This window comes from Lagenorhynchus albirostris, chromosome 10 (genome assembly GCF_949774975.1).
Source record: "Lagenorhynchus albirostris chromosome 10, mLagAlb1.1, whole genome shotgun sequence".
NCBI classification, from domain to species: Eukaryota; Metazoa; Chordata; class Mammalia; order Artiodactyla; family Delphinidae; genus Lagenorhynchus; species Lagenorhynchus albirostris.
The window spans coordinates 89,629,569-89,773,747 of NC_083104.1; the positions used below are offsets into that span (position 1 = coordinate 89,629,569).

The following is a 144,179-nucleotide window of genomic DNA, read 5'->3' on the forward strand; positions in this document are numbered from 1 at the left end:
AAACCGAGTAGGTCTCAGGTTGGCTTGAGCAGAGGAGGTGGTGAGAGGGACTGCATTATTAATAAACGAGTCACTCTGATGCTCACTCGGAGCTAAGGATCCTAATGGCTGAGGCAAGCTGGTTGGGCTCCCTTCCTCCTCCACATCTATAGAAAACTTTGTGTCTTAGCTTGAGTTCTCTAAAAGACAGATCCTGAGACAAGGAACTGATGCTAACACTTTCCTTGGAGGTACATGTCCAGGGCAGTGAAGGTGAGAGCAAAAGATAAGGAAAGCAAGGTGAAATGGAAGCAATGTATTATCACTTTATAACAAGCCATAGCAGATTACTTAGTAGCATCATTAATTTTGTACATGGGGATATTCTAGAAGGTTTATGCAAAGAAACTTCACCCCAGAATAACTCACAAAAAGAAGGGGAAACTTATTTGTCCGGCTCTCTCCTATCTTCCATTTCCAACTGGCCAGGTTCTACCCCATGAGGAGCTAACTCTGTCTTCTAGGCTGTGTCATCTGGGCCTTCCACCACTTCTCTAGAAGCTGATACTGCACCCCATGGTGTGGTGTTTTATTAAAATCCAGTACTGATGGAATCTAAGAGGGTTAAAAGGAGTTGTGTCTTAATATATATGGCCATAACCTATCCTTTGGAGAAAGATAGCAGCCCAGGGCTTAAGCAGTTGTCCTAACAATATGCAAAAGCTGGTGCATTTATAGCACATGCATTAACATCCATGAGAGATTTCCAGGAAATCCAACTCAAAAGAAAATGGCAATTTCTTGGATATTTCAACATATACATTTGGTGTTGTGTATTATTAAGAGTTTGAATTGGAAGCTAACCAAGAACAATCTCAAGGTCTAAAGTATCTGCCACAGAAGCAAAAATTTCAGGGAAATGCTACATTCAAAATAGGACTGTTAGGGTTTATTTAACTTGTCCATGTACAGCTGGAAAGCTGTGTTTGAAATTTGTGCACACTTGTAAGTTGACATGTAGGCCCGGGTCATCGGTACAACTGGGTCACTACAAAATAGAATTGTAAACTCCATTATCTTCTTCTGCTCTTTTAACTTGAAGTGAAATATTTGATCTTCTCTATTTTTATTTAAGAGAGGCCCATTTATTCCATCTGTGTGTAATTTTAGCCCCTGTACTCTTATGACGAGGTCCAGTCATCACAGAAGAGAGTCAAGCCTTCCTCCAATGACCTGTGAATAGTCTATGCTCCTCTTTCCTCTCCCAGCTCCCTCAGTTTTTAAAAAAATGGATGGGTTGGAAAGTGAGTGGCCTGACACTAATAAAAACTTCTGCCTTGGTAGCCTAGGATGATAGAAGTTTATGAATGATAGATGCCTACCACAAACTCTGTGGGGTTAACTTAATATCCTCCCGCAAATTATGTGGTTATTCCATCTTATCTAACTATGCAGCTCATTGCTAGACTCTCTCAAAAAATACAGGGAGAGAAAAGATAACTAAACCTTTGTGATCATTGGAAATATAATTCAAAGTATGTATCAAAAATTGCATTATTATAGCATAAAGATTAGGTAGAATCATGTCAGAAGTAGCCCATGAATTGCAAAAGAATTGCAAAAGAAGAAGACCTCTTCCTCACTCCCTTTGGATATATGTTTATTTTGCAATTAACAATGGGCTAGGGTACCTTTCTAAAATCCTGTCCTGTGACTTCAGAAATTAATCTCACAATGGACTTATTTTTATATACATTCTTACAGCTTATATTCCATTGAGCTGTCAGAATGAATCTTTTAAAAGGGTGAGTCAGATCTTGATGATCATGACATCTCAACACTTGAGTGACTTTCCATCATATTTAGAATAAAATCCAAAGTTGAAGGCTTACAAGGCCCTACTTGACCTGGTCCTTGGCTATCGCACAAATTTGAACCTCCAGCTGCCTCCCACCCATTCTGCTGCAGCTACTCTGACCTCCCAGGTGAGGAATTAAGGACTTAAACTAATGGATATGGAAAGAAATAGATGGTTTTGAGATATATTTTGGATGCAGGGTAGACCGGTCTTGCTGTTAGATTAAATACGAGAGTGGAAGCAAAAGAGGAATACAGAATTATTTTAAGTCATAATGGACACAGTAAATGTTAGCTCTTAACTCTGAGTATTATCAAATATTAATAATAACTGGATAAATGGTAACTCATGAAAATGTGGCAGTGATAATCTTGCTTTAGCTTGCATGTTAGGTGCCCATATCGGGGTCAAAATTTGGTGTTCTCGTCTTCACCTGCGAGTCAGCAGTTCCCCAGGTTTTATGGAGAACAGGACTGCTGCTCTTTGGAGGAGCCGTCACTATTCAAGTACATGATTTACTTTACACTTTCAAGACTTCTTGAAGTTGATTCCGAGGCCATGGCCAAAGGAGTCTCTTATTCATTTAAAAATGAGTAACAAATTCCTCTCTTGGAGGAATTTGGGAATCTTCATTGTAACGAGATCCCACATCCTTACAGATTCTAAGCCTAAAGATAACTGCTTTAATAGATTTCTTTGGAACTGTGTACCTGGTTGGGTGTATTAAAAGTTGAACCTGAGTTACCTCCACTCCACCTTAACAGAGAAACTAAGCATCTCTCAGATGCCGAAGATAAAAAATATTTAACTGAGAGGCCTGTGGGTGATGAATGAGATTGAGTTCCCTGTGGGAAATGGGTCATTTTTCAGACCTTGCAGGAAGTGTGTACATCGGCACCTATAAGTCTTTTGATTCATGGGGAGAAGACTATTCAGACCCAGACAGCTGGTGTATTCAGATGCTGCTGCTTCAGGGGGATAAACTAGTCTCCCAGAAACTGTGCGGCAGGCCGCTCTCCATCTCCCTCTGGAATATGAATACTGTCTTACTTTTATTTGTTCTATCTTTGTGACAGGCTTTCTCAGGGATATGGCGGAATGCCAGGTAGTGAAAAGGGGAAGATAAAAAAGCAAGCATTCCCATCTAGTCTTCTTTCTTTCCCAAACCTCATTAAGGCTGAAAATAATTCCAGGATTCCTTTTTTCATCATTTTCAAAACCAAAAAAAAAAAAAAAAAGTGTTGTAATCTCCAATTTTCAATACAAGACAAATCTCTAGCTGCTTTAAAGCCCCTCTCCTGAGGGCGGGCACTGGCCATCCCCAGTTCAGTCCCCACCTAGGGAATCTGTCACATTCACAAATTTAAATTCAATTTACCACATTCTTATGAAAGGGGACTGAATTTCTAAGCCTGATGATGGGAGTGACATTGAATACAAGATTGTGTAGCACTTTAGAGAACTTTCCTTTTATTAGCAGCTCCATAATCACATTAACTTCAACTGAAAATTTGGACTAATTCTTTCCCTAGAGGCCCAAGCGGTAATAATTGTAGAAATCTGTGAAAAAGGATAAATACAATTCAATAATTATATTGATAAATAAAATGAAAATCAACTAATTGTGTCATTCACTCAGATGCTCGCCTCGGCTGTTGGCGGCTTTATGCTCCACTGGCTGCTAAACTTTTCTGTCACACTTCAATAAATTTAATTGTATAGAATAAATGAGCTAATTTTTGAAGTCACAGGCTCTGTTCACAAGATAAGGGTAGTGATTTATTGACCTCTTCTAGCTCTGTAAGAGCATCACCCTCCTTTTCTACTGACAACTGGGCATCAGCCGTTCCCTCCCTTGGTGTGGTTCCCCTCACAGCTCATGCTAAGATCTATCCCAGTCTTCCCTCTCATATTCTTTCTTGAAATCACTGAGTGCCTATCTGAACAGTCTGGAAGGTTGCAGGAGAAAATTCTGTGGTTTCTGTCGTGGCTCTCCACAGGGTGATGGGTTCTTTTCCATTTCTGCAGCTGTCTGAATCCACTATTCAATTTGTTCAACTGAAGCCCCAGGTTGTGGGTTGTGAACTTAACACCTTCCAATGCCCCAAGGGAAAACCCAGTGTCTCTGTAGGTGTGACCTTGTTAATGGAGACAATAGTTTATCTCCTTGGACTTAAAAGAGTTTCTTGTGACAGGCACACTGATGTCACACCAGATCAAAACTCCTGATAAAACACAGTTTTAAAAAAGGGACCCACTACCTGAATGTTGGGTTGAGATAGGACAACTTAAATGTAACCCTTCAAAATTCCAAGAATTATTTGAATAAGCAAAATAGAATCTGTAACATAGAGAATATGCCTTAAACCACATGCCTTAGGGTCTGCAGTGGCTTTTTCATATATTTTCTCCTGCATTATGTCCAGTTTACTTTAACGACTGATTATTTCCCATATTAGCCCCGGATTTTTAATACATACCAAAGAACTTGTATTATTTATGCTTTGTCGCGGTGTCCAGCTTCTAGTGCAATGCCTGGAATTAGTAGGTGTTCAATAAAATAATTGTTGAATGAACGCATTAATTGATTAATAAATGAATCACATTGATACAAAGCTGTCAGATTAAAAGGAATATATGTGTATATATTTTAGCTTGTTATGGGACAATCTGGAAAGCATGCAGTTTTAGACAAGAATTGTGGCATATTGATCTCTAGGTAGTGAAGCCAAATTCGAATTTATAAGAATTCCCTAAAGGGAGAGTAGAAAAATAACTGTTGTTTTATAGAGCAAGTTTTGTCAGTCATCACTAGGCATCTAAATAAATGGTGCAGACAAAGAAAATATGGCCCAAGCCACAATGCAGCCATCTATCTACTGGAGGGGTCCCAAGGACAGAGCTCAGAGAGGGATGTCAACCCTTGGCTCAGGGTGGGCTCTGTGTCTGCCTCTCCTTGAATCAAGAACAGTGATGGGATTATCAGTATTGAAATTTGGGGTTCCTAATAGTACAGCTTCAATCCTGTGGTAAGGAAAGTTCAGAGTTACAAATTTAGTGCTGGACAAAAAAACTAGTAAAATATGAATGTGAGTGTATAAATTAGCTTGCTCTCTTGAACACAAAGAAGACAAATGGATTCTTTTTTAAACTTTCTTCTAACTATCCTTTTATTTTTCAACCTCGTCTCCTCCAAATCAGCTCCTAGCGGTCTGAGTACTCGGCTTGGGAAAGGGGAGAGCTGGCTGTATTGCTTTTTTTTTTTAACATCTTTATTGGAGTATAATTGCTTTACAGTAGTGTGCTAGTTTCTGCTTTATAACAGAGTGAAACAGCTATACATATATCCTCCTATCCCCTGCCTCTTGCATGTCCCTCCCACCCTCCCTATCCCACCTCTCTAAGTGGTGAAGACACCCTGATGGCACTGTCCTGTGCTCAGCAGTACCTCTAGGAAAGAGTCTCCAGGTGTTTGCCTGCAGGAAGTCATGAAGTCAGTGCAAATCGGGACAAGTTCCCCACTGGCAGGACAGAACTTTCATACACTGGGTGCTTTCCCTGTCATTGTTACTATCTTTGCTGCAATAACCATCATTTATCGATAATGGCACTTGAAGAAATAGCCTTTGACTAGGGATTAGATTTTAGTTACCTAGTGTATCAGCCAAGGACAGAGGTTGTCCCTCATCGTATCGACGATGCCCAATTTGCCTCACGTGAAAATATCCACCTTTAACTAGAACTGGAAGAAAAACTAGGTCTTTTGTACACTGCTTTCCTCATTCCTGCCAAAGTGTTTATTGAATCCCTAACTAAAACCACTTGTGCTCTTGAACTCTCCTCCTGGGGAAAAAAAAATCGTGATTATTGTTTCTTTCTCAGACGGATGCAAAGAGGGATCACCACAGGAAATCCAGAGAGGCTTGAGAGGACTAGCTTGCATTGAGATAGAAGCCAGAAGCCCACTTAGCCAATGGCCTCCCCGGGACCTGGCACCGAGGCGGGCAGAAGACAGTCAATGCCACAGAGCCCCCATGTGAAGAGGAGAATTTGGCATTTGTGCTTCTAAACCCTGAGTCCCTCAGCCCCAAGTACTTGGGAATTCTGTGAATCGTTGCCTGTGGCAGTGACACTGATTTGTATCTGGGTATGAACTTAAATGAAAACATGAACTCATTACATGAGGAAGGAAACACTGCCAGATTTAACAGGATGAAATTCCAGCAGGCTGTCAGGTTTCATGGGGCTGTAGTGAAATACCTCATAGAAAGGTTTCCAGTTCATAAAACGCTTTCAAAACATGCTCAGCTCTTTTAAGTTGAGGGGACATTATCATTTCTATCTATAGCATTTCTCTGCAAATTGAACTCAAATATCCTTTGGGCTGACTACACAGAGAACAGAAGAAAGACGTGGAAGAAACTTGGACTCGAGATTGCCTTCCTGAAAAGGTTTCCTTCAGGCGGAATTATGTGAGAAGAAATGACATCAGAAACCAACGTGTCAGTATACTTCTGCCAGCTCCATACGGTCCAGCTTGTTTTCACAGGTACTTCATTAATTCAACAAATATTTAGTGAGTTCCTATCACGCGTGGGTACTGTTCCAGGCGTTGGACGTATGGTGGTCAGTTAGAGAAATCTACCCTCACAATGCCTACATTCCAGAAGGAGAAGTAAACAACAAATAAATGATCAGGAAACATATTGTAAAATGTCAGGTAGTGATCATTGTTATTAAGAAAATGGGATCAAGGGTGTGGGATCAAGGATAGTGTGTTTTGCAAAGGCTACCCTGAGGTGTGACATTTGAACAGAAGCTTAAACGAAGTGACCTATTGAATCCAGGAAACTAATTTTATAGATTTTTGAAAGGGGTGAGCTAGCATAAGGTAGTAAAAGGGTTAGGAAGTTATTTTGATTCAGAGATGCCCAGTTTAAATAACCACAGGCCTGACCCTCTTCTCTCTTTCAGTGGGAATTTGGATAGAGCCTTGAATGTCTTCTTGGGGATTTTCTGGTGTGTGTGGCATAGTAACCAGTGTGTTCTGCTGTCTTCTGTCTTGACCTCTTTTTACTTCCTAGAAAGAAGCACAAGCTGTGGGAATGGGCATGAAAAAATACAAAAGGACTTTATATCTTTCAGCCTGGGCAGAAGTTGACAGAGAAAAGGAGGTGAGAGAAAAACAAGATATGAGAAAAAAAGGCAAAATCCAAGTGAGTTCTCTTTTTGGTGTTCTATCTATCTTTCTATATAGCTTTCTCACCAGCCTTGTTAAAAAGTAAATATCTCTGCAAATTTCATTTCATTTTCCTTCAGTGGATACAATAAGGCTTATTAAAATGTCTTTCCCTTCTGCAAGGTGCAAACTCCACATTAGATTTGAAAGCTCTCACATAATTCAGATGGCAAAGGAGGTTTTAACTTGGCTGACATCAACATATAAACTAAGAATCCTTCACACGTGGAACACGTGCTTCGAATGAAATTGAGTATAAGAATGTTTGCCAAACCTGACTGCAAATGGTTTATTTAGAAGTATAGAATGTGAAAAATATAAATTGATTTTCAAAGGTAGTTCCATGATGATTATTGACTTTTACTCCTAAATTACTGGTTTGTTTAAATAGCAAGATGATGCTACATGTTTAAAAGTTTCTGTACCTTGGAAGTATTTATTGTCTAAACTAAAGCTTATTCTCATTTCTAAGAAGAAAATTAGGAGATAGTGCTTGCATGTGTATGCATGTGCAGTAATCTGTTTTTAGTGATATACTACTGCATGGGGCTAGGTCTAGGGGTCGGGATGTCTAGAAAACATCTCATCTGAACATCAAGGTTGAGAATATAATATTTAGGTAACTAGTTTCAGTCCAGGTGCTCTTCTGCCTGTGGTAAACCTTGCAGGTGAGCTCACTTACCTACGTTCTCAGTTCTAGGGAAGGAAAGTCAACAGGGATATAGAGCCGGATGGTAAATGGCCAAATGGGAGGCAGGGTGATAATACTCTGAGTTAAGAGCACCACTTTTGTTGTCTGACACACTTGGGTTTTAGGCTTGGTTCTTCTAGGTCCAAATGTAACTCTGGGCAAGTTGCTCAAATTCTTTAAACCTCAGCTTCACCTTCCGTAAAATCCTTCCAAATATTTTATAATAAATATTTAAAGAACTTTTACAATTTATGAAATTTACTTCATGAGCAGTCACTATGGTCTATAGTTATTATCAAATGTGCTCTCAGCAACACTGAATAGAAGCTCTTGGATAACCATGACTATTACTTTGGAGTTGCCTAAACTGCCCTTTCTCTTGAGACTATCATTAATGCTTTCCATGAACCAGGAGTCATCTGTAATATCTGACAGAGATCTTATTTTCTGTTACTCATCAAAACAGTGATACCCTCACGTATACATTTCAAAGTCAGAAGGAAAGTAACTAGGGAATTGAATATGATGATAGCGTTCCCTCTTAGAATTATACCAAATCCAATTTAATGGATTGAATTTTGCTTTTTAAATTAAAAAAGTAAAAAATCTATGTTCGGGTTGGCTAATAGGACACTGGTTAAAGCAAATAATGATTATTTGTTTTCTGATGTAGGAATGATTTGCACCGGACTGAGAAGAGCGTGAGATGAAACCCAAATTCTTAACTGGTTGAGTTCTAGAAAGAGCGATGGTAGTAATTTGGGGGAACTGGTGGTGCCGAGTTCACTTGATTCTACTTTGAAAACTCTCATTAATTGTGCATGGCTGTGCACATACACACACCACAGAAACAAAATTCCTGGAATGTGAGTGAAATTTGTGTCAGAATTTCTATCTTTGGATGTATAGAGAATTTAAGTGCTATTTAAATGGAAGAATCCTGTTGTAGTAATAAAGAGAAGAATCCAATGGTAGTAATGTTGGTTAGTGTTGAGAAGAAGAATAAAGGAGAGATAAAATATTTTAAGTACAATTATAATCTTTTTATTCAAGAAATTATAATCTTTTAACCTCTAATATGTTAATAATACATCACTTTTTTCCTCAGTGGATTCAGACAGTGCAATTCTATTTCCATCTCTAAGGAAAGGCCTATAAGTACATCAAACCAACACAATGACTTATTGAGTGCCTACTATATGGCTCTGAGAGACTCTGAAAGACAGAGACTGTCTGAGAGACAGAGACTCGGAGAGACAGACTCTGAGAGGCACTTTCACCTATACTGTTTAATCCTTTCAACAAGCAGCAGCATAGTATTATCATCTTTTTTTAATAGAAAAAATAAAAGAGACCCCAAATGCTTAAGTAGCCAGACAAGATCATATAAGACAAAAATCCTGCATAGGAAACCAGGTTTTCTGATTCCAAGTTTAATATTTAATACATTGCCTTCTACATAAAATTGTTAGACATAATTTAATAATCATGTGTAAGGTATTCTCCATTGCTCCTTTAGAGTAATACTGCCAAAGAGCTCAAATGCAATTAATGAGGTAAACCTTTAAGCTTTATTTGGTCCATCTTCAAGACTTTTGCTCAGTAAATTTTTGTTGAATAAATACTAGAAAAGTAATTGCTTAATGAATTATTTCTTGAGCATCTATGACTGACTATCCAGTGCCATCATCTCCAAAATTTGGGTCTCTAGTAAACTTAAGTGGTGGTGGGGGGTAAGAGCTTAGAATTGGCACCCCAGCAGTCTCTCCACCCACCCACCCACACCATGTCCAAATTTTTCCACGAGTTGCCTACTAATTCTAAAAACAGAACTGGCTACATAATTTGCAAGGTCAGTGCAAAATGACAACGTAGGGTCCCTTGTCCAAAAAGTATCAAGAATTTCAAGACAGCAACAGTAGAAAGTTAAACAAAGCCCAGGACCTTTTTGAGCTTGGGGCCCTGTGTGAGTGAACAGATTGTATGCCCATAAAGCCATTTAGGTCTAAAGAGATTGGATGTTCACTTTAGTACCCTGAAAATGTACCTCAAAGAAGTAGACTGTGATGAAGTTTATTGGTACAGCAGCATCAAAATAAAAACTGGAAGAGAGTGTACAAAGTGGATTAGGAGTACATGTAAACCAACCTCAAGTTTGGAATCAGATTCATCTGTTAATATCACCTCCTCTTAGGGAAGAACGAAAGGAGGGTGGAAGAAAGACTTCCTCTTCTACGCACAGGCTCTGAGAGTAATATAGACAGTGCTTCTAGAAATGTCTTCCTGAACAGATTACTCTATTTGGAGGATGTTTATCCCCTTACCACCTCTCCTTTCCCCAGAGACATGGCATTGTGCCCTAGTTTTAGTGTCTACAACTTAGATCGAGGGATTTTATGGTAACGACTCTTGTATCATCTCTTTAATTGAAAATCCTCTAGGCTAGGAGGGTGGGAACCATGCCTGTCTTATTCACTGTCATATCCTCAGCACCCAGTACATGCCCGCCACATAATAGGTGCTCAATAAATACTTGTTGAATGATTGAAAGGAGGTTGTAGGGGAAGTAGTAAGACTGACATTTAAAATAATTATAGGAGTGAATACCACGGTAGAAGGATTATTTCTATTCCCCAAACTCTGCAAGAGACCAAGTTTAAAAAGTCGTGTTTTTTAAATTATTATTATAAATCTAGTGACATCAATACTAGCTCTATCTCTGCATCCACATATTTTATGCATTGGCTTGTTTTCATGTTTCTTTTCCCAAGGGAATTGCTTCAGCAATAACTAAAGTCAATGAAGAAAGTGAGGGACTTGTAAAAGTTTCCCAGCTGATTCTGCCAACTGAAATGCCTTTATTGTGCTGTTTTGGTAAACAGAATGAGTCTCAAAACTGAAATCAGGTCAATGTAAGTTTGTGCACATGCATGTATTCACACACACTCACACGCTCTCATCAGTAAATTATTTGAAAAATAAATGAAAATGAAATCGGGGTCAAATTTGGAACATGAAACAGATAGCATGCTCTTTGTGCTACCAGAGTATATCTGAAAAGGAAGCAGGCAAGTCCAGCAAAACTTAGAGACCTCAAAAAGCCACCAATATACACAGAAGACTGAAGTTGGTTTTTTTCTTTTCTTCCCCTCACATTAAGTCCAATAGCAACTAATCCTGGGGAACTAAAAATATTCGAGGTGTACAGTGACTCCCTTCTTTGGCTCTTTCTATAATGTATACAAATCTGACTGATAAAAGGCTCAATTCACTCAGCAGAGAACTGGCTTCTGTCTGATGGAATTTCACTGTGGAGTTTTCACAAGGAGAGAGGTTGGAGCCTTTCTATCTCCCATCCTTCTCTATGGGAGACAGAGCCTTATGCATCTGAGTGATAGCAGTAAGCAGTCTGGGACACGTTGGTCGCTGTGTCTGCAGGCATCTGACAAGAGGAGGATATGATTGCAGCAGTGTGTTTGGGAAGTCTGGCTTTCTCCCTCAAAGCCCTCTTTATTCTACAGTTACCTGGCATTGCATAAGAGCCAAGCAGGCAAATTAAATTCCTTCTATTCAGCCTTGAGGAGAGGTGAAAAAACTCCTCTCCGAGCTGGCGATATTTGTCACTTTGCTCTGTCCTTCCCCATGGCGGGGTGTTGGGCATCCAATAGACAGGCTGGTCAAGAGTGATGTTTTTCATTTTTATTTATATATTGGTTCTTTTTAACTCTTTCAGGATTGTCCAAATCAATTTGAGGCCCTGTGTCTGTGTAAACTGATTTCCGTGGCTACTCCTCCATAAATGACTTTGCTATACTCTTCCTCCAAAAGGACTTGGATCTAGGATGGCCATAGCATCAGGTATATCTCAGAGTGTTTTCCACTTATTTCTCACTTTTTATATTTAAATTTGGAGTTATTCAAATAATTGTTTTGTTATCTTTGAAACCATTAACCTTGTAACCACTGTACATTTTCTGTGTGCCTGTCATATTGGTCAGTATCATTGCGTTGTGTTTTGACTTGTTCTTACAATGGCCAGGTTGAGATACAAATTTGTCAAAGTGAAATTATGTTCACCAAAAGAAGAAGGACTTTTAAATTAGTCCAGGTCATTGGTTGGTTTGCAGTTTTTGATGGGCCCTGTAATTTCTCAGGTGAGGAAGCTATAGATTATCTAGCGTCTGTAAATAAATTCAAATTTCTGTCCAAGGAAATTAGAATCTTGGGCTAGGAGAGAACTTCTAGGGAAATGTTATGATCTTTAAGAAATCATGGAGCAGGGGAGAGTAGACTAGAGTCAGGCAAATACAATTCTCTTTAAGAGAGAAAGTAAGGAAGAGAAAGGAGGGAGAGAAAAAGAAAGAGGATGAGAGAAAAAGAGAGAGAGTAAAAAAAAAGGAAAGAAGGGAGGAAGGGAAGGAGGGATGTAGTTGGGAAGGAAGGAAGGTAGGGTGGGAAGGAGGGAAGGAAGAAAGAAGAGGGGAAGGAGGGAGAGATGGAAGGAGGAAGGAAGGAAGGGAGGTTGATTCTACAGGACAAAAACTATGAGTTTGACATTGGTCCAAGAAAGAATTCTAGATTGGATTAATAAAGTGATGCTTTGCAAGTACTTAAAACACTTAAGCTAGAAGAGTGTATCTGGGCTTCAGCAAAACGTATGACGTTTTCTTTTTATATGTTTATCATCATATAGTTAGGTAGAGTAGTAATTGATGGAACAAGAAATACACAGTGAGTGCTTGCTGTGTACCCAGGCTCTGGTGGGATGAGAGAGAGAGACCCATGGTCTCTCTCCTTGGCCCTGTTCTGTTCCATGTCTTAGCAATCAATGAATTTGATGAGAATAGAAAGGCGTGGAAGAGCACCGACTCTGGAGCCAGATGTCTAGTTTTGAATACTGTCTCTGTCACTTACTAGCTCTGTGACCTTAGGAGTTTACTTAATCTTTTTGGACCTCAATTTCTTCATCTGTAAAATGAGAATAATCATAATATCCATTTCATAATTTTATTGTGAATATTAAGTGAGTTTAAAATGCTTAAAACAATGACTGGCATAAAAGAAGCACTGTTAGCTAATATCAATATCAATAATAATGATACATAGATGATATGCTTATTAAATTCGTAGAAGAACAGAAGTTGGGAGAAATGATGATACTGTGAGATATAAACTGATATAGTAGATTGAAAGTAACAAGATGAACTTTAACACAGAGAAACAAGAGGTCCCATATTTGAATCCTCAAAAGCAAAATGGATTATAGCTGACCTCCAGCTCAAAATGAGCCATGTATTCATTGGTCCTTAAGCGCCAACCACCTGCCAGGCACAATGTAAAGTGCTATTCAAGAGAGAGACCCAGAGCTAGAGTGAGATTCAATTTGAGTTTGCATCAGTGGGATCAATGGGAGTGTATTCTCCAAACCAAGTAATGTGCTGCCCTTGTCAACCACAGCTTGAGCACTGGATTCAATTCTGGCTTCCACATTCTAAGAGAGACACTGACAAATTGCCAAATATTCACAGAATACCTATCAGGGTGGCAAGGGGATTTGTAACAAAGCGTGAAGGAATCAGGGATGCGTGGACTAGAAAGAATAGGGGTGGGATGGCTAACGATAAGTTCACTGGAACGGTCCAAGTTTATGGCTGTTGTTCCCGCATAATCGCAAGTTGTGTTGTATTTCGCTCTCAAAATTGCCCCAGTTTGGACAACTAAAATATGATCTCTCTAATGATGGCTTTTTTTTTTTTCTAATGATGGCTTTTAAGAGCTATCTGAAAGAGGATGAATTAGACTTGTTACTCAACCAAGTCTCATGTTTGTGTGTGACAGCAAGGTAACTTGAAATATCAGTATCTTAAGCAAACAGGAGGGTTTAAGGGCTCACGTAACTAAATTGTGGGAAAGGCAGAAGCAGGGCTAGCCAGAGAGGGCCCTGGAACCAAGGTGTTCTCTTTCTCTGTCTCCTTCTCGCCGCTCTTACTCTGATCCCTGCTTTTGGAACAGACTTCATATTCTCTTACTGCTGCCAGGTGATCTGAACTCCCATCCATCAAGCTTAGAAAACCAGAGAGAAAAGGAGCTTCTTCGCTGTCAACTCAACCAGAAAAATACTTGGAAAAGACTCTACCCCAGTGTGCTTGGGTCATGGACAAGGTGAGGGGTGAGGTGCGGCGGGGTGTGTGTGTGGGAGGGAGGATTCAGGTCAGATTAAAATAACAACTGCTGTAAACTTCTATCAGCCAGTGAAAGGCACAAGGAGACCGACTCCAGCTCAGTTTGATGATAGGGGCAGCCTCCTGAAAGTGACTTTCTGATCATTGGAAGTGTTTAATTAGCAGGTGGGTGACACGTTGTGTCGAAAGCGTTCACGTGTCGGGTTAAGAATTTTTTTTTTTTTTTTTGCGGTACGCGGGCCTCACTGTTGTGGCCTCTCCCATTGCGGAGCACAGGCTCCGGACGCGCAGGCTCAGCGGCCATGGCTCATGGGTCCAGCCCCTCCGTGGCATGTGGGATCTTCTCGGACCGGGGCACGAACCCGTGTCCCCTGCATCGGCAGGCGGACTCTCAACCACTGCGCCACCAGGGAAGCCCTAATAATAAGAGGTTGGTGCCTCTTTTTTTGCGGGGGGGTGTAGTTAGAATTTGACTAGAAGATCTTTAAGTTTTCATACAGTACCAAGATGCTTTACTTCTATAAATTTTCCTTATGTTTTTTTTTGCATAATTAATTTCAAAGAATTCAGTTCCAAGTATAAGAAATGAAATAATCACCACTCTTAAAAACTGCATTGAATCTCAAGGGACCTGAGGATTACAGCAAAACTATGAGAATTGACCCAACAAAGCAACATAATAAATTTAAACCATATTCTCTAGGGCCCCTTTGTATTCTGCAGTTTTGGGATTCCATAAAACCAGCTTCTGTGATGCTGAACATAGCTAAAATTATTTAAAAGTCACATTGAGTACAAGACGAAAGGAAAGCTTTCTGAACTGGCAACAGTGAGAGCTGTAGTCATGAAATCAAAATGTTAAGTGAGGGTTTGACAAGATCTTGCTCCAAATTTTGTTCAGTCTCTTCTCGATGATGACAAAGCAGGGAGATGCTATAGTAATATATGCTGATATATATTCAGTGGGAGCATATTCTCCAAACCAAGGAATCTGCTGACCAGTCAACTATGTTGAGTACTGCATTTTCTCTGTGTGTGTGTGTGTATGATTCTCTCTCTTTTTATGTGTTTTATGTGACATGGGAGTCTTCATAAGGAAATGAAGACCTGAAAAAACAGACCTTATATTTTATGCTAGGTTTGATGAAGAGTGGACATTCATGAGGAATATGATAGGACAAAGGGTATAAGTGCAGTAAACCGGGGGAAACTTAGCAAGATTTTTTTGTTTGGCTTCTAGTTGGTGTCCCTTTGACTTCAGAGATAAGGATCTTTCTTTCCTCTAGGTATAGAGAAGGCACCTCTCACATGAGGGTTTTATGATCTGTTTCAGAGGAGAAGGGCAGAGTGACCTTCCTGCTTCTGCCATTTTCTCAGAAGTCCTTTAGCTTAAAATATTCAATATGCCAAGGTTCCATGTTTTGGGCTAGTGTGTCCTGAGCACGATCATTCCTCCATCTGAAACTTCCCTAAGAAGTTTCACAGTCCAGAAACTGAGTTAGTAAATTGTCTCATAATCAGTTGAACTAATCTCTTAGGGCTGGGCATTTCCATGGAAACAAAAGAAAAACAAAGGTTAATGGCTAGAACAAACTACTATAAATTCAGCTTTTGAGTCCTGAGGGCATTTCTAGATGTTAGGCTCAAAGTATGTCTTCAGGAGTGAGAGCAAGCAGTGGCAATCTTACAGATTTTCCTGGTTTGGGGTTTGAATGTCTCTGGGAATGTTGTTGATTATTACGGTAAACTTTCTGAGTGGCCCACACAACAACAGCTGTAAAAATTGTCCAAACATGAGCTGTTGTGGTGATTTCTCTGAAGTTTATATCAAGTTGTCCAACTTCAGCTTGCAGGGCTGCAGGAAAAAGGGCAGTTTTAATTTTTAGTGATTTCAACTCAGAAGGGTGAGAGAAAAATTGGAAATAATAGTTTTGGAGAGAGGTAGCTAGATATTGGAGGAAACTAGAATTCAGGATCCATGCTAGTGTACAAGTAGGTAACAAGACCTGAAAGACCATGAATAAGACTAGAATTTAATACCCACAAGAGTGTGCTATAGTTTTCCATCAAAATATAATTTTTTTTGTCTAGTCACCTCCATTTCTATCAAAGATAATTGAAGTAACACTAATTTCTTTACAGTATAAGCCAAGCGTTATGAAACTTGGCCTGATTATTTACATAAGTGCAGCAAGAATAGTGAAATCTGCTTTGCTGGAACTTTTCATAAAGAATCTCAGTGTGGACTTTTGAAAGCCTCTAGAGACTGGGAAGCTAAGCTAAGAACTCACCATCAGACTTTGCCTGTATTACCTATGGATTTGGGTAAATTCCTCTCTTCTCAAGGTCCCCAAAATATCCTTACATTGTGAGCCCTACCAGGAAGTGACCTTCCTTACTTACCTGGTAAGGCTGGAATCCCTTACCAGGGATTGGTACCTGGAAAAGTATGAGAAATTTCTTCAAGGGGCTTTATTGGCTCAAAAAAGTCAACCCGAGTTCCTAAATATCCAAATTCCCAAATATGACATTCCAGTCAAAGCCTTGGTAAAATAACCAGTGTTTCCTTTGTATTCTGTTACCAGGACAATAGATTCTTATTGAGAGTATGCAAATAACTATACTGCCATAAAAATAAGAATATACGGTAAGAGTTTTTGAATTCTGGAGGGATCAGATAGGGAGAAAAAGCAATTGTTTCATTTTTGTTCACAAAGGCATACTTTATCAAATTGCTCTAAGTTGCACGTAGCTTAAGAGAAAACAGATTTCCTTAAATGTGGAAAACAATCCATTAAAGAACCAGTCATGTTTCACACAAAGTCATTTAAAAATTACAGTCATCTTCATTAATTCATTCAGTTCCATGTAATTAATCCTTATTCTGCTTGATCTTGAATTAGCAGTTTTATGAATCCATCCGTTTTTTCATTAATTCTGGAATCTCTTGCTCAGTCCAGTGGAAGGGTCTCAATGTTATTCAGGTGACGCCATCGTGGAGCATTCTCACCTGTAGCTGATTGTAAATGCTTTCCAGGAAGAATCAGAGTAAACCAGTAACTGGCTGTGAATGGTTAAAAATGGCCATGGTTAAAGATCTGATGAAAGTTCATTTGATAAGGAAATTCAGGTATTTCTGTGACTACAACATTCTAACATGGTAACCAGATGATGAGGGTATTGACCAATTTCTACGAACTTTATACAATTTCCAGAATAGTCATACACATATGACCTAATAAAGTTTACCATCACTTCTTATTTGACAATGCTTCCCATGTAATTTAACATCCCCAATAAACCTAATTAGCTTTTTTTTTTTTTTTTTCGGTACGCGGGCCTTTCCCAGCTGTGGCCTCTCCCGTTGCGGAGCACAGGCTCCGGAAGCGCAGGCTCAGCAGCCATGGCTCACGGGCCCAGCCGTTCCGCAGCATGTGGGATCCTCCCGGACCGGGGCACGAACCCATGTCCCCTGCATCGGCAGGCGGACTCTCAACCACTGCGCCACCAGGGAAGCCTCCAAACCTAATTAGTTTTACACCTCTTTTTCACAAGGTAAGAGACAAATTCTTTGAGATTTTCCAGGGGCCCTCTGGGAAATCTCAAAGTCAGGCGCGGTCAGAAAGACTTCATTTAGAATTTAATTTGGGGAAGTTGTCAAAAATGCCAAAAAGTATGGAAATGGGCTTCCCTGCTGGCGCAGTGGTTGAGAGTCCGCCTACCGATTCAGGGTACGCGGGTTCGTGCCGCGGAGCGGGTGGGCCCGTGAGCCATGGCCACTGCGCCTGCGCATCCGGAGCCTGTGCTCCGCAACGGGAGAGATAAAAGGCAGGAAGAGGAGCTTCCTGTCAGGAAGAGGGGTTTCAAGATGGCGGAATAGTAAGACGCGGAGGTCACTTTCCTCCCCACAGATACATCAGAAATACATCTACACGTGGAACAACTCCTACAGAACACCTACTGAACGCTGGCAGAAGACTTCAGACCTCCCAAAAGGTAAGAAACTCCCCAGTACCTGGGTAGGGCACAAGAAAAACAGAGACAAAAGAATAGGGACGGGACCTGCACCAGTGGGAGGGAGCTGTGAAGGAGGAAAGCTTTCCACACACTAGGAAGCCCCTTCGCGGGCGGAGACTGCGGGTGGCGGAGGGGGGAAGCTTTGGAGCAGCGGAGGAGAGCGCAGCCACAGGGGTGCGGAGGGCAAAGCGGGGAGATTCCCGCACAGAGGATCGGTGCCGACCAGCACTCACCAGCCCGAGGGGCTTGTCTGCTCACCCGCCGGGGCGGGCAGGGGCTGGGAGCTGAGGCTTGGGGTTCGGTCTGATCCGGAATCGCGGCGTGAACACAGCCTGAAGGGGTTAGTGCACCGCGGCTAGCCGGGAGGGAGTCCGGGAAAAGTCTGGAGCTGCCGAAGAGGAAAGGGACTTTTTCTTCCCACTTTGTTTCCTGGTGCACGAGGAGAGGGGATTCAGAGCGCCGCTTAAAGGAGCTCCAGAGACGGGCGCGAGCCACGGCTATCAGCGCGGACCCCAGAGACGGGCATGAGACGCTAAGGCCGCTGCTGCCGCCACCAAGAAGCCTGTGTGCGAGCACATGTCACTGTCCACACCTCCCCTCCCGGGAGCCTGTGCAGCCCGCCACTGCCAGGGTCCCGGGATCCAGGGACAGCTTTCCCGGGAGAAAACATAGCGCCTCAGGCTGGTGCAACGTCCTATCGGCCTCTGCCGCCGCAGGCCCGCCCCGCACTCCTTGCCCCTCCCTCCCGGCCGGAGTGAGCCAGAGCCCCCGAGTCAGCGGCTCCTTTAACCCCGTCCTGTCTGAGTGAAGAACAGACGCCCTCAGGCGACCTACACGCAGAGGCGGGGCCAAATGCAAAGCTGAGCCCCGGGAGCTGTGTGAACAAAGAAGAGAAAGGGGAATCTCTCCCAGCAGCCCCGGAAGCAGCGGATTAAAGCTCCACAATCAACTTGATGTACCTGCATCTGTGGAATACCTGAATAGACAGCGAATCATCCCAAATTGAGGAGGTGGACTTTGGGAAGAACGATAAATATATTTTTTTCCCTTTCCTCTTTTTGTGAGTGTGTATGCATATGCTTCTGTGTGTGATTTTGTCTGTATAGTTTTGCTTTTACCATTTGTCATAGAGTTCTGTCTCTCTGGTTTTTATTTATTTTTTTCTTTAGTATAGTTTTTAGCAGTTGATATCATTGGTGGATTTGTTTTTTGGTTTGGTTGTTTTCTTTTATTAAAATTTTTTTTTAATAATTATTTTTTATTTTAATTATTTTATCTTCTTCTTTCTTTCTTTCTTTTTTTAATCCCTTTTATTCTGAGCCATGTGGATGACAGGCTCTTGCTGCTCCAGCCCGGCGTCAGGGCTGTGCCACTGAGGTGGGAGAGCCAAGTTCAGGACACTGGTCCACAAGAGACCTCCCAGCTCCACGTAATATCAAACAGCAGAAATCTCCCAGAGATCTCCATCTCAACACCATGACCCAGCTTCACTCAACGACCAGCAAGCTACAGTGCTGGACATAAGGCAAATACTAACAGCAATAAAATGGGAAATCGAAAGTAACACAATCATAGTAGGGGACTTTAACACCCCACTTTCATCAATGGACAGATCATCCAAAATGAAAATAAACAAGGAAACACAAGCTTTAAATGATACATTAAACAAGATGGACTTAATTGATATTTATAGGACATTCCATCCCAAAACAACAGAATACACTTTCTTCTCAAGTGCTCATGGAACATTCTCCAGGAGAGATCATATCTTGGGTCACAAATCAAGCCTTGGTAAATTTAAGAAAATTGAAATCACATCAAGTATCTTTTCTGACCACAACGCTATGAGACTAGATATCAATTACAGGAAAAAATCTGTAAAAAATACAAATACATGGAGGCTAAACAATACACTACTTAATAACCTAGAAATCACTGAAGAAATTAAGGAGGAAATCAAAAAATACCTAGAAACAAATGACAATGAAAACACGATGACCCAAAACCTATGGGATGCAGCAAAAGCAATTCTAAGAGGGAAGTTTATAGCAATACAATCCTACCTTAAGAAACAGGAAACATCTCAAATAAACAACCTAACCTTGCACCTAAAGCAGTTAGAGAAAGAAGAACAAGAAAACCCCAAAGTTAGCAGAAGGAAAGAAATCATAAAGATCAGATCAGAAATAAATAAAAAAGAAATGAAGGGAATGATAGCAAAGATCAATAAAACTAAAAGCTGGTACTTTGAGAAGATAAAATTGATAAACCATTAGCCAGACTCATCAAGTCAGAAAGAGAAAAACAAATACCTTATGCTAACACATATAAATGGAATCTAAAAAAAAAATGGTCATGAAGAACCTAGGGGCAAGACAGGAATAAAGACACAGACCTACTAGAGAATGGACTTGAGGATACAGGGAGGGGGAAGGCTAATCTGGGACAAAGTGAGAGAGTGGCATGGACATATATACGCTACCAAACGTAAAATAGATAGCTAGTGGGAAGCAGCCACATAGCACAGGGAGATGAGCTCGGTACTTTGTGACCACCTAGAGGGGTGGGATAGGGAGGGTGGGAGGGAGGGATACGCAAGAGGGAAGAGATATGGGGACATATGTATATGTATAACTGTTTCACTTTGTTATAAAGCAGAAACTAACACACCAGTGTAAAGCAATTATACACAATAAAGATGTTAGAAAAGAAAAAGTATGGACATTTGACTAAATAGAATCACAGATTATTATAAAACAATACTTAATTACCTATTTAACCAAAGTGACAATAAAAGACTTTAAAAGATAAATATAGAAGGTTACATGATTTTTAAAAACAAAAATCCCTTAGCTCTTTAATGTTGAGAAGATTTGGTTTTTCTCAAGTAATCAAAGGCCTTATAAAGACAATATGAAGAGCAGCAAATTATTTTAAGACAAGAAATATTGGTTTCCCACACAAATTACTTAAAAGGTAAAGACCCCCCTGCCCCCCACTTTTTAAAATAGTTTCTTATCAAGAGCAGACCAATAACCTAAAAAAAGTTGGTTGTTTTAGCCAAAGAGAAAGCCAAATTCTAGTTTTGTACCAATGTATTTTTGATATTTAAGTTCATTTTTAAAAAACCTATAAATAAATCTGTTTAATCTTAGCAGCTTACTCACAAATAAAATTTCTTTTCCACAACTGTCTATATGTTTTTAATCTATCCAGTTTTTGTCATATACGTTTTCTCCTCATTTTGCAACAATCAATCTTTCTACTTTAGGGCAAAATTATTCTCTTTCCTTTAAATATGTCTTTAATAACTTTCCTTAGCAAAAATACATCTTCCTTTCCTACATGGGCCATTTTTTATCCTTATTATTGTCATAGTTTTATTTATATGTATGGATTAGAGTTTTTTAACCATCAATAATCTTTCTTTTCAGTGAAAACTAAGAAGTAAGCAATGGGGAACTGTCTTCCACATACTGTAATTCTGTAGTAAATTGGAAATACATCCTTTCATAATTTCTAGAGGCATATGTATTTTCATAGTACAATTTCTCATGTTCATTACTGACCCAATATATTTACGTTCTCTATACCACATAAAAACAAGATGCCAAAAGTAGATAAATAAACTTTTGTTCAGCTCTTCATGTTTTATCTCATTTGGAAATAATCTATACATTCAATGAATATTCATCATTTTACTTTGTATAGCTTTAAGGTTTTAAGTTATCAGAAAGATTTTTGAAATTATTTTTAAGTAAATGTACTATAAAACATAATTATTGTTGAAAAGTTCACTTATAAACTTTTATCCCACAGACATCTATTTAATGCACATGTTCTTAATGTTCTTAACTATACTAGAATTGCTGATGAAAATTTCATGAGACACAAAACAAAGCTAGCCATCATTTTAAGTTATTTTTCTTGTTGACAAAGCAGGCAAGTATCAAAATATCACTGAAGAAAGACTCTAGAAAGTTAAGCATATGGTTCTTCCCTTCCTTTTTTTTTTTTTTAAACTGCTGTGCTTGACGTGCATCAAGCAGTTCCTTTTTATTGTACATTTGGTTCTTAGGTTGGATTTATAGTTTTCTAATTTTAAATATCTAGTAGAGATAACATAAGCTTATTTGAGAGGCAAACCTAGGTAGAAAAAAATTGTATCTATGCCTTATATATAATGCTGATGATGCTGAAGAAATGCCTATTTTAATTTTACCAACAATTTTAAAACTAGCTTTATTTATCAAAGAGTATCCTAGTTCATGTGAACTTCAAAACACATTTGGGGGCTTCCCTGGTGGCGCAGTGGTTGAGAGTCCGCCTGCCGATGCAGGGGACACGCCGGCCGGGAAGATCCCACATGCTGTGGAGCGGCTGGGCCCGTGAGCCATGGCCAATGAACCTGCGCGTCCGGAGCCTGTGCTCCGCAACGGGAGAGGCCACAACAGTGAGAGGCCTGCATACCGCAAAAACAAACAAACACACACACATTTGGGTTAGATTCTATATTTCTGAGAGTTTTAGGAATCCTTAATTTACATGAGTGCTCATTTATATCTAAGCCAACTTGAACTCCTTTAAGGGATTTAATAAATTAATTTGGTAATACCATTTAGAGGTAGAAAAATATCACAAATTATATCTATATATTATATCTATATAAAAATATATAGACAGTTGCAAACAGAGACCTTATAGTTTTTGTTTTAAAATTTTAGCCATGTGTCAGGTACATTAATATCTGAAATATAGTGTAATTATTATTTAAAATTTTCCCTTTTTCTCTTAAGTGCAGGGCAGTTCTCTTTCCAATATCCTGGGCTTTTACAGTATCTGCAAGCATTTTGAGATGAATAGGTGAGGTTTGGGGATTGGTAAAGCTAGGTGGGCACTGAATTGCTCTTAGAGCCACATTTCTGTTTTGTAAAGAATTGACTTATAAGACAGTGACAGTTGTTTATAATTCTGCAAAGAACTGGGTCACAGCCTGAATGTTATCAAGGGGCTGACCTGCCCTTCCAACTACATTGTATTCAATTTGCTTCTTTATGTCAGGGAGAAGACTTCTAACTAAGATGAAAATCAAAAGATACCTATGTTCCAGATTTAAGCTTCTGTAATCTACCAGAATAATTTTGAATTCTATATCATAGTTGAATTAGTTGATATCCTTTCATCCATAAAATATAAACCACCCAGTGAAGTTGGTGTTATCACCCCAACTTCATACAAGAGGAAATTGAGGCCCAGGAAGGATAAATGAATTGCTAAAGTTATACATTTAAAATGTGACAAAGTTTACATGTTTAAAGTAGTATGTGTGACTGCAGAACTTAGGGTCTTTCCAATCTATTTGGTGGTACAAGTGTCTTCTACATACTCATTTCATAGGTCACCATTTCCCTGATCTCTCAGAATTAATAACCTGAAGTCATCTCTTTTCTCTCTCGCTCTCCATATCTAATCAGTCATCAAATCCTATTAATTTTTCCTTAATGCTTTTATTTTGCTTCCAGTTCTTTTTACTGCCAACATCAAATTCAGGCCCTGTACATTTTACCTGTTGCCTATTGAAATAGCCTCCTAAATTGCCTCTTAGTTTTTCTCTCTCTTCACTAATTCAGTTGCAGTTCTAAAGCAACTTTTCATCTTGCGGATCCCTGTTTCATCACTTCCTTGTTTTCTTGTTGCCAAAGAAAGTGTTACGGACTGAATTATGTAACCCCTGCCCCTAATTCATATGTTGAAGCCCTACCCCCTGATGTGACTGTACTTAGAGATGGGACCTTTAAGACGGTCATTAAGACTAAATGATGTCATAAGGGTAGGGTCCTGATCTAATATGACTGCGGTCCTTACAAGAAGAGAAAGAGACACCAGGGATGCACACACAGAGGAAAGGCCATGTGAGGTCACAGTGAAAAGGCAGCCATCTGCAGGCCAAGGAGAGAGTCCTCAGGAGAAACCAAACCTACAAACACCTTGATCGTAGGCTTCCAGCCTCCAGAACTGTGAGAAATAAATTTCTGTTGTTTAAGTCACCCATTCTGCCGTGTTTTGTTATGGCAGCCCTAGCTAACAGGAAGGAAGTGTCAATTCTTCATCCAGACAATCTAGCCCATCAACAATTTGATTCTTTCTTTCAACCTCATTCATAGAAGTGCTCCCTATTCCAAAGAAACCCCTCAACATTTTGTTCTTTCTTTTCTAGGCTTCTGTTCCTTTCTGGGAGGGGCTTCTTGCATATTTTCACGTATGTAGGTCCTACCTGGCCTTTAGGAATGAGGTCTCGTCTCACTTGTGTTTCCTTATCTAGATCGTAAACTCCTTGTGGGGACTATGCCTCCAAATTAGTATCACATGAGGGACCTAATGCACTGTCTGGCTCTGATGTCTAACAAGTGTCTGTTGATTGAGTCATTAATTTATCTGGATTGTCATGATTTCTCTGATACCTGCTCTTTTATTACAATCTTCTGGCTGTTTTTGCAGAACCAACAGTTTTAAAGTATTATAGCCTGGATGATAACAACAGCAAGCATTGCCTGCTTAGAAGTACAGGCTGTCACCTGAAGAAAATGTGCTATGATCCTTAATATTCGCAAACAGCTATGGAATTGTGAGACAGATTTCCTCCCAATAATGAGCCCTTCTGTCATCATTTTCCATTTTCCAGCTAAAGCTGGGGTACTCACCCATAGCAAGAAACAACTAGAGTACACACACACACCTGCCCTTTGCAATGTGGCAGGGGGCAACGAGAAACAATCTCCCTGAGTGTCAAATAGAGAGGGGCACATGGTACCCGCACCTCATTGTTAGCTCTGCGGACACTTAAACATTTAGTTGCTGGGGGAAAAATGTTTTGGGAAAAGGGGGAATGATCCTTTTCCTATTTTTTCAATTGTAGGATTACAATGATAGGAAACTCCTTTCACTTACCTCTCCAGGTTCTTTCATTATCTGCTGTTAAAGTGTTTGGAAATGAAGCCTCACTTCCATCTTTCCTTTCCAGCTGAAACCTGAAGGCTTAAGAATACCTATGGGTTAGACTGAGGTAGGGGTAGTTGAGGAAGTTGTTTAGAAGCTTGTTAAGTCTTTTCTCAAAGGCGGTGAATTAAATACACTTTCCACTCGTCAGCTTTAACAAAGAAACCCAGCCATTAACATAGGAAAGCCTTTTGTTTGCATTTTTTAACAGCTGACATTTGTACCTTTTGGAGGAGTGGAGGGCATCTCATTGCTTCCTTGTTTAAATCAGCCTGGAAATAATGGGGATGATAGGGAAGCAGGGCTAATTTCCTTTGTCTCCTATTCAGCAGATAATGGTGGTCTGTGTGGGGTGTTAAAGGCCAGGCTGCAGCGCTGACCTGGAGATGACTTCATTCTTCAGAGGTTTATCAAAGGCCCCTGTCAGTCAAACTCATGCTGGGAGACTGGGGAATGGCCATCTGGTTCACTGTTCATCAGAGAGCAGCAAGCAGAGCGACGAGGTGAAAAATCTCTCTGTCAGTTCTGAGCCAGGTGGAAGGGCGAGGCGATGCCTGTGGAGGTGGGTTTAGCAGCTCTTGGGCACATACACAGAAGAGAAGTAAACGTGAGGGTATGTGTGTCTGTGTGTGTGAGAAAGAGACCAAGACAGAAACGGAGAAGGTAAGAGAGATGGAGAGAGTGGGAAGACGAGTGGATGGAGACTTTTATTTAAGCCAGTGTGATCGTATTGAATCGATTTTAAGTGGAAAGACTGAAGGTTACTCATGCTGCTGACCCTGCAGAGAAACCTCTGAATTGTTCCCCTGGCTGTGGGGAGGAAAGGGAGTAAGTGGCTCACAGCGGGGTCTGATTTCATTTAAAGCACGATGTTTCTGTTCTGAAGCCAGAATTCTTTCATCCTAGCCATGTTGATTACAAGCACTAACAAGGCATTACAAGAAGCACTACCAGGAAATCTTCCCCTCTCCCCTCACCCCAAGTCAACTACTGGTGAACTAGGTTTTTGTGGGGCTACACAGCAGGGTCTGCCCTCAGGGCAGACGTTCAGAAAGGCTTCTGTTGTCAGGAAACTCATCCTCATGGCACCCAGGTTTGGGTCTGTGTTAATGTGAGAATGCCTACCAGTAGCTGAAATTTACACAGTCATGGGAAACACAACATTGTTACCCATGGACATTGCAAGTATTGAAGGATGCTTCAACATTCAAAGATCAGAATGACAGAGACCTGGTGCCTGTCTTCCTTTCTCCCTTCCTTCCTCCCTCCCTCCCTCCCTCTCTCCCTCTCTCCCTCCCTTCCTCCCTTCCTTCCTTCTTTCCTATTGTGGTAAACTGTATGTAACATAAAATGTTTACCATTTTAACCATTTCTAAGTGGCCTTAAATGCATTCACATCGCTGTGTAGCCATCACCATCGTCCATCTCCAGACCTCTTTTTGTCTTCCCAAACTGAAATTCTATCTCATTAAACAATAATTCCCCATTCCTCTTACTCCCAGACCCTGGCAATCACCCTTCTACTTTCTGTCTCGTGAATTTGATTATTCTAAGTACCTCATATAAGTAGAACCATATGGTATTTGTCCTTTTGTGACTGGCTTATTTCACTCAGCACGTTTTCAAGGTTGATCCTTGTTGTGGCATGTGTCAGGATTTCTTTCCTTTTTAAGGCGGAACAATATTCCATTGTATGGATGTACCATATTTTGTTTATCCACTCATCCATCCATCCATGGACATTGGGTTATTTCCACCAAGGCTTTCTTTTAAATTATGCTGTTCTCACATCTGTCCTGTCCTAGCATCATGTTAAGCCAGTGCCCTTTTTTGGTAGACATTATTTAGTTGCTGTCAACACAAGTATCACCTCAATTTAGAGTCCACTGCCCTGTCACAAAAATGAGGCTATAATTGTGGTTGGTTTTCCGGCTATTTAAAGTGGAGAGGGGCTCTGATCCAAACAGAGCATGGGGGAAAACCAAGAGATGGGGTGAAGAGGGAATATTCCTGCTCTATTTAAAAAAAAATTTATTATAGAAACCTCTAAAATATATGGAAGTGGAAGAAAGACTAGTTCGATGAACTTCCCATAAATCGCCATAGTCAATCATTGACAAATGACAAATATTTTTTCATCTCTACTTCACACACTGCCTCTCCCATCCTGGGTTGTTTTTCAATTTCCCCCTAACTCTTTTTATTTTAAAAAGTTCAAACCTACAGAGAAATTTCCAAGAAAAGTGTTAAGAGCAACCATTTGTCATTACCTTCACACTTGTCTTGGAAATCACCAATTGTTAACATTTTGCCACCTTTTCTTTATATCTGTCTGTCTATCTATCTATCATATATCTGTACTTTTTTTCTTGAGTCATTTGAAATTAGTTGCCTACATGATGACACTTTATCTGTTACTACTTCAGCATCTATCTAAAAACAAGAACGTTCTCCTTCATAACCAAATGCAATGATCATACTCAGGAATTAAACATTTATACATGATTAGCTAATAAACAATCCATATTCAGTTTTCCCCAATCATATCAACATATGCCGCCATATATATCTATATATATCTATTTATTTATTTTAGAAAATCTAGTAAGGGACTAAGCATGACATTTCCTTGTCATTTCTCTTTAGTCTCCTTTAGACTCCTGACCCTTTTTGTCTTTGATGCCACCCAGCTGTTTTGGGGTGAAGGTCTTGCAAATATGTAATTTAATCTCTGAGATGGTGAGAAAGAGGATGATGATTGTTTCTGAATCTAGTGTCATCATGGACTCATAAATGTTTACATTGTTGTTAGCAGAGATAGTTCGGGAGTCGATAATATCTAGAACCTTCTGTTTGGCATCCAAATATCTTCTGAGATATTTGCAAAGAGCAAGAATCATGAGCCATTAACTAATTCCGATAAATGAGTCACACATTAGAGAAACTTTTCACTTCTGCCTTTGGAACTGTTCCTGAAAGAAGGGCAGGTTTGCCTTTCATCCCGGCAGGGACTTACAGTTGGCTCTTTCTAATGTAAGTCTAAATTTATTTTTGAACGTTCACTAGTTAAATCTTGTAAAACTCCCCAAAGTCAGGACATTTCTCATTTGTATGTGAAGGAAGTGAACATGGGGGCATCTAGGGCATAAGACATCCAGACAGAGAAAACTGTCTCTGATTTGTTGACTGTTGCCTAGGACCACATAATCTACATGAGAGCACTTAACAAGTATTATCTCTCTATTAGTGTGCCCAAACTCAAACCAGTGAGAATGCAAGATGGTTCCTAGTTATTTGTTTTGAATGGTTAAGGCTAGTAAGGTATCTGGATGCAGCAGAATTCTGTTGTCATGTAAAGATGTATTGGTTTTGTATAGAATATTATTTATAATTTTGAAGAGTCGGAAATATCATTCTACTTAAATGCTCACTTAGGTCTTTAAAAAAGCCAAATAGACATTTCTAAAAACCATCCAAAAAGAGGATAAAAACTTTAAGTTTGGCTTTTTTGAAGGGCAAGTGTACTTAGCAGCCAGAACACAGACCTACCTGTTATAAGGTAGTGGACAAGGTTATTCTGATCTTGGTACCCATGGTTTAAGTAACGATAGAAGAGTGTTGGCCTAGAATACTTGTTAGATGAAGTCTGACATTTTGAAGTTTATGTTTGTGTTGGGTACCAAGAGAAAAATGTTTTGTTCAAATTTTTTTCATTTAGCTGATGAGAGAGGTCTTGCTGAGGTCTGTCAACTGGACCATTTAACAAAAAAGCAAAAACTCCTTTTATTTTTAAATTCACCCACCATGTACCTAAAGTATTACCTTAAAGGACCCCTGCCTGTGGTGTCCAGCATTTTAGACAAGAGCCTGTGGACTCTTGCCACCATATGGCTTATAAACAAAAAATTGTGAGCCTTTGGGACATTGAGATCATGAAGTAACACCAAAACAGTGAGCCAGGGAAACAAAACCCATGTGGCTGGGAGACAAGCAAGGAGGATAGTTCCTGAACTATCAGGATGCCCTTGCTTAATGAAGGGTGGATTCAGAGGAAAACTGCTGGAGAAGTAAGACGTTAAGATCGAAAGAGAATATGAACAGAGCTATTTACAAGGATTGTGTACCTGCATGTCTTTCTGTGTTTTTGTTTTTGTTTTAAAATTTTATTTATTTTAACAAGGTTTGCTTAACTAAGCCATGGATTACCTAGAGTGGTTTTAACTTACATTGTCAATCTTTCTATGCCTCTTCTTGGAAATCTCATGGAAAAGAGGGATTACCTTAATTCCACTTGGTGTCTCCTGGGAAATCAAGATAGTTTTCATATAGTTCTCTTTAACTAACTACAACATTTTATAGGATTCTGGGATTAATTTCAAGACTCATGACACAAACGTCTTCATGCTTATGTTGGTTTGGGGTAACAGATTTCCTTGTAGAAAGGAGGTTGGGATGAGCTGGGTATTTGGCAAATATAGGGAATATGGAGATGGTCACTTGCCCCAAAGTGTTGGGACTTCACTCTCTATGTTTACCTTTATCTGTTTGGGATTATTTTGTTTCCTGGCAATGCTACAGCTGAGTGAATCTCAGAGGCACACACCTAGCCCTTCATTCCATATAAGCTTCTTGTCTTACCCTCTCCACCAACAGAAAACTCTAATTGAGAAATCTGTTTCTTTATTACTTATTTCTCTTCCACAGTAAAAATGTATCATTCTTTCTCATCCTGGTTTTACACTGGGAAATAATAGCAGTAAATAATTATTGAATGAAGCATTTCCAATAAGGTACTGATGGACTAACAACGGATTGGCAGTTTCTGTCTCCAGACTTTCAAAACTTTAATAGGTCTATAGGAGATATAATGTTGTACTCTAAAGAAGTACGTGTGGTTTAGCAATGGAAATGTAGAAAAACAATTATGTAAGTTTGGATCTGTGTCCAAGGCCAAGTTCGTCATATAGGGTGATATGTGTGTGTTCAAGCTGTGAAGATTGAAGCCGTCAAAGTGGGATGTGATGTTGGTCATTATCATACTCCTCCCAGGCATTAGGGACCTTCCTGCTTTATTCCTGAGTGCCTATCCTCACACTACATTGAATACCAATGGTGGGGATTAGTAGGATAATCAGCATAATTGACCCATTCTGACCCTGACCATCATGTCCCAAGGGGGATCTAGGGCTCAATACTCTATTAAAACTGGTGTTTAGTTGTCATTCAGACAGATAGCGTGGGGCTAGGCAAAAGCTGAGCATCTAAACATGGCAGCACATGATTCCAGTGGCAGGCAAATAGGACTATGAGCTTAAAAGTAAGCCTACAATTTCACGGTATGGAGGAAAGGAAGATATCTTTGTACAAAGTCCAGTTCAAGTCTAGGATCTGGAGAAGCCCGTAATCAGGCAAAAGGAGAGCCACGGAAGGCCCATAGGAAAAATCTGAGATGGCAGATGCCTAAAAGAGGTTTAATAAACTCAGGAATTAGGAGACTAGATAAAAGGGTAAAATCACTGTGCGACCTAGAGAAAAGATAGAAACCCAGTTTTGAAGAGGTCTAAGCACCAAATCTAGGATGGTACCAGCAAGATAGATTTGACGCTGGTTAACAACCTCCCTCCTTCCCTCCTTGAGATTGCTCCCAGAATTTGGAAATGTGTATGTGTTTTCAGTTAAACAATCTCAGTTTCTATATTAGAAACAAAGGACAATGGTTATGATAGGGATTCAGGCAACTTTTATAGAATCGAAAGGCATAGATATGGGGGTTAGTGTCCTATGCCCTGTGTCCAGCTTCTGAGATACAGTCTGGCTTTGTGGTATTCCTGAAGTCACACCTAATGGTAAGACATAGATTCTGTGCTATGGTCCTGCTCTCATAAGCAAGGTCGCTGATCCCAAGTCCCCTCAGCCCCTTTGCTGTCCTGCAGGTCTAAGTGACTTTTTGAAGCCTAGACAGATTGGCCTTATCAGATAGATCTGCCTCCTGTAATTCAAGGAGGAGGTTTGTCAGACTGAGCATTTCTGTGAGGTGGTCCTACCTGCCTCATGAGAGGTGAATCCTATGAGGCAGAAAGGATCTGGGAATTCAGCAGTTGCCTTGGTTTCCAAGAAATGTCTCCACCCTTCAGTTGGTTCTGAAAATAACAGTCTGTTTCACTTGAAAAGGGAATGCATGCTGAGTTCTCTTCTCAGCTTATAAATTATGCTGTATTAACACTGGCATCAGTTTCATTTTCACTGTGTAAACATGAGGCAGCCCAGAGTGGAAAGAGGGTGGGAAGGGCCGGCTGCCAGGCCCCAGCAGAGATGCGTGTGCAGCGCTTTGAATGTTGGATGGTGTTCATGCTACGTTACAGTTGGCTTCCCCAACACCTGTCCCCAGCGCTCAGGCCTTTTTTAAAAAATTATGAACACTTTGCCACCTAGGTTGGTTGGTTTAGTGCTAGGTGAAGTACATGGTTAAGTAAATGCTATGATTCAAATAGCCCTGAGAAAGGGGGCTCAAAAATGTCCAGTGTCTGGTCACTGGGTCTGTGATTCTATTATAGATTCATCTGTAAGGGTTATGATGTAACATTTTAAAACCTCCCTCTTCCACCATAAATATACTAGGGATGGAATCACATATTTATTTCACTAACCCTTTTACTGAGCCAGATCTTCTGTTGTAGGCAAGGCACCTTGGTCCCAAATTAAAATTTCTATTGCCATTATTGGCCATGAAGAACTTAGCATGAACTATTTCATCAATGATTCCAGTCAACCAACTTGACAGGTGCAACACAGGGTGACTAAATGGATAGTGAAGATTAAGGTACAGGATTAGCAAGATACATATCTAAAGAGCACAGACCTAGGTAGGACCTGGCCAGGATCGTCGGTGGCCCAGGGACAAAGTGAGGGCGATGATGGACTGAAGGGAAGGAGTGGGGGTGTCACAGAGGGGAAAAGGAAATAGAAGATGTAAAAATGGAAAACAATAACAAAACCCTTTCTCGGCTACACAGTTTTGTTTTAGAGATCACTTGTACAGCCATACACTTTGGAGTAAGATGGCCCCTTTGAAACAAGAGAAGGACTTCTAAACATGAAAACTCAGTATATTAAAATCCATAAAAATTAGAATTCTTATTTAGAATTAGAAAAGTAAAAACATTTAGTCAAAATGTCTATCTGAAATGTGAAGTTTTGTAGAAGATTCTCTAAGGCAGTGTTTTTCAAGGTGGAACATATCAGTCGTGATGGTGTCTGCTGTAGGTAACTGAAGATCCAACTCAACAAACAGGCTTAAATGAGAGGGACATTATTACCTTATGTAAAAAGACACCCAGATGTCAGAGTGAGCTTTAGGGTTAGTTGAGTCAGTTGTTTAATAATTTCATAAAAAATCCAGTTCTTGCCTTCTGTCTACCCTAACGATGCCAGTGTTATTTAATCCCAGAAATGATCCCCCAGTAGTCATCAGATGGCTACTATGCACCAGGCTACGGTATTTTCCTTGTTCACAGCTGGTGGGAGAGAGAATTTCTCTCTTAACATGGAATTAGTTTCTTTCCCTTTCGTATCAGGGAGCCACCCACGTTCACATACCTGCAGGGAATGGCATCCACTGATTGGCTTCTGCCTGAGCCCCTGAACCAGTTAGTAAAAGGGACTTTGAGATTATGTGATTGGCTGGAGGACTAATCGGGAACTAGAATCAGTTTCTCACAGTGCAGAATGAGAGACCAGTAGAAAATGGGATGAATGGTTTAGGAAGTCAAGCACGATATCCACACCCTAATTAACGACGCCACTATTGAGGTGGGAGTGGAAGGCACAGTCACTCCTCCCCCTTGCTCACCCCTGCCTCTCATTTATCTCTACCCTTCAAACACTACTTTGTACTTTCTAGGAGCTTCTAGGATTCTAGCTTGAAACCACTGTCAGAGCAAGGGCAGCATCAACCCAAGAAATCAAGTAGGTGTGAAGTCTGAGTAATTACCTTCTCTAAAGGCTTAGAAATTCTGAGCTTACATCAAAGACTCTTTTGCCACATGCTCCTGTACCTTTAGTCTGTCATATAAACTCTTCCTTGTCTGTGCAAGGAGAAGTAACCCAGAATAATGGGTAGGAAGTTCCCAGCCCAAAAAAATAAAACAAAGCAAAACAACACAGAATTCCATAATTAAGAATTTCTTTAAAAAAGAAGGAATATAAGAATCCCGAATAGACTCTTATGTACGTCAACAAATATTCTATCCTTCATGTGCACTATTGGGAAGATTTTTTGTTTGATTTTTTTAATGTTTAAATTTGTCAAAGGAACGTAAAAAGAAAAACTAGTTGGATGTAAATTGTTTGAAAAAAATAGTTCTAGTTTGAAATCATGTTTTAGAACTGCAGGCATGGCTCTCAGCATCCCAAAGCACATGTCCTGGCGACTGCACTGAGCACCAATGAAGCCCACAGGAATCTGAAACAAGGCCACCCCGGGAAATCGGGAAGGCCGTGCTGATACTGTTACAGTGAGCTTCACACCAGAGCATTGGAAATGGTTAGTTTTAGCCATTAACTGGCAAAATGGGTCTCCTTTATGAAAATTTTCTTTTTTTTTTTCTTTTTCACTTCTTGAGAAATCTCTAAGGAACTGTTTTGGTTGACCACTACAGTGAACCAAATAACACTGTCTATTTTAACGTCATAATTTAATGCTGTTATTCTCCTGCCTATGTATCCTATTTGTAGAACTTAACACTAGTGTTTGCCCCAGATTGCATGTTCTTATAGGAACTTACTGCAGGTCATTTGCCTCTTTGCTCTCAAATGTATCCCATGCCTTTTCCCTGTATCACTGGGGCTGAATCCTTCATCAACATTTCCTGACTTCAGGGCCAACTTGCTTCCAGCTAAGTCCTAACAACAGGAGGCCCTAGTGGGAGATTGGAGGATCAGAGGGAAGGAGACATCAGATTATTTCCCTGTTTCTCTCTGCCAGGAAGGGTCTCTTTTGTGTCTTATCAGTGGCTTCAGTTCCCACTAGTCAGTTCCTCCCTTCATGTTCCCACCTCCTACCAGGCAGACATGCTGCAATTTCAGCTGCCACCGGCTGAACTGTTTGGGTGCAAAATCTGACATACTTGGTTGAATAATTAGTTTGATTTCTTTGAAATCATATTTTATAAGAGCACCCGTGGCTCTCAGCTGCAACATCCCAATGCACATGTGTGGGCAGCTGCAATCAGCACTAAGGTCCCAGTAACGTCATCCCCTCTCGTTGTCCCTCTAGCCCTATGGGTGGTAGTAGCTCACTATGGTTTCTACTCACCTTCCTCCCCTGGTTGTCCTTCAGCTCTTGTAAAAACATTGAAAACATTTTCTACTATTACATTCCCCCTTTTGAATTATCTGACATAGGTTTGTTTTCTGAGTTGGAACCTGATGAATACTATAGGGAAATACTAGTTGCTTTAATAGGATGTTCTTTTGATATACCCACCATGCTACCAACAGAACTACAAATGATAATAACATTCTTTGAAAGTGGAACCATCTTGTACTAAATTGACTTCTGTTTTTCTTTGTTTCTTTTATAGAAAATTTAAAAATTTCTCCTGCAGACTATGTTTTGCATTGATGCTTGTCCACATGTTTGGGTAGTGAGGACTTGAAGTCCTAAGTGTATCAGATAAGCATGCAGACTATCAATATGGCAGAAAAAATAATGCATTGAGTCCCTCGTGTGGCCTTAGTTTTTGCACCAATGTCTTTCAAATTTCATGTTAAATGTTTTAAGTGCTTTTCAATACCAAGAATGCTAGAAGAATCTTTTGAATTTAACTTAAAATTGAAAAAGCCAAATAAAGAAACTATGTTCAAAATTGACAGATATCTCCCATACTTTCCATTTAAAATACTGGCACATATTAAAAGGCATACATAACTTGTAGTTTTTGACCGAAGATCAGTTGAATTAAAGGGCAGCAGGGAGTGAGTATTGGTTAAGTCTGAAGCTTTGGTTGAAAATCCCCAGAGGGGTCTCAAGTCAAATTACATGGAAGCAGAAGCAGACATCCCTGGCAGGACTTGAAACACTCTGGGGTCAGCCATCTTAAACACAAAGGTGGGATGGCTGAGTGCTTGTCTGTGTTAATTACTGCTTAAATCATTGGGTAGGATTAGCAGAATATGCATAACTCAGGTGGGTCTTCATTTGCACCTAATGACTTTGGTCTTTCCCATAGCAAATGCTGAAGTGTACTATGAGAAAGAAAACGTCCATAATTACTTTTTTTTTTTTTAAATAGCAGACAGAATGGCTATAATTTCTTTAGAGAAGGAGTTCAAGTTTTCCATTTTGCTTTTAAGAAGGACTCAGGGAAACGTTACAATAGACAATTTTGCATAGGGCTGCTGACAAAAACCAAAAAAGTTAGAGTTGGTGGGGTGTAGAGAGGATTCCCCACCCCTTGCAAAAAAAAAAAACACATAAAGCAAATTAAACAGAAATACAAGCAATCACTCTCTCCTACACCCCACACAAAATAACAAAGAAAAATCTGTATTTTGTTTTTCAAGGTATAGTAGAGAGATTTTTTTTCTTTTAATATGCTTTCAAATCCTCAGGGACTTTATAATTTATCAAGAAAACACATTCTTCCTAATGAAAGGTTACTGACCCTCATGAATGTGACAGTTCAATTACAGCCCATTCATATGCAGAGCAGCGCTGATAAAGGATTTGGGAAATGTGACTAGCATAGCAAAAAAAGAAAAATGTCTAGGAAATTATTATTAGTTTAAAAAAATTTTTTTAATTGTGAAACAAGAATAATAAATAAGATTTGCTCAGGTAGTAGACCCTTCTGGGCCCCAGCAGCCCATTAGATTTGCTTCAATGGGTATGCTGCCTCTTTCTTTTTTCTTCCTAATATATCTGCCTTTTTAATCCTCTGAGCCACTAAACCTAACAAATCAGCAAGCCCTTCTTGCAGGTTCTGAAATGCAGGGTTTCAATTTTTTTCCCTTTTCCCTTTGACTGGCAGGGCAAGGTGGAATGTGTCTTAATGTTATTTTAAGTGCTTGACTACTCTTTAGATGCTGAAGGGATGGAGAGTTATAAGAGGGAGTGTTATATACTCTCAGCCACCCACATACATGCACTCCAGCCCAAGCTCACAGGAGGCAGGCAGCAGAATAGTTAAGCCAGATCCTGGCTAGACTCAGTGGAGCCAGCCTCAGCCAGACTTGGGTGACACTTGTGAGCTGCTGTGTGCTGAGCCCCTCCAGGTGTGGGAAAGAAAATCCAACTGCCACTTTGTAGCCCAGAATGCCCCTCTGCCAGAGACCTCTGGAATATCCCAGAACCAGTTTCTTTTTTAGCAACTGTTGGTAGGGATTCTCCTTTAACAATACCTTCTTCATTAAAAATAAGACAAAATGCATCAAAATACAAAATTCTCCTTGGGATATAACCAATATAAATATTTTAAACAACTCTGAAATATAATCTTTGTTTTCATTTTTAATATTTTACCTTGGAAATGAACATCAGCCACATACATGTGTGGTGTGAGTTGTCAAACGGTAAACTTTACTGAGAGTTTTGAGAGAACAGACATGTCCCCAACACCCATCATACTGCCTGGCACATAGTAATCATTCAATATTTGCTGAATGAATCCCCGTTCTTATAGCATTTCTTTCCACTCTGTTTTTGGATAAGTACTCTGGCCTAATTAGCAGTTATTCCTCTAAGATATTTACCCACCCTAATTTGCTCTTACAGGTTGCCTTCTTCCTCCACCATTTCTGGGCTATTTGACTTCAAATCACTTTCAGTCACATTGGATTTTTTAACATAAGTCTACTACAGAAGGCATTTTTAAGGGAAGGATTTGAAGAAGGAAAAATAAGGAGAAAGGGTATCAGTGTCACTTTTGTGCATTCCTAAACCTGACAAAGCATAAACCTTTTCCCTTAGGCATTAATATGTGAAGTCATACCTTACTGGCAGAAAACTTTCAAACAGACAATGAACAGCAGCAAAGATGGTACTGTTGAGTGTAGCCTGTTTCTCCATTTCCGCTTTTCTTGAGCAATATTCTGAAAAGCTTTATCAGGTCTTCTTTGTAAATCAGTATGTTAGGAATTTGTGTGGAATGGAATTCAAATAAAATCACCTCAAAGTACTATTTCTTGAGTCTGAACATCCGTTTCAAAAAGACAACATTTGAATATAATATTCTGAGAAATTAAGATACTTTGAGAATATAATAATTTAAAGACTAGTAGGGTAGTCTAAGGTTTAGATTAGCTACAGTAAATATTTTAATGTGTGTCTCTTTTTATTTTGTCCAGTTTTTATTTTGTCCCATGTATAATCTGACTTATTCTATTTTTAATATGAAGGGAGGAGATAAGTACGCTGCATCACACACAGACACACACACAGACAGACACACACACACTTTTATATACTAACAAATACCTTAGATGGCAAGGAAGTTAGTGATTTGACAGTAAGATCTTTTTGAATTTTGAAATAAATTTGTGCCACTTAAACATGATTATGTTTTTAATTAAAGTTCTATAAGCTTTATTTTCTCAAAGTTCACTTTTGTTTAGGTGTCTTATTTATTTTTTGCATAACCTGAAGGACATAGCAACATGTTGAAAGATGGTCAATAAAAATTTCCTTCATTACTATTTTTCTGTGTGTCAGACCTAGACACATTCAGAACTCTGGTGTAGTTTTGGGAAGCTTATCAGTTCGGACTCAATGCTGTGAGAAAGTGAATTTGGAATTTTAAAAAGTACTCTAGATTAGAGTTGCCTGCTTTATACCTCTTGATACTGTTTCTGATGTTTCTTCTAAATATCCTTTTTTACTTTGTTAATTTTTGATACCACCCAGAACCACTATTTAACTACTAACAAACTTTCTTTGAGCAAATACTATGCATACAACACCATATTATTCATTTTATTTTTTATGGATAAAAAACAGAGAGTTGCAAAGATAGTAAGTGGTAGAGCAAGCCCTCAAACCTGTGTTTGCCCGACTCCAAAATCTTTTCACTTAACCAATTCACTACAGTGTCAGAAAATGCACTTAGCAACATTTAACAGGAAATCTAACCCGAAGTGGCTTAAATAATAAGAAAATTGTATTATCTCATACAACATGTGATCACAAGTAGGGTGGCTGTATCATCAGATATTCAGTAGCTCAGCAATATTACAGAGAACAGAAATTCTTTCCGTCTCTCTTACCTGTTATTCTCAGTGGATATGTGGAGTCTCCTCATGGTCTTGAGATGGCTGCTATAGCTTTAGGCATGCCATTCTTATATTTCAATGTCAAAATATGGTACGAAAAGCTCATATTTTTTCTGGACACTTTTTAAGAAGCATTTCTCTAAAACTCTCCCTCATATTTCATTAGCCAGAGCTGGGTCATATGGCCCTTTCTAAATAGATCATTGATAAAGGAAATTAAATTACCACAATTGATTTAGACAAATCAAAATTTATTGGAGCTAGAGCTGTCCTTTCCTCAAGGACACACTGCATGGAAAAAATGTGGGTATCAGAACAAAATTTTGTTTCTTTATCAAAAGTGGGGAGTGGGGCATAGTTCCAGCAGGCAACCAATAAAGTCCGTTAGAGCCATCTCGTGATGGCAAGGGACAAGGAGAAAGACAGGGAAACACTAAAAGGGGAAAGTTGGAGATCAGTGGGAAAAGAAAGAAAAAAACAGAAATCTTGTGTATAGCAGGTGTTCAATAATTGCTGATGACAGGAAATGAATGAAATACGATTTACAACAAAGTTAATCTGACACATATTTAATGATATGTGTTGTTCCATGACATTTCAGGCCAATAGTTTAGTAGTCCACATAAATAACTGTAATTAGTACTACTTTTTGACAGATCTTTATAGCTTATAATCTTTTCCGTTGTGAATTAACTAGTTTAAGAACAAGCATCAATGTTCAGAGGCTTTTTTTTCACCCTTCTTACAAACGGTTGACCCTTAATCATATATTTGCTGACAAGTACTGGAATGATTCCCCAAGAAGTGGAGTAGCCCATGGTTCCTCTGTTCTTCTCCACCTACCTGATGGGGTTCAGAAATGACCCCCTCTCTCACCCCCCTCATCTCCTCAGAGAAGTAGCCAGTGGCAACTAGAACATGTCAGAGTCTCAGGACCTATTGCTATCTGACTCAGTCAGATCTGGAGGCAAGGCTTTCAGAAAGCACAGCAACAAATAACTGATTCCAGATCTTTCCAATTTTGGTAAGAAAGGAGAAACCAGAATCATAGTGAAAGTTCATAAGAAGTTTCCATCCTGTGTAACAGAAACTGCACTAGATAATAATCTGGAAATTTGGTTCTTCTTTGGCCAAATCCTTTAATGGTTAAAGCTTTGTTTCCTTAAATGCAAAAACAGTGCCTGGGAATAACTGATCTCTAAGATTCTTTCTAGCTCTACCTTCAGTAATTCTACCTTACAATTTTGCTTCAGGCCAGAATAGTTTAATTCAATTATGAGCAGACATATAGAATTGTATCTGAGGTGATTTCATATACTACTAGGAATCCTGATTTCAGTTAGTTAAGTAGAATCCTGGAGATGTAGGCTACTCTCTGTGTTTTGGTGTTGCCAATAAAGGGCTCTACTATAGTAATAGGCTCCATCAACTCATATAATCTAAACGTGTGCTAGTTTCTTGAGAAAAGGTAAAGCATTTTGTTATATATATTCTCTTTTTGGAACCCTGAGCCCAAGTTTGAAGTTTTTAAGCCAGTCCAAAGAAAACGGAGATCAAATATGACAATATTATTCTCTATTATTATTACTGTGGTTGTTATTCTCTATTGGTGGCATAAGAAACTCCTCTGCTGCAACATCATTAGAATGCCAAAATAAAGGGAAATTTCTGAGGAATGTCCACCCTTTCCTTGATCCTGAGGATGCATCTTCTAGACAATCCGCAACTTCAGAAGATGACTTATTCTTGCTGATTAGCCTTGAATTCCTTGGTGGACCTTTCCCAGGCCATCTGAGATGGGACTACACTTGTCAGGGAAAGTGTGAAAGTTCTCCATCCCAAGTAGCTCTCTCCACATGCCCTTGCCCTTGTACTGTCATCCGTCACCCTTCTCTTCCACTCAGTGTGTCACTGGTCCGTTTTATTATTTCACTGTTGATCTCAAATCCTTGCCTACCCAGTGTGCTGACCAAAAACCATGCCCAGGGCACAGCGTGCCCCCTCCCTCTGCTGGGTGATTCCACTGCCAGTGCCATACATGTGCTACCAGGGGCAGGCTCTACTGTCATCCCCACCTCCACCTTCAGCAAGACCACTCTGACCTCTGGGCTCTTTCTCAGAGAAATCCTGAATAGTTTTACTGCCCTCGGAAGAAATGTGGTCCCTGGACACAACCTGGTTCTGCTAGCTCTTCCCACCTTCCCTCTTGTCCATCTTTTTCTTGGGGGAACTGAGGAAAGCGGGAGTCTTGGAGTTATGTTTTCTCTTTGGGGCTGTGCTCTCACATGGGCAGGAAGAGTCTAAGGTGAGAATTCTAGCTCTCCTGGAGGAAGGGTTCAGAAATGCTCATCTGTCTTCTTGAATCCCGAGAGCGCATTCGAGCTGTCTCTGAGCGGACTTGGAACAATTACTTTGCACACCAACACGTGTGTGCTTATGTTATTCGCCACCCCAAATGCTCAGCTTTCCAGAAGGAGAGGCTTCTCTTTCCAATCTATGCTCAGCCCTGACCTTCCAGACCTGTGCAGATTATGCATCCCATTCAGCCAGCATCTCTCCTTGTCCTAAGCAGTTCTCAAGTGCCAGATTTTACATTCATCTAGTTCACTGATGTAATTTAAGCAAAGGAACCGTCATGCACATAAATTTATCTGGGAAGGTTGAGCCCACAAGCATAATTTCACCTTTCTTTATGCTTACCTACTCTTCAGAATATGTGTTATTACCAAAAAAAGTACATTTCAAGGGTAGAAAATCTGAAAAGATGAAATAATCATAGCATCTTGGTTCAAAAATGTGCACAAGAAGAAAAGAGGAAATGCTAGTAAATATTTGTTAATTTTCACACATTTACTGATTGTTGTTTGAAATGTTTTGCTTAATGTTACTTGATTTTAATAAAATATTCAGTCTAATTGGAGAAGATACGCATACTGGACACAACCTCAGCATATGCTTTGCGAAATTAATTAGAAACTGGCTAGCGTGACTTGGTGAGACTAGGTTATATTTGCTGAACTTGAGATGAGAAATTTTCTTTTGTTTCTTTTAAGCAAGATGCAGGTGGTTCAATAAATGCCACTTAACTGGGGCAGACTTGATCGGGGAAGTTGCTGAATTGGGAAACCAATTAAGTCTAATGATAATTAGCATGCACTGCTGCTTAATTGGGATAGGTGGTCCATTGAGTTGGTATCACTGTAGGTAATTAAATGATGCTCTTGATGGATAAGAGATAGAGTCTTCTTGATGGTTTAAAGACTGAAGGCAATTTATTTTCTCTCTTGATCATGCTATTGGTGGTTGAGGAGAACTCAATTTCTAAATGATGCCTTCAAAAGTTCTACTTGTTTTAAAAGGCCCTCTTTGTGTGTGTGTGTGTGTGTGTGTGTGTGTGTGTGTGTGTATTTCTGTCTCTAAATGGACTGACAAGAAATGAAGGATTATGTATTTTTTTTTTCAAATGCGAAGAATGAGACATGGAAAGTTTGAGTGACTTCCTCATAGTTGTAACCATATAGTGTTCGAACACAGATAAGAACAGGGAACTTTAGTATTCCTCTCGAGTGATTCAGCACGGAGTTTTCATCAGTTGGCCGCCAGGTTCAGAGGGGCTCGATGGGGCAGTGGGAACAGCCTGCCTGGGAGTTTGCCGCTGCCCCGCAGAGATAAGACACTTTGCCTCTCTGGGCTTCAGGTGTTGCTTTTATTAAGTGAAGGTGTGGAACTAAATAGTCACTAAGACTCCTTCCGGCTGTAAAAACAAAAGTGCTTCAATTTAGTGGCTTTACTTAAAAATTGTTACTGGAGAAAAAAACTTCACTTTTGACATTCAAAATTAATAATAATCTTGGGCCCCATTTTAAAAAGTATTATTGCACAAGATGTAGCTGTGTGCTTTTTGTAAGGTTGGGAGAGAGGTGGGGGTGGGTACTCATGGAATGATTTTTGTCTGTGCTATGAACAAAGCATAAATCCACAGAGAGAGGAAGAACATGAAGGAGATACTCATGAATCTGGACAACCTAAAAAATATGTGGAGGGGGCTTCCCTGGTGGCGCAGTGGTTGAGAGTCCGCCTGCTGATGCAGTGGACACAGGTTCGTGCCCCGGTCCAGGAGGATCCCACATGCCGCGGAGCGGCTGGGCCCGTGAGCCATGGCCGCTGAGCCTGTGTGTCTAGAGCCTGTACTCCGCAAAAATGAAATAGAAACAGAAAGTGGAAGACAATGAGATGTATTAAGCTCTGTGAAAGGGAGAAAAACTTGGGTGAGGCAATGATGTAGAACACTGGTTCTAGGAGTCCTGCAGGACAAGACAGTTGAATAACCTTGGACAGAGCATTCGGGAAAGATGGGAATGGGGAAACCACGCTCCTTTGGGAAGCATGTCCCAATGGCCAAGTTAAGACACAAACAGCAGTTATTAGTGGCATCTACTTTACTTTTTTTTTTTTTTTTTTTTTTTTTTTTGCGGTACGCGGGCCTCTCACTGTTGTGGCCTCTCCCATTGCGGAGCACAGGCTCCGGACGCGCAGGCTCAGCGGCCATGGCTCACGGGCCCAGCCGCTCCGCGGCACGTGGGATCTTCCCGGACTGGGGCACGAACCTGTGTCCCCTGCATCGGCAGGCGGACTCTCAACCACTGTGCCACCAGGGAAGCCCGTACTTTACATTTTTTTGACTTAGATATGAGTTTAAGATATTGGATCAAAAACTAGTTTCATCTGTATTTTTCCTATAAAAGTCAGCATAATACCAAGCATTTGGACCAAGATACTCAATCATAATAGAAATGTGATGGTTAAACAATGTGTAACAGCCAGCCTCCCCTAGCTCTTTTCTTTCGTTTCTTAATTTGTCTCTCTAAGCTCATCATTTACACATCACCTCAAAGTAACATCACCATCAATTCTAGATCGCTGATGACTCATTATTATACTTGGAATACTACCCAAATTTGCAGAGTCCTACACTGTCTTTTGAGTTTGCAGACTGCTTTACATGTCTCATTGACCTGCTAACAGTAAATTCTGTCTAAATATTTATTTTGGGGTCGTGGTGTGGAGATAAATATAGAAATATATGTAAATACATGCACATATATACACACAGATAGAGACGGAAATATAATTATCTCATATTTTGGAAATAAAATAATATGTACTTGAAAATGTGTTTATTTTTTTAACATCTTTATTGGGGTATAATTGCTTTACAATGGTGTGTCAGTTTCTGCTTTATAACAAAGTGAATCAGTTATACATACACATATGTTCCCATATCTCTTCCCTCTTGCGTCTCCCTCCCTCCCACCCTCCCTATCACCCCCCTCCAGGGGGTCACAAAGCACGGAGCCGATATCCCTGTGCTATGCGGCTGCTTGCCACTAGCTATCTACCTTACGTTTGGTAGTGTATATATGTCCATGCCTCTCTCTCGCTGTGTCACAGCTCACCCTTCCCCCTCCCCATATCCTCAAGTCCATGTGTTTATTTTTTAAAATGATTTTGCTTCACCTATTAGTCACATCCCAGTTAAAGCCAGTGAAAGGGCACATTTAGGTTACTTTACTCTTTATTCCTATTTGTGTTAAGTTATTACATGCAGGCTTGTAAAAAGTCTATAAAACATTGCCAACTACAGTTTGAGAGAATGCATGTGGTTGACTTAAGAATAAATCAGCAAACAAATAGACATAACATTGCCAGTGGACTCATTCAAGTTCAGTTGCCATTGCCTTTGTGGAGGAGTTATTGATGATCATGCATCCAATAGGAATCTGATGACAGTGGCCCCAAGCTGAATGGCATGAGTTCCAAGCTCCACTGTGAAATTTATCTACTTCTATTTCCTTTTTTTTTTTTTTTTACTTTTGTAAATATAAAATCTGCTTCTGGTGTTAACTTAGCATTATCCTATTACTTATTATTTTATTACTCAGGTGGCCCTTGAAGAAAGATATCTTTGGCACATAGACTTTCTGAACATTTCCTTCATTAAGAAAAAAACCTATCCATCTGGAATTAAGGGCCCTGGTACAAATAAATCAACAGTATCTCCTTTAAGTGTGTTCTTTGCTGTCACTTGGGAAGTGCAGTCAGGCTTACAGGGAGCAGAACTTTGGGGCAACTGCAGCAACCTCTCCAGCCAAGCTCCTTCACCAGGGGAACAAAACAGTTCACTGCAGCTTCAGCTTTGGTGACCTTTATACTCTGAATGCTTTACCGCTTGATTAAAAATGTGCTCATGCTTAAAGGCAGATTGCCAATGGGGTTTATACTAAGGTATAAACACGTGGAGAGATTTATTAGAGGTACTTTATGTAACCATTTTTCGGGAATATGATTTTGTTTGAGAAGTTACTAGAGGCTGGAATGACAACTGCTCTGTAACTCCCCAGTAAGTTTGCCAAATCAATTCATGTGGAAATCAAATTGCACCTGAGCAAATATTGAAGGGTGTAGCAAAAGGAAGGAATAGCTTTCATTTTGCAACCACAAATATTACAATAGCTTATGCACATATTTTAGGAAGACATTTTTTTCTTATGTGAAATCACTTTGCATGAAATTGCAGGATCAGTTTTGGTGGTGCGGATAACCTGAGTTGTTCTTTCACAACTATAGCCTCCAGGAGAATTCGGACGTAACTCCTTACAGAAAAATAAATGGGAAAAAGAGCTCATCTTATGTTTTGCCACCTAACAAACAACGTTAATGGTATCATTTTACAACAAGATAGTAAATGGAAAAACACAACCTAGAAATTGATAAAAGCACTCCAAATCTTGCTATAAAAAAGATTATAATCATAAAACAGGGCCAATATTTAAAAATTGATAATGATAATAATAGCTACTTGTAGAGTGTTTAATGTTCCAAGCACTGTTCAAAGAGCTATACATGGTTTCTATCACTTAATCATCACAGCATTTCTATGAGTTAAGCACAGTTATCACTGCATTGCACCACTAAGGAAACTGAAGCACAGAGAGATTAAGCATCTTGTTCTGTTATACAGACATTGTGGTAGAATTAGAGTTCAAACTGAGACGGTCTAACTCTGAAGACCTTTCTCAAGCCATATATGACACACCCTCCTTATATGTACTTTATAAATAAAGATGGCCTTAGTGACCGGAGAAGATCAAACCATCGATACCAGGGTTTCTATTTTGAAATTAGCTTCAAAAAGTAGGAAAGATCCCACGAAGGTTCTCCCTGAGTAGCAAGACCACCCGAGTAAACTTGTATCTCTCTCTCTCTCTCTCTCTTTTTTTAGCAAAGAAGACTGCAGAGGGTGAAAACATGAACTTTTGGAGCCAGACACACCAGCAAGCAATAAACATTTGGTAAGTTATCTAATTTTATCTATGCATATTTTCCCATCTAGAAAACGGTGATAAAAATAGTCACCTCAGATATTTTTTTAAATCAGGACTAAAACAGATGATATTCCTCAGCTTCTTAGTACAGTGTTTGACACTTAACATACAACCAGTCAATGGCAACAGTCACTATTATTAATTAAAAACATTTGAACGAGGAGCCTTAACTAGCACTGAGAATTCCGACTTATTTGCCATTTCTTATTTTCTATTCATATATTGTTTTTCTTTTCTCTCTCTTTCTTCTTTTCTCTTTCCTGTGGATATTATGAAGGGGAAAGATCTTCTTGGAAGAGTATTTTTATAACATCAAGTTTGAACTCTTTGGGAAAAAAAAAAGTTGTTCAGATCTACTTATAAGTAGCAATGAGGGATTAAAGAAAGGATTGAGACAAAAGTCAGTCTATGGGCAAGGAAAATGGTTTATTTGGGGATGGTGCTAAATTAAATTAATAAATTGAAAAAAATGCATGAAAAAGAGAGAGAGGACATGTCTTATACCAAGAAAGGGCATGCTTAGAAAGATTTTGACAGGGGGAAGGTGTTGTTAGCTAAACTGATAACAAGTGAAATGTCACTACTTAGAGCCTAGATTCAAATTGCATCTGATTGCATATGAGTAAGTGGTGGCATTTCAGAACACTGCCTTGGACCATAACTGAGAAACTGTAAAAAACCATCCCCTCCACTGATTGTATTTTTAAACCATTTTTTAAAAATTTTAGTCAAATTTTAGTTTTCCATTGACGTCTACTAAGAATCTGTTAAGAAAATTCATCCATTTAATGGCCATCTTCCAGAGCATAGTGAAATGGCATGGTTGTGGAGTCAGAAAGACCTGGAATGTAATCCCATCTCTAACATCTCGTGGTGCGTGATTTTGGACAAGTCATTTCATGTCTCTGAGCCTAACTATGATACCTGCCCCAAAGGTTGTTGTATATCCTGTGATAATGTGCAAAGTGCTTTGCACAGCGGTGCTAGGCCTGTGGTCCCCAGCCGAGCCTCATTAGGAAACTTATTAGAAATGTAATACCTCATGCCTAACTCTGCAGATGGAGTCCAGCAATCTGAGTTTTATCAAGCCATCAGGGGATTCTGATGCACTCTAAAGTTTGAAAACGACTGGCCTAGCATAATTTCTGACTCATAATTGGGGTCAATAAAAAGCAAATAGGATTACTGATATTATATGGCAAGCTCTGGAGCTGAGGACACAGAAAGAAAAAAAATGTTTGTGTTTCTATCTAGAGGACTCAACTGGAGTGTGATCAGAATACTTGAGACTATCCTTTGGTCTAAATCCATGGATCTCAGATTTAGCTCTACTGAAACAGCTGGGAAGGCTCTACACTTTTTTCTTAATAGTGGAAAATATATATAACATAAAACTTACCATTTTAAACATTTTTTTTGGTGTACAATTCAGTGGTATTAAGTGTATTCACACTGTTGTGCTACCATCACCACCAGCCATCTTCAGAGCCTTTTAATCTTGTCAAACTGGCCTTTCTTCCTCACCCCGACCCCTGGCAACCACCATTCTACTTTCTGTCTCTGTAAATTTGACTATTTTAATCACCTCATATAAGTGGAATTACACAATGTTTATCCTTTTGTGACTGGCTTACTTACGTAGCATAATGTCTTCAAGGTTCATCCATGTTGTAGCATGTGGCAGAATTTCCTTAATTTCCTTTTTTTTAAAGGCTGAATAATATTCCATTGTATGTATATATCATATTTTGTTTATCCACTCATCATCTGATGGACATTTGTCTTGCTTCCATCTTTTGGCTATTGTTAATAATGCTGCCGTGAACATGAGTGTACAAATATCTGAGTCCCTGCTTTCAATCCTATTCAGATTTCCCACTTTTTCCATAATTCAATCATGGAAGGTTGTGTGTTTCTAGGAATTGGTTCATTTCATCTAGCTTATCCAATTTGTTTACATATAATTGTTCATAGTACTCTCTTACAATCCTTCTTGCTTCTGTAAAATAGGTAGCAATGCACCCTTTTTTTACTTCTGGTTTTGAGTTGTCTTTTTTTTTTAGTCAATATAGCTAAAGGTTTGTCAATTTTGTTGATTTTTCTGAAAAACCACTTCTTGGTTCTGTTGATTTTCTCTATTGTTGGGGAAGCTTTTTAAAAAGTGCCGATGCCCTACTCCAGATGTCCTGCTTTAATTTAGTGTGAGATGGGGTTTGGATATCAGTATTTTCTAAAAGCTTCCTAGGTGGTTTTAATGTGCAGCCACATTTGAGAATCACTGGTATAAGAAATTCTTGATTCTGGAGGAACTTAATGGCATTTTCATAATTCACTATTTAGGTTTATACAGGGAAATTCTTGCAGAAGATAATGTAAAATAATGCTATTATATGGAATTGGTCAGTAAAAAGTGGTAAGTTGGAATTTGAATGCTGGATTCCTCTTTTTCTTTTCAGTGATTTTGTCCCCTCATAATGAATGACTACTTGTGTTATGATGATGTAGTTAACAAATATTCACAATAGATTAGGTATTGTATTGAATAAGTAAAGTGTACATTTAATCTCTGCACTCAAAAGAACTGACAAGAGTCAAGAGAACCAAACGTATATCATTAAAGTTGATTGATAAAACTTTTATCTCTAATACTCCTGAGTTCACTTCCTAAGTTTACTTCCTATTACCTCCCCATTCCTAGAACTACCAAAACAAAACTTTCCAAGGAATTCCAACTTCTGTATTTCATGTAATCTAAGACACCATCCATTTTAAGATGCAATTATTTTTAATATTTTAATAAAATCTCCCCAAACAGAACTTTCAGTAAAGATTATGACATAGCATCAATTGTAAAATGCATCCTAGTTTGAGACCTATTAAAATGTGGAAAAAACTAGCATCTTTCGATCAATGAAATCTGCAGTTTTTCTCCTCACCTAAGCAGAGAGATAAATTGATGGGGACAAAATAATATAATGTATCTTAAGGCCCAATATATTTAATTCATTGCTTTTTTTGCTGATGTGGGTCGTTTATGCCAAGGGATGCTTGCAATTATATGGCTAACCAAAGGATGGCTATATACCTATTTATCTGGGATAGTGGACTTTTGCTATAAGAGTCAAAAGGGGACTTCCCTGGTGGCGCAGTGGTTAGGAATCCACCTGCCAATGCAGGGGACATGGTTTCGAGCCCTGGTCTGGGAAGATCCCACATGCACTAAGCCCATGTGCCACAACTACTGAGCCTACGCGCTAGAGCCCGCGAGCCACAACTACTGAGCCCACGTGCTACAGCTACTGAAGCCTGCGTGCCTAGAGCCCTGCTTCGCAACAAGAGAAGCCACTGCAATGTGAAGCCTGCCCACTGCAACGAAGAGTAGCCCCTGCTCGCCACAACTAGAGAAAGCCCGCGTACAGCAATGAAGACCCAATGCAGCCAAAATTAATTAATTAATTAAAAAAAAAGAGTCAAAGGAGCACAAGAGATGTGTTCTTGATGTCTCTTCCAGTGCTCTTAATATAAATTCAAAACCTTAAGGCCTAAATGTTTACCAGCTAAATCAAGACATGTGCTTTCAATAGAAGGGGCAGTCAGACTGTCTATTCTAGATATTTGCTCTTGCCAGGGTGTATTTGTTGTGTCCAGATTGGGATGAAGCCAGTTCATCTCAGTCCAAGTCTCCACCTCACTTATGCTGAGAAAGCAGACAAAATGAAGCATCTGGATTAGATGAAATACTAAGACCACAAATCTAAATCTATGCCCATGATGGTGGTCCTGCAGAACCAAATGCAGTGTGAAGAACTCTCCCGTGTTATTTGGGAATTTGGCCAGGTCACAGGAGGAAATTCCGAGTGGAAGATGTGAACATTAAAATACTCCAGGAGGAATTCCAGAAGATCATGATCACCTTCAACCCAAACAAATGAAGTGACTTGCCAAGTTATGTGGCAGTGCTTCCAGATTAGAACTCAGGTCAAGTTGTCTGTGTAGAAAATAAGGACCCCCTTGGCTCATTTGCTTTTCCCCCCTCACACTTTTCTCTTCCCATGTACATGTTTTGTGAAGATTCTTAAAGTTTCCTCATGTAATATGCCACCCTTACCCCATTATTTTCTCCTTTGAAAATGTAAAAGACTCCTTTAAATAGAATTTGCTTTGTTGAATCCAAGATAACAAAGGATTAAAGAAACAGCCAGCTGTTTTCAATAGTTAGGAGGGGAAAAGGAACAAGCTAGAAAAATTCCTGTTTTAGGCATGTTTAGCTGCTCTTAGGTTCCTTCTTCTTTACTTTATTGTCTTCTTCCCTTGGGCTGGGGCACCAGGTTATCACCCTCTACCCATGATCTTCAAATCTTATGAGGAAAAAGCAGCGTGACTAAACTGAACTCTATTTAAGTCCTCTCAAATTATCCACCCCCCACTGTCTTCCAGACACAGACATGCAAACACATAGTTTCATATGTAGCCTTTTAGTTTTGCTTTTCAACTTGGGGGATATAATTCTTTTCAACTTCTCATTGATATAACCCTAAAAGGGCATGAAAAGGAGTGAAAGTAGCTGAAAATAACAACAACCAAGAATACAAAATTGGTTCTTGGACAGACTTCTGGAACCCTGAATAGCCAAAGCAACCCTGAGAAAGAAGAACAAAGCTGGAGGCATCACTCCCGTATTACAGAGCTATAGTAAAACAGTGTGGAATTGGCATAAAAACAACACGTAGATCAATGGACCAGAATAGAGAGCCCAGAAAGAAACCCACATATATATGGTCAATTAATTTATGACAAAGGAGCCAAGAATTACAATGGGGAAAGGACAATTTCCTCAATAAATTGTATTGGGAAAACTGGACAGCCACATGCAAAAGAATGAAACTGAACCTCTTGTCTTACACCATACACAAAAGTGAACTCAGAATGGATTAAAGACTTGGACATAAGAGCTGAAACCATAAAACTCCTAGAATAAAATATAGGCAGTAAGCTCCTTGACATTAGTCTTGGCAATGATTTTTTAGATTTGATAACAAAAGCAAAGGCAACAAAAACAAAAGTAAACAAGTGGGACTATGTCAAACTGAAAGCTTCTGCATGGAAAGGAACCCATCAACAAAATGAAAAGGCAACCCCACTGAATGGGAACAAATATTTGCGAATCATATATCTTATAAGGAGTTAATATCCAAAATATATAAATAACTCATACAACTCAATAGCAAAAAACAAATAATCTGATTTAAAAATGGGCAGAGGATCTGGATAGACATTTTCCAAAGAGGACATACAGATGGCTGACAGGTACGTGGAAGGATACTCTATATACTACTCATCAGGGAAATGCAAATCAAAACCACGATGAGATATCACCTCACATCTGTTAGGATGGCTATTTTCAAAAAGATAAGAAATAACAAGTATTGGTGAGGATGTGGAGAAAAGAGAACCCTCATGGTGCACTGTTGATAGGAATGTAAATTGGTGCAGGTACTGTGGAGAACAGTATGTGAGTTCCTCAAAAAATTAAAAGTAGAACTACCATATGATCCAGAAATTCCACTTCTGAATATTTATCCAAAGAAAATGAAAACACTGACTCAAAAAGATAGATGCACCTCATGTTCATTACTGTACTATTTACAATAGTCAAGATATGGAAACAACCTAAGTGTCCATCAACAGATGAATGGATAAAGAAAATACAGAGTATATATAATGGGATATTATTCGGCTATAAAAAAAAGGAAGTCTTGCCATTTATGATGGACCTTAAGGACATTATGCTAAGTGAAATTAGTTAGAGAAAGACAAAAACAATATTTTGTCATGTATGTGTGGAATCTAAAAACAAATAACAAACATAGATACATAGACCAAATTGTTGGTTGCCAGAGATGGGGGTGGGGGTGGGTGAAATATGTGAAGGGAGTCAAAAGGAGGTACATACTTTCAGGTACAAAATAAATCATGAGATTGTAATACACAACATGGCAACTATAGTTAATAATACTGTATTGCATATTTGAAAGTTGAAAGTTGTTAAGAGAGTGGATCTTAAAAGTTATCACAAGAAAACAAAATTCTGTAATTGTGTATGGTGATGGATGTTAACTAAACTTATTGTGATCATTTCAAAATGTATACAAATATATATCATATCCTATCTCATGTCAATCTGTCAGAGCTTCTCTCTGGAGCTGTTAATTCCCTGGCACTTCTAGGCAAGGGAAGAATAGCCTTCTATGGATTGGGAAAAATCCCTTGGGCACAGAGATGCAAACCCTGACAGTTGGAAAGCGTCTAGAGCATGTTGGAAATACACAGTAACTTTAAAATTCTCCGGTATCATTAATATGTCATTTCAAATTATTTAAAGATTCAAATTACATCACACCATGTACAATTCTTGAAAAATTTACTCAGAGTATATTCTAGCTATTAATTTGATGGACTATGTTAAAATGCAAGAAACGAGAAAAAGCAGTAAACACAGAAATGTATCTAATTACCAGTGAACGTGGTAACAAATGTAAATTCAAAAGAAAAAAGTGATTTTTGAAAGAGAATATTTAATTTTTAAAAGCCAAATTAATTCAATAATGTCAGCATTCTTGGCTGTTACCAACAGATTTTATTCATCATGATCAGAAAGGGGAAGTAGAGGTGAATCAAAGTAAAATTATGTTAAATTTCTCTTTTTTCATACAGAAGAATTTTAAAGTTACAATATATTTCAAATATAAATGCAAAGAAAACTGTAAGCATAATAGCAAAAAACAAAACAAAACAAAAAACCTAGGTCATATTTAAATAAATCCTGAAATAAAATCACACTTTCCTGGACACAAGTGACAAAAATCAACTGTAGGTTGCCTTCATATTGAAATAATAGTGGAGAGTCTCATGAGACTCAAGGGCAACAGTGCAGTGGGGCCTGAAGATTAGAACTGGAGAGCCAGACACCTTTGGAACTCACTCCTGGTCCCACCTTTGCTCCCCTCTCCATGAAGACTTATCTCTAACTCTGCAGACTGATATTCTCTCTTTCCCTGGCCCATTTCAGAAAACGTGGCCATCGAAATCTCCTGCTTTCAACGTTACAAGTGTAAAATTTTCATGAGAGGTATATCTTTTTCACTAGCTTTTTACTTTACACCTGGAAGTCTTTCAACCCAGAGCGGTGGTTTGTTTGCTACTCGATAACTAAGATCTGATAAAAATGCAATGGATTGCATTTTCCCAGGCAGATAGCATAGTGGATCATTGAAGAATCCTTAACCACTATCTCATGAGCATTGAGCAAAGAATGAAGATTCAATCTATATATAATAATTGTCCCTATAAAAGAAAACAAAACAAATGGAGAAGCAATGGCAATAACCAGGCAAAGAAGGAACCAACCCCATGCCTTCCAGATAGGGGTTCTCTAAAGAGAGCACTTAAACAAGAGGTGGAATTTAGCTACTTAAAAAGGGGCTCTGTCTCCCTCCTTCCAAAAAGTGTGGACTAAGCAAAATATCCTATGATTTGTTAGGAACTGCTAGCAAATGGCTAATAAACTGGGGAACCTCTCTCAAGGTCTTTGGTAGGACTAATAATAGTGATATTAAAGATGCTAATGATAATAACAATGGCTGTAGAGATTTGAGGAAATGACATCTAAGCTGAGAGTTGAAGGATCAGAAGAATTAAGCCAGATGAAAGAGAAAAGGGAAATGTGTTCCTGCCGAAGTGAATTTGATACAGGGGTAAAGACCTAGAGGATAAAGCACAATATATTAAACATAAATATAGAATTGAGAATTGAGATATGGCTGAAGGACAAAGTGGTGAGAAATGAGGATTCTCTTCCTGGCTTGTAGAAGGCTGGAGATTGAGAGAATGAGAAAGGTAGAAGGCTGGAGATTGAGAGAGAGGGAGAGAGGGAGAAGAGAGAGAGAGAGAAAGAGAGAGACTTGCTCGATCTCTGGTGTCTTTACTTATAAGGGCACTAATTGCATCCTGAGGGCCCCACTCTCCTGACCTCATCTAACCCTAATTACCTCTTAAAGGCCCCATGTCCAGACACCATCACATTGGTGACAAAAGCTTCAACATAAGAATTTTGGGGGGACACAAACATTTCTGTTATATATGTATTCATACACACACACACAGAGTCCTAAAATGTTAACAATGGCTATCATTGGAACTATAATCTGAAAGTCCACAATAGGTTCTATAGGTTTTATATCTTTTCTTTGCCATCAAAGGTGCTCTCTGGTATGTTTTTGTCTTTATGTTATTGCATTGCCATACACATATCTGATTCATTTCCATCCTCCTTTCTTCCCTCCTTCCTTTCTTCCTTCTTTTAGTTACCTCATGACGTACCTTCTTTAAATGTAAAGCTGTTACAGCTTACTCTAAGATCAATTTCCTTTGAACAACACCCTTCCACTATTATAGTACAGCTGCACCTTTGTAATGGTCTCGTGCTATATGAGAGATTTTTCCTACTTTCTAAAGATACATTTTCTATTTATTTTATTATCTTTGTACTAGGATAAGGTCACATAGCATAGAAGTTAAGACCATGGATTCTGAAATCAGATTTCCTGGGTTCAGTTTCTAATTATATTATTAGTAGTGTTGTAACCTTAGATAAGTAATTTAATCTAGAAATGCCTTGGTCTCACATCTATAAAGTGAGGGCAATAAACATAACTACTTTACAGACATGCTGTAGGAAATCAATGAGTTCATGTGTATAAAGTACTTAGAACAGTGTCTGCACATACAAAATACTCAATAAATGTCAATGACTATTATTATCATATTCTATCGTGATTTCTACTTTTAAGGAATTGTTTCTTAAGGAATTGTTTCTTACCACCTTGTAGACTATGTTTATTTAAAGCTATCTATTATTGTTATTTTAAAATGTATCTGTTATCAGTTATAATACTTGGTTTTAGAGCTTAACTGCCCCCTCTCCAGAGATATCTAGTTGATAAATTTTTTGTGAAAAATATCTTTCCTGATCTGCATAGCTGTATTTCATTCCTTGCCAATTTATCATTCCATTTTCGTAAGCTAGAAGAATTAATCCTAATTTTTGATAACATATATAGAATCAGCCATTCTTTTCTATAATTCTCTTTTAAAGGTCATTATATTTCAACTAGAAAAATGGAAAAAAAATGCTTCTCTTCCTTCCTTCCTTGATTCCTTCCTTTTCAAGGCTTTCAATGTATTATCCACTCTTAAATCTAACTTAAAAAAATTTACACATTGCAATTTTATTTGGTCTTGTTTTTCACTCCTCTGTATTCACAGAATGTGATTGTGGTCACTAGGTTTGGTGAATCTGGCAGATACTTTATCATGCAAACTTGCAGCCATAATGCACTGGAAAGAGCAGGATACAGGGAGTTAGGACATCCATGACCAAGACTGAAGCTTTCCAGAGTATAGCCTGTGCAAGTCACTTAATTTCACAAAGCATCATTTTTTTTCCCTCTAAAAGATGAGAAATGCAACTGGAGATCTCGAAAGTTCCTTTCAGTTTGGAAACACTTTGACTGTAGGAAGATGGCATATGTCTATGATCAAGCCACAACAGCCTGAACTACACTGAGTTCTGAACCCCAAAGCAGGATAGCAATGCTATTTGTCCCCATTCTATAGTGTTAATAGCAGGATTTCTTGAATTTTCTATACCTATAAGTTATACTTGACTTTGGTGAAACATGGATGGGGTAACCACTGTAGCTTATGTGTGTAACAGTGGGTGTGAAATAGCTAAATGGTAAAATCTTAAACCTTAAGCTTCTACAACCAGCAAATGCCCCTGCAGAGGGTTCCTTCCCAGTCCAAGAATGATGCTTATGCTAAGAAAGAAGGAACACTGATAATTAAGAACATTTTATTTAATTTACAGCTATTCTAATGATTACCAAGATTATTCTTGGTGCTCACTTCTACCTAATGAACTTGCAATTTGTTTAACTAGAAAAGAGCAAAATTTCAAAAGATGGTTTATATTTGCCCCTGTTGTTCTGTAAATGGGATCACCTTTATAAAAGCGTTCTTTCCTTCTCTCTGTTTAGGTTGTGCTTAAATTTTGTCCAGCAAAATTCTATAAAGTGTATTTCTCCCTTCTTGTCATAGAAACATAATTTTATCAGTGTTCAAAAAGAGAATTTTTCCCCTTTCAAAATTGTGTGGGTTGAAAAATTCTCCTTGCTGTCAAGCTCTTCATGACTAATAAATGTTACCTGTATCAAGTCTTCTAATTATCTCCAAGATTTTGGATTTTAGAGCCAGCAATTTTATTATTTTACCATCTGTCAGAATGTTTTTGGCAGGGTTCAGTAGAAAAATAGGCAATGTGTATGAAAGCTTAACTAATTAAATACTAAACCTAAGTATAAAAATGATACCATGGAGTTTTGCTTAAGCCAACCTGCAACTACATTTGGTACTACTAGGTCCACGTGAATTTAAGTGCTTACCATGCCTTACCTCCTGACCATGTCATTCACACCAAAAGAAATTAAAGAGGAAGAAAAAAATACTTGCTTTTTTAAAATTTATTACAAAAAATTTTTAAAAATTTTTTTAAATGGCATTTATATTCATTTATTTATTGTATAACCAATACATATTCTCATGGAAAAATGAGCAAATGCAAATGGTTAGAAAAATTTACATCTAATATCATTCCATGATATACCCTCATTTTGATTTTCATCCTTCTAGATTTTCTCATATGCCTATACATATGAATAAATATATATTCACAAAACTTCGATCATACCATAACTTTGGAAACCTGTTTTTGTCAATTTATATGTTATGTTTATGATCATAAATACAAATCTACATTATCATTTTTCTAGATGCTTAGAATTTAGGCAGATTCCCATTCTTCCCTGTGATAAACAGTGCTGAGCTGGGATGACTATGTTTGTGGTGCTATTATTGTGCACTTGTCCAACCATTTCCTAGGGCCTCATTTCTTTTTTTTGTTCTGAATTTTTGAATTTTATTTTATTTTTTATACAGCAGGTTCTTATTAGTTATCCATTTTATACATATTAGTGTATATATGTCACCCCCAACCTCCCAATTCATCACACCACTCCCCACACTGCCACTTTCCCCCCTTGGTGTCCATACATTTGTTCTCTACATCTGTGTCTATATTTCTGCCCTGCAAACTGGTTCATCTGTACCATTTTTCTAGGTTCCACATATATGTGTTAATATATGATATTTGTTTTTCTCTTTCTGACTTCACTCTGTATAACAGTCTCTAGATCCATCCACGTCTCTACAAATGACCCAATTTCATTCCTTTTTATGGCTGAGTAATATTCCATTGTATATATGTACCACGTCTTCTTTAGCCATTCGTCTGTCAGTGGGTATTTAGGTTGCTTCCATGACTTGGCTATTGTAAATAGTGCTGCAATGAACATTGGGGTGCATGTGTCTTTTTGAGCTATGGTTTTCTCTTGGTATATGCCCAGTAGTGGGATTGCTGGATCATATGGTAATTCTATTTTTTCAAAGAACCTGCATACTGTTCTCCATAGTGGCTATATCAATTTACATTCCCACCAACAGTGCAAGAGGGTCCCCTTTTCTCCACACCCTCTCCAGCATTTGTTGTTTGTAGATTTTCTGATGATGCCCATTCTAACTGGTGTGAGGTGATACCTCACTGTAGTTTTGATTTGCATTTCTCTAATAATTAGTGATGTTAAGTAGCTTTCCATGTGCTTCTTGGCCATCTCTGTCTCTTCTTTGGATAAATGTCTACTTAGGTCTTCTGACCATTTTTTGATTGGGTTGTTTGTTTTTTAAATATTGAGCTGCATGGGCTGTTTATATATTTTGGAGATTAATCCTTTGTTGATTTATTTACAAATATTTTCTCCCATTCTGAGGGTTGTCTTTTCGTCTTGTTTGTAGTTTCCTTTGCTTTGCAAAAGCTTTGTAGTTTCATTAGGTCCCATTTGTTTATTTTTGTTTTTATTTCCATTACTCTAGGAGGTGGATCAAAAAAGATCTTGCTGTGATTTATGTCAAAGAGAAAAAATACTTTCTATGGCAGTTAATATATAATTTCTTCTGAGAGTGGCTTCTTACTTAAATGACATAATTTTAGGTTATTAAAAATAACAAATTAACAAAGAAAACTAAAAACACAAAGTAATACATTAAAAAAAACATTTTATATTTGCCCAGAAATAATGTCTGCAGTGAGACCTAGGGTGTCTTTTGTGATCCTTATAAATTCTTTTCTATCCATCACGCAGGGAATGTAGGCATATGAATTGCAGACTGCCTGAATAGTTTAGATATCTCATAGATTGAATCAATTGCTTCTAAACAAAAATGCTGCATGTATGCTCTTTTACCTAAAGTAGATACCAATTCTTTCTCTGCTATGAAGGTGCCACACTACCATTTTAATGGAGAATTGATGTGATAGCATGCCCCATGCATTATCCTGAAAAGACTATACTGACACTCAGTGCTGGTATACCTGTTCACAGGTGCTTCTACATCTTTGGAGCCTGTATTTGAACTCCAACTCTGCCACCTCCCATCTAGCCATCAGGACATTATTTAACCTCTTCACTGTGCCTCAGATTCTGCCTCTATAGTGTAGGGATGATAAGAGTACGTATTTCAACAGACAGATGTGAGGATTAAATGAGTCAATATATGTGAAGCATGTAGAACACTGGTACATAGTGATGCCTCAATAAATGTTACCTATGTATATAAATATTATTTGTATCATTTGACATAGAAATTATATTAAGCAAAACTTCTTAAAACATATACGTATGCAGAAATACACATTGCAATGTTTATAACAGAATAAATATGGAAGCAATTATTGATATAATGACCAAATATAAGAGAAATAATAAGAGAAAGAATAAGCAAGTGATGGTATAGCCATGCAATGGAATATTAAATGAAGTATGTAAAGATTTAAATAACATAAATCCCAATATTATAATATTAAATAATAGAAACATGACATAAAATTTTGTAAATATAATTTCAGTTATATAAATCAATAAGGAAAGAAAGAATGAAATATAAAACAATGTTTGACCAGATTTATGGGTGATTTTATTTGTTCACATCTTTGTGTTTTTTCCTATAATAAATATGACTACAGAAATTAAGAGACAGAGAGATTTTACTGTTACTCCATGTCTCTTTACCTCCCCAGGCATCTCTTGACTGTAGAAATAATCACCCAGTGCCTCTGACCAAGCTGTGTTTTAACCCAAGAGTAGCTACCCTCTGAGAATACTGCCTGCATCAGGGAGTGGGGAGAAAATGGTCTGGACCATGCTGACATTTATTACTATTGGCTGCCCAGTGAAGCAAATGTGCAAGCAACAAGAGAAAGGGGAACGCCTAGAAAGCTCTCCCTAGGCCAGGCCATATATGTGCACCCTGGAGCTCTCCCACTGGAAGCTGTTTCCCACACATTGGGACTCATTCACTTTTTTTCTCCTCTAGGTGTTTAGTCAAACTTTTTGTTAGTTGCAGTGGTATCTCCAAATTTGAGTTGAAGGGAGGAAGCCAGAAGCCTGGACTTGTTATTTGCTTATAAATGCCTACTATATCATACTATATTGGATGATGATTATTTTAGTATGACTACAGGACAATACAGATGTCACAGAGGAAACAAGCTTGGATAATTACTGTGGAAATTAGGCTATGAGTATAATCATTATGGAACAGCATTATGGAACAACAGACTTTTTTTGAATAAGAGTAATATGAAACAGTGAATTATTTAGAGAGATATTTCTAGTAGGCGTTTAAAGAATCATAGATGTGCTAATTTAATTCGCAGGTAGAGTGAATTTTAGTTCTCTCCAGTGCACTCTTATGGTCAAATTGTATTAACAATGGAAGTCTATTAGAGGAAAGAAGATGTAATAATCTGTATGAAGAGACAGAAAGAAATATTGTGCAAATGACCTCTTCTCCTAACAAATACCACTTGTTCACAAGAAATATATATATATACTGTATCATTTATATGTAAACTATAAGTATGTTGACTTGTTTCTTGGCCAAAGTAGGAATCTATAATTTAATGTCAGAAATACACAGAAATTTTAACTAAATAAAGACTATTGTGAGCACTATAAGAAATTAACATAGTAGTAAAAATTTTAAAGATGCAAAGTATAGGTATAGAGAACCCCCCCAAATATAATAATATATTACTATAGAACACATGTTAATTTGTATTCTACAGAGAGAAGATGCTTCATTTTTAAAGGTATTCATTGCATATTGTACCTATAAAGCTCCAGAGTAAACTTCAGTAAATTTTAAAAGATAAAATTTTAACTGATCACATTCTCATATTGAATTGTTGCCAAACATTTTTGGAACAACAATAATAAAAGGTTAAGGAATCACCAGCAACAATAGAAAAAATCCAGCTTCTTAGAAATTAAAAAGTATCTGCTAAATACCACTGAGATCAAATTACAAATTAAAATGCTGGTTATATATTAAGATTGACCAGTGTAGGAAAATGGGCATGAATATATACTATTGTTGTACAAACTGATACAACCTTTTGTGGAGTGCAGTGTGAGAGTGCCTATCAAAATTAAACATGTACATGCCCTTTGACCTAGGAAACGCACTCCCTAGAATCTACTGTAGAGAAATATTTATACATGCAATGACATGCGCACAAGAGTGGACATTTACAGCCTTTTTAATGTAACGTATATTTATATGAATAAAAGAATATTTGAAAGAATAAAGAGACTATTAGCAGTTGGTACCTTGAAAAGTTGGTTTGAGGTAATTTAGAAGAGAAAATTTGTTTATTCATAGTTATCTATTTCTGTAGTACTTGAAATTTTATAATTAATAAAAAATGAAATACTGATATTTTCAATTTTAGAATATTTAGGAAATAATCCTACTGTGATTTAAAAATATTATTATATGTGGCTAAAGATAGAGTCAAACACCAATTTAGATCCTTCAATGCCAACATTATACTAGAAAGAATAAAAATATATAACTAAAATATTTGATGATATAAATTAAATATGTACAACAAAGCAAGTCTAATGAAAATAAGAAAAGTTTTAGAAATGAAAGTTGACAATTAATGTTTAGCATATATATCCAAGCAGTGGTTCTTTGAAAAATTTAATAAAATGGAAAACACTTTGGGAAGTCTAGAGAAAATGTAAATGTTCAAAATTAGGAAAGAAAAAGTATATAACTACAGAGAGAAAAATACAAAAATAATATTTTTATACCTTTAAACTTTTAAATTTATGTTTTGATGCAATTCATGACTTTCTAGAAAAAAATCACAAATTCATCCTTTTACCTAAACTATTGAAAAACCAAAATAAACCAAAAACCAAGACCTACTAAAGGTTCCAGGACCTGATAATACTTTAGAAACTAGTTTTCAAATTTTTAAGGAACTTAAAAATAAGTTCATAAAATAAGTGCCTATGAATATTTATTTTATCCTTTGGCTTATAATCTAACACTAATATTATTGTTCAAATTGTTTCAGTTTTGGCCATTGGGAGCGTTTTCCGATTAACTTTTTATCCTTTAAACATGCTGCCATCTTTTCATTTTTTTTTTTTTTTTAACATCTTTATTGGAGTATAATTGCTTTACAATTGTATGTTAGTTTCAGCTTCACAACAAAATGAATCAGTTATGTATATACATATATTCCCATATCTCTTCCCGCTTGCGTCTCCCTCCCTCCCACCCTCCCTATCCCACCCCTCCAGGCGGTCACAAAGCACCGAGCTGATCTCCCTGTGCTATGCGGCTGCTTCCCACTAGCTAACTACCTTACTTTTGGTCGTGTATATATGTCCATGCCTCTTTATCGCTTTGTCACCGTTTACCCTTCCCCCTCCCCATAGCCTCAAGTCCATTCTCTAGTAAGTCTGTCTTTATTCCTGTTTCACCCCTAGGTTTTTCATGACATTTTTTTTTTTTAATTCCATATATATGTGTTAGCATACGGTATTTTTCTCTCTCTTTCTGACTTACTTCACTCTGTATGACAGACTCTAGGTCTATCCACCTCATTACAAATAGCTCAATTACGTCTCTTTTTATGGCTGAGTAATATTCCATTGTATATATGTGCCACATCTTCTTTATCCATTCATCCGATGATGGACACTTAGGTTGTTTCCATCTCCGGGCTATTGTAAATAGAGCTGCAATGAACATTTTCGTACATGACTCTTTTTGAATTATGGTTTTCTCAGGGTATATGCCCAGTAGTGGGATTGCTGGGTCATATGGTAGTTCTATTTGTAGTTTTTTAAGGAACCTCCATACTGTTCTCCACAGTGGCTGTATCAATTTACATTCCCACCAACAGTGTAAGAGTGTTCCCTTTTCTCCACACCCTCTCCAGCATTTATTGTTTCTAGATTTTTTGATGATGGCCATTCTGACTGGTGTGAGATGATATCTCATTGTAGTTTTGATTTGCATTTCTCTCATGATTAGTGATGTTGAGCATTCTTTCATGTGTTTGTTGGCACTCTGTATATCTTCTTTGGAGAAATGTCTATTTAGGTCTTCTGCCCATTTTTGGATTGGGTTGTTTGTTTTTTTGTTATTAAGCTGCATGAGCTGCTTATAAATTTTGGAGATTAATCCTTTGTCCGTTGCTTCATTTGCAAATATTGTCTCCCATTCTGAGGGTTGTCTTTTGGTCTTCTTTATGGTTTCCTTTGCTGTGCAAAAGCTTTTAAGTTTCATTAGGTCCCATTTGTTTACTTTTGTTTTTATTTCCATTTCTCTAGGAGGTGGGTCAAAAAGGACCTTGCTGTGATTTATGTCATAGAGTGTTCTGCCTATGTTTTCCTCTAAGAGTTTGATAGTTTCTGGCCTTACATTTAGGTCTTTAATCCATTTTGAGCTTATTTTTGTGTATGGTGTTAGGGAGTGATCTAATCTCATACTTTTACATGTAGCTGTCCAGTTTTCCCAGCACCACTTATTGAATAGGCTGTCCTTTCTCCACTGTACATTTCTGCCTCCTTTGTCAAAGATAAGGTGACCATATGTGCGTGGGTTTATCTCTGGGCTTTCTATCCTGTTCCATTGATCTATCTTTCTGTTTTTGTGCCAGTACCATACCGTCTTGATAACTGTAGCTTTGTAGTATAGTCTGAAGTCTGGGAGCCTGATTCCTCCAGTTCCTTCTTTCGTTCTCAAGATTGCTTTGGCTATTCGGGGTCTTTTGTGTTTCCATACAAATTGTGAAATTTTTTGTTCTAGTTCTGTGAAAAATGCCAGTGGTAGTTTGATAGGGATTGCATTGAATCTATAGATTGCTTTGGGTAGTAGAGTCATTTTCACAATGTTGATTCTTCCAATCCAAGAACATGGTATATCTCTCCATCTATTTATATCATCTTTAATTTCTTTCATCAGTGTCTTATAATTTTCTGCATACAGATCTTTTGTCTCCTTAGGTAGGTTTATTCCTAGATATTTTATTCTTTTTGTTGCAGTGGTAAATGGGAGTGTTTTCTTGATTTCACTTTCAGATTTTTCATCATTAGTATATAGGAATGCCAGAGATTTCTGTGCATTAATTTTGTATCCTGCCACTTTACCAAATTCATTGATTAGCTCTAGTAGTTTTCTGGTAGCATCTTTAGGGTTCTCTATGTATAGGATCATGTCATCTGCAAACAGTGACAGCTTTACTTCTTCTTTTCCGATTTGGATTCCTTTTATTTCCTTTTCTTCTCTGATTGCTGTGGCTAAAACTTCCAAAACTATGTTGAATAATAGTGGTGAGAGTGGGCAACCTTGTCTTGTTCCTGATCTTAGTGGAAATGCTTTCAGTTTTTCACCATTGAGGATGATGTTTGCTGTGGGCTTGTCATATATGGCCTTTATTATGTTGAGGAAAGTTCCCTCTATGCCTACTTTCTGCAGGGTTTTTATCATAAATGGGTGTTGAATTTTGTCAAAAGCTTTCTCTGCATCTATTGAGATGATCATATGGTTTTTCTCCTTCAGTTTATGGTTTATCAGTTAATAACAGTTAACAGTTAATATGGTTTATCACATTGATAGATTTGCGTATATTGAAGAATCCTTGCATTCCTGGAATAAACCCCACTTGATCATGGTGTATGATCCTTTTCATGTGCTGTTGGATTCTGTTTGCTAGTATTTTGTTGAGGATTTTTGCATCTATGTTCATCAGTGATATTGGCCTGTAGTTTTCTTTCTTTGTGACATCCTTGTCTGGTTTTGGTATCAAGGTGATGGTGGCCTCGTAGAAGGAGTTTGGGAGTGTTCCTCCCTCTGCTATATTTTGGAAGAGTTTGAGAAGGATAGGTGTTAGCTCTTCTCTAAATGTTTGATAGAATTCGCCTGTGAAGCCATCTGGTCCTGGGCTTTTCTTTGTTGGAAGATTTTTAATCACAGTTTCAATTTCAGTGCTTGTGATTGGTCTGTTCATATTTTCTATTTCTTCCTGATTCAGTCTTGGCAGGGTGTGCATTTCTAAGAATTTGTCCATTTCTTCCAGATTGTCCATTTTATTGGCATAGAGTTGCTTGTAGTACTCTCTCATGATCTCTTTTATTTCTGCAGTGTCAGTTGTTACCTCTCTTTTTTCATTTGTAATTCTATTGATTTGAGTCTTCTCCCTTTTTTTCTTGATGAGTCTGGCTAGTGGTTTATCTATTTTGTTTATCTTCTCAAAGAACCAGCTTTTAGTTTTATTGATCTTTGCTATTGTTTCCTTCATTTCTTTTTCATTTATTTCTGATCTGATTTTTATGATTTCTTTCCTTCTGCTAGCTTTGGGGTTTTTTTGTTCTTCTTTCTCCAGTTGCTTGAGGTGCAAGGTTAGGTTGTTTATTCGAGATGTTTCCTGCTTCTTAAGGTGGGCTTGTATTGCTATAAACTTCCCCCTTAGAACTGCTTTTGCTGCATCCCACAGGTTTTGGGTCGTTGTGTCTCCATTGTCATTTGTTTCTAGGTATTTTTTGATTTCCTCTTTGATTTCTTCAGTGATCACTTCATTATTAAGTAGTGTATTGTTTCGCCTCCATGTGTTTGTATTTTTTACAGATCTTTTTCTGTAATTGATATCTAGTCTCATGGCGTTGTGGTCAGAAAAGATACTTGATACAATTTCAATTTTCTTAAATTTACCAAGGCTTGATTTGTGGCCCAAGATATGATCTATCCTGGAGAATGTTCCATGAGCACTTGAGAAAAATGTGTATTCTGTTGTTTTTGGATGGAATGTCCTATAAATATCAATTAACTCCATCTCGTTTAATGTATCATTTAAAGCTTGTGTTTCCTTATTTATTTTCATTTTGGATGATCTGTCCATTGGTGAAAGTGGGGTGTTAAAGTCCCCTACTATGAATGTGTTACTGTCGATTTCCCCTTTTATGGTTGTCAGTATTTGCCTTATGTATTGAGGTGCACCTATGTTGGGTGCATAAATATTTACAATTGTTATATCTTCCTCTTGGATCGATCCCTTGATCATTATGTAGTGTCCTTCTTTGTCTCTTCTAATAGTCTTTGTTTTAAAGTCTATTTTGTCTGATATGAGAATTGCTACTCCAGCTTTCTTTTGGTTTCCATTTGCATGAAATACCTTTTTCCATCCCCTTACTTTCAGTCTGTATGTGTCTCTAGGTCTGAAGTGGGTCTCTTGTAGACAGCAAATATATGGGTCTTGTTTTTGTATCCATTCAGCCAATCTGTGTCTTTTGGTGGGAGCATTTAGTCCATTTACATTTAAGGTAATTATCGATATGTGTGTTCCTATTCCCATTTTCTTAATTGTTTTGGGTTCGTTATTGTAGGTCCTTTCCTTCTTTTGTGTTTCTTGCCTAGAGAAGTTCCTTTAGCAGTTGTTGTAGAGCTGGTTTGGTGGTGCTGAACTCTCTCAGCTTTTGCTTGTCTGTAAAGGTTTTAATTTCTCCATCAAATCTGAATGAGATCCTTGCTGGGTAGAGTAATCTTGGTTGCAGGTTTTTCTCCTTCAACACTTTCAATATGTCCTGCCACTCCCTTCTGGCTTGCAGAGTTTCTGCTGAAAGATCAGCTGTTAACCTTATGGGGATTCCCTTGTGTGTTATTTGTTGTTTTTCCCTTGCTGCTTTTAATATGTTTTCTTTGTATTTAATTTTTGACAGTTTGATTAATATGTGTCTTGGCGTATTTCTCCTTGGATTTTTCCTGTATGGGACTCTCTGTGCTTCCTGGACTTGATTAACTATTTCCTTTCCCATATTAGGGAAGTTTTCAACTATAATCTCTTCAAATATTTTCTCAGTCCCTTTCTTTTTCTCTTCTTCTTCTGGAACCCCTATAATTCGAATGTTGGTGCATTTAATGTTGTCCCAGAGGTCTCTGAGACTGTCCTCAGTTCTTTTCATTCTTTTTTCTTTATTCTGCTCTGCAGTAGTTATTTCCACTATTTTATCTTCCAGGTCACTTATCCGTTCTTCTGCCTCAGTTATTCTGCTATTGATCCCATCTAGAGTACTTTTAATTTCATTTATTGTGTTGTTCATCGTTGCTTGTTTCATCTTTAGTTCTTCTAGGTCCTTGTTAACTGATTCTTGCAATTTGTCCATTCTATTGTCCATTCTATCTCCAAGATTTCGGATCAACCTTACTATCATTATTCTGAATTCTTTTTCAGGTAGACTGCCTATTTCCTCTTCATTTGTTAGGTCTGGTGGGTTTTTATCTTGCTCCTTCATGTGCGGTGTGTTTTTCTGTCTTCTCATTTTGCTTATCTTACTGTGTTTGGGGTCTCCTTTTTTGCAGGCTGAAGGTTCGTAGTTCCTGTTGTTTTTTGTGTCTGTCCCCAGTGGCTAAGGTTGGTTCAGTGGGTTGTGTAGGCTTCCTGGTGGAGGGTACTAGTGCCTGTGTTCTGGTGGATGAGGCTGGATCTTGTCTTTCTGGTGGGCAGGTCCACGTCTGGTGGTGTGTTTTGGGGTGTCTGTAGACTTATTATGATTTTGGGCAGCCTCTCTGCTAATGGGTGGGGTTGTGTTCCTGTCTTGCTAGTTGTTTGGCATAGGATGTCCAGCACTGTAGCTTGCTGGTCGTTGAGTGAAGCTGGGTGCTGGCGTTGAGATGGAGATCTCTCCGAGATTTTTGCTGTTTGATATTATGTGCAGCTGGGAGGCCTCTTGTGGACCAGTGTCCTGAAGTTGGCTCTCCCACCTCAGAGGCACAGCACTGACTCCTGGCTGCAGCACCAAGAGCCTTTCATCCACAGGGCTCCTTAATTTGGGATGATTCGTTGTCTATTCAAGTATTCCACAGATGCAGGGTATATCAAGTTGATTGTGGAGCTTTAATCCGCTGCTTCTGAGGCTGCTGGGAGAGATTTCCCTTTCTCTTCTTTGTTCTCACAGTTCCCAGGGGCTCAGCTTTGGATTTGGCCCCGCCTGTGCGTGTAGGTCGCCGGAGGGCGTCTGTTCTTTGCTCAGACAGGACGGGGTTAAAGGAGCTGCTGATTCGGAGGCTCTGGCTCACCCAGGCCGGGGGGTAGGGAGGGTCACGGAGTGCGGTGCGGGCCTGCAGCGGCAGAGGCCGGCGTGACACTGCAGCCTGAGGCGAGCCGAGCGCTCTCCCGGGGGAGCCGTCCCCGGATCCCGGGACCCTGGCAGTGGCGGGCTGCACAGGCTCCCCGGAAGGGCGTGTGGCTAGTGACCTGTGTTCGCACACAGGCCTCCTGGCTGCGGCAGCAGCGGCCTTAGCGTCCCATGTCCGTCTCTGGGCTCCGCACTCTTAGCCGCGGCTCGCGCCCGTCCCTGGAGCTCTCTCAAGCAGCGTTCTTAATCCCCTCTCCTCGTGCACCAGGAAACAAAGAGGGACGTAAAAGTCTCTTGCCTCTTCGGCAGGTCCAGACCCCTCCCCGGACTCTCTCCCGGCCAGCCGCGGTGCACCAACGCCCTGCAGGCTGTGTTCACGCCGCCAACCTCAGTCCTGTCCCGGCGCTCCGACAAAAGCCGGGAGCCTCAGCTCCCAGCCCCACCCGCCCCGGCGGGCGAGCAGACAAGCCTCTCGGCTGGTGAGTGCCGGTCGGCCCCGATCCTCTGCGCTGGAATCTGTCCGCTTTGCCCTCCGCACCCCTGTTGCTGTGCTCTCCTCCGCGGCTCCCAAGCTCCCCCACTCCGCCTCCCGAAGTCTCTACCCGCGAAGGGGCTTCCTAGTGTGTGGACACTTTTCCTCCTTCACAGCTCTCTCCCGCTGGTGCAGGACCCGTCCCTATCCTTTTGTCTCTGTTTAGTTTTTTCTTTTGTCCTAACCAGGTACGTGGGGGGTTCCTTGCCTTTTGGGAGGTCTGAGGTCTTCTGCCAGCGTTCAGTAGGTGCTCCGGAGGAGTTGTTCCACGCGTAGATGTATTTCTGGTGTATCTGTGGAGAGGAAGGTGATCTCCGCGTCTTACTCTTCCGCCATCTTCCCGGAAGTCTCCCATTTTTTTTTTTAAAGCATTTTCTTAATGTAATGCTCAAGGCTCAACTTGTATTTGCTTGTTCCATCCCTGGGATCAACCACTTATCGAAGGAGCCCTGGTTCCTTTTATTGGATAATGGTATTTAGAAGTCAAGAGCTGGGCACTAGGAGTGTTCATTGTTACTGAAGTGTCACTGTTTCTATGCCTTCTCACTAGACAGCAGTAGGAAATTTATCCATGTATGTATGTATCCATCCATTCAGGTGTATCGATGCATCTGTAATCATACCTATCTATCTACCTATCATCTATCTATTTATCTACCTATATCTATCATCTATCTAATCATAAATTTATCCTGATATTTCTGGTCTAGTCCAGCACCATAGAGTAGACTACTCTTTGCACACAACATACAACTATATTTGCTAAACATGTGACAGATCTACCAACTATACCACACTGTTTGCCTTTAGCCTTTTCCATTCTTAATTGAATTGTTTGTCCCACTATTGAGTTAAAAGTCCCTTGCCAGATACACAATTTGTAAATATACTCTCCAGTTCTGTGGATTGCTTTCACTTAACTGATAGTATCATTTGCTGCATAAAAGTTTCTAATTTTGATGAAGTCCAAATTATCTATTTTTCCACTGTCACTTGTCCTTTTTTTTTTTTACATTTTTTTTTTGTGGTACGCGGGCCTCTCCCTGTTGTGGCCTCTCCCATTGCGGAGCACAGGCTCCGGACGCGCAGGCTCAGTGGCCACCGCTCACAGGCCTAGACGTTCCGCGGAATGTGGAATATTCCCAGACCGGAGCACGAACCCGTGTCCCCTGCATTGGCAGGCGGACTCTCAACCACTGCGCCATTGAGGAAAGCCCGTGTCACTGCTGCTTTTTAATTTGGATTTCATTTATCATAGTTTTATAGTTTTCCTCATATAGATACTGTACATATTTTGATAGGTTTATACCAAGTATTTCATTTTGGGGGGTGCAAATGAAAATGGTATAGAGGTTTTTTTTTTTTTTTACATCTTTATTGGAGTATAATTGCTTTACAATAGTGTGTTACTTTCTGCTGTATAACAAAGTGAATCAGTTATACATATACGTATGTTCCCAGTTCCTCCCTTTTGTGTCTTCCTCCCTCTCACCCTCCCTATCCCACCCATCCAGGTGGTCACAAAGCACTGAGCTGATCTCCCTATGCTATGCGGCTGATTCCCACTACCTATCTATTTTACGTTTGATAGTGTATCTATGTCCATGCCACTCTCTCACTTTGTCACAGCTTACCCTTCCCCCTCCCCATATCCTCAAGTCCATTCTCTAGTAGGTCTGTGTCTTTATTCCCATCTTACCCCTAGGTTCTTCATGACATTTTTTTTTTCTTATACTCCATATATATGTGTTAGCATACGGTATTTGTCTTTCTCTTTCTGACTTACTTCACTCTGTATGACAGACTCTAGGTGCATCCACCTCACTACAAATAACTCAATTTCGTTTCTTTTTATGGCTGAGTAATATTCCATTGTATATATGTGCCACATCTTCTTTACCCATTCATCTGTCGATGGACACTTAGGTTGCTTCCATGTCTTGGCTATTGTAAATAGAGCTGCAATGAACATTTTAGTACATGACTCTTTTTGAATTATGGTTTTCTCAGGGTACATGCCCAGTAGTGGGATTGCTGGGTCATATGGTAGTTCTATTTGTATTTTTTTAAGGAACCTCCATACTGTTCTCCATAATGGCTGTACCAATTCACTTTCCCACCAGGAGTGCAAGAGTGTTCACTTTTCTCCACACCCTCTTCAGCACTTATTTCTAGATTTTTTGATGATGGCCATTCTGACTGGTGTGAGATGATATCTCATTGTAGTTTTGAATTGCATTTCTCTAATGATTAATGATGTTGAGCATTCTTTCATGTGTTTGTTGGCAATCTGTATATCTTCTTTGGAGAAATGTCTATTTAGGTCTTCTGCCCGTTTTTGGATTGGGTTGTTTTTTTTGTTATTGAGCTGCATGAGCTGCTTATAAATTTTGGAGATTAATCCTTTGTCAGTTGCTTCATTTGCAAATATTTTCTCCCATTCTGAGGGTTGTCTTGCAAAAGCTTTGTAGTTTCATTACGTCCCATTTGTTTATATTTGTTTTTATTTCCATTTCTCTAGGAGGTGGGTCAAAAAGGATCTTGCTGTGATTTATGTCATAAAGTGTTCTGCCTATGTTTTCCTCTAAGAGTTTGATAGTTTCGGGCCTTACATTTAGGTCTTTAATCCATTTTGAGCTTATTTTTGTGTATGGTGTTAGGGAGAGTACTAATCTCAGACTTTTACATGTACCTGTCCAGTTTTCCCATCACCACTTACTGAAGAGGCTGTCTTTTCTCCACTGTACATTCCTGCCTCCTTTATCAAAGATAAGGTGACTATATGTGTGTGGGTTTATCTCTGGGCTTTCTATCCTGTTCCATTGATCTATCTTTCTGTTTTTGTGCCAGTACCATACTGTCTTGATTACTGTAGCTTTGTAGTATAGTCTGAAGTCTGGGAGCCTGATTCCTCCAGCTCCGTTTTTCGTTCTCAATATTGCTTTGGCTATTCGGGGTCTTTTGTGTTTCCATACAAATTGTGAAATTTTTTGTTCTAGTTCTGTGAAAAATCCCAGCAGTAGTTTGATAGGGATTGCATTGAATCTGTAGATTGCTTTGGGTAGTATAGTCATTTTCACAATGTTGATTCTTCCAATCCAAGAACATGGTATATCTCTCCATCTATTTGTATCACCTTTAATTTCTTTCATCAGTGTCTTATAATTTTCTGCATACAGGTCTTTTGTCTCTTTAGGTAGGTTTATTCCTAGATATTTTATTCTTTTTGTTGCAATGGTAAATGGGAGTATTTTCTTGATTTCACTTTCAGATTTTTCATCATTAGTGTATAGGAATGCCAGAGATTTCTGTGCATTAATTTTGTATCCTGCCACTTTACCAGTTTCATTGATTAGCTCTAGTAGTTTTCTGGTAGCATCTTTAGGATTCTCTATGTATAGTATCATGTCATCTGCAAACAGTGGCAGCTTTACTTCTTCTTTTCCGATTTGGATTCCTTTTATTTCCTTTTCTTCTCTGATTGCTGTGGCTAAAACTTCCAAAACTATGTTGAATAAGAGTGGTGAGAGTGGGCAACCTTGTCTTGTTCCTGATCTTACTGGAAATGCTTTCAGTTTTTCACCATTGAGGACGATGTTGGCTGTGGGTTTGTCATATATGGCCTTTATTATGTTGAGGAAAGTTCCCTCTATGCCTACTTTCTGGAGGTTTTTTTTTTTTATCATAAATGGGTTTTGAATATTGAGATGATCGTATGGTGTTTCTCCTTCAATTTGTTAATATGGTGTATCACGTTGATTGATTTGCATATATTGAAGAATCCTTGCATTCCTGGAATAAACCCCACTTGATCATGGTGTATGATCCTTTTAATGTGCTGTTGGATTCTGTTTGCTAGTATTTTGTTGAGGATTTTTGCATCTGTGTTCATCAGTGATATTGGCCTGTAGTTTTCTTTCTTTGTGACATCCTTGTCTGGTTTTGGCATCAAGGTGATGGTGGCCTCGTAGAAGGAATTAGGGAGTGTTCCTCCCTCTGCTATATTTTGGAAGAGTTTGAGAAGGATAGGTGTTAGCTCTTCTCTAAATGTTTGATAGAATTCGCCTGTGAAGCCATGTGGTCCTGGGCTTTTGTTTGTTGGAAGATTTTTAATCACAGTTTCAATTTCAGTGCTTGTGATTGGTCTGTTCATATTTTCTATTTCTTCCTGATTCAGTCTTGGCAGGGTGTGCATTTCTAAGAATTTGTCCATTTCCTCCAGGTTGTCCATTTTATTGGCATAGAGTTGCTTGTAGTAATCTCTTATGATCTCTTGTATTTCTGCAGTGTCAGTTGTTACTTCTTTTTCATTTCTAATTCTATTGATTTGAGTCTTCTCCCTTTATTTCTTGATGAGTCTGGCTAATGGTTTATCAATTCGTTTATCTTCTCAAAGAACCAGCTTTTAGTTTTATTGATCTTTGCTATCATTTCCTTCATTTCTTTTTCATGTATTTCTGATCTGATCTTTATGTTTCCTTCTGCTAACTTTGGGGTTTCTTTGTTCTTCTTTCTCTAATTGCTTGAGGTGCAAGGTTAGGTTGTTCATTCGAGATGTTTCCTGTTTCTTAAGGTAGGATTTTATTGCTATAAACTTCCCTCTTAGAACTGCTTTTGCTGCATCCCTTAGGTTTTGGGTCGTCGTGTCTCCACTGTCATTTGTTTCTAGGTATTTTTTTTATTTCCTCTTTGATTTCTTCAGTGATCACTTCGTTATTAAGTAGTGTATTGTTTAGCCTACATGTGTTTTTTTTTTTTTTTTTACAGATCTTTTCCTGTAATTGATATCTAGTCTCATAGCGTTGTGGTCGGAAAAGATATTTGATACAATTTCACTTTTCTTAAATTTACCAAGCCTTGATTTGTGATCCAAGATATGATCTATCCTGGAGAATGTTCCATGACCACTTGAGAAAAATGTGAATTCTGTTGTTTTTGGATGGAGTGTCCTATAAATATCAATGAAGTCCATGTTGTTTAATGTATCATTTAAAGCTTGTGTTTCCTTATTTATTTTCATTTTGGATGATCTGTCCATTGGTGAAAGTGGGGTGTTAAAGTCCCCTACTATGAATATGTTACTGTCGATTTCACCTTTTATGGCTTAGTATTTGCCTGATGTATTGAGGTGCTCCTATGTTGGGTGCATAAATATTTACAATTGTTATATCTTCTTGGGCCGATCCCTTGATCATTATGTAGTGTCCTTCTTTGTCTCTTATAATAGTCTTTATAATAGTCTTTGTTTTAAAGTCTATTTTGTCTGATATGAGAATTGCTACTCCGGCTTTCTTTTGGTTTCCATTTGCATGGAATATCTTTTCCATCCCCTTAGTTTCAGTCTGTATGTGTCTCTAGGTCTGAAGTGGGTCTCTTGTAGACAGCATATATATGGGTCTTGTTTTTGTATCCATTCAGCCAATCTCTGTCTTTTGGTGGGAGCATTTAGTTCATTTACATTTAAGGTAATTATCGATATGTATATTCCTATTCCCATTTTCTAAATAGTTCTCGGTTCGTTATTATAGGTCTTTTCCTTCTCTTATGATTCTCGCCTAGAGAATTTCCTTTAGCATTTGTTGTAAAGCTGGTTTGGTGGTGCTGAACTCTCTCAGCTTTTGCTTGTCTGTAAAGGTTTTAATTTCTCTATCAAATCTGAATGAGATCCTTGCTGGGTAGAGTAATCTTGGTTGCAGGTTTTTCTCCTTCTTCACTTTAAATATGTCCTGCCAGTCCCTTCTGGCTTGCAGAGTTTCTGCTGAAAGATCAGCTGTTAACCTTATGGGAATTCCCTTGTGTGTTATTTGTTATTTTTCCCTTGCTGCTTTTAATATGCTTTCTTTGTTTTTAATTTTGGACAGTTTGATTAATATGTGTCTTGGCGTATTTCTCCTTGGATTTATCCTGTATGGGACTCTCTGTGCTTCCTGGACCTGATTAACTATTTCCTTTCCCATATTAGGGAAGTTTTCAACTATAATCTCTTCAAATATTTTCTCAGTCCCTTTCTTTTTCTCTTCTTCTTCTGGAACCCCTATAATTCGAATGTTGGTACGTTTAATGTTGTCCCAAATGTCTCTGAGTCTCCTCAGTTCTTTTCATTCCTTTTTCTTTATTCTGCTCTGCAGTAGTTATTTCCACTATTTTATCCTCCAGGTCACTTATCCATTCTTCTGCCTCAGTTATTCTGCTATTGATCCCATCTAGAGTATTTTTCATTTCATTTATTGTGTTGTTCATTGTTGTTTGTTTCATCTTTAGTTCTTCTAGGTCCTTGTTAAATGTTTCTTGCATTTTGTCCATTCTATTTCCAAGATTTTGGATCATCTTTACTGTCATTATTCTAAATTCTTTTTTCAGGTAGACTGCCTATTTCCTCTTCATTTGTTAGGTCTGGTGGGTTTTTATCTTGCTCCTTCATGTGCGGTGTGTTTTTCTGTCTTCTCATTTTGCTTATCTTACTGTGTTTGGGGTCTCCTTTTTGCAGGCTGCAGGTTCGTAGTTCCCCTTGTTTTTGGTGTCTGTCCCCAGTGGCTAAGGGTGGTTCAGTGGGTTGTGTAGGCTTCCTGGTGGAGGGGACTAGTGCCTGTGTTCTGGTGGATGAGGCTGGATTTTGTCTTTCTGGTGGGCAGGTCCACGTCTGGTGGTGTGTTTTGGGGTGTCTGTGGCCTTATTATGATTTTAGTCAGCCTCTCTGCTAATGGATGGGTTTGTGTTCCTGTCTTGCTAGTTGTTTGGCATAGGGTGTCCAGCACTGTAGCTTGCTGGTCGTTGAGTGAAGCTGGGTGCTGGTGTTGAGATGGACATCTCTGGGAGATTTTCGCCATTTGATATTATGTGGAGCTGGGAGGTCTCTTGTGGACCAGTGTCCTGAAGTTGGCTCTTCCACCACAGAGGCACAGCACTGACTCCTGGTTACAGAACCAAGAGCCTTTCATCCACACGGCTCAGAATAAAAGGGAGAAAAAGTAGAAAGAAGGAGAGAAAGAGAGAGAGAGAGAGAGAGAGAGAGAGAGGGAGAGAGGGAGGGAGAGAGAGAGAGAGAGAGAAAGAAAGGAAGAAAGAGGGTAAAATAAAATAAAGTAAGATAAAATAAAATAAAGGTATTAAAATAAAAAATAATTATTAAGAAAAAATTAAAAAACAACAACAACAATAAAATGGACGGATAGAACCCTAGGACAAATGGTGAAAGCAAAGCTATAGAGACAGAATCTCACACAGAAGCATATACATACACACAAAAAGAGGAAAAGGGGAAAAAATCATAAATCTTGCTCTCAAAGTCCACCTCCTTAATATCGGATGGTTCCTTGTCTATTCAGGTATTCCACAGATGCAGGATACATCTAGTTGATTGTGGAGATTTAATCCGCTGCTCCTGAGGCTGCTGGGAGAGATTTCCCTTTCTCTTCTTTGTTCACACAGCTCCCAGGGGCTCAGCTTTGGATTTGGCCCCCCCTCTGCGTGTAGGTCGCCAGAGGGCGTCTGTTCTTCGCTTAGACAGGACGGGGTTAAAGGAGCAGCTGCTTTGGCGGCTCTGGCTCACTCACGCCGGGGGGAGGGAGGGGTACAGATGCGGGGCGAACCTGTGGCGGCAGAGGCCAGTGGGACGTTGCACCAGCCTGAGGTGCGCCGTGCATCCTCCCGGGGAAGTTGTCCTTGGATCCCGGGACCTGGCAGTGGCAGGCTGCACAGGCTCCCCGGAAGGGAGGTGTGGATAGTGACCTGTTCTCGCACACAGGCTTCTTGGTGACGGCAGCAGCAGTCTCAGCGTCTCATTCCCGACTCTGGGGTCCGCGCTTAGCTGCGGCTTGCGCCCTTCTCTGGAGCTCCTTTAAGCAGCACTCTTAATCCCCTCTCCTCGTGCAGCAGGAAACAAAGAGGGAAGAAAAAGTCTCTTGCCTCTTCGGCAGGTCCAGACTTTTCCCTGGACTCCCTCACGGCTACCCGTGGCACACTAACCCCCTGCAGGCTGTGTTCAAGCCACCAACCCCAGTCCTCTCCCTGCACTCCAACCGAAGCCCGAGCCTCAGGTCCCAGCCCCCGCCCACCCCGGCTGGTGAGTGCTGGTCGGCACCAATCCTCTGTGCGGGAATCATACTGCTTTGCCCTCCGCATCCCTGTGTCTGCGCTCTCCTCCACGGCTCCGAAACTTCCCCCCGCCCGCCACCCGCAGTCTCCGCCCGCGAAGGGGCTTCGTAGTGTGTGGAAACCTTTCCTCCTTCATAGCTCCCTCCCACTGGTGCAGGTCGCGTCCGTATTCTTTTGTCTCTGTTTATTCTTTTTTCTTTTGCCCTACCCAGGTACTTGTGGAGTTTCTTGCCTTTTGAGAGGTCTGAGGTCTTATGCCAGCGTTCAGTAGGTATTCTGTAGGAGTTGTTGCACGTGTAGATGTATTTCTGATGTATCTGTGGGGAGGAAGGTGATCTCTGCGTCTTACTCTTCTGCCATCTTGCCCCTCTCGCTACCACACTTTTATTTCTTTAAGTTGGTTTCCATTTGTTTTTGAACATATTCATCTTAGCTATTTTGAAGAATTTGTGTGTTATATATAACACATGGGCCTTCTCAGAGGAGTTTCTTTTACCTGTTTTTCTCCTGCTGCCTATCAATCACAGTTTCCTATAGGTTTGCATGTCTTGTACATTTTATTGATTTGGGGGCATGTAAATAATATATCGTTGCACCTCCAGATACAGATTTCATTTACCCCTTCCTGGGTTTTGTATTTTTTGTTATTGCCTGCTTGTTTATTTAGTGACTTGACTAGATATTTAAGTGAAGTATACTTCTCCGACCATGTGCATTCTCTGACGTTGCACCTCAGAGAACACAGCTTTCAGCATGCACACAGTCACCCTGAGCACCCTGCCCCCAATGCCCAAAGACAACAGTGGTTTTAGCTAGTCTCACTTTAACTCTCTTTCTCTGTTCTCCCTGTTAAGCTTCTAGCTGGTCTGCCTAGACTGATACCACACCCAGGCTGTTAGCCTCCACTTACTGCACTACTGTTTACAACAATGACCTGGGGCACAAATTCCTCCACAGTCTGATCCAGTTTAAATTATACCCTTTGTAGGACTAGTCTTTGAAGCCAGTCATTGAGGCTTTCTCTGACCCCAAGAGGTTTCCCTCATTTTTTCTCTTAAACTTCTAACTGGTTTACACTTAAACAGGGTTATGTCTCTTTATGTAATGTAAGAAGCTTATAACACTATATTTCCAATTCCCCCTTTTCATTCATAGTGCTGTTATCATATGTTGCACTTTTCTATATGCTATAAATACAGTATATATTCCTACTATCTTTGATTTATATAATCAGTTGTGTTATAATTAAAAATAAAGCAATTTCATTTTACTTCCATTTCTAATGCTCTTCTTTTTTGTGTAGAGCTAAGTTTCTTTATATTGTTGTATTCCTTCTGCCCAAAGAACTTCACCCAATATTTCCTGTTGATTAGGTCTTCTGTCAGATTCCCAGGATTTACTTTTTTTAATCTAAAAAAATTTTTAAAATACATTTTTGCTGAGTAGAAAATTCTGGACTGACAATTATTTTTCTTTCAAAAGTTTAAAGATGTTACACGATTATTTTCTAGTTTGCATTGCTTCTCGTAAGAAGTCTGCCCTAACTGTTATCCTCAATCTTGTGTAGGTAAAGTGTCTCTTCCTCTGATTTCCTTCAAGATTTTCTTTACCTTTTGTTTTTAACAGTTTGAATATGATATACTTAGGTATGATATAGTGTGTGTGTGTGAATATGTGTTGGTATGTGTTTGGTATTTTTCCTGCTTGGTGGTCCCTGAGCTTCTCGTATCTGAGGTTTGATGTCTGTCATAAATTTTTAAAGATTCTTCACTTTTATGTCTTTAATTTTTTTCTCTACTCTGTCTCTTCACCTTCTGAGATCTTAATAACATGTATGTTAGACCATTTGATATTGTTTCACAGCTCTTGGTGATCTCTTCTGTTGGGTTTTCCTTCCCCTCATTTTTTATTTCAGTTTCAGTTTGTGTAATATCTATAGACTTATCAAGTTCACTGAAACTTTCCTTGTGTTATAGGCTAAGTTATGTTGTTCTCTCTCAAAAGGAAAGTTATATTTTGAAGTCCTAATCCCAGCATTTCAGAATATGACTGTTTTGGATATAGGGTCTCTTTTGGTGACCTCTTTAAAATACTAGGTTAAAATGAAGTCATTAGCTGGGTCCTAATCTAATATTGCTGGTGTCCTTTCAAGAAGAGGAGATGAGGACATATAGACACAGAGGGAAGTTCATAGGAAGACACAGGGAGAAGATGACCATCCACAAGCCAAGGAGAGAGGCCTCAGAAGAAACCAGCCCTGCCAACTTCTTGATCTCAGTCTTCTAGACTGCCAATTTATGAGAAAAATTATGTTGTCTAAGTCACCCGATCCATGATACTCTGGTAGGGCAGCCCTAGCAAACCATGACAGCTTGGCCCTGCCAAGTCTACTAATAAGTCTGTCAGAGGTACTTTTTATCTCCATTACTTTGTTCTTCATTTCTAACACTTCTATTTGATAATTTCTTATAGTTTGCTTTTCTCTCCTGAAATAACCTAACTGATATTGCATGTTATCTATCTTTTCAATTAGTGCTTTTGCATATTAATCATAGTTATTTGAAATTCCTTGCCAGATAGTTCCAACGTTTGTGCCATATCTGAGTTTGCTTTTAAGAACTGCTTTGTTTCTTGGGAATTTTTTCCTTTCTTTTTTAATGCTTTGTAATTTTTATAAAGATAAGATATCTTGTGTACTACAATAAAGACTGAGGTATATAGTGTTTATGCCTAGAAATGGGTACACCATTTTTTCTGCTGGGACTTTACTGTGGGAGTTACAGTTAATCTAATTAGAAACTGAGCTGGATTTGAGATTTGTTGTTGCTATGGTTATGCTCTGTGCACTACATATTTTTTTAGTGAGTGGGGACCGTTCTGTCAGAAGGTTTTTGCTTTTTCCTAATGTCTTCTCAACCCTCAGCTTTTAATCTTTCTTTTGTGCAGTGCCTCAAAGAGGGTCTGTCTCTTATAGGTTACTTCTTACCCAGAGCTGATTAGCCTGGCCTAGAGGTTTGGGGTCCTCTCTATTGCCTAAGCTTCTGTCGACATTAGGCCTAGACTTATACTTAAGCATATGCTCCTTTCTCTCGCATCTTGTAGTCCTGAGCCCAGTATGTATTGCTGCTCTTTCTCTAGTGGCAGAGGTTACTTTTCCATTCCTTTCCTCTATTTGCAACAGACAATAGTGTTTGTTGTCCTTCTCCCTTGAGAATCAAGCCTTTTGTTCTATACAGAAGATAGGGAAGAAGGGTCTTGGTAAAGTTCTCTCACTACTCCAAACCCTTTCAGAATATTTTTCCTATCTTCTTTTAGGAAAGTACTATTATTACCACTACATGTAAAATATATCCTATGAGGTTTTAAATTTTTTTTTATTGAGAGGTCAAATTAAATCTTAAAAAGCTATGGAGAAGTCCTTTTCATTTCTCTATCAGTAACATAGAACAGAAATACAATGAAATATTAGCAAATGTGTTCATTTCTGGTAGTCATTAGGACTGTTCAGTGATAACTCATTTCTTTCCATTTCAGTCACACTGTGAGTTTGCATTTTCCCACCCCCATGAAGTTGGGTATGTTACTTTCCTTGCTTTGGCCATTGGAAATTGAGTAGAAGTGTTAAGAGTTTGAAATTCTGCATACTCTCATCTCCTTACCATCAGAGGAAACTGTTATACTCTAGGTAGTGACAGGGCTTCCAGCCTGGCACCTAGAGTGAAGACGTGTGAAATGGATCCCACAGTCAATTTGTAATAAACATGTAATGTAAACAAGGAAGAATCTTTTGTTGTTATAAGCCACTAATATTTTAGGTGAGTTTTTTTACCTCACCATTATCTAGCTATTCCAACCAATACTGCTGCATGTTTCAGGGAAATTAACTTCAGCAGTACTATCTACATTTCAGCCAACATCTGGGCTACCCCTGAATGTGGAAGACCCAGCTCTCGAATTACATATTTTATCAACAATCGATAGTATTCTTATTGTAAAAATGACACATTAGCATTTGCATGAAGATTGCAAGTTTTACTCAGGGATGTAGGAAGTTGGAAATAGAGCTGGTGTCTACTTTGTACAAATATCTTACCAAGGGTAACTAGGTTTCCTTTAAATGTAGTGTCTCTCGGCTTGTATTTTTATTTTCACAAATCTCTCCAAGTTCCTGCTCTTCCTTCTCCATTTAACACATGTAACAAATAGTATCCTTTCTTACATCCTTTGGGAATAACCCTTTTAGGCTAATGTGTTTGCTCTTATAAGTTATACTCTTCTGTTTTAAATTGCCATATTACTCCAAAATGATTATGGTGATGTATGTCATTCAACCATTCACACATTTAATGAGAGACATGTTTGTTTGGAGATATAGATACATAGATATATTACCCCCCATATGCACTTAATGTCCACTCGTACAGAATTGCTGTGAAAAACCATGTACAATTATGTTTTCCGAACTTCTAAAACTTTTAGTTATATATATGGCCACTGTAATTTTCCTTTTAAAAAAATATATGTTTATGGTGAGATACATGATTATATATAAGGGAGAAATTATGTTGTTATTTTTCAATAATCACCAGTAGCTGAGGCAGTAGTAGGAAAAATTACACTTTAATTAGATAGAAGATCTAGCATTCCCATTCCTTTAAGGCAACAACAAAGAAGTTTGTGCACCCTGTTCTGAAAAGCTTATGGTGATACAGACAAGAAACTTGGGGAGGCAGGGACTCATACTTGCAGGGTAGGTTGACAATGAATACAGCTCTCTCTCCACTAGTGATTAATTTTCAGATGATCTTATCACCAGCCAGTGCAGAAAGAGGTTCTGAGGGTGCCTTATAGGGAAGAAAAATCAGCCTTTGAGTTCTGGGCACCCGGATGTTTGACTTTTTCAGGTACTTTGCTCATTTGGTGATACCATTTCATGAGGGATTTTGTTTAGTTTTTCTATCAGTATTTCCCCTCACACTTCAGTAAAATGTAAAATAACCTTACTGGCTGCCAAAATCAAGCTTATAAGTAAACAGTGGTGGAGAGAGCAAAGGCAGAGTGCTGCACCAGAGGCCATGGAGAGGAATGAGGGTCCAGCCTTCCCTAAGCCTTTATGTGATCCTCCTTGAAATGACTAATAAAAACAGACTAAAATATCCAGGAGGAAAATATAATTTTTAAAAAGATTATAAAGCAAAGATGCCAGAAACAAATATGTGACACAAAATGTTCTGAAGCGGCTTCACTTCTCTCACTGTCCAAGCTGTTTGGGCTTGGTTTCAGGCTCCAGGATATGGCTCAAAGGCACTGCTGTCTTTTGGAAATTTTGTCTGTGCCAAGAACCCATGGTCCAGAATGCCTCTGAGAGCCTGGCTTGGTTCTGGGGAACTGGCATAGACTCTGGGGACTTAGAGAGAAAAAATGTATTTTTTTATTCTGAAACCTTCTTCCTCCCCCTAAACTAGTTCTATCTCTTTCCATTTTCTTCACCGTTTGAGATATCATGAGATAGATGGAAAGCAACCAGTAACATAGAATGGTAAGTAAGTGAGAACGAATTTTCCAAAGTTCTTAGACCAGAGTTATAGGGAAGAACACAAGTGAACTTTGCTCAAGCCTCCAATGAATCCTTTTAATCTGTTCCCATATAACCCCTTCAATCATTGCTCCTGTCGACACAATTTTATCTTTATCTGAATTCCTGTGGTTCTTACAGCTTCTATAATTTATGCTGATACTTTATTTTTACTCTAGGATTATTCTTGGAGATTTCAAATTTTCATGGTCTCATCACAGTTTTGTATTCGCTTTTTAGAGTTTATACTCCATCTGTTGGAAGCTAGACATAGGTTCCCTTTCTTGCTTAACTCTTTCAAAGCACAACGTTATAGAATCCCTGTATAAACATGGCTGAGAAAGTCATCATAGTACCTCTTTGCTCCTGGACATCATACAATAGCAACAGAAGAACGACAGCAAAAATCCTCTAGAGCTCTAATTTTTTATCAAACCTGGAAGACAGGTATAATCCAAAAAAAGCAAGGGATTTTGGAATTGTAAAAAATTGTTAGGATTCTCTTGGGAGGCAGTGAAAATATGAAACATCAAAAGTGAGAAGGGGCCCAACAGAAGTAGAGCTCGGAGGATAATAGCAAAATTATAGTTCTTGAAGGCAAGGGGTTCACCTTGAATTTAAAATTTATAATCTTTTTTGGAAAAAAAATTCTGCTGGAACTGCAGTCAACAAGCTTTTGACAGAACCCCACCCTTCACAGTTTGACTCAGAGAATCAGAGGGATTAGGGGTACAACACATTCACACACAGTTGAGCCAAACTTGTATAGAGAACTCTCTATCTATCTTTGTGGCAGCAAATTAAGATCCTTTCTGTAGTAAAAATTCAATGGTTGCTCCGGCAGCAGCTTCCTCTCCCACCAACTCTGTAGAGATACTAATCCAAGAAAATCCAACTCATTCAATGACAAATAATATGAAAAGAACCAGCACAGCAACCATACAAAATTCTCACATGAAAACTAATGTGAAAAACAGCATCAAATCTCACTCCAAAATGAATACTCACAAGAAAAATGGTAGTAAAAAAATTAAGCAGTACCCTTTATAAATTTAGAGCACTAGCTAGAATTCAGAGAAGAGAGGGAATTACAACAGGAGGAGATGAAAGTTGAACTGGTAGAACTCAGGAAAAAGTGAAGAAAAACCAAAATCAGCACATAGATAAAGAGGAAAATGCAAGGAGCTCTATCCAGGATATACACTATGGCAAATAGTAAAGGAAATAGATGATAGAAATGAGAAGAGTAAACAAAATGAATTAGAAATAACAAGATGACTGAAAAAGGGTAGAGATAAAATGAGATACAGAAAACCAGCAAAAATAAAAATCCAACGTACATATAATTGGAATCTCTGAAAAAAAAAGCAACAAAATGGAAAATAATTTAAAGAAATAATTCAAGAAAACATCTCCAAAATTAATATGTCTTGAATTTTTACATTGGGAGGACAACATACAAGGGAATACTAACAGATCAAAGAAACAGATCAAGCAACACCATAACTATGCTAATAATGTTAATAATGCTAATAATGTTATTGAAACTTCAAGATTTAAACAAAAGGATCATTTTAGTGATCAAGAAAAAAGATTACACTATATATAAGGATAAAATAAAACAACCAGGCTGTCTGCATGTTTCACTACAGCCACAAACAAGGTCAGAAGTCAGTACAGCAACGTATAAAAGGTATTCAGTAAAAGAAAGGAAGAGACCCATATCTTATAACCAGGTAAAATTATCTTCAAGATTTAAGTTTTAAACATAAAATCTAAGCCCCTTTTAAGGAAAATACTAGAGGATAATCTTTAGCCAACTCAGAGGTGAGTGGGAAATATATGACAATAAAACTGGTGGTCAGCATTGAGTTTATTTACTGCCCCCTCCCCAAATTGAGGATAGAACAAATGTTGGTAGAATGTGTGCAAAAAATAATAATTATTATTATTATTGCATCATCTGACAATGTAGATATTACATATCAAAAAAACTGGAGAGGTGAAAGAAGGTGGGTACATTTTTGGGTTAACTCCTCTGTGATAGCTCAGGGTCAAAGATTATCAATGCTCATAACTCACATAACGGAAATATAGGCTTATTTAATATACAAAGTAAAATGAGGAAGAAAATCTTGATAAAGAAAATAAGATGGAGAAAGGACGGGTATAGGAAGAAAACACAGGAAAATTGTCATTATTATTCATATTAGGGAACTATGTAAAGAAATATGTATCTAAAGATATATTAGGTAGAGACCAGCAAATCACAGCTTATGGGCCAATGCCTGTTTTTGTACAGCATTCAAAATAAGAATGGTACTTACAGCTTATGTGATGGCTGGAAAAAAAGGAACAATAATAGTTCACATGTGAAAATTGTATGAAATTCAAAATTCAGTATCCATAAAAAAGTTTTATTGGACCACAGACATACTTATTCATCTACATATTGCCTAGGGCTGCTTTTGTGTTAAAATGACGAGTTGATTAATTATGACAGAGACCCTATGGCCTATGTTTTCTAATGCTAGTGAATTAGAAAAATGGTAGATCTAATCTACAAAGACAAAATCTGGTTGTTTAGAAAAACAGAAAATCATTAGCTAACTTAATCAGGAAAGAGAAAACTGCAAATAAACAAAACTAAACAGTAAAGGGAGAATTAGCCACACAGGAACTAAGGAAATTAAAGAATCTTAAGAGACTAAATTGAAAAACTTGGATGAAATAGATTTTTTAAGGAAAATATGATTTACACTAAATGACATCAAGAAATAAGAATCTAAACAGAACTATTTCAATAGAAGCAAAAGATAAAATGATCAAAAGGTTATTCCCAGCAAAACTACAGGTTTAGACACGTTCACAGGGGAATTTAAAAGCAAATAAAACCAAGGCTATTTCAACTTTTCTAGATAATAGTAGACAAAAGAATTCCTTAACATTATTTTTGGGAAAAATGGTATAAAATTGATAATAAAACGTGACAAAAATGTTTTATACACAAATAAAATTATAGATTAATCTCAGTTATTAAAAAAATCCCAGTTATAAAACCATTCCAAAGAAAATGTTAGCAAATGCAATCCAAAAGCATATAAAAAGAATAATTATGACAGAGGAATTTATTCCAGAAGTACAAGGATGGTTCATTATTAGGAAATGTATAGAGTTTATAATGTTAGAGAAAAATTATGATCATTTTCATATATGATAAGTCATTTGGCAAAATACAAGAGCCATTCTTCAAACAGTCAGTTAAATAAGGATAGATGGACACCTTTTTCACACAGTGAACATATATTTATCTCAATCCAGAAGTCAGCATCAGGCTCAGTGGAGATAGACTAGAGGCATTCCTATTAAAATCAAGATCAAGACAAGAATGCAGACCATCACCTCTATTTTCCCACAAAGTACTGGCATTACTAGTTAATACAGTTAGACAAGACAGAGGAAAACAAGAAGAATAAACATTATAAACTGTAACTGTGGAAATGACATGATGGTACGTTTGAAAATCCAAGAGAATCAACTAAAACACTACAAAGAGTAACAGAATTCAGGGAAGTAATAGGATATAAACATTAATAAATAGAAAGCAATAAATTTATTATGTACAAAAAGCAAGCAGTTAGAACACATAATGGGAAAAACGTTTAAAACAGCAAAACAATATCTCTAGAAATAAACTTTAAAAAAGTGTACAAACCTGGGACTTCCCTGGTGGTCCAGTGGTAAATAATCCGCCTTCCAATGCAGGGGACACGGGTTTGATCCCTGGTCGGGCAACTAAGCCCATGCACCACAACTACTGAGCTCTTGTGCCTCAACGAGAGAGCCCACGTGCCGCAAAACTACAGAGCCCATGCGCTGTGGAGCCCGCATGCCACAACTACAGAGCCCATGCACCCTGGAGCCTGTGCTCCACAACTAGAGAGAAGCACACTTGCCCCAATGGAAGATCCTTCATGCCTCAATGAAGATCCCACATGCAGCAGCTAAGACACGATGCAGCCAAAAAAAATATAAAATAAATAAAAATACTTTTTAAAAGTGTACAAACCCACGTGAAGAAAAATTAAAGCAAATGTGAAGGCAAAGATGGATTTTTCAATAAATGGTGTTGTAGTATAACCCGTCTGGGGTAAAACGAAATGTTGAATCTGTACTTCACACCAAACATCAGGAACAATTCCAAATCGAATTTGTTTTTGAAGAAGTCAAGTCTTAAAAACAGTAGGAAAAAGTGGAAAAATTCATTTGTAAATCGGAAGTGGGGAAAGTCTTTTTTAACCAACAACTCAAAATCCAAACAAACATAAGAAAAGACAACATAAGAAGACAGAAAAGAAACTTCTGCAAGCAAAAGTAACAAAACAAAATACCATGAATAAAGTCGAGACAAATATAAATTGGGGGAAAATAGCTGTAATTCATATCATAGGCACAGAGATTTCTTAATATACAAATAGCTTCTTAAAATCAATAATAAAAGACAGTTGAATAGAAAAAAAATAGATTGTACAGTTCACAGTCAAAAAGCTTATAAAAACACTGAAACATATGGAAAACAGATATACCATTATTTTAACCTATTGGGTTAACTCAAATTCCAAAGTTTATAACTCTTCATATGGTGAAGCTAAGTGGAAGAAGGCATCATGCACTGCTGACAAACATGTAGCCACAGAACTTTCCAGCCCAGGTTCTGGGAGATACTGATCTCGGGCCTATGGCGGCTGGATAGATCCTGGTCAGTTAGAACTAGTAGGCTTATGCCCTTTGGCCACAGGCAATCTTTTATAAGGCTTCAAATCTTTTCCAGTTTATACACTTTGACTGTTACGATGGGAAGCCCTGAAATAGTACAACTGCTACAGATAGCAATTTGGTTATATCTATTAAAAATTATAAATTTGTGTAACTTTTGACACATTTTCAGTTTGGGAATTAATCCTATAGATATACCTGCAGATGTGTTCAATGAAATATATTCAGGGTTATTCAGTGTATCAGTATTTGTAACAGTAAAACATTGGAAGCAATCCAAATGTCCATCAAGAATTTACTGGGGATTAGATAAATTATAATCACTCAAACAATGGGACACTAGGCAGTGACACTAACAGACAGCGAAACCATATACTGATATAGAAAAATCTCTAAGTAAATTATTAATCGGAAAAAAAGGAGTGTGCAGAACAATGTATACAGAATGCTAACTTCTGTCTAAAAACAGAGAAATAATACATATTCATATTTGCTTACATATGTATTAAGAAGCTGTGGAAGAATACATAGTAGACAGTGCTCTCCTGGGGTCAGGCAATGCAGGTTGAGGACTGCGGGAGAGAAATGGGGATCAGAGGTAGGAGGAAAACATTTCACTGTACATATTTCTATATTTTGTAATGTTTTTAATTTTGAATAATGTAAATGTATTGCCATATCAAAACTATTAAAATGAAAACAATGCAGCCTTATCTGCCTCCAAAACTAGGAATTAGGAAAAGTGGTAGAATTAATGAGGAAACCTGTTATATAAAATTTCATATGCAGAGGAATATAAATTGAATCCCTCAGGGCATATCGTGGTCAGGAAGTGGTAAATGTCCTCCTAAACATTTTTTTCCCCATACTGCTGGTAATGGCACACTCTGCTCTGATGTTTTAAGGAAATGAAAGAGTGGTCTCCTTTCTGAGCTATTTGCTTTCCCTCAAACAGGTTCAAAGCAGCTACATATTGGTAGTATTCTTTACTTTTAAGGAAAGCTAGAATCAACTCCTTTGGATAGAAAGTCGAGTCAAATCATTATTCTAAGGCAATGGAGTGTGGAGATCCCAGACTCTGGGAGAGTCTGTTGGGCAGGAGTTTAGATTCTACCTTTAGAAACTTTCTTATTGTGCTATAAGATTAAGATCGCCTCATCAGAAAAAGAGAGATCATAGTATTACCTACCTCCTGAGTGCTTATAAGAGTTAAAAATACATCTAACATGCCCAGGAGAGTGTGCACCACTTAGAAAAGTCTCCACATGCCCAGGAGAGTGTGCATCACTTAGAAAAGTCTCCACAAGTGTTAGTTATTCTTTTTGTTATTCAGCTCTCGTAATTGTCAATAATGTCTTATCCTATGGGTTCTACCGTATATTTCTTCTTTACCCTCCACTGTTCCCTACAGGAGGACTGTGTACAGCCTGCTGTTTTTTAAGTTAACATGGAGAGCAGCCACCAAACTAGTTTTCTGACATTTTAGTTTTTATTCAAAGGACAACTAAAAGTAAGTCTGAAGGTGACAGATTGTCTCCGAATTAGTACAGTGCAGTGACTAAACATGAGCCTGAGGATCAGCTAACTAGAGATCATGTCCCAGCTCCACAAATTACTTACATCTTCTCTATCTCAGTTTCCTCACCCCAATCAGCGGAATGCCAAGCTCATAGGGGTGTTGTGACAGTAAGCAGATGCTGCTTGCATGGTGCAAGGCAAATAAATAGTAGATGCTGATTAAATAGGTGCTTTTATGTTTCTCTTCTACTATGTCATCATGACCCACCTCAGAGACATCTAGCACACAGTAAATAAGGAGAGAAAAGTTGCAACCCAAAGACAGATTCCCAGAACTAATGCCTAATATTTATATTGAAGGGAAGGCTGAGGTTAATTTTTTGGAAAACTTCCATCTCATCCATCGCCAGATTCTATTCCAGGGCTTAAAGGTCAAAATTGGTATCATTTTCTACCTTCAGAGGTTCATTATACCGTCTCCAAACTCTATGAAACATCAATTGTGTTTTATGTTTTAGATCTTGGCTCTTAGAGGAATACTCTCTTTTTTTCTAAATAGTACAAGGTCACATGTTATAAAAGCCTTACAATTCACAGGAGAGAATTTTGTGAGGGCTGCAGCTGTCCCAGATTTTACTGATGAAAGCTTTGCTTCTTTCCCTTGCCCCAATACCATTAAATGTTCATTTGGTAAATTTTATTTTACTATAATAATAGTAATTCAGATTAAGTTCAGAGGTGTAACCATCTTGCTTGCTACTGCTCTTGCTGTCTCCAGACCTTCTGGTAAAAGGTTTTTATACAATTTGCCAAAAGGCAGATATTCTTAAGCTGCCTCCCTGCTGTTTGAGTTGAGTACATCAAAATAAATGTACAGTCCATGATGACAACTTCTTTGAGAGCCATTAAGTAGAATGCTGCTGCCCTAGCCACATCTCTGGAGTCCTGGCTATCTAATATATGGACTTCTGGGGTATGAGGTGCTACTTTTTTTCAGTTTCAATCTGTTCCAAGTCCATGGGGAGACCCCCAGTGATGAAAGTTATCGCTAATGAACATAAAATTAAATAATCTACTGTACCAATACAAGCCTCAGATTATTAAATGTATCAGTGGATAGACCATCTGTCATGATATAAACTGATCAAAAATATGTCTGGGAATTTATAACAAATTTCATAACATGGTAAAAGATTTGTACCCCAATGATAGAGATGCATAGTATATAGCTATGTATCATTAGAAATGTGTATGTGCACATCTATCACTAGAAATACATATATATCTGGATTTCAATTTTACCAGTTTTGTAATAGGGATAATAACATCTCATAGTGTAGGTATTACATGCTGTCTTTATAAGTATAGGTATAAAAATTGAGTAAGAAAGTCAGTTAAAAGTTTCATTTCATGTATCCCAGTCAGAATGTAAGAAAATTTTAAAAAGTGTTTTCAGAGCCTGGGTATACCCTTTAGTAGGCATTCATCACAGCACCTTTAAAGTTCTACTTCTTGTCTTGAGGCAAAAATGATAATCTAGACGGGCCTGCAGAACTAACTAATTGGATAAATTAAGCATTGTTAACTGTAGTGACATCAGTAACCTTGGAGTGAAAGGCAGCTTAAATGTCATCTTTTCAACCAAATGCTTTTTATAAAAGTAAGTTATATAAAAACTTGGGTTTCTTAACTCTATTCCCTGTCCTTACTGTTTCTTTTTTTAAGGAACTCTATTGGAGGGATTTCATGTCAGACAGAAAGGGTATCATGGAGCCATGAAAAACCATATATTCTTGGGTATATAGGTTTGCCCCTTATCTAAATCATATGACAGGATAACACTGAGTAGAACTTGTTGTAGTACCACACATAAACACTCAAAATGGATTATTTTTATTTTGTATTATGTTCAAGTTGGATTCTATTAAACAAAAAGTCACCATTTTTCTACAACCACCAATTCTATAGCAGATGGTGTACATTCCTGGAAAGCAAAGACTGTGACTTATTCATATTTGTATTTCTATCAGTGCCTAGGTAATGATTTCCATATATAAGATTTCTAATAAATGCTTGATGGATATATTAACAGTTTCTTTAGAAAGTCCTTCTTGATAACTCATATATTTAAAGGAATATACTACTTGGTGTTATAACTTAGTACAGATTTATATTGTTTAATAAAGGATGTAATTCATAAAATAATTGGAATTTGCTATTTTTCCATGTGGCTTTGATGTGGATAATTCCCACAAGGAATGGATGGAAAGATGAATTTAATTAATGTTTCTTTCTAGGTCAATTTTTTCTGGAGGAATTTGTCAATGTTTAAGTATCAAATACAAATGTTACATGACTCCTTCCTCTCAGTATTTTTCCTATTGATCTTAATTTCCAAGTGATAAATGTTCATTAGAGTTGCACCATAAAATTCAATTTTTATTTACTAGCACAACTTCAAGTGTTATGAAGGACAAAATTCACACTCCATCTTTCTCAAAGCTTTAAGAAACATTTTGAGGCTATTCATCAGTTTTCTTTGAAACCTACAAAAAAGAAATAGCCAAAGAGATGACACCATTTTGAGTAAGAATTACTCTCAACAAAGAGCAATTCTATCCTATCTATCTATCTATCTATTTGCCTATCTATCTATCATCTATCTCACTGAGATAGGTTCATTTAGCTGATGAGAGCTTGGGATCCCTAAGGCTAAGCCCACAGATTAACACACAAGGGATTGGTTCTATGACCATGAGCAGCTCTCTTGATCATGGGGACCAGGCTTGTACGTACATGTTCTGGTCACCAAAGGGCTGGGTGATGAGTCTGTGCACATGATCACTACTAGAAAAAACAACTCAGAATGTGAGCTCCATGTTTTGTGGATCTATAGTTTATACTTTGTTACTTATTTCTCAGTACCTCTACTTGGTACTATTCTGGGTGTTATGTAGGTATGTAGAATACATCAAATTGACCCAGGTACACAGGTAACACCCTCACTCTCCTATGCTCTCCATATTCTACTGTTTGCTTTTCTTCATCCAGTGCTCATTTCTACATCAAGGCCTTCACTCCTGTTTTTCCTTCAGGTCCAAATATTCTCTTCCTTCCACTCCCTTTATTACCCTTCCTCTTTTCACCGGCCCAATTTCTAATCAACAATCAGCTCTCACTTTGAATGTCATTTCCCTTCATTTTTTTCTGATAGCACCTTCCCCACTCCCCAGATTTTATAGACTCTTAAAACTCTATATATGTCCTTTGTAAAACTTATCATTATTATGGTAGAAGAAATTGAGGGATTGTTATAAACTGTGTCTTCTCCATAGAATGTTAGCTCCATGAGGGCAAAGACAATGTTTTCTTGTTCTTCTACACATTCCTAGCATATAATAGAGATTTAATTATTATTTTTGAATAAATAACTAAAATTATGCTGTTCTTATACTGTAGGTTGCTGGAAAAATTGTATAATACTTCATACACAATAATTAAGCTTTCAGTAGGTGAGCATATACTATAATATTTTGAATCCGTGAGAAAAGGAGTTTTGAAATATAAGGAAAACACATGGGTTGGAAAGTTAAGTGAGGAAAAAGCAGGATACAGCACTGTAAGAACAATATGACCTAATTGGTGTATGCATAGGAAAACCCAGGAAGAAAATTCACTGAAATGCTCAAAGCATTTTTTTCTCAAATGTTCACAGATGAGATTTTAAAAATACAGTTCTGTAGTTTCCATATAATTGAGAAAGTAAAGTTATTAGAGAAATAAATATTTTAATTATTTATCCATTATTGATTAAACACTGTTTTTCCAGACCCTGGGCAAAAGCAAGCATTTGCAATAAAAACAGAGCCTCTGCCTGCTTGAACTTTCATTCTTATGGGAAGAAAGAACAATAAATCAGTAAATAAATAAATAAGAGAATGTCATATAGTAATAAGTACTTTGAAGAAATAACACAGGGCATCGTGGCAGAAAATGACTGATGGTAGAATTTTAGATAAGGGGCTCATGATGAGCTGCTCATGGCAAAAATAATAGCTAACAATATTTAAACAACTGCTCTGGGCCAGGCAACCTGATGGACATCTCAAATGTTTGACCTCATTTGCTTTTAACAATAATTCTAGGAGACAGGTGCTGTTCTTATTCCCATTTTAACAACACAAGGAAGTGGACATTTAGAAAGATCACATAATCAAGATTTAACAGCAACTTTGTGGCGTACCTCAATCACAGTATTTATCATATTGTACTCACTCATTTAATTCCCTGTCTTCACTGTAATATTCTCTGCTTCATGACTGGAGCACATATTTCAGAGGCTGAAACATAATTTAAAAATCTCATCACATGTTTGTTAAGTGAACAAATATATGAATTAAAAAAATTTAAAGAACAAGAGGAAAATTCATCATTAGAGAAAGGAAGTATTATTCTGAAAATTCACAAAGTGTAATTCACAAAATGAGTGGAAAATTATTCTGTAACATGTTCTCTTATCTGTTCATGTTCTTGTATAATAGAGGAAAAAGTGTCTATGAAATAACAGAAATTCATAAAAAATGTTAAGGTGAATCATGGATTAAATTAAAGAGAGCTAGTTGGTTTTATAAAAAAACCTACAAGGTAGTTTAAAACACCATAACATATTTAAAATCCAAATTGCAAGATGTAAAAACTTTAATGGGGTAACTTAACACACCCAAACTTTGTCAACCTAAGTATCTGAAAACTAAACAAGGAAATTGAGCATTTGGATTGTAATACAATTAATAAATTCAACATGATAGCCCATAAGAACCATACAAAGAAAAAACTATAAAATTTATGAAAGATATCAGGAAAGGTTAATCAATAATGAGTCACATGTTCTTGTAAGAGTGACTGTTATAAAGATATCAATTCTTGTATATTAAATTTACAGGTCTAAATATTGTTCCAAGTACCACTTAAATATATTTAATTCTGGGGTTTTGACAAAATAATTAAAAGCCTTCCTGAAGGGCTTCCATGGTGGCGCAGTGGTTGAGAGTCCGCCTGCCAATGCAGGGGACACGGGTTCGTGCCCCGGTCCGGGAAGATCCCACATGCTGCGGAGTGGCTGGGCCCGTGAGCCATGGCCGCTGAGCGTGTGCATCTGGAGCCTGTGCTCCACAACGGGAGAGGCCACAACAGTGAAAGGCCCGCGTACCACCAAAAAAAAAAAAAAAAAAAAGCCTTCCTGAAAAATAAAATTTTGGATACATTAGAAAAAACATGAATAGAGAAGACATAAGAATGGGATATTAGGTATTGGTATGTTTTGAAGCTGTAAAAATTTAATCAATAGAATGGAAAGACCATTAGAGGGGATAGAAAGCAGTATAGCATGGTAGTTAAGAGGACTGGCATTGGTTTCTAAAAAATCTAGGTTTAGAGACATCTGTTTTCAGCCTTATCATGTAAAAAGCTTGGAAGTCATTACTCCCATTCTTAGAACAAGAAAATAACTGACTAATCAGAAAATCATTGACTTAGATTCATCACAGAATTGAGGTCACAGGGTAAACTGCCACCTTGAAATCTACAGAGACTACTGAATAAAGAGTATCACAGCTAAGGTAAGTTTACCTGTGGCAGAAGATGCTAGAGCCATAAACTGGTAGAAACACTTAAATGGTAGTTTAAATGAATTGCTGGAGGCTGAGTGTGGATTAGCTTGAGAATGAGAAACTCCTAGGGACCCAGTCTTAGGCCACCACAGTTTCACCTCCAGGAATCCCACCAAGGTCTCAAGAGTTGAAGATCCAAGAAAAATCCCCTTGTGTCTTGGGCAGGGATGGTGAAAAGTAAACATTTAGACACATACCTGGAGTGTTTTTTCATAAGAAACACCTACTCTCCAAGGGAAACCAGAGCCTCATCTACCTGATAAAAGGTCAATTAGCTAACTCCAGCCCTGTCTAGGCTTCCTATATTACATAGGGAAGAAAAAGGGCCAAGAAACTTCTCAAGGTCATGATTCAGGGACACAGGCCCAGAAAAAGACTGAGATATAAACATAAGATTATTGGATATTTTCCCTCCCTGACACCTTACCACCACGTCAGTAGGGCTCCAGTAAAACAGCAGTAATTTACAACCGATAGAGTTGCAAGATAGAAGCCCTATTTAAGAAGGAATTCTTAGGGAAAACCAAAGACGTCAGAGAGAACAACAACAAAAATACTAGAGGAAACTGAAGCCTCTGGCAACTACAGCTGCAGCAAACATCACACATAGCCCAACTCCTAGGCAGATTAACATAAAACTTCACATCAAAGGCCAACTTACCTTTACATTTACCATTCTTATTACTTAATACGTTATGTTAGGACTTCAACAAAAAAATTACAAAACATGCTAAAAGGCAAAGAAAAACCACAGTCTGGAGAAACAAAGCAAGCCTCAAATCCAAACCCAGATGTGACACAAATATGGAATTATCAGATAGAGAACTTAATTATTAGTAATATGTTGAGTTCTAATGAAAAGGTAGATAATATGAAAGTGCAGCTACTGTAAGCAGAGATAAAATTCTAAATAATAATCAAAAGGAAATGCTAGGAATCAAAAACAGAGTAACAGGAATGAAGAATTCTTTTGATGGGCTCATCAAGAGACTGGGTATGGCCAATGAAAGAATTGATAAGCTTGAAGATATATCAGTAGAAACTTCCCAAACTGAAATGCAAAGGAAAAAGAGATGAAAAAAAAAAAAGACTAGAATACCTAAGTCTATGAGATGATTACAAATAGTATATCATACAGTAATTGGGATAACAGAGTAGAAGACAGAATGTAACAGAGGAAATATTTGAATTAATAATGGCCAAAAATTTTCCAAAATTAACAACAGACATATCCAGGAAGCTCAGAAAACACCAAGCATGGTGAGTACTAAAAAATATACTCCTAGGTATATCATTTAAACTGCAGAAAATCAAACACAAAGAGAAAAATTTGAAAGAAGCCAGAGGGGAGAAAATATCTTACCTTTACAGCAATGAGGATAAGAAGAAAAAACACAAATTACTGATATCACAAATGAAAAAAGAGTCATCATTATTACATATCCTTGATATGATGTCCTGAAGTGGCACTTTATAGGATCTATATGAGGAAAACTATAGAATTCTGATGAAAGAAATCTAAGATGATGTAAATGAATGGAGTGTTATTCCAAGTTCATGGATAGGCAGACTAAATACTGTTAAGATATCAAGTCCTCTCAGTGTAACCTATAGATTCAATAAAATCCCAATCAAAATCCCAGAAAGTATTTTGTGGATATCAACAAAACTATTCTGGAAAAACAAAAAAAGAATTAATAGCCAACATAATACTAAAGAAGAAGAACAAAGTTGGAGAGCTGACATTATCTGACTTCCTTACTATAAAGCTACAGTGATCAAGAGTGTGGTGTTAGCAATAGATACATAGATCAATGGAACAGAATAGAGAACCAAAAATAGAACCACACAAATATAGTTAAATGATCTTTGATAAAGGAAAATAGACAATTCAATGGAGAAAGAATAGTCTTTTCAACAAATGGTGCTGGAACTATTGGACATCCATATGGAACAACAAAATAATCTAAACACAGATCCTACACTTTTAACAAAAATAACTCAAAATGGGCTATAGGCCTATATATAAAATGAAGAACTATAACACTTCTAGAATATAACACAGAAAAAATCTAGTGACTTTGGATTCAGTGATGAACTTTTACATATAAGCCAAAAGCATGATCAATTCAAGAGAAATTCTCTTCATGACTTTGAATGCTTTTTCTTTACAATTTGCTGAGTTTTTAAATTTATGGATGCCCAGTAGGCATACGTAGGATCATTCTTATCTGTTTTCCATTTCTATTAGCTTTTGTCTGTTGCTTTAATCTCTGTATTTTTTCATGAGCCTTCCCTTTGCTTACCTTAAACTTTTCCTCATTGTAATTATCAATTATGTGTGTTGTGGTTCTTGCTGTTTCTAATTTATTTGTTAGTTGTCTAATGATGTTATTTTCATCCTTAATTTGTTTGCTTAAGCCTATGATCTCTCTTCATTCTCAATATATTAAACCTGTGTTCTTGGGAAGCTTTTTTAACAGAACAAAAGATATATATATATGATTGCATAATGTTAATTCTCTGAGGTAATTTGCAATCTATCTTAGAATACCCGGTCTCTGGCACTTACTAGGTTCCATTAAATGTACAATGCCAGGGTTCACCCCATCTAATAAGGAGGCATGCTGCATTCCCACAGAGGGATAGTCTTAGGGTCTAGATATCTCCCCCAAGTGATATAAGGTTTTGACATCCTTCTGAGTCAGTCCCTTTGGACCTTTCCCATTTCATTCATTTCTCCCTAGCAGCTACTGCCACTACTTCCCAGGAGGGGGAAGGAAATCCCAGATAAGGGTATCTTCTCAGAATGGATCTCTCATACTTGTGGGTGTTGGGGAGAATGCTGAAGTTTGGGTTGACTCATCAGTGCAACATTTGTGGGCGAGGGTAGTAATTATTGGAGCCATGCTCATTTGCATTGTACTTCTGCCAAGTTCCTGAATTTCTTTCCATGGTTTTTATTCCCTGACATTTTATGACGTTGGATCATCCTTTCATAATGGGTCAATATAAGGGATTTCTGCATTACTACACTCAGAACACCATCATTGCCCTGGATCCTGTTCTCCCATCTGTGGGCGCCTGACTCTTTGAAATACAAAGACAAAATAGAATGAGCCATGCAGTTATTTCAGGTGCAAACCATGAACTCTAATTATAAAGTATCTTTCTTCAACAAGTCTTTGAACCCAACATGAAAAATTCTCCCTAACAAATCTATTCATTCACTCTAGTACATGAAGTGTGTATGGTGGGGGAAATCATAAAAAATGATTTCTGGTGAAATTTAGAATGGCACTCTGAGGAATATGCTTTGTTGTGCTGATACTTATTGGGGATAATGAATACAGTCTGAGTAGTTCTTTACTCTAGGAAGTTGTCCTCACCTTATGCTCAGTTCACTACATAAACACATTAGCCAGATGCTTTCTCAGATATATTCTACTGCTGTTGTTTTGACATGACCACTGACAAAGTGCTTCTGGCTTCCAGCATTGGGTCAAATCTAACATAGCCAAACCTTTTCGTGCAGCTGTATTTTCCCATAGTTGTAATGCAGTAAAGTTTGAAAAGGCCACATAAATATAGTCCTGTCACAAAGCTAGAGGTCACGGGTTGATCTGCATGAAGACCTTGTGGGAGGTGCTGAGCCTTGAAGGTTAATCCTGTAGAAAATTTGGGAGCCCTGAAGGTTATGTTGGAGACTGCTGGTGTAACAGTTCATATTGTAGGCACTCAGTCTATACTTCATAATTGATTGATTTTCCTTCTGGAAGCTTACAAAGACCTATGGCAAAAACAAATAAGAGGATCATTTCCCTTAACTTCACCCTAGTGTGCTTTTCTTTTAAGTTTAGAGAAATGAAAACCAACCAATTTATTATTCTTGGAATAAAAACTTCACATTTTGTTTTGATTTTATATATGTAACAAGCCAAATTTAAGAAGGTGTTCATAATCAGGTATGAAACCTGAAATAGATTTACAAAGAGAATTATTTTGCCCTGACCATCACCATTCCCCTCCAAAACAGACTAACACAATGAAAAATTGCAAATAATTCGTTGAAGTTCTTTCTAGGTTTCAAAGATAAATGAAGCGTTTAGTATCATCTCTAGAAAGTGCTCTTAAAATTCAGTCTTTGTCCTACTTTCTTCTTACGTAATGGATTTCCAGAGCTGTGGAAAGGACAGCTTTGTGCATGGTAGGCACTAGAGTGCGGGATATTAGTGCTGGTGAAGGGAGTTTTAGCAGCGCTCTCTCCTGTCCTTCAGCCTTCTAGCCCCTTCATAACCACCTGACACTCTTCTTCTGGGATTACAAAGAGCGATTGCTGTGGTCAGCAAGATAAGGGAATGCAATTCTTTTGGCCAGTCCCATACTGTTAACCACACTGAAGACTGATGGAAGTGAGAGAAGAAGAGATAAGAAAAGAGTTGCTTCTTCAAGGCCATGCTATACAAGCCGTTATCTAAGTTACAGGCTGTATCCACCTGCTTCCTTGGGAAAATGAAATTTAATCTCTTTGCATTGTGTTTAGGTCTGCAAACTTAAGAGAATGGAGATGTATCTTCCGACCAGAAAAGGATTTAGAGGAAGGCTTTTCTTTTCTCCTGGACCAAACAGGAAAGGTCCATATAAGCCCCCGTCCCTCCCTAGTCTGGGCTGTGTTCACTGTATCACAGGTAATTCGCAGCATCCTGGTTGAGGTAACACAACAGCAGAGTTCAGGGCTGGACACACATGAACCTTGTTGAGGAGTAACAGGGTGAGCTCTTATGGCTATAAAAAGAAAAACATGCTTTCTCATTCACTTCAGAACTGTAGGAAAGAAAAAAAAAGTTCACAAAGACAGCAGGCTGAATACAAAAAAATGCAATTATCTTTTATTCATTCATATTCCATTTGGTAAGAGAAAAATTATATGCTGTTGGGCTTGGTACCCTTTAAAACATTGAAAAATCAATCAACCACATAAATTAGGTACTTTGGAATTTTACAGCCAATGCCAAGGACATGCCGTAGGGATTGCTTGTGAATTCAGAACTATTTTTTAATAAGATATATCACATTAAAAACATTTTGAAATGATTTGAAACAATACAATATAACAAAAATAAATGTGGAAGGAGAAATAGTAACAACTGTGGGAAGGGGCTTCATTTGGGAAGGGAAAAAAAGTCCATGCAAAGCTTGGCCCTGTTCAATTTTAAATGTGGTATCAGGGCTTTATTTTTCAAAAGAAACTTCAAAAAGTCAAGCGTGCTATAAAGCCTGTGGTGACCTTATTGTACAGTGTGGGGATAGTCTTTGCCACATATTTTGCCTGAGAATTCATTATGCAGGGTTAACGGCTCCTCCCCAGCTAATGTCCACATTCCCTGGCAATTCTAAGGTCAGTCCTTGTACTAAAGCCCATGGCAAATGCTTCATGGACTTAGCTGCCAATGTGAAGGCAACATTGTGTGGATCTTCGACTGTCTATCCAGCTATCTAGCGTTGCAACTATTCAGTTATAGGCTGATTGTCATCCGTGGACATTTGCATACACATTTTAAGCCACAAATTTATCAGTTGCTTTGTATATTTTCTGTTATCAGAGCTTTAACATCTTAACATAGTTATTAGTTAACACTTTTTGTACTCTTCTAGTACAAAGCCCAACATATATAAAACAAAAGTGTAGTACACAATGCCAAAATATCCCCTAGCTTTTCAAGAATAAACAGATTCTATTCAGTGTAATTTTAGTAGAAACTGTATTTTAGTCATACTCTAATATTTTAAAAAGATGTTCATCCATATATGTTACATTTGGGAATTGCCTTTATCAGATATTTGATTATTCATGATATATAACTTCTTAACTCTTTCTGGTAACAGAGTTTATTTTACACTGTGATATCTACCTATTTAAACAGTCATGTCTTATTTATGTCATCTGACAAACCATATCATGATACTTGAAATGTGTTTCTGGATTCTTTAAGGACAGAGCACAAGGGCTCTCTACATTAATGTAAACGGGGACATTTTGGTCGTGGGAAAATCACCATCAGAAAAATAGAAGAGAGCAGAAACTCATAGGAGGGAAGGGGGAGCCCAACACCATGGTGGACACTGAATCCAAGAAGATGAGGACAATAGGGGACATTTTCTAGAGGCAAGAGGGTGGGATTGGCAAAGTTAAAAAAGGACAAGTAGCTTTCATAATTGTTCTGCACTATAACAGCCCTGTGTAGCCCCAGGCCTTCAGTGATATCTGCTGTACACTTACCTTTAGGCCAGTGGTACTCTGGGAATTGAAGCCATCCTGGCTTTTCCAGTGATAAGATAGAATGTTGAAAGAAAGAGTACATTCAAGATATTGAGTGTGGAGACTGAGAACAGAAGCAGGATATAAAGCCAAGTAATTAGGAGAAATATTGTTCCCTAAAGAATCCTTAACAATAGTGGATAAGATGCTGCGTTTCCCATTTTACATGGGATAGGGGCGTAAGCCAATATATTCATTACATTTAAAAATATTTAAAAGCCTTGAGAGGATCTGAAAATGTATAGGTTACATTGTTATCTCAAAATCCTTAGTAAAATTCTATTTAGGAGAAATATAAAAATGTGTCAAGGCAGGGGGAAATTTATTGTAACTAAAGTAAAACCTCAGAGTTCTGATCATATTAATCTAAGTACTAAGTAAGGTGGGTCAGAGGGCACTGAAGCCAGGAACTCTTAGGAAAAGAAGGTTGAAGTTAGCATTGAATGAAAGGTGAGGCTTCTGAGATCAATTTGTTCATATAAACGTCATTATGTGTTCATTCTAACCCGAAGATGTGAAAGAATCCTACCTTTCTGCCGTTATACTTCTGCCAAAACTTAAAGCACTTGTGGGTATGAAATAGTTGTTTGTGATTAAATTATGTTTATATGATCAAACTGCAATGGTTTGACCTTTGTGAGGCCAGCCCACCTAGGATGATTAGCTGTGTGACAGGACAAGTTACTAACCAATCTGAAGCTTAGACTCCTCATGTGCAAAATACTACAAACAGGCAACTCAGCAACTGTTGATAGGATCAAATGTAAAAAGTATCTAATCCAGGTCCTGGTTGAACAGTGATACCTTTTAATCCCCTTCCTCTTTTCTCTGGGAGTCCTCACCAAAAGTTCCCAAGGAAGAGGCGTCGTTTAGAGTCTACAGTCCAGGCAGAAAGCGTTGACTGGGCCATTTACCAGGACTCACAGGGTATTAATCGCCACAGTTGGGATCAGGGTATGAGGGCTAGGGGAGATACGAAAATAGTAATAGGGAAGAGTCAGAATGTCCTAGAATATGGCTTGACTTTAAGGGTTTGAAGTCCAGGAAAGCCCCAGAGACTTTCTGGACAAATAATCAAAGTCTGTGGATCTAACGGCCAGAAATCTGAGCAAGATGGGCTCTTGGGGAGTATTTTTTTTTTAGGACACAGAGATTGAATGTTTAGTAAAGTAAAAAAATTGAAAACTTTATGCTTTGGCCAGTCTATTGGGAAGTTCCAATGCCTGAGAAGTTCATCTCATTAGAGCCATTTCAAAAAGCAGCTCCCAGTTGATTAATCAATGGAAGCAATGCACTTGAATATTTTTTGAGTCATTATCAGGGCCAAATTTTATTACTTCTCATGACTACCTTAGGTAATCATTAGTAATCCAATACTTCTCATTCAGTCTTCAGAATTACTTTCCAGAATCAACTGCATCTGCCTCATGCCACAGCCTAGGCCAAAACTGGAATATTATGGCTCCATGCAAACAGCACTGTACCAAGAGTAGGACAACTCTCGTCTTTCCTTTCACTTTCCTTCCAAACTTTCTCACCTTCTACCTGCCTTGTTCTAAAAGCTTCTGGGACTTATCACTGAGACTTATATGTCTTTGGCAAGCCTCAGTTTCTTGGCCAATGCTATGTGATTTCTGGAGGACCAGATGGCAACAATATGCTGGCAAGTGCCTTGGAAAGTAAACGTGTTATGCAAAGAGAAGCCACTTAATATGGGAGAGTTTTGAGGGCAAGTGGTAGATGAGTGTTTCTCCCAGAGGTAGAGGAAAGGCTTGTGTTCCTTATTCGGCATCTTCCTGCTTTAGTTTCTGATTCTCCTTTCTGCTCTTGTCTTTACACATAAATTTGTTCATGATTAGCCTCAGATTAGCCAGGTGCCTCTGCTAGGGATATACAGTAATTTTTTTTGTTTATTTTTTGTTTGTCTTGTTGTTTCATCCCTACTTCAGTACATCATTAGGAAGGAATGGTGACTAATTGAAAACATTACTTCTCTACGTAATGGTCAGCACACTGCTATCAGGCACCATCTTACTTTTGATGCTCTAACTAAGGGTAACTAAGGGTGACTAGAAAGGGTGACACACAGGGATGGTTTTCAAAAATGCCAAACCTGGATGCAGGAAAGTATTTGACCACTTTAGCAGAAGGACTTTAGAAACCAAGGCCAACTCTTCAAGAATTTACTATCAGAATATCAACTGAAAACTGTCCTGGATAGCATCAGAGTACCAAGATTTTCAACAAACGTTGTCCTCCAAGAGGGTGGGAGAACATTATGATGTGCTCATAAAAAGTAAATGTATTAAGTTAAATTTATAGGCAGTACCTAAAATAACCACTTCTGCTGTTTAAGCCCATATATCTTGGAAAGATGTACCATGGCTCACTTACAGAGCTGTATGACCCATATGGACACGAATGCCTGGTATATAATAGGTCCTCAACAATTTTTGATACATTAGTAAATGTTTGTATAACTTGGGTGAGTAATTTCTCATTTCCCAGACTTAATTTAAAAGGGTATTATAGGGGCTTCCCTGGTGGCACAGTGGTTGGGAGTCCGCCTGCCGATGCAGGGGACACAGGTTCGTGCCTCGGTCCGGGAAGATCCCACATGCCACAGAGTGGCTAGGCCTGTGAGCCATGGCTGCTGAGCCTGCACGTCCGGAGCCTGTGCTCCGCAACGGGAGAGGCCACAACAGTGAGAGGCCCGTGTACCGCAAAAAAAAAAAGGGTATTATACTTATGAACTGAGAAAATCCTTATATGCTTTTATAGTTATCTACCTATCCAACAATGGCAAAAGCACTGCACTTGCAGTCAGAGAGAAACCTAAGTCTGCCACTAACAAATGATGAAACTTCAATTTCTTTATCACTAAATTAAAACAGTTAGCTTGAACATTCTGTTCTGCTGTATACCATACAACTGTATACAAATACATACAAACAAATAGATCCTGGTTGATAAAGGAAAATCGTGGAGTCTGCCAATGGCACAGGCCAGGTGTGGGTGCCATGTTTAAAGGTGTGATTCAAGTTCATGACCATCTCTTTAATGCAGAAGAAATTTGGAGCTAATTATATTTTTTAAAAGTGTTACCAGGCTTTCTTGTTTAAATACTGATAGGGGCCTTGTATTCAACGTTTGAACATTCCCAGTAAATCCTCTATGTTCTGTTACTGGGTCCTCAAGGCAAACCTTGTATCTCCCACTGCTCCTAGGTCTCCCAAATTATAGAGAAGTGGGGTGGTTTTGTAGAGATAAGGAAATAAAGAGCAGCTGAGTTCCCCAAAGAGAAGCAATGGCTGCTCTGGTGAAGATGATCCAATTAAGGAAAAAGAAATCAGAAGAGAGAAGCAGCTGCAGCTGGAAGCATGCTTATGGGATTGGAGAGTGTTTAAATCTGTGGTTCAGGAGGACCTTCAAGATGGCCTAGGAATAAGACGTGGAGATCACCTTCCTCCCCACAAATACATCAGAAATACATCTACATGTGGAACAACTCCTACAGAACACCTACTGAACGCTGGCAGAATACCTCAGACTTCCCAAAAGGCAAGAAAATCCCCATGTACCTGGGTAGGACAAAAGAAAGAAGGAAAAACACAGACAAAAGAATGGGACCTGCACCTCTGGGAGGGAGCTGTGAAGGAGGAAAAGTTTCTACAAACTAGGAAGCCCCTTCACTGGTGGAGACTGGGGGTGGGTGGGGGGAAGCTTTGGAGCCGCAGAGGAGAGCGTAGCAGCAGGGGTGCTGAGGGCAAAGTGGAGAGATTCCTGCACAGAGGATGGGTGCTGACCAGCACTCACCAGCCCGAGAGACTTGTCTGCTCTCCCCGCCAGGGGCTGGGAGCTGAGGCTCGGGTTTTGGAGGTCAGATCCCGGGGAGAAGACTGGGGTTGGCTGCGTGAACACAGCCTGAAGGGGGCTAGTGCGCCACAGCTAGCCGTGAGGGAGTCTAGGAAAAAGCCTGGACCTGCCTAAGAGGCAAGAGACCATTGTTTTGGGGTGCATGAGGAGAGGGGATTCAGAGCACCACCTAAACGAGCTCCAGAGATGGGCGCGAGCCGTGGCTATCAGCGTGGAGCCCAGAGACGGGCATGGGATGCTAAGGCTGCTGCTGCCGCCACCAAGAATCCTGTGTGCAAGCACAGGTAACTATCCACACTGCCCACCTGGGAGCCTGTGCCGCCCGCCACTGCCAGTGTAAAATGATCCAGGGACAACTTCCCCAAGAGAACACACAGTGCGCCTCAGGCTGTTGCAACGTGATGCTGGCCTCTGCTGCCACAGACTCGCCCTGCATTCCGTGCCCCTCCCTCCCTGCCCACCTCCCGGCCTGAGTAAGAGACCCCGATAAGCTGCTACTTTAACCCTGTGCTGTCTGAGCAAAGAACAGATGCCCTCAGGCGACCTACACACAGAGGCAGGGCCAAATCCAAAGCTGAACCCCAGGAGCTGTGCAAACAAAGAAGAGAAAGGGAAATCTCTCCCAGCAGCCTCAGGAGCAGCTGATTAAATCTCCACAATCAACTTGAGTACCCTGCATCTGTGGAATACCTGAATAGACAACGAATCATCCCAAAATTGAGGTGGTGGAATTTGGGAGCAACTGTAGACTTGGGGTTTGCTCTCTGCATTTAATTTGTTTCTGGTTTTATGTTTATCTTACTTTAGTGTTTGGAACTTATTATCAGTGGTAGATTTGTTTATTGATTTGGTTGCTTTCTTCCTTATATATATATATATATATATATATATATATATATATATATATTTCTCCTGTTTCTCTTTTTCTGAGTGTGTATGTGCATTCTTCTTTGTGTGATTTTGTCTGTATAGCTTTGCTTTTATCATTTATCCTAGGGTTCTGTCTGTCCGTTTTTTTGTTTTGTTTTTATAGTTTTTAGGGCTTGTTACATTAATGGATTTGTTTATTGGTTTGGTTGCTCTCTTCTTTCTTTATTTTTTTAAACTTTTATATTTAATAATATTTTTATTTTAATAACTTTATGTATTTTATATATTTTCCTTTTTTTTCTTCTCCCTTTTCTTGTGAGCCGTGTGGTTGACAGGGTCTTAGTGAACTGGCTGGGTGTCAGGACTGAGCCTCTTAAGTGGGAGAGCCAAATTCACGACACTGGTCCACCAGAGACCTCCCGGCACAATGTATTACCAAACAGTGAAAGCTCTCCCAGAGATCTCCATCTCAATGCTAAGACCCAGCTCCACTCAAGGACCAGCAAGCTACACTGCTGGACACCCCATGCCAAACAACTAGCAAGACAGGAACACAACCCCACCCATTAGCAGAGAGGCTGCCTAAAATAATAATAAGTTCACAGACACCCCAAAACACACCACCAGGCATGATTCTGCCCACCAGAAAGACAAGACCCAGCCTCATCCACCAGAACACAGGCACCAGTCCCCTCAACCAGGAAGCCCACACAACCCACTGAACCAACCTTACCCACTGGGGGCAGACACCAAAAAAAACCGGGAACTACAAATCTGCAGCCTGCAAAAAGGAGACCCCAAACACAGCAAGTTAAGCAAAATGAGAAGACAGAGAAATACACAGCAGATGAAGGAGGAAAGAAAAAACCCAACCAGATCAAACAACTGAAGAGGAAATGGGCAGTCTACCTGAAAAAGAATTCCAGTAATAATAGTAAAGAGGATCCCAAATCTTGGAAATAGAATGGAGAAAATACAAGAAACATTTAACAAGGACTTAGAAGAACTAAAGAGCAAACAAACAATGATGAACATACCCAATGAATCAAATTAAAAATTCTCTAGAAGGAATCAATAGCAGAGTAATGAGGCAGAAGAATGGATAAGTGACCTGGGAGATAAAACAGCGGAAATAACTACCACAGAGCAGAATAAAGAAAAAAGAATGAAAAGAATTGAGGACAGTATCAGAGACCTCTGGGACAACATTAAATGCACAACATTTGAATTATAGGGATCCCAGATGAAGAAGGGAAAAAAAAGGGGACTGAGAAAATATTTGAAGAGATGATAGTTGAAAATTTCCCTAATATGGGAAAGGAAATAGTGAATCAAGTCCAGGAAGCACAGAGAATCCCATACAGCATAACTCCAAGGGGAAAATGCCAAGACACATATTAATCAATCACAAATTAAAAACAAAGAAAAAATATTAAAAGCAACAAGGGAAAAGCAACAAATAACATATAAGGGAATCCCCATAAGGTTAACAACTGATTTCTCAAAAGAAACTCTGCAAGCCAGAAGAGAGTGTTAGGACATATTTAAAGGAATGAAAGAGAAAAAACTACAACAAAGATAACTCTACCCAGCAAGGATCTCATTCCGATTCAACAGAGAAATTAAGCAAAATTAATTTTTGCTTTACAGACAAGCAAAAGCTAAGAGAATTCAGCACCACCAAACCAGCTTTACAACAAATGCTAAAGAAACTTCTCTAGGCAGGAAACACAAGAGAAGGAAAAGACCTACAATAACAAACCCAAAACAATTAAGAAAATAGTAGTAACATACATATCGATAATTACCTTAAATGTAAATGGATTAATGCTCCAACCCAAAGACACAGACTGGCTGAATGGATACAAAAACAAGAGCCGTATATATGCTGTCTACAAGAGAACCACTTCAGACCTAGGGACGCAGACGGCAGTGAGGGGATGGAAAAAGGTATTCCATGCAAATGGAAATCAAAAGAAAACTGGAGTAGCAATTCTCATATCAGACAAAACAGACTTTAAAATAAGGACTATTGCAGGAGACAAAGAAGGACACTACATAATGACCAAGGGAACAATCCAAGAAGATATAACAATTGTAAATATTTATGCACCCCACATAGGAGCATCGCAATATATAACGCAAATTATAACAGCCATAAAAGGGGAAATCGACAGTAACACAATCGTAGTAGGGGACTTTTAACACCCTACTTTTACCAATGGACAGATCATCCAAAATGAAAATAAACAAGGAAACACGAGCTTTAAATGGTACATTAAATAAGGTGGACTTAACTGATATTTATAGGACATTCCATCCAAAACCAACAGAATACACTTTCTTCTCAAGTGCTCATGGAACATTCTCCAGGATAGATCATATATTGGGTCACAAATCAAGCCTTGGTAAATTTAAGAAAATTGAAATCATATCAAGTATGTTTTCCAACAACAACACTATGAGACTAGATAACAATTACAGGAAAACGTCTGTAAAAAATACAAACACATGGAGGCCAAACAATACACTACTTAATAACCAAGAGATCACTGAAGAAATCAAAGAGGAAATCAAAAAATACCTAGAAACAAATTACAATGGAAACACGACAACCCAAAACCTATGGGATACAGCAAAAGCAGTTTTAAGAGGGAAGTTTATAGCAGTACAATCCTACCTTAAGAAACAAGAAACATCTCAAATAAACAACCTAACCTTACATCTAAAGCAATTAGAGAAAGAAGAACAAGAAAACCCCAAAGTTAGCAGAAGGAAAGAAATCATAAAGATCAGATCAGAAATAAATAAGAAAGAAATGAAGGAAATAATAGCAAAGATCAATAAAACTAAAAGCTGGTTCTTTGAGAAGATAAACAAAATTGATAAACTATTAGCCAGACTCATGAAAAAAAAAGGGAGAAGACTCAAATCAACAGAATGAGAAATGAAAAAGAAGTAACAACTGACACTGAAGAAATACCAAGGATCATGAGAGATTACTACAAGCAACCATATGCCAGTAAAATGGACAACCTGGAAGAAATGGACAAATTCTTACAAAAGCACAACCTTCCGAGACTGAACCAGGAAGAAATAGAAAATATAAACAGACCAGTCACAAGCACTGAAATTGAAACTGTGATGAAAAATCTTCCAACAAACAAAAGCCCAGGACCAGATGGCTTCACAGGCCATCTATCAAACATTTAGAGAAGAGCTAACAGTCTATCAAACATTTAGAGAAGCGCTAACACCTATCCTTCTCAACTTTTCCCAAATATAGCAGAGTGAGGAACACTCCCAAACTCATTCTATGAGACCACTATCTCCTTGATACCAAAACCAGACAAAGATTTCACAGAAAGAGAAAACTACAGGCCAATATCACTGATGAACATAGATGCAAAACTCCTCAACAAAATACTAGCAAACAGAATCCTACAGCACATTAAAAGGATCATACACCATGATAAAATGGGGTTTATCCCAGGAATGCAAAAATTCTTCAAAATATGCAAATCAATCAATGTGATAAACCATATTAATAAATTGAAGGAGAAAAACCATATGATCATCTCAATAGATGCAGAGAAAGCTTTTGACAAAATTCAACTACGATTTATGATAAAAACCCTTCAGAAAGTAGGGAACTTACCTCAACATAATAAAGGCCATATATGACAAACCCACAGCCAACGAAGTTCTCAATGGCGAAAAACTGAAACCATTTCCTCTAAGACCAGGAACAAGACGAGGTTGCCCACTCTCACCACTGTTATTCGTTTTAGAAGTTTTAGCTACAGCAATTAGAGAAGAAAAAGAAATAAAAGGAATCCAAATCAGAAAAGAAGTAAATCTGTCACTGTTTGCAGATGACATGAAACTATACATAGAGAATCCTAAAGATGCTACCAGAAAACTACTAGAGCTAATCAATGAATTTGGTAAAGTAGCAGGATACAAAATTAATGCACAGAAATCTTTCGCATTCCCATACACTAATGATGAAAAATTCGAAAGAGAAATTAAGGAAACACTCCCATTTACCAGTGCAACAAAAAGAATAAAATACCTAGGAATAAACCTACCTAAGGAGACAAAAGACCTGTATGCAGAAAACTATGAGACACTGATGAAGGAAATTAAAGATGAAACAAACACATGGAGAGATGTACCATGTTCTTGGATTGGAAGAATCAACATTGTGAAAATGACTCTACTACCCAAAGCAATCTACAGATTCAGTGCAATCCCTATCAAACTACCAATGGCATTTTTTACAGAACTAGGACAAAAAATTTCACAATTTGTATGGAAACACAAAAGACCCCAAATAGTCAAAGCAATCTTGAGAAAGAAAAATGGAACTGGAGGAATCAGGCTCCCTGACTTCAGACTATACTACAAAGCTACAGTAATCAAGACAGTATGGTACTGGCACAAAAACAGAAATATAGATCAACGGAACAGGATAGAAAGCCCAGAGATAAACCTACACACATATGGTCACCTTATCTTTGATAAAGGAGGGAAAAATTTACAATGGAGAAAAGACAGCCTCTTCAATAAGTGATACTGGGAAAACTAGACAGCTACATGTAAAAGAATGAAATTAGAACACTCCCTAACACCATACACAAAAATAAAGTCAAAATGGATTAAAGACCTAAATGTAAGGCCAGACAGTATAAAACTCTTAGAGCAAAACATAGCCAGAACACTCTATGACATAAATCACAACAAGATCCTTTTTGACTGAACTCCTAGAGAAATGGATATAAAAATGAAAATAAACAAATGGAACCTAAAGAAACTTAAAAGCTTTTGCACAGCAAAGGAAGCCTAAACAAGATGAACAGCCAACCCTCAGAATGGGAGAAAATATTTGCAAATGAAGCAACTGACAAAGGATTAGTCTCCAAAATTTAGAAAGAGCTTATGCAGCTCAATACCAAAAGAACAAACTACCCAATCCAAAAATGGGCAGCAGACCTAAACAGAAGTTTCTCCAAAGAAGGTATACAGATTGCCATCAAACACGTGAAAGGATGCTCAACATCACTAATCATTAGAGAAATGGAAATCAAAACTACAGTGAGATATCACCTCACACCAGTCAGAATAGCCATCATCAAAAAATCTACAAACAATAAATGCTGGAGAGCATGTGGAGAAAAGGGAACCCTCTTGCACTGTTATTGGGAATGTAAATTGATAAAGCCACTATGGAGAATAGGATGGAGGTTCCTTGAAAAACTAAAAATAGAACTATCATATGACCCAGCAATCCCACTACTAGGCATATACCCTGAGAAAACCATAATTCAAAAAGAGTCATGTACCACAATGTTCATTGCAGCTCTATTTACAATAGCCAGGACATGGAAGCAACCTAAGTGTCCATAGACAGATGAATGGATAAAGAAGATGTGACACACATATAGAATGGAATATTACTCAGCCATAAAAAGAAATGAAATTGAGTTATTTGTAGTGAGGTGGATGGACCTAGAGACTGTTACACAGAGTGAAGTAAGTCAGAAAGAGAAAAACAAATACTGTATGCTAACACATATATATGGAATCTAAAAAAAAAAAAGGTTCTGAAGAACCTAGGGGCAGGACAGGAATAAAGACACAGACGTAGAGAATGGACTTGAGGACACGGGGACAGGGAAGGGTAAGCTGGGACAAAGTGAGAGAGTGGCATGGACATATATACACTACCAAATGTAAAATAGATAACTAGTGCGAAGCAGCCACATAGCACAGGGAGATGGGCTTGGTGCTTTGTGACCACCCAGAGGGGTGGGATAAGGAGGGTGGGAGGGAGACGCAAGAGGGAGGAAGTATGGGGATATGTGTATACGTATAGCTGATTCCGTTTGTTATACAGCAGAAACTAACACAACATTGTAAAGCTACTCCAATAAAGATGTTAATAAATAAATAATTGGGGAAAAAAAATCTGTGGTTCAAACTCTTAAGAAATCATGTAATCCTTTCTCACCTCCCTGTCCTTCCTCCCCAACCTAACCCTATCACAAAAAACTTGGAAAGATCTCATTGGGCAAATTGGCATGGGAACTTTGGGATGCAGTGGGCAGAATGTACTGCAATCTGAAATCAGCATGGCCATAGAAGTGGAGCTGTGGGATTGCGTGGGAATAGGATGTCCCAGAAATGTGCTAAATGCCTGTGTGTCAGATCCTGTGTGAGAGATTCTTACATACCTTGTCACTTTACTCTTGAAAAATTATTTTCCTAAGTATTAAATATTTTCAAACATACAGAAAATAATATAACATCACTGTACTCACCACCCAAATTCAACACAGGTTAATATTAATACAGGTAAGTATTAATGCTAATGTTTTGTGACCTTGACAAAGACCTTTCTTTTTTAATGTAGAAATAAAATCTTACACACTCAGTTGAAATACTACCTCTTCACACATCCAATTATGTTTCCTCTCCCCTTTCTCACGATTCACCTGAAGAACAGAGGTGCTGTCCATCTGTCAGAAGCACAGCATCTGACGGGGGAGTCAAAGCTGACCAAATGGGGGCCAGCAGGAGAGGTGCCATGATCGTGCCAAGGTAACTACAGGTGAGAGATATCCAGGGTTGGGGAGTTTCTGAAGAATCCATAAATATGCCCTGTGAAAGAGAGGGCAGCAATGGAACATGTGCCAGATCCAGTTGGCACCGATGTCCAGATTGTAGTTATATCAGGAAAGCAACACCATTTCTGCCCTTACCTTACTCTCTCCCTATCTCCAAGAGTGCACAGGTCTTCTAAATTAAATCTGTATCACTGATTCAGTCATGGTCCAACAGGAAACAGATGGCACTCTCAAAAAACAGTATAATTTGAGGAGGGTTTATTTACAACAGGACTATTTACAAAGATATGGGTATAAGGGAAACCACAAGAGACAGCAAAGTAACCCAGGACTAATAGCAGCTGGGTAGTTAACCTCCAGTTCCATAGAAATAAGGGGAGGGAACACTTACTGGGACCCAGAAGAAGAGAGAGTTGAGTAGAGTCTCCTCCTTTGAGAGGAGTAGTAAACTTGTGGGATATAGCCAGCCTACCTCTTGGGCTGAATGCCAGAAGAATAATCTCTTAACATCAATTTCCTAACTCAGTCTGGTCCCCTGCTGTAGCTCCATTATGAAGCCAGAGGGCATTGGAACCCATTTACATAAATTTATACAGGTCAGCCATAAATTTACGTGCCAATAATATTTTAGCTGCATTACAAAGTTTGGCTATGTGATATTTCATTGTTTAGTTCTAAATACTTTGCATGTTCAATTACCATTTCTTTGACCCAAGGATTATTTAAATATGAATTTCTGAGTTTTCAAATTTGTAACTTTATGATTATCTTTCATAATTGACTAACAGTTTTCTTGCTTTAAAATTGGAAAGCATAGTCTTTCTTATAAAATTTTTTGTTGTTGTTATTTCTTGAGTCTTCTGTGACCCAATAGATGGTCAATTTAAAAATGATCAATTTAAAAATGTTCATTGTGTGGTTGGTAAGATCATATAGTCTCTAATCGTTGATTATAGAGTTCAATATATGTCTATTAGACATAGTTAATTTTGTTGTTCAAATTTTATATATTCTGACTTTTTTATTTTATATGCTTTATCTAAGACTTTTAAAGTTTTATTTGCTTGGTGATTTGGTTTTTGTGAGTTTGGTCAACATTTTTAACTTTGCTTTTTTCAGTTTCTTATTGCAATTCTGTCAATCTATATGTTTATATAACATACAATTATGTAACTAAAATTAAAGTAACTGCCAAAATAATTTAGCATAGCTATGTAAATCTTACTATTTCCTTCTATTATTATAATAATCCTCTTTGCCCTTAATGAGCCTTTTTTGTCTTTAATAACTTTTTCCTGGAATTCTATTTTATCTGCTATTACCATAGCTAAACAAGCTTTATTTTTGACATTATTCTGTCAGATATATTTTTCATCCTCTAATTTTCAAGCCTTTTGTGTACTTACAATTTGGATATCTCATAAATAACATACAGCTAGATTTCATTCTATATTTTGGTCACTGAGAAAAAATAAGAGGCAATTTAAATCTCTCCACTTTTATTGAGATTACTTATACATTTGGAATCTTTTTTTGTTTGTTTCTGCAACTATGCTTTTCTTTGCTTTACTCTTCTCCTTTCCTATCTTATATTGGATTGACCAAACTTAACTCTTTCCTCTCTTCCTCCCTCCCTCCCTTCCTTTTTTCTCTTTATATCCGGATTGAAATGTATACATTTATTGACTTGATTTCTATTTTCTTATGGCATTCTTAATTCAACAATGCCTAAAGTTAGGCAATTTCTCTACTATACTCTCACAAAAATAAGGACCTAAAAATACTTTAAAATTTCCATTTTGTTATTACTAATTTGTGTTTATTTCTACTTTGTTCACAAACACCACCAAATTATTTATTTTTATTATTGACTGTTTGGAACTGATACTTCCTTAGTTTTACCCATCAGTTTCTTTGCTCACTTTTGCTTCATAATCACTTGATTCTTGAACTTCTGTTTCTTCCTTCAGGTTGAATTCCTCTCCTACTGATGTTCATTCTTCTGCAGTTTTTACAGCAAGGGTTTGTGAATGGTAAATTCTCCCAGTATTTTTTTTCTAAAATTATCATTATCTCACTTTTATGTTTTGGAATAGTTTGGAAATTTTAAGTTCATAGTTATTTTCTCTCAGTCCTTTGGGAAGTCTCATTTCTTTGTCTTTTGACTTCTTTGTTACTAATTTTTTTTTGTTGTAAGTAATCTGCTTCATCTCTCTGGTTGCTTTTAAGATTTTGTAAGATTTCAGTTCCTTGAGTGTCATCACATATGTTTAGATGCAGAATTGTTTTTTAACCTTTCTCAGTGTGCTTCTTCAATCTGAGAACTCATTACTTTCTTCAATGCCAGAAAAATCTCAGCCATCATTATTTTGAATAGTGCTTCATGTCTTATTCTATCCAACTTATTTTTCTGGAAAGCCTACCATTTGTATTTTGATCATTCTCATTTTGTCATCTATAAATGTTGACCACTCTTTGCTATCATTCTTATTATTTGCTGTAGTATTCTGTGTAATTTCCTCATATCTATCATCCATCTCTCTAACTCTCTCTGCAATTGTGTTTTTCCCAGCTGTTTAACCTGCGTGTTGAGTTTTATTTCAATGACTAATATTTCTACTTGGATATTTTACAAATCTGCTTTCCCAATGGAATCATATTTTTATTATGGTTTTTATGTTCTCTTTTGTCCCTTTATCATGTTCAGTGTACTTACTGTGTCATCTATTTTAGATATCCTATTATCAGAAGTTCTAATTTTCCTTTTTGTTTTTGCTGACTCTTTTTCATGGCTGACCATTTCCTTGGGTGACTGATTTTTTAAACTTATCTTCCACGGAGCTTGTTCTTCTGTGGTAGCCTCATTCACCCTGGGTTGTGTCCTCATAGGAGAGTTATATTTTTTTCTCTTATGGTGTCTGGGATATCTTCAATTTAAGATCAATTTTTATGCATTAATTTATCACTTGTGATTCTTGAATTGGTAGCAGAAATTCAGACCCTTTTTTCCACCACAATCTCAAGGTGTACTTTTTCTAGTCTAGTTTCCATATAGAAGGAGCAACTCTTCCAGGGACCCATCTTTACAGAGAGGTTTCAGTTATAGGTCTTCACCTTTCATGGGTTCAAGGCCACATTTATTTTCTCCAGCCTGGGCATTATAACCCTTTTTAGTTAGCTGTTTGATGTATGTTCTCATTTAATGTCCCTTAGGTGTCCTTAGCATTAGCCAAGTTCAAACTCTGGCTTTGATTTCCCTATTTATTTTAACAGCATGAGGATTTTCCATTCCTCTATTTTGAGCTTTGTTATACTAAAAGCATCATTTTGTTATATCCTGTATTTCTAAGTGTTTGAAGGAGAAAGCAGGTGCACATTCCAGCAACTGAGCTTGCTTTTAATGTATTTGACAACTTTGTGAGGCAGGGATATTTTTAATTCCTTTTACAAAACCTCACGGAACATCTACAATGTGCAGTGTTCTAAATCCTGGGAATACAGAAGTGACTAAGATGTAGTCCATGATCTAAGTTACATGCAAATAATGATTACAATTAAAGGTGAAAATTTATGAAATAAAGATATGAATAAAATGATACAGAGAGAAAATCTGGCGCTCCATTTTTTTCGAGGGTAGAACTGAATTTCAAGCTATTGATAATGACTTGCCCAGTTTCAAACAGGTATTAAAGATAGAACCAGGATACATGTTCCACTTTTCTAACAGAAAATCTTGTGCTTTTTAAAGCATAAATAGCAGCTGCAGCTTCAATGTAAGTGTTACTTTGTGAGCAGTGGGGGAGTTCACTTAGAGTGCTGGTTACATATCAGATTTATGATGAATAAACACTTATTAATTAAATACTCCTCAGAGAGCCTTGCATCTCTCACCCCGAGCCCCATTTGAGAAAAAAATTTTTTCTCTAAGCCTGAGCTTTCTCCAGCCACTGCTTTCACAGCACCGAGGACAGAGAACTCAGGGGCTAAATGAAGGTAGATTGCAAACCAGAAATTGGTGTTCCAAAAGTTCTGAAGTGATAGAAGGCAACAGAAAAAGCCCTATAGGATGAGAATTTAATTCTAGAGCAGAGGCTTGACAGAGTTTTATATTCAGTGGGAGGGAAGGAGATAATATCTAGGACAGTTTATAGCCTCACTAAACAAGGACTTCACAATGAAAACATGTAGAGAACCACAGCCAGGCCTCCTGCTGTTCCCTGCTATTGAGGAGCAGAGTCTTTTCAGAGACCTTACCTTAATTTCCTGTCCAGTTGGCAGCCTTTGAATTTTTCAATAAGTTTTATGTTAAATAATGTTGGGTTTTTTTCCTTTTTAAATGCCAATTTTGTCATGTGATTATGTGTCTGCTTTTGATCTGGAAAATGCTCTGAAAGGCATTGTTTCATGTGATATTAATTTGAAATACAAAACAGAAAGAAGGGGCAGGCAGATTTGCTACATTGATGATGTTTTGTAGCTAATTTGACTTACGGGATAGAAGGGAATGTCAAGAAAATCTTTAGTATTCAGTTCAGCAGATATGTCTGATGCCTCTTATTTAACCCACCGCTATTTTCTTTTCAGAAAATACTATATGCATAGGGGGGAAAAAAGCCTATGGCTACCTGTGTAGCCTGTTCAACTTGGCCCCATAGTTCAACCTTAGCTGATTGTCAGATTTCACAAACTTGTCCACTGGTGCTTTGTTTCTTAGAGTCTTGAAAGAATTTCAGTTTTCTTAACATTTCCAGTCCCTCACTATTAAAATACAATTCCTTATCAGCTAATAATTTAGGATTTGACAGCTATGGGTGATAGAAATATGGACTGAAGAAAAGGAGTTTTTCAGAAGGACAACATGGGACGATGAAAAGAGAAGACGGGGTATTATTTTAGTATCATATTTGTGTGAATTTGAAAGTATATCTTCCCCAGATCTCACTCCTTTACTCCAGATATATGTATATTAAACTACCAACCAGACACTCCACCTGCTGATTGTATATATGCCTCCAACAGTATGTCCAGATTGAATTTCCAAAGCCAGAAACTTGGGCAACAGTCTGATTCCTGTGTTGTCCTTTCCAAGTCCTGCACTGTAATATTATAATTTGCTATCATTTATTGAGTACCTCCTTATCACCTCCTATATGTCAGGCTATGTAGTAGGTGACAGATATATTAAACTATCTCATTTAATGTTAAGAACAACCATCTTTGCAACCTGTTACTGTTCCATTTTTCAGATGAGAACATTGAAGCTCAGAGAGCTTAAGTAACATGCTCATGCTCAACTAGGCAATAAGTGACAGAGTCATAATGCATTATTTTCAGTTTCTTGAACATGCCTCAAGTGGTTTCTAGAAATTTCCTTCTCCACTTCTTTGTCTGACTATCCTTTTCTTATCTTTCTGTCAGGACTCAGCTTAAAATGCACTTCCTCCATGATCTCTGGTTTTTCAAGTCTGGTCTGAATGTCTCTCCCATCCCCATCACCAATATCTCTTCCGCTATGATTATCCTTATTGCATTAAACTTTGTTAAATTGTCTGCATCCACCATTATTTGTATATGAAGGTAAAGACTACTTTCCTTGCCATCAAATTCCTAGGCCATAGCATGTAGCAGATACTAAGTATTGGTTTAAAGAATGGAAGAGTGTTAGGAGAATAAGAAACACAAAGTCTGTTGACTTCTGAATTATTGCCTTGGGCTGGCCCTTTCAAATTTTCCTTTTTCTAGAATGATTCCTTGTCCTCAGAGCTGTCCCATCTTAGTTCCCATGTGTAAAGCTCACTGCCAGATTCTGCAAGTTGCTAACTGCAGGGAGCAAATACAAGCATTTACCTTGTTTATTTAAGAAAGCAGAACGTTTGCGTTTTGCTGTTTTATCCTATCAGCTTGGTAGGGACACGGCTTTCTTATTTATCCTTCCTTCATTATGCCATTTCATAGGATTATGGGGTGCCAGTGTTCAAATGGAACTTAGAGACCATTTAATGAAATCCCCCAGAGAAAACGTAGTCCCAGAAAGATAAGGCAATTTAACCAAGATCCTGCTGCTAACAAGCAGTAGCCTCTTTTTGTTTTATTTATTCTGTGTCTCTCCACAGTTTTCCCTCTCTTGGGGTCAGATTGATCTCCATTTGGGAAGGTGGTCCCACCTACTAGTCTGAGGTCTACCAACCTACCTTTGGACCCTCAAAAGGACTTTACTTCTTTGCGGTTTGCCAAATATCTGACTTCAGTATTAAAAGAAGGTGTCCCCTTATCTGGTGTCATAACCGTAGAGCAGCCAGCAGAGTGATCAGTCACACACTAAGAAGAAAACACTGGACAGAACAACAGCCAATTCCGTCACGCCTCCAAGGGTTTGTAGCTCAGCCATGACATCTGGCTCAAGTATTTGCAGAGACCAGTACTGAACTCACTGAAGCCATGCACTCCATCTGGAGTCTAGACTGAGTGGCTCTCTCATTTGGGCTCACAGACTCTTCACACCTCCTGCACCTCTCTCTCTAGCTCTCTCACTTTACTTTTTCACTTTGCCAACTTTTTTTTTTCTACTGATTTTTTTTAATTCTTTCATTTATCCTTTCATTTTTCTTTTCTCAAATTACTTCTGGCTTAAGTTTTTCCAGATATTCCTGACAAACATCTTAGGGAAAAGGTTTTCCCAACAATGAGGAGTCTATCAGGGCATGATGTCAAACTGTATGGTGTCTTAGAAGGGTTCAAGACCTTCCACTAACCAGCTGCATCTCTTTGGAAACTCAATATCATTGGGGCTTGATTTTTCTTATCTTTAAAATGAAAAAGTTGGATCACATTTGTCATATTCCAACTATTTTTAAAGTTGCAGAATCCTTTCTTCAAATAAAATCTTACAAGAAGCATCAAGATGGAGAAAATATTGAAGAAAAGCTTTTCTGGCTAACATGGGAGCGTGGGGAGAATAACTGTTTCACCTTCAAGAGTTCCTTATGGATGCTGGGAGCAGTAGAGGTCCTGAAATGCACAGTTGGAAAACCCCTGGCCCAGATGATCTTTAAGGTGTCTTCTATCTAGTAGGCATGGAAAAAACAATAATGATCATCACGTATTCTTTGCTCCCTTACATACCTCAGCCCCTTGAGTTAAGTATTGCAATGTGAATGATCTGGCTAACATGGGCAGAAATGATTCATCACCTCTGAGTTGAGACAGAGGAAACTCATGTGTGATTCTTCATCGTTTCTTCCCTTGCTACTGTGACAAAAGAAGCTGCCTCTTGCACAGGGTGCAGCTATAAGGTTATGGACCCCTTGTCAGCCTGAGTCCTTGAATATGCTGAGCAGAGAAACTTGTGGTGCCATGATGGACATGTTGTGATTGAAAAATAACCCTTTGGTGTGTTAAGTCATTGGGATTTGGGAGTTAATTTTTATGCTGGAATAAAGCTAGCCTATATTGATTAAGGTAGCAGGCAAGGACAACAAAATTATGAGAACAAGATCAAACTCTAATATTAGATCTTATTCAACCATCTGCTTGTGTGCAGCCATCTCTTTCTACTGCGTCATACTGGCAGATAAAACCAGCAGTCCCTGTACTGGTTTATTTGAATGAAATTCAGCAGAAAAGGGGTCTACTGATTAACATAAATGGGAACAATTTCAACGTCATTAATCCTGAACTCTTCAAATCCAAATAATTTTTAAACAGAATACTTTCCCAAAATAGAAGCCTATACAATTGTACAGAATCCTATACCTTGGAGATTAAAATGTTAGACCTCTGGATTGGCTGGAGCAGAGGCTGACTTCTCACTGTAACGCATGATGTCTAATGTCCTTCCTGAGGCTTTGTCTGGCTCCCCTCTCCCTTCCCATTCCTGCTCATTACCACCTGGGGGCAATGCTAGCTGAGGATTATTATTAGCACGTATCAATGTAAATACTCCAGCTTCTTCTGGGGGCAAGGGGAAAGTGGGGATAACTCTGAGTCATCAGAGTCTACGCTGATGTCTAGGGTCTATGCTGAATCCCTGAGTTTCCCAGTAGGATTAAGTTCCAGCTATTCAATGGGTTCACTGATAAAATAACATATCCTTTACTGGCTGCTTTCCTTTCTCTGTCTCACCCCTTTTCCCCTCAATTGTTATTTCCTGGTATCACACCCAAAAAGCCACTTAGGGGCTTCCCTGGTGGCACAGTTGTTGAGAATCTGCCTGCTAATGCAGGGGACATGGGTTCGAGCCCTGGTCTGGGAAGATCCCACACGCCGCAGAGCAGCTGGGCCCGTGAGCCACAACTACTGACCCTGTGCGTCTGGAGCCTGTGCTCCGCAACAAGAGAGGCTGCGATAGTGAGAGGCCTGTGCACTGAGATGAAGAGTGGCCCCCGCTTGCTACAACTAGAGAAAGCCCTCGCACAGAAACGAAGACCCAACACAGCAAAAATAAATAAATTAATAAACTCTACCCCCAACATCTTCTTTTAAAAAAAAAAAAAGCCAATTAGACTTGAATCCCTATCTCAAGATTTGGGTGGAACTCAAACTAAAACAATAGCCATCTATCCCAACCACTCCGGCTTCCATGGGTTCAGATCTCACCTCTCTCTAGGAGCTGTCTAAATGGACTTATTGGATAAGAGGCAATTTTAGGCAAGTGGGTGGGGTTTTTTTTTCATGGATATCACAAAGGGCTTGAAGGTTTTTAAATTAATTTAAAAATTTAGTCCAATTAATTTGGAAATGTTATACCTTCTACTATGGAACCACAGATGTGCCTCCTGATGTGTTTTGCAGTTAAGGAGACTGCTAGAACTCATCCCTCACTTGTTAAAAAAAAGCTTGTAAGAAGAGGTGGCACCATGCTTTTATTTTGAGTCTAACATTTCCATTGGTTCACAAGTAGAGGTACATTGTCACATGACCAGTGTCTCCAAAATGTTCCTCTTTTCCTAGGTCTAAGTAGTTCAAGGTTCTTGGGAGAGTGTTGAACTGTGGAATGGAAAGGAGTAATGGATAGAAAGAAAAGGAGTCAATTTATAGAAGGGCTTAATATCAAATAGTTTAGTGCACTGGAAACATTTGATTGCATGAGATGGGAGAAATGATGTTTACAGTCACAGTGTATTGACTGAGTTTATCACTTCAGGAGTAACACAGTAACAAGTCATAACAAATTATGAGGTGGGGCCACAGAAGGGAGTAGCTAAGATGAAGTGGGGACAATGGAAATAAGATCAAAGAAGTGTGGAGCCTCAGAGTGGGGTTGTATTTCTAATATGTGTTAGTAATGAACTTCATGTTTTCAAAAGCAATGTGCATTTTTCAGTCTTTGATTTCTCAGAAGGATTATCATTGTCTGTTTCCTTTTTCTGGCAATATACTCCCCTTGGCTCCATGGCTCTACAATTTTAAGAGGTTTCTTTCCTACTTTTCTCTTTCCATATCCTCTTTTTAAAATGCTGGAGTTCCTTAGGTATAAGTCTTACACTATCAGTAATTCTCAGTCAGCCTTTTGCTCTGGGTAATTATATCCACTCCATGGTGTTAACTCCCACCTGTATGCTGATGAGGCCCAAATCAATGTCTCCAGCCCAGACTTTTTCTTGCGCTCCTTCAATAAATCTCTACTCAGATACCTCACTGGTACCTCAAACCCAACATGTTCATAGCAGAATTATACTCAACTTCTTCCCACTTCCCCCTCAAAAAAAAAAAAACCTTACAAAACATTGTTTCTATTCTTCTTTTCTCTATCTTAATAAATGAGGATGCTGGGACCCAAGTTACATGAAGCCAGGGATAGTCAGAAGTTTTGTCCACTGATGTATCCCCATTAGAACCATGCCTAAAAAGAGCAGTTATTAAAAAAATACTTGAATGAATGAATCCTTGGCTTGTCTGTCCTCTATAAAATCAATTAAATTCCTAGCTCTGATTAGTTGCTAGCTAAATTTATGTCCTCATCAGAGCACAAGAACTTAGTAAGAATCCAAAAATAGGAAATAAGTTTATCACGTCATTATTAGTGGCACCAAAATTTAGTATCAATATATATGACTTTCAATAGAGAAATAATTAAACATATGACATTCCAAGACTAATAATAGTGCTTAAAAAGAACTTTGAATATTATGGGAAAAAGAATAATATATAATGTTACATTTTATTAAAGGAGCATGGATTATTTTAAATATCGGATATCTTGAGTATACATACATAATATGAGTGTACACAAGATCTTTAAATAACCCATGTTAAACATGATTCATGCTGTGCACAGAGGAAAGGAGTTTATATCTTAATTTCAAATATTTTGGATTTCAGAGAACAATGAACCAAACGACTCTCTTTGGTTACATCAGGGTTCAATACTGAGAAAGAAGACGGAGCATATTCTTTCTTTACTCTCCTCCCAAACACCTACAAACTTAGTCTTTCATGTTGAGCAAACAGAGTTTTACGTAAGCCTCTTCATTGTTTCCATTAAGCTTTCTAGCACACACTCAATCACCCTTCTGTACTATTTTGGAATAAGCAGTGGTGAAATTTTGCTGAAAATTTCTTACTATGCCTTCAAGATTAATTCTCTCCATTAAGTGAACACGGATGGAAATAATTAACCTTTTACTTGGTATTAATAGAAAAAAGTAGAATTTCAGTAGTGCTAACCTACTTTATAGGCTATTACTTCTGTTGTCTCCATCCCATCTCTGTTCCCACATGTGACCATCTGGCTTGCAGAATGCAGCTGTTCGCTGGTGCTATTTGCATGACTACGGGTCCAAAGAGCATTATAGGAGATTAAGGAAACCATGCACATGTTGGAAGGAGACAGCTGAGTTATGTACCCCAGGAGTTCTCATTTTGGTTAATTTTGGAAAGTACATAGTACATCACTGCTGGGCAATGGGATGGTTAAATCGCTGCTCTGACCTCAGAAAGAGACTGTGGGTGCAGCAGTTGGTGTTTGGGAAAAGAAATATGTTTACAGTATTATATGTTCAAATGACATGTGAGATTTAATAAGTGTGAATACAATATCCCCTGACTTTACTATACATCTACCCTAATCACAGGAAATGCAGTGTGGTGCTTGACATTGTTAGACACATAATGCTGCCTTCTATGGAACTGAGAGGACTTCTTGGCCCCTGAACTCTGCATTGGGACCAGAAATCTGGGTTTTAACAAGCCCAGCAGAAGATTCTGATTCATGCTCGGATTTGAGATCCACAGCCATAATTCTTCAGCCATTAACTCCAAGTGATGTTTCTTCCTACTGTTTTAGGTCCAACTGTGCTGGGGTTTTTTTGTTGTGGTGTTTCTTTAACCTCTTCCATTCCTTTTGCTTTTTCAGATACTCAATAGCTCCTCCTGGAAAACTGAAATAATTCCTGACAAATTTTTCTGCCTCAAATATCCATCTCCTTTGACCTTTTAGTCTTTCTTAAACAACCGTTTCATCATGGCCCCTTATTTCAAATCCCCAGAGTTTCTTCACTGCCATCTGGATGAAGTCCAATTGTCCTACACCGTTTTTTAACATTCCATATTGTACAAATTTCTGACCTAACTTAAGAACTTATTTCTCCTTTCTGCCCAAATTGATTCTCACTCTGGTGAGGTTTATTTTCTTAATTTCTATAGCATTCCTTGCACGGATTTTTCCTCTGTGCTTTTGGATATGCTCTTCTCCCAGATGTAGATCAGTCTTCCTTAACCCTTCTTATGCTTTCAAATCCTAATCACCTTTCAAAGTTCCCTTCCTCCAGGAAGACTTCTCCATCACCTCATCACACCTTGATCTCTCCCTTCCTGTTCATTCCTCTCCTCTGACAACTACTTATACACTACCTTGTATTATTATATACATGCTGTCTCATGAACTAAAATTTTGATTTCTACATCTTTGTATCTTTTCACCCAATAGCTTACATGCAACAGCCTTGTGTTCAAAAACTGTATTGGCCTTTGAGTCACAATACCAAAGTCATAATTCACTGTTCTAAGTGGAAATTACTGTAGTGCTTTGGGATAAGGGTAACTGTGATGAGAGGTCATTCTCTGTAGAGGCAGAGGAACTATGATGCCCAGTGGTAGTGAACAGCTCTGAGGATGAGTTTTTGGACCAGGATAAGGAAAATGAGCATTGTCGTCAGGGTGTATCAGAGAGTTGCAAATAGTCCAGAGACACAAAGATAATGTTCTGGGTTTTTTAGTTTGTTTGTTGCCAATGATATAAAGACTGAAAAGAAGAAAGAAGGAAGGGAGGGAGGGAGGGAGGAAGGAGGGGGGAAGGAAAGAAAAAGGAAGAAAGTTTACCCCTTTCTTTTTGCCTTTTCTGGAACAGAGGAAGAGTATTTTGGAAAATGATGTATATTCCCATCAAATATACATCATATGATAAAAGAAGTCCTGATTGTAAACTCCAGATAAAGCTCTGACTTGCTACAAGGTGTTGGTCAAGTTACTTTCTCTCAGATTCTTCATCCATCAAATGAAGATCCACAGGTGTAAGTGCTTGACAGTAAGCTTTTCTGATTGCAATGTGAGTGCCTAACATTAAGCTTCTGATTACCAGTGCACCCATTTCAAAGACATCCATATTAAATAAACATATTGCCAGCTACACAACTAGATAAATAGCCAGGTCACTCTACCCATGAAGTTCCCCTTTTAGAAAGCGCCTGGCAACCTAGATAACTGACCTCTTGAGTGACCCTGCTTTTTCCCTTCCCATGCCCTAATTCCCACTCTTATGCTTTAAATTCTCCAGTAAAGAGTAAACCTATGAAACCTTAGGCACCCCACCCTAGATCCCAATAAAGGGAGAACCCAGGTTCACACTCTCTCTCTCTACCCAGGACCTCCCTGTGTGGCCCCAGGTGTGCTATGTACCATCCAAGAACTGCGAGGAACCAATCTTGTTTTTCAGAGTTCCCAGGTGGTGGTTTCTGAGGTGCATCTTGCAATCATAATAAGAACCACAAGGCCCAGTCCAGCCACAACACTGGCTCCAGTCCAAGCAGGGAACTCCCTGTGGGGACTCACCACAAGTAGTATGGGCCCAGGTGAGTGTTCCCAGGCATTTCTAGTCATAGCATCACTACTGATAGTCTGACACCAACACAAAACAAGATCATACATCTTTTCCTTGAGGCTATTGTAAAGATTCAAGAGATAGTGGCTATTCTTGGATCAGAGTTTGGAAAATTAAATCCTTGTTATTTGGGGGCTAGTTTCAGGACAAGGTGTGAAGTGCGGAACACTCATAATACCAGAGGACGTGACAGCCTTTATTCCTATAGTCTACGTTCCACGCTGACCACTGGAGCTTTCAGCCCTACAGGAGCTGTGAAGAGGAGAAAGTTAAATGCTTGAATAGATATGAGAAAAATATCAGGGCTACACCTGTATCTGGAACAACAGATGTTCTCCCTGAGTCTCCCTGGATACAGAAACACCAAGGTCCATTTATTTTTAGAAGACATCATTGCACAGAACCTACAGATTTACAGAGCGCCTGCCATGTGCCAGGCAACATGCTAGGCACATCTGTATGTGTTATCTCATTTCATCCTGCTCACACTTCCACAATACAGGTGGCCCAGACAGGAAATAAGTCAGAAGAGGCTAAGTTGATTTCCCAATAGCCAAACAGAGATTTTTTTTTTTTTTTACTTCAAAGATGATGTCTTTTCTGCTGTGCCAGGATGAGATTCTAAAGTCAGCATAAGCTAGTAGTAGAAGGAACCTCACACAAGAGAAGATAAACTTATGCTCATTGTACAGAATATTTGATACAAATGGGCAACTGCATCATTAGAGCCCTGAGCTCCCTACTTTATTTGGGATAAGCTATGCAAAGACATATAAGCTAAGAATATTGAAGAGTGGACATCAGTAAAGATATCACACATCCATGCCTAGGATACAGTTCCACAAAACTGTCAAGCAGTAGAGGATCCAGTTTCATGAATAACTAGCATAGATCACTCCAACTCTCAAAATCCTGGGGTTTTTGCTCCTCCACTGCTCCATTTGGTATGTAGTGGACTTTGGACATCAGAGATAAGCCCCTACATGGTGGTTCATTAACTATTAAGGAATCATAGGTATAAGTATGAGAGAGGTCCTCTAGCCCAGCCATTGGTCCTAAGCACTTATAAGGGGACGTTCCTGCATACTTCATTTGGTCCATTGGCTTCAGCATGCCCCTGGCCTTAGAATATCATTAAACATCCTGAACCTATTTCTTTTTCCTATTCTGTCCTCAGTGTCCCGTCAACCCTTATTTTAAGATCCTCACAAAAAGAGCTCCTTCATGACTTTCCTCTTGCAAAAGAGCAGATTAACTCTCCTAGAAGAGATTGATAGCACATTTAGAAAGGCCCAATTTCTATAAACACAAACCAAGTCTTACGTCCAGCTTGGCAAGGAGGTGGAGCAAGTCCCTGTTATTTGCTCCCAATGCTTCACCCCTCAAAAGACCAACAAAAAGGTTGCTTGCTATAGCTATGAAAAATAAAATACAAGTTAAATCCTCAAGGCACACCACAAGACAAGCCTTTGGCAGCATGCCTTCGTTCATTTATATTTCAACAGAGCCCACTTTTCCATATTAAAATGAACATATGGAAATTAGAAGGAGGAAAAGGAGAGGAAAGGATGAATGCAGTAGTAAAAAGAATCCAAATGGAAGAATTTAGGTGTCAGATTAATAGTGTATTTCTGAAATTTTGTTCTGTCAGTGCTTAATTAATCTGTGTACTAATCAAGGTAAACATTTGCTACTCTAACCTTGAAATTTCAGCGACTTAACACAGTAAAGGCAAATCTTCCCACACACCACAGCCCAATGCATATCAGCCCTTGGGAAACATGGGCCACTCTGCTCCACATGGTCATTCAGGAACCCAGCTTATAGCTTGCCACCTTTAAGAATTTCATAGTCTTAAATTACATCAATTGCTTTTGGCAAAGTGAAATAAAATCAAGCACAAGTGGAGAATATATTAGGAAGTTTCTAAGAATCAGGACTGAAAGGGATATCCATCACTTTCTCCCACATTCCATTGGCCAGAACTCAGACACATGATCTCATCTATCTGCAATGAGAGCTATAAATATGGCTTACTTGTGCAAACAGGAATAAAAAGAACAGGGTTTAAAGAAAACCAGTTTTGTCTGTGTAACAGTTAGGGACCAGAGCTAGGAATTATTCCCCCCCAGTAGTACCCCTGGCTGAATGAGAGGGGAGTATCCAGCCAAACTATGGAAGTCTCTGGTTAGTTTTCTTACGTTCAAATTGTTATGTGGTAAAAGTAATTTTGACTCCCTTTTGCACTTAGTACAAATACACAAAATGTACTATTAATTTTTTTCAGTGTAGATGAAGAGGTTTTTATGTACTAGTTCAAATCTATATAGCTGATGCTATGAAAACATTTGATAGGTGTCTATATTTGTGCTGGCTTAGAAATTTAAGAGATTTTCATGGGAAATTACAATTTGGAATGTACCTGGGATGGATTTTTTTTACTGGATGATTTACTAACCTTGAACACTATAAAAAACAAACAGGCAAAAAAAAAAAAAAAACCCCAAACCGGTGTGTTATTTTCTTCCAAAAACTCATTTCAGCAAGATATATTTTCTTCTACTCACTCAAAAATGCATGATAGGACTTCCCTGGTGGTACAGTGGTTAAGAATCAGCCTGCCAAGGCAGGGGACACGGGTTTGATCCCTGGTCCGGGAAGATCCCACATGCTGCGGAGCAACTAAGCCCGTGCACCACAACTACTGAGCCTGCACTCTAGAGCCTGCAAGCCACAACTACTGAGCCCACATGCCACAACTACTAAAGCCCAAGCACCTAGAGCCTGTGCTCCGCAACAAGAGAAGCCACCGCAATGAGAAGCCCGTACACTGCAACGAAGAGTAGCCCCTGCTCGCCGAAACTAGAGAAAGCCCACGTGCAACAACAAAGACCCAACACAGCCAAAATAAATAAATAACTAAATAAGTGTTCCTTTAAGAAAAAAAATACATGATAGCAAATACTCCATAATTAATTATAGCTCAACATCATGACAATAGTTAGGTTTGTTGCAATTTTCCCAATACTCCTCTAGGTTGTTATTAGAAGGCACTAAAATAACCCTAAACGTGTTATTAGTGCTAATGATAAATGTTATGTGCACAGAGGTGTAGAGGTCAAGTTTTAACCAGAAAAACAAAACCAAGTTCAGATATCTACACTCAGGGACTTGGTTATACAAGTGATGATTATACAAGTATACTGAAGAAGAGATAGTCAGGTAACCCAAGAGATTCTCACAGCAGGAAGTCACTCCCACTCCTAGGCTGGAGAGACAAAGTGAGGAGATGGTGTTCCCTGAGCCCATGGACCAGCATCACTTGATGGAAACTGGAATCATAGCAGATATGTCTGGTAGGAGCTAATGATGTGGAATGTATGAAGCCAACACCCAAGAACCTGCCCAAAGCAAAGAAGGGATAAAAATAATTGGCTTATTTTCCCTCTTCACCTCCCACAAGGCCCTTTCTCTGCCTGCCATTGATCAAACACAGCCAAAGGGTGGACGCCAGACTGACTGGAAAATGCTTAACACCTGCTCTTCCCCTGATGCTACAGAGGACAGGAGAGTGAAGAGGAATGCATCTGAGGAAAGCAGCAAAAGTGATGAATGTACCAAGGAAGAGAGCATCATGATTTATATACTGCACTGATTTAACTTACTCAATGCAAAGTGATGTCCTCTCTCCACAGAGCTGTTTAAAGAACACTTGCCAGTTCAAAAGGATTCCAAATCCTTCCAGTCACGTCTGAGTAAAAGTAATGTTCAGTTTAACCAAATTGCTACCTAAGGTTTCAAATCACATCTAATCCACTCAATGTTTAGATTTCTGTTCTTTCTGAAGAAAAACAAAATAAAAAAAACTATCACTAAAGTAGTTGGGTAAGTGCATTTAGATTTAGCACATAGAAGGTCTTCTCCAAAAATGTCTTAGAGATGAACATAGGAAAGAGATTGTGTTCCTTGAGAATCAGAGTGGCAAATACTTTCAACTAAATGTCAAACCGACAGAACAAGTTGATAAACCCTGGGAACTCATTCTCTAATAAATTTTAAGTTAAAATTACACAAATAAATCCCCACACTTCCTACAGATCTCTGAAAAGCTATAACCTTTCTTTGGAGTTAATTCATAATAATGCAAATAACCTAAAAAAATAAATAATTTCAGACAGGCAGCTCTTTGAAAGGTGATAGAAATGAAACCAAGGTAGCAGAAATAAAGAGTTGGGTGCAAAAAGAGTCTCAGTGCAGTAATGAAAATGACACATTTTCAACCCGGCAGTGCTAAACCTTATTAAAGAAATGTCTAGAAACATGTAAAATGCTTTAATCGTTCATAAAAATAATTATGGTTCTCAGCAACTTTAGCCAAATGGATGTCACAGGAATTCTCTAAGGATGATGTCTAATGTGTACTTTGTCATTGAAAGGATATTTTTTCAGAAAGTAGTATGGTCTAAATGGAAAGAGACTGAACTATATGGCCAAAACAACATAAAATTAAAATTCTGATTAGGCATATGCCAAATGTATGGTCTTGGAACAAAGCATTTTACCACTTGGACCCCAGGTTTTTCTTCAGTGAAAATGGGATATTTCTTCTCCTATGATTTGTAATAAGAATTAGCAATAATGCTTATAATGGATGTGACACATAATAAATCAATGTTCCATAATTCTTGGTTATAATTATTATCTTATTATTTGAACATTTGCATATCACACATTGACAAACTAACTTCTTCTAATACTATATTTTCCTTCTCATCAAGAAATTGTACCTTCTTGGAAACCACTTCAAAAATGCAAATACTTTTGGGGGGAGTTACTCTTTTAAGCCGTATCTGTGAACAATGTGATTATTTTTAACACCTCTGCAAAGACTGATTGACAGCCACCTAAGAGCAAATTTGGGAAGGGTAGTTGGGTGGAAGAACTAGGACTTAAAGAAAGCTTTATTTCACATATTAATTGAAGTGTTTGTCGACAGTGCAGGCAAGTGCATGCCATCCCTGGCGTATTAGAATCCAGGAATCCTCACTTTTCATATCAAGCCAGTTGAATCTGATTCCTGTGGCGCAGGATCCCACCTTGAAGGTCACTGCTTTAAAGACAATCTGAGGAGTTAGGCAGGAGCTGTTGAGGGGCTTAGTGGTTATCTCACACAGACTACAGCTCCTTTTTACAATAAAACTGGGTCCAAGTTTGACAAGCTTCTTGGTTCTGCCCTATTTCATCGCTAGGAAAACAAGAATAGGCTGAGGGTAACCCAGAGGTCCCTATGGCTTGATGCTAACAGCAGGGAGTTCAGGAAATCCCTTGAATGCTAGGCCCTGGTTGGGGGTGGCGGTAGGGGACCTATAATTACATATTTAGAATTGCATTTGGCAAGATAAAAAAATCACTCTCTGCAAAGTATACTGAACTTATCAGTACAGGTAGCTCTGATTACCATGGAATGGGCAGCCCTCATTCTGCGCAGAGATGGAGCCTTCGCAGGCTGTTATATCCCTGACTCATGCCTAAAAATAGTTAATTATGCTTCTGGCTGGCCACTTGACCTTGACCTTTCTTTCCTTGCTTTTTCTATTTCTGACTTCTCTCTTCTACATTTTGTACTCCCCACATCTGCCACCCTCACTTCTTATCTATCAATGACTTGAGTTGGCCTGTGGCTACAATGGGCACTGACCTCTCCTATGCATCCCAGCCTAAATGAAAAACAGGTTTAATCGCTGGTTTTATAGTAACTATTATTAACACTAATAAAAATTAATAGTAATAATCATGATTGCTTCCTTTATTCTTACTCCTGCCACTACTAGAAATATAAAAAGTAAATGAAAAGTTATGGTAAGAAAATTAAAAACAAAATTTTAAATGTTCTTATTATTATATTATCCTCATTAAAAACTTGAAAATACATAGATTCACTGTTATAAAACCATTCTTCAGGGCCAAGATGAAGAACCATCAGTAAATTCATACCAGATTCAAAAGTATTATAAAGCAATTATAGTCCAATAAAGATGAAAAACAAACAAGAACAACAACAAAAAAACCGAAGTATTACACATTTGTAGTTTGCCCCTTCTTCTCTAATGACTGTCTTTCTGTGACAGAAAAACCTCAACTGCTAAATCAGAGAATAAATATGCAAACTTCCTTTGCTGGTAGAAGTCCGTGAAATGCATTCCTCCTGCTTTTTCAATTTCTGCACGTGGAATTGAGTACCTTGTTCTTGGATCCAGTTGACAATCGAGAAGCACACTGTTCCATATATTAGCCTTAGTTACTCTGATTGCTTCAGACCTGGGTGATTTATGATACTGATAGCAGACCTTCAGAATCAGAAAGGGGCTAAGGCCCAAGTTCTTATTTAATCTGATTTCATGGAAAGCCCTCTTTTCCTTTTGGTTCAGAGGTGCTGTGAAGTATAAAACTTGAGCTGTATATCAATTTCCAGTTGATGCAGGTTAGCAATTTTACATACCATGATCAGTTTCACAGCTGATTCTCTTCCTTACCCAAAATCTGGAGAAATGGTAAATTTACTGACTCTGGGTCTTAGTAAATAAGAAAAATATTTGATAATGTTTGTTAAAATCCTTAAACTCAAATATAGCCACTAATTTTCCTCCTTTATCAGAAATATAAAGGTTTCACTGTGGCTTAAATTATAATAATAAAACTACCATTTATTGTGTGTCATATGCTAGGAGATGTATATCCATTTATTCCTCCCCAAAACCCTGTGAGGTGGTATTATTAATATCCCTATTTAACAGATCAGACCACAGCAGCTTAAAGTTAAATAACTTGTTCATGGTTACCAGCTAGTATAAGGCAGAGCCAGGACTAGAAGGTATGAGATGATTCAATAAATGGAGGTCTGAACCACCTTGTGACATTGACTTTATGTTTCCCTCTGAAAGTTATAACTCTTCACCTCAGTGGTATTCTCCAAGCTGGTCGTAAAATCATTATGGGAGTTCTGCACCTCACATATATTGCAGTAGTTTTTTTTTTTTTAATCAATAATCTTTTTCTCAAATGACCTTTTAAATTCCCTCCTGCCATCTCATTGGATCATATGCCTATTGAGGTGGGTCATATGCCATTGCTAAAAACATCCCAGTGGGCTGGGGAATGATGAGTGCTGATTGGCTGTGGTCTATGTTCCTGAACCAATTATTGACAAGGGAACTGAAATTATCCTTAGAAATACAAAACCCCTTTTGCTGAAAATGGTCAGATTTCCCTACATGGGGTGATGATGTTAGGAAGACACCTATTTGGAAAGGAACTGGGTTTTGAGTGGGTGGCCAACAATTTCCATTACATCTGTTTGCACACTTCTGTTGTCATGTTTCACCTTCCAACTTTACCTTCTGTGTGCTTTCCTTATCTTCAGTGAAACTGGACTACCACTGTTAGCAAACATCCTCTTCCTAAGCCACTTCTGTGTCTTTGCTACTTTGTAGAGACATTAAACATGGGCTTTTGAGTCAGCAATACCTAGTTTCAGATTCTGGCCCTACTTCATACAGTATGAATAACTTACCCTCCCCAAGCATGAGTTTCCACCACTGTAAAGACAGGAACAATATTGATTTCAGAGAGTTAAATTAAGTATTAAATTAAAAGGAGAACTTATCACAATGCTTGTAGTAAAGAATAATAAATGATTCCTCGTCCCTTAAAGTTCCCTTGAAATACCTTCTTGCTAATACTGCAGAAACCTTTTCTGGTTTTTCATCCCCATTCTTATCTTATTCAAGAGTTAAAAAATAACCAAAATATAGGAAGTGGGAAATACAGCAGCAAAAGTGCTTTTCCTTAAAGTGTGAATTTAGACAATTGGCAAAAAGGACTTTAAAGTACGTCCAGAATACTGGCAATGAACTCTAGGCAAGAAAAGAAGCTGCCTCGTACATCACTTTACATTCCCTCCAAAAAGTGGCTCATGGTGCCTAGAAAGCCTGACTATCCCTCCTTCTCCATTTCCCATCTGGCCAATCCCTTTATTTCTCAGCACAAATGTCACTTCCTCAGGGAAGATGTTGCTGATCTTCCAATCCTCCAAACTAAATTAAGACCTTTGTCACTGGTTCAACAAATGGCATCTTTCCCCTTCTGTAACCCTCGCCATATTGGTAATTTCAGGTTCTCTCTGTCTTCCTCCCTGCCCTGTGATTTCTAGAGGACCCGAATGACTTTATCTATTTCACTGCCACAGTCCCGTTGCCTATTATTGTACGTACTTGGCACACACACAAAAGGCACTCAAAAATAGCTCTCAGTTAAATGAATGAACAATTGCAACATGGACTGAAAGGTGACAATGCTCAGAAATCAGAAAATTTGACTTGTTTGCTGTATATGCATGGAAAAGAGTAAGAGAAGTCAGCAGAAATAAAATATTCCTAAAATAGAATACAGATCTCTTTATAGTCCTGTAAGAGTACCCAAGGTCCAGGATGTTCAAAGACAAGTAAAAAGAAAACTACATTGGGCAAGTGTTGATTCCAGTTGACAGACACTTTCTTATTTAATAAGCTCCATATCACTCTTATTGGATCAAACTATAGTTCACAGATGCAAAAAAGAAAAAAAAAGAACAAGGAAGAAGAAAATGGAATATAAAAGAAAATGGAGGTAGACATGACAAAATTATTTAAATTAAAATCAAGCATGGAAGGCAAAACTCCCTCAAATATCTCTAAAAATTCCACAAAATATTAAAAAGAAAATACTTAGAATCACTTAAGTCCAAATGAAGTTCCTAATCTGATTAATATGCCAATCATATTAGGCAGTGCTTTGAAAATAACGTATGCAAGTCCTGCTATAAGACTTGCTGATTTATTTTCACTGGTTCCTGAATGGTAGCACTGAATTTGAACACTTCAAATGATTAAAGATCCCAAATGCAGCTCCCTGCAAAACTGATAAAATCAAGTATAACACTGTGTAAAGTTCCATGTGTTTTCACGTTTTCAATTCTCCTTGAAAGGGGGAGGAATGTAAAGACTATAAGGTGATTCTGATCAAGAGATCTGCAACATGTGATTAGTGTACACTTCGTATTTTGAAAAGTTGAAGCCTGAGTGAAACATATTCAGAGAACATTATGGTAAGAGGGGAATGGTATAGAATACTGATTTTGAATTCAGATTTTCTTGAGTTTAAATTCTAATTTTCTGTATGGTTTTTGGTCACCTATTTAATTACTTTTTAATTACTCTGACATTGTTTTTGAAGCTATTTAATAATGATGATAATAATAACTCCATCTTATTTTTGTCTGACTCCAAACTAAAAATGTGACACACAGTGACCAAGCACCTGACACACAGTGTGCACAATAAATAGCAAGTTTAATTTTATTATGTAAGATGATAAGAGGCCACCTCTGTCAACCAGACAATAGGCAGCTTCCTTCAACATGGAACCCTGTTCATTTCAACATTAAAGTTGGAACCACCAGTGGTTACAAATACCCAGGTAAAAAAAAGCAATATATTTGGCAGGTGTGGAATAAAGAAAGTGCTTTTGTCTGCAACAAGTTGCACATGTCACGAATCCTACTGACAGCTTTGGTGAGAAGACTTCAAAAGGAAAATATCTGTAAAACTGAGAAATGCATTGAGGACCCAAAGGAGAAAAGGACACTATTGCCAGCAAAAATGCCTGCAAGAAAGCTTTGTTTTCACTTGAACGTTTTCCTGCTGATCTCAAAACCACCAGTTTCTTGCACCAACTGCAAAAACAAATAGAGAGGAAACAAAACTGATGGATGAGTTCAAAATCAGATTTCTTTGAGTCTGTGATGGCAGGGTGGTTTCAGGGATAAGGATTGCTCCTTCAAGAGATCTGATTTCTTGAACTTAATTTCACAGTCTATCAGTTACCTGAGAGACATTATTTTCTTCGGCCTGGTCAAGTCAAAAGCAAGATTTCACAAATATAAAGAAAGGGAGGGAATAATGTCTTCTCTCAAGGGAATATTAACCCCTGAAGACATGAGCCAATTCCTTATAGCTTCTTGCCCCTCTAGTGTTTTCTGAGACATTGGTTACATCATAGAATACCTTTAATAACTTTAACTTCTCCATGTGGAAAAAAAGACCCAACAATATCTTAAAGGTACAAAGAAGGACATTGCACCTCTATAAATGTAACTGTAAGACTGATAATATCAGTGGTGTTATTCTTAGGTATATTAGCATGCCTTTAACACATTTCTCTTGAATACATTGGAAAACAGACCTCTTTGGCTAATAGACACAATAGCAAAATAATTAAACGATTTTCAGAAGATAGTAACCTTCTGTGGTAGATTTGTGGACTGTGAAATATAAGAAGGCTAGTGGTGGTAATTTTGATTTATTTATATGTTAATTCATTTTTATGTATTTACATGTTTCCTTGTGCCAAAAAGGATTTAAGATGTCTAAGAACAATATTTATATGATTTTTAAAAATTAAAAATGACTTAGGGTATCAGGGCAAATAAGAGTAAGAAAGATAAGACAGATTTGATGTCAGCACAAAGGCTGCTGCCCGCATGGTTTTGTATATGTGCTGGTTTTGTCTGACTCAGAATTAATTTACAGTCAGTAAGCAGTTGACCAAAAAGCTATGGGCCAGCAGAGATTTTCACTTTTCAAAGACCCAGAAGAGAGAAAGCAGCCCTGAACGCTTGCTCCTGGAAACCCTATCTTGGGCGCCACTGTAACGGTTGGTGGCCCAGTCTGTTTTGATGAGGTTACTGCATTTGACAGCCTGTATATCCCAGTTTGATAACTGGTGAGACTTCAACATAGGGAAAAGTGTATGCTACAGACAATGAGAGTTAAACTTATTTCTCTGTCATGCTCTTTATTTTTCATGTGATTATCACAGATGTGCCTGCCAGGAAGGCATCAAAGCTTCTTGAGGCAAAGTCAAATCAGAAGAAAATAACCTCAGAATGTAAAGGGCAGCTTCTATTGTAGAGATGACCACTTGAATCTACAGAGAGGTTTCCAAGATCATGACTGTAACTTTCCTTTCCCTCAGATTCTTATCCAGGGATCTCCTATGTCAGGAATGACAAATAGATTTTTATATTGAGTTACAAATTAGGTCAACTGTCAGTTGGGAATAGATACCTAAAGCTTTATGTTGAGAGCAATTCTGTACTCATATCTGGGCCCAGTGGGCTAATGAGATCAATTAACAATATTGGCCAAGAGAGTGGGAAGCAGAGTGGTGGTAGTTGTATTGAACATGTGTGGTTTCAAATGCTTTTTGGTTCTTCGATTCTGATTATACTGCAGAGTTGTAGGAAATTTACTTTATGGTACCTATATTTCTTTCCTAAGACCCTTTTAGAAAGGATAATCAAGAGTCAAACATTTTTTTCCTCTCTATACAACATGCAAAGACTGACGGTCCTCTCCCATCCTGTGATTCCTCCCATCTGTATTTATTGTTGTTAAAAAAAAAAGTGTCAAGATGCACACAGTATATACTGTATATTGAAAAAAAACCCTAATTCAAATAGAATTGATTGAATTGAAATTGGATAAACACAGAAAAAGAATGCCAAAGCCCCATATACCCAGGGCTATGTCTTTCCTTTCACAACTTTGCAGATTCTTCCATTATATTAATTTGCCAGAAATATGCAGTTTAGACAATCTTCTGCTTCCGGTTTGTAAGTGATTTCCAATTTTAGACTCTTCTTATTATGGATGGTAGGATGATTCCAGGTCCAACATAAGTCATGTTTGCCTTCTAAGGTTCTGAAGGTATTACTCAATCCTTTAGGAATATGAAAATTATTGTGGACATTGTCATTATTAAAAGGGTAAACACAGATGTGTGTTGCCAGTGAATTTTTGAGCATACATAGTGTGAGAACATCATCAATGGAATTCTAAGAACTTGAAATGCTGTGGGAAACTGGCTTCCAAGGAGTTATACAACATCTGACATGCAACTGTCCTTTCACTAATCATTTCATTAAGAGTCAAAATGTTCATAAGGCTAGTGGGCTGCTGAAAAGTTTTCATGGGAGAACATTTGAACTCTGGTGAAATTGTAACTGTAGGTTAAAATTTTTAGTTGACGATAACAATAATAGAACCTGACAGTTATTGCTAATTTTCATGTATAAATGTACAGTATATTGCTCCATTACTAGAGTCATGCATGATGTTGTTGGAAAGAATCAAACTTGCTCAGAGAGCTAAGATATCCCAACATTGGTAGCTGAATTTCTTTTACTGATGTTGGATGTATTTACATTTTAATTATTGGAGTAGAAATCTGTTTGGTAGGATGTGAACAGGTGTCTCTGAAGAGATAGCACAGTGGGAAACGTTCATGGAATTTCCATACTTGGTTTCAACCCAGTAGTACATATTTCATAACATTTCAGCTAAATTAGCACATCCATTTTTGTATTATATGGGGGTGGAAAAAACTAACCTTTTCGAGCTCTTGAAAATTAATCAGACTGTTTTAGCTTTCGTTTTGTGTTGAAATGAAAAAGAAAAAAGTTGCAAATATGAACTTCCACCTTGGCAGAATTATAAAGCTCATTCAAGCATGAAGAAAATCAATGCCAAGTCAGGAGAAAAAGGAAATGAGAAGACTCAATTTTGGGGATCTGAAATATAACTCCCTGTGTACAATGAGTCCAATCTTTTAAATGTCATCCCTGGTGGCCGGTGATCCCTACAGAGGCATGGACTTATGAATCAGGAAGTGCAGTAGAGCATGGTGGACAGGAGACACTCAGGGGAAAGGCCTCTTCAAGGCTGCTGGGCTTTTGGGGAATTTCATGGCCTTCACAGATACGTCTAAGGTGGGTACTTGGGAGACAGAAGCTTGATGCTAATGTTTATGCCTCACATTCCTTTCAGTGGAATGATCAAGACCTGGAGGCTGGAGCTGAAGTTTGTAGCTGAGATTGCTGGCTGATCACCAAACCCATCTGAAATTATTCTTGGGGCTTCCCTGGTGGCGCAGTGGTTGGGAGTCCACCTGCCAATGCAGGGGATGCGGGTTCGTGCCCTGGTCCGGGAAGATCCCACATGCTGCGGAGCGGCTGGGCCCGTGAGCCATGGCCGCTGAGCGTGCGCGTCCAGAGCCTGTGTTCCGCAACGGGAGAGGCCACGACAGTGAGAGGCCCGTGTACCGCAAAAAAAAAAATTATTCTTGGACACACAGCTAGACTACACTTCCCAGCCATGTTAATGAGTCCCAGCCAAGGGGACACACCACTTTTAGGCCTGATCTATTCAAAAGGAAACCCCTCCTTCCTCTTCCCCTTTCACAGCCTGATGCTGAAAGCTTGGTGTCCTTAGAAGCCGTTTGTTAAAGATGCTGAAGCTCTAGGACAGAAGGAGCCTGAGCCAGGAATTAGTACTTGAGGAACAGCCACTCGTCAGAAATACGCATTCGGCTGTTATATGAGTAAAAAGTAAACTTTTATTGTATTAAGCCATTGAGATTTGGGAATTTTAGCTGCTAGTATCACCTTAAGTAATAGAGACAATTCTCCTCATAATCTCCAGAAAGTCCTCCAAAGCTTCTCAAAATAAACATGCAACTGACGTGAAGTGATGTACTTGCTAGAAAAGCCAGCTTTCAGGCAAGTACTCTTGAACTCAAGTCTCTCCTGTATAGAAATTGTGGAATAGCTTCCAATACCCCCACCCCCTCATGCTTCCACTAAGGGGTACAGAGTTGAGAAAATGTCAAATACAACGGTATATTGTGATCCTACCAAAGGTAAGATCTCTAACTGAATTCTAGGTACTACTTCTATTTTTCTAAAAAACAAACAAAACACCTTGACAATGAGGTTAGGAAACTTGAACCAACTTAAGGCCTAAGAAAGTCAACATGCTTTGTCTAAGGTGAAAGTTGTATATTAAAATTGATATTCTTGAATACTCTGTTTGCTGACCCGCTTCTTTTCCTTTTGCATGGAGTATTGAAGCAATGGAAAATCAGCCTAATCGTGTGGCTGAAACATAAAATTTACGGAAGTAGTGAAAGCAAGGATTTATGCTTCAAACTTAAAGGGTAACCTCATGAGCCCAGATTGGCAGAATCAAAAGTCAACATCATTGTCAGTCATCTGGAAGTTTCCAAATGTTCACATGTTTGGCACTAAGTAAACAAAAGATTTGGATGAGTCACTGATTTTTTTTTAACTTTTGGGGAAATTCAGTACATAATGTTAAATGTTAATTGAGACCATATCTTTCACATAGCATTATAATTATATAACAATGTAGTAGCTACCACTATATAAAAGCCATCAGGGATAGCTTTGATAAGCGGGTTATTCGAGTCTACTTTACATGTTTTATTGTCTGAGAGATTCTGCCCACACATTTATAAAATATCTCTCCAGAGATATGACAATGGAGTCCTGAAAGATTTCCTATTAAGGTTTTAGTGTTTTCCAGTATATTCTGAATATACTTATGCTTATATGGAAACGTGAGGACTTGTATTAATGGGTGATATTACTCCTAAAGAGCTGAATTTTTGAGGCTGATCTTAAAGAGTATGATGGCATAAATTAGTGAAGGGTAGGGCGACAGAGTTCCAGCTGTCGTGGGATGAGAGCAGGGAGGAATCACTAGTGGAAATTCACATTACAGAATCTTCCATTTAGGTGAGAGTTTAATTTACCTTGAGAAGGAAGCATCTAGGTATTGTCCTTTTGTGTCACTTTCAGCAGATTTTTTAGTTCATAATTTTCCTCTGGCCATGGTCGTAAGATATTTATGCTCGACTGTGTTCATTGTTTTTTGTGAACTTATAAAAATTGCTTTTTTATTAGTCTATAAAGGCATGTTTGGAGACAGACTAAAATAAAAATTAATGCAACTTATCACCCTACAGCACGGAACAAGTGCCTATTTCAGTCTCGTATTTAAGTACCACAGATGCGTTGAAACCTAATAAAAATTGTTCCCTGGCCCATCAACCCTAACCAGGGAGCAAGAAGCTGAAATCTGTGCATTGCCCACAACCAAAAGGGAAGTCTTTTGAGAGCTGCATTGTAAAACCTCTGAGAACTGGTATGTTCTGACTGGAAGCATAGAGTCTGGGCTTTGTAAAGAAGTCCAGACTTTATCACTTAATAAACATCTTCTTCCTCCATTACCCTGACTTAAAAAAAAAAAAAAAGTCCTCTTGATTGTGATATGCCTCACTTTGGCTTTAAAGTCTATCTTATTTTTTAAATTTTTTTAAAAAAATCTATCTTATTGAACAAAAAAGTAGGCTGCATTCTCTCTGGTCCTTAAGTAATAATTGCAAGCAGTGAGATGTATGAGATTTGCTAGTTTAAAGCACGTTCAGCAGCTATATTCCCATGTCCATGAGGGCATTCACAGTGTGATAGGAAATATATCAAATGGACCCGTTTGACAAAATCATAGCAACCACAACAATGAGAATTGTTATTATTACTATTACTATATTACAAACTCAAAACCAAGAACTTGGCTCACAGCCCTGCAGATGGGATTGTTTCCCAGGAGATATTTTGGGCAGTGGGATAGCTCCCGGTTCACTTCTCAATGACACCCAGGGGTGCACTGCCGCTCGCCAGCACTTGCTGTGAGCCAGGTCACTGGCACACAGAAAGCTGAAGGATGAGAGGGAAAGAGCAAAATACAATCCGTTTTTCCCCAAGTTTTCCTATGGAGTCTTCTCATGAGACAGAAAGGCCAATAGCCTTCAGCATGTCGATGCGTCCTGAGCATTCTCACCTCCTTCGGTCTCCAGCCTCTGCTCTGGGCCAGGAATCTTATTGTGGGTGTCGTGCCCTTATTCTCATCAAAAGCAGCCCTGGGTTTGGGGATGAGGGCGGGGTACAGAAGGAACCGATAGGGAAATACTGCCCGAATACTTTCTCCCTCAGCTTGCTTTTTAGATGTATTCTCAAGGACATGTCCATCTTTGAATGAGTATTTTTATTCCTAGACCCCACTCTTTTCAGCTGGCTCTCCCAATCCCTTATTTGAACTGTGAAAATTAAAAACTGTGTCTGGTTAATCTTTAAGAAAAGTATGCTGGCCCTCCCAACTGTGATAAGAAGCTGGTTAAAATGATCTGGGTGTTAAAGCAATCACAGTGGAAGAATTCTAGCTGAACAGATACCATCTGTACCCCCGGAGTGAGCACGTCCTGTCCAGCTCCTGACCCCATCATCTCTGAGGTGTTGCTCTTGGGGCTTAGTCCCTGAATACATGCCTGGGGTTCCCAGGACACAGACCGATTGGTTGTGCAATGAACACTTTATGAGAAACTCTTTTTCCCCCCTTTTCCTCAGGGCTTGAAATCAGCAAGCCGAAAAACATTTTATCCTAATATAGAAAAGAATTAGACAGCAGATGCTTCTTCACAGCAGCCTGCATGCTGGGGAGAGGGAAAAAAATGGCGCAGCCCTCCCTCTGGCAAGAGTTAAGGCTGAATCATCATGGGAGTGTTTGTGTTAAAATTCACATTTTTCTTTTAGATAGTGGAACTATTATCACTGGGCTATGGACAGCTAGTCCAGAGTGACTTTGGTGAATCTACTCTTTTTCACCACATAAAGAGTGTGTCTTTGGCTCCAAGGGAACAAAACATACAAGACTATTATCGTGGGAGGAGAGCAGATAGAAGGAGACCCTGGAAAAAGTTGGCTGAGATCAAGAAGTGAGGAGAGCCAACAAAGTAATGAAGAGAATTTGTTTTCTTTTTGAACTCAGGGTGGGGATTTGGGTCATATCTCCATAATCATGTGAAAACAAAAGGTCACCCCAACGAATTATTTTCCCAGAGGCCCCCATGAGACAAGCTACAAAATCAATTCTACATTTCTATCTCATCCAACCGAAGACCACCACTAGGTGCTGGGGTAATTTATTTGGCTTGGTGAGTGAAAACATATTTTTATCTATATTACCTCATTACCCAGAGGCTTATTCAGACCAGGAAGGGAAAGAGGAAAGAAGAAGAGAGAGTTAGTGAGGAAGCTCCTTCAATATTGGATTTTTTCCATTTCTAATGCTTGAGGTCTTCACCTATACACGACAATTGCAATACATGTCTACCTTGACTCTTGCCACCTGTCTTTGTCTCATTTAATCAGTTCTTCCAATTGGCCCTTGTTTGATCTTTCTAAATATTAAGTTGTCTTCTATAATCCTTTCCCATTGCTCGTTCCCCACTAACTATCAAGAAAAGTCCATCTTCTTCAGCCTGAACGTGTATAATGTATGGATGCTCCCTGATTCTTCCAACCTACCTCCCACTAGTGCTGTTAACAGTCTCTCTAATCCAAGAGGCCTTTCTTCTCACTAGTCCTGGGAGATGTCACCTTCATTTCTATGGATTCACTCCCTTGATGATAATATTGTTCCCATCAAAAGTCTGTACTATATTCTATACATCTGTCCATCCTGATGTCTGTTCTCCAAGCCTCTCCTTCAAGATCAACTTCAGGGCTCCTCCAGTTGTAGATCATGTATCTCTGAATCCCTATAGCAGCCGATATTTATACTTCTGTAATGTTAGCACTTCATTCAGGCTTATTTGGATTTTTACAACATTATTGTGTATTTGTACAGAACGTCTTTCCCATGGAGAGTGAACACTCCTCTGTGACATGGACTGTGTCACAGACATTTTTATATTCCACATAATATCTCAAAGAGTTTATATAAATATTCCAAGTATTTTCCCCCAAATCCTTTCAGCATGTGGCCTTTAAACCTCATTGCCAGGCTTTGCAAATGGGAAAATACATCCAAATGAGGCAAACAGTCAGAAGCTCTTTTAGAGTCATCATCAAATATCGTTATGCCTCTGTCTCTCTTCTCCCCACTGGGTCACGAGATCATAGGAACCTTTGAGCTGGCCAGGATACTAGATGACATCAAACCAAACACTCTCATTTTAGAGATGAGTATGTGGCTGGTCTTGATTTGAGGTCACACAGTCATTAGTAGAGTGGGGACTGAGAAATCACATCGCTAGACTCACAGCTCAGTAGTTTCACCCCTATTTGTTTATATTGCTTCTTGTCTTAGCTTTCTCATGGCTGCTGGAACAATAAATATTATTAATCTGATTTAGGGTTTGCCTGAAATAGCCCTCAGTTTTTCAGCTATATTTTCAGTGCTTCAAGAGTCTAGTGCATGTTTGTCAATTATGATTGTTTGCACTCTGATTATGTTTCAATCGTTTCTTTCTAACATTTTAGAAGTTGCTTTGGATCTAATTAGCCATTTGCTTATGTCACTAATTATGCTCCATCATCAAAGAAGGGCCCCATTCTGTCTTCCATGTAGTTGGGTTGCTGTTCATTTTTCTGCCCTCCGAGAGACAGCAAAAGTCAAGATACTAGGCTTAGAAAAGATACTACCCAGAGGGAGTTCCTGTGAAAATGTTGATGAAATATTCAAAAGTAGACAAATGCTTACAATGTAAGAAGAAGAGTAGGTATTTGATGCACTTCAGAAATATTCTAAGATCACTACTTTTATGTTTTGAAATGCCAAGAGGCATTCCTAGAAGGAATAAAATAAAAATATCAGTATGGTTTTAATAAAAGAATTTTAAAGCAGAATCCCAAAGTCCTGGAATCCAGCTTTTTATCAAGGCATTGGTCATTAATTTCCTTGAGTGTCAGTTTCCCCATCAGATGAGAGTTACACTTGTTCTGCACAACTCATATATTTGCATTTACTGTTGGAAGTATATATAAAGTGTGTGGAAATTTTATTTACATATCAAATTTACTTTTTGTGGGCTTCAAGAAGATTGTGCCCTGGGCTGGAGTTTATTTTGCAGGCTTTGTTACACAAATTCCATGTGTATTAGCTGGGAAGAAAATAATAATAAGCTTTCTATTATTTAAATGTGTGACTTACCGCTCAAGCTACAAAACAGATGGAATCAACCACATAGTGCACACTTTTCAATTCCTTATGCTTCTATGTTGTCTCCCCTCCATTTCTCTCCACTCCCCACATTCCGTCACCCCATTCTAATCCCTTCAATCAAGGTACTATTTTTTCCTTGTTCTTGTCCCCTAAGCAGTTAGTTTCACAACTGACAGGAGCTACTTAGGAGAGATCCAGCAGCTCACAACACAAACCATATATGATTCTGACAGTCCCTATTAGAGGTGGATGCACACAGGATAATGACAGAGCAGCAGATAAATAACTAGCAGTTGGCTTATTTACACTGAAGGAGTTTTGCATGGTGGGGTAGTTACATACCCATTTACTGCACCCTCATTTGTAGCCACTGATTTAGTCCACTTCACCCTTTACTTTGAGTTTTGCTGTGAATGCCCACATAGTCTAATGGTAAAAGAGATTCCCAGACCTGAGCAAAAATCCCTCACTTTCTCTCCCATAATCATCTTTAGGATCACTATAGGGCAATATAATGTGTTTCTGCAGAGCAACTTTCTCTTTTCATATGTACAAAACTAATCCTGTTAATATAGCCACTTCTAATCTAAGTCTCACTTTCAGTTAAGATGTTTTATAGTAGACTAAACTTTTCAGTGATGAGCTATGGGAAAAATGGATCAAATGAAACAAATGATTACAAAATTTAAATTTAAAAATAATATATACTGTTTACAATAGCTCAAAAATTAAAAACTGTCAAATGCCTAGGAAAGATGTGCAAGACTTCTGCAGTGAAAATTAGAAACACTAATGAGAGAAATTAAAGAACATCTAAATAAATACAAGCATATTCCATGTTTACAGATTGAAGACTCAATATTTTCAAATTTTCAATTTTCCCCAAACTAATTCATATAGTTACCACAATTCCTATCAAAATCTCAGGATTTTGTTGCATTGTTGCTGTGGGGGGAGGGGGGAGACAAGCTTATTCAAAAACGTA

The 144,179-nt window shown here is 38.4% G+C and overlaps 2 long non-coding RNA genes across 3 annotated transcripts; both read left to right on the forward strand.

Annotated features, from left to right (window-relative positions):
• Positions 1 to 6,978: 6,978 nt before the first annotated feature.
• LOC132528226 (uncharacterized) lies at positions 6,979 to 11,625 on the forward strand. The gene is made up of 4 exons (XR_009543134.1): positions 6,979 to 7,053; positions 8,441 to 8,633; positions 10,539 to 10,673; positions 11,501 to 11,625. It is a non-coding gene; the product is annotated as an uncharacterized LOC132528226 (long non-coding RNA).
• Positions 11,626 to 13,902: 2,277 nt separating this feature from the next.
• Positions 13,903 to 111,124, forward strand: LOC132528227 (uncharacterized). 2 transcript variants are annotated; one of them, XR_009543136.1, is made up of 4 exons: positions 13,903 to 13,929; positions 17,861 to 17,945; positions 45,511 to 45,580; positions 111,014 to 111,124. It is a non-coding gene; the product is annotated as an uncharacterized LOC132528227 (long non-coding RNA). The 2 variants fall into 2 exon arrangements; XR_009543135.1 differs by having other exon boundaries at positions 111,019 to 111,110.
• Positions 111,125 to 144,179: the final 33,055 nt, after the last annotated feature.